The sequence below is a fragment of the Camellia sinensis genome, chromosome 13 (assembly GCF_055761805.1).
Source record: "Camellia sinensis isolate YWXY chromosome 13, ASM5576180v1, whole genome shotgun sequence".
NCBI classification, from domain to species: Eukaryota; Viridiplantae; Streptophyta; class Magnoliopsida; order Ericales; family Theaceae; genus Camellia; species Camellia sinensis.
In genome coordinates this window covers 14536868-14681046 of record NC_138973.1, presented here as the reverse complement: position 1 = coordinate 14681046, position 144179 = coordinate 14536868, and the positions used below count along the sequence as shown (strand labels likewise).

At 39.2% G+C, this 144179-nt stretch overlaps 6 protein-coding genes and 2 pseudogenes across 10 annotated transcripts in view; 5 read left to right on the top strand and 3 right to left on the bottom strand.

The window, feature by feature from the left end:
• LOC145805985 (rust resistance kinase Lr10-like) overlaps nt 1–2537 on the top strand; it is a 9590-nt pseudogene extending 7053 nt beyond the window's left edge. The window contains exons 2-3 of the transcript XR_014348366.1: nt 791–890; nt 992–2537. The product of XR_014348366.1 is annotated as a rust resistance kinase Lr10-like (transcript). The remainder of the gene's footprint in view (nt 1–790; nt 891–991) is intronic.
• A 1338-nt stretch (nt 2538–3875) lies between these two features.
• Nucleotides 3876–8419, top strand: LOC114275737 (rust resistance kinase Lr10-like). Its single transcript, XM_082901575.1, has 3 exons — nt 3876–4079; nt 5424–5519; nt 7162–8419. The coding sequence occupies exons 2-3, from the start codon at nt 5426–5428 to the stop codon at nt 8385–8387; spliced, it is 1320 nt and encodes a 439-aa protein (XP_082757701.1). The 5' UTR covers nt 3876–4079; nt 5424–5425; the 3' UTR covers nt 8388–8419.
• A 3726-nt stretch (nt 8420–12145) lies between these two features.
• LOC114264917 (rust resistance kinase Lr10) lies at nt 12146–22167 on the top strand. 3 transcript variants are annotated; one of them, XM_082901572.1, is made up of 4 exons: nt 12146–12511; nt 16514–16573; nt 16874–18260; nt 21755–22167. In XM_082901572.1, exons 2-4 carry the CDS (start codon nt 16516–16518, stop codon nt 21957–21959), a joined length of 1650 nt encoding a protein of 549 aa, XP_082757698.1. In that variant the 5' UTR covers nt 12146–12511; nt 16514–16515; the 3' UTR covers nt 21960–22167. The 3 variants fall into 3 exon arrangements, with proteins under 3 accessions (XP_082757698.1, XP_082757700.1, XP_082757699.1); XM_082901574.1 differs by having other exon boundaries at nt 12337–13455; XM_082901573.1 differs by lacking the exon at nt 12146–12511 and having other exon boundaries at nt 13991–16573.
• A 368-nt stretch (nt 22168–22535) lies between these two features.
• LOC114264916 (26S proteasome regulatory subunit 8 homolog A) lies at nt 22536–26805 on the top strand. Its single transcript, XM_082901568.1, has 9 exons — nt 22536–22847; nt 23525–23622; nt 24120–24344; nt 24579–24641; nt 24981–25144; nt 25290–25446; nt 25548–25646; nt 26203–26313; nt 26456–26805. The coding sequence occupies exons 1-9, from the start codon at nt 22643–22645 to the stop codon at nt 26594–26596; spliced, it is 1263 nt and encodes a 420-aa protein (XP_082757694.1). The 5' UTR covers nt 22536–22642; the 3' UTR covers nt 26597–26805.
• Nucleotides 26806–27839: 1034 nt separating this feature from the next.
• On the bottom strand, nt 27840–28385 carry LOC114264933 (EG45-like domain containing protein). Its single transcript, XM_028205668.2, has 2 exons — nt 28268–28385; nt 27840–28144 (listed from the first exon to the last, which is right to left on the bottom strand). Exons 1-2 carry the CDS (start codon nt 28383–28385, stop codon nt 27840–27842), a joined length of 423 nt encoding a protein of 140 aa, XP_028061469.2.
• Nucleotides 28386–40813: 12428 nt separating this feature from the next.
• On the bottom strand, nt 40814–114092 carry LOC114264914 (potassium channel AKT1-like). The gene is made up of 12 exons (XM_082901567.1): nt 113581–114092; nt 112049–112414; nt 111422–111479; nt 111016–111333; nt 110239–110484; nt 109910–110008; nt 44031–44063; nt 43552–43737; nt 43162–43356; nt 42983–43058; nt 41808–42419; nt 40814–41399 (listed from the first exon to the last, which is right to left on the bottom strand). Exons 1-12 carry the CDS (start codon nt 113820–113822, stop codon nt 41113–41115), a joined length of 2718 nt encoding a protein of 905 aa, XP_082757693.1. The 5' UTR covers nt 113823–114092; the 3' UTR covers nt 40814–41112.
• LOC145805986 (UMP-CMP kinase 3 pseudogene) lies at nt 100834–101928 on the bottom strand (annotated as a pseudogene). Its single transcript, XR_014348367.1, has one exon. The product of XR_014348367.1 is annotated as a UMP-CMP kinase 3 pseudogene (transcript).
• A 28666-nt stretch (nt 114093–142758) lies between the features above and the next one.
• Nucleotides 142759–144179, top strand: part of LOC114264912 (cytochrome b-c1 complex subunit 7-2, mitochondrial) — a 4604-nt gene continuing 3183 nt past the window's right edge. Inside the window, exons 1-2 of the mRNA XM_028205645.2 lie at nt 142759–143191; nt 143299–143456. Coding sequence (XP_028061446.2) covers nt 143095–143191; nt 143299–143456 — 255 coding nt within the window. The 5' untranslated portion in view covers nt 142759–143094. The remainder of the gene's footprint in view (nt 143192–143298; nt 143457–144179) is intronic.

Genomic DNA, 144179 nt, shown 5'->3' with positions numbered 1-144179 from the left:
GATTGTTTCTCAGCTTGTCACCTAATCGGTGCATAGATCACTCGGCATAGTATCTCTAATCTAGTGGGCCTGGTCAAGTATGGATCTAATTGGGCCGTCAGTGATGGGCTTATACTATGTTTGCCGAATGTATAATTTTCATACTCAACTCCCACAAAAATGTATGCATAATATATGTCAAAACTCATTAGACATATGGACCCAAGGAATCAAAGAGTCAGGTTGTCCTTGCTTTCCTTCAATGCTAGTTTGGTTGAATTTCCAAGTGTTATCTATTCTAATTAGACATGGTTGGAATCAAGATTTCATTTTTAGAAGCCAAGCATGAAGATATATATATATATATATATATATTAGCGGTTTGCAATTCGAAAAAAGACAATAGTATAAGAATAATGATCAAGAAGAATGTATACATAGTATAGGTTGTTCAAGTAGTAATTGTCTTCTTTATCAAACACATGACCTAGATTTTGAGTCTCATCCTATTCTTAATATAAATTTTTTTTACTTAAGCACCAACTATTACATAATGATTATTTTAGTGATTTTTTTATTATTTAAGAAAAGACGTGTAAAAAAAATAGAGGGAATTATTTTTTTTAATAGATAGTCAAAGTATAGCAAGAGTAACAAAATAGTTTGAAAAAGTTGCGAATCAATTGAAACTTCATCGAATATTTTCAAATTTATGAAAGAGTTTATAGCTTTAATTATTAAAGATAAAATTTACCACTAATTTAAAATTATTTTTAAAAACTTACACTAATTTGTAATTTTTTCCAAATAGTTGATAATGACTTTTTGCCTATACATATCCGGGGAATTTCCGCCTATACCCCCAATGACGTCTACAGATTACTCTCCTCCTTCGGGCAACGGGGCTGCAGGTAAGTTCATTCATGAAGTAGAAATTGTTAAAAAATAAACTATAATAATATAGAAAAAAAATATAATATTTATTTTATTTTATTTTATTTTCAATTTATAGGTGCAATAGTGTTTGTGGTAGTATTTCTAGTCATCGTCTTTAGCTCAGTGTTTTGCGCCAGGATAGCGAGAAAAGCAATTGTTTCAGAATTACGAGCAGCTGTGGCTCCACCACCTACCTTAAATGTGGTTCGAGTTTGGGAAATCGATGCACCAACAATGGAGAGGTTCCTCGAAGAATTGGCAAAGGAGAAACCGGTTAGATTTACGGCTGAACAGCTATGTAGTTTCTCTAGTAATTACCTACAAGGTTGGGTTCTGGAGGTTTTGGGATTGTTTACAAGGGTCAATTTCCAAATGGAGTTAAGATCGCGGTCAAGGTCATCAATAGGAGCTCGGATAAAGCAGTTGAGCAACAGTTCATGGCAGAGGTGAGTACTATTGGAAGAACATACCATATAAATTTAGTCCGACTATATGGTTTTTGCTACGATCACATAATGAGTGCATTTGTGTACGAGTACATGGAAAATGGATCACTAGATAAATACCTTTTCAGCGATACACAAATGATTGAATGGGAGAAGTTGCATGAAATCGCAATTGGGACAACAAAAGATATTATTTACTTGCACGAAGAGTGTGAGCAGAGAATCATTCACTACGACATAAAGCCTGGTAGTAATGTCCTATTAGATGCCAACTTTTCCCCCAAAGTTGCTGATTTCAGGTTGGCAAAGCTTTGCAATAGAGACAACACACACGTGTCTTCCACAGGATATAGAGGGACTCCCGGTTACTCAGCTCCAGAGTTTCTTCTCAAGAACTACCCCATTACACACAAATGTGATGTTTACAGTTTTGGTATGCTTTTGTTTGAGATAGTAGGGAGGAGGAGGAATACCAAGGTTGGGATTGATGAGAGCATGGATTGGTTTCCAAAACATGTATGGGATAAGTTTGAGAAAGGCGAGTTGGGAGCGATGACATTGTTGTGCGGAATCGAAGAGAATGACAGAGAGAAAGCAGAGAGAATGGCAATGGTGGCTTTGTGGTGTGTTTAGGACTCTCCCCAAGAAAGGCCGCCAATGAGTGTTGTAGTGAAAATGTTGGAGGGAGAAATGGAGGTGAAGCCACCACCTAAACCATTCCATTATTTGTATTCTGTGGTGGATGTGCTGAATCCACCAAACAGTTCAGACTATACAAGCAATGAAGGAAGTAATACACATTGTTACAAGGACACAACTCCTATCATGGCTAAGCATGAGATACAAATGGCCAGTTCAAGCTAAAGAATGAGAATCCTTTGTAATTTGTACCCTAAAGAGAAAAAAAAATGTTTAATACTGATTTATAATATGCAATATTAATGTATCTAATTTGTACGCTAAAGCAAAATGCTTGACTTTTTTTTATTTTATGTATCTTATAGTTTGTTTATCTTCAGAAAAATGCTATATTAGTGAGACTATGGAAGGAGATTAGTGTAATTTATCCTCAATCATTTCTATTTACCGCTTGAGTTGCACAAAAATATTAGGTAAAATAAGTTTTTTTCAAATTGTTGTTATGCTTAAACAAGGACAAGTAGGAGTTTAATCTTAAGGAGGCAAATGTATATATTTCTCTAATGAAATTTTTATTGAATCCTATTATTACTATATTAGGAGAGTTGATTCATGTGTTAATAGGGACTCTATGGGAATTTCATTGAAAAGTAAAATTTATTTGCTATTTTTTCAAAAAAATTTTAATAAACATGCAAAATGAAATATCAATTTCTATTAATACAATGCAAAAAATATCACAAAACTATATCATCACATATATTTATTCAAAAATATATAATCAATAGGATATATGACTAGATAACTTACTATAAAATTATCATATATCATGTTTTCACCAACATTTGGCACACATTAAAAGTTGTTGACAACTTTTAAAATTGGAGATGTTTAAGAATATCAATCTCATAATTTTGTAATTAAAATTTACAATACAGCTGTCTTACTTTGTGAAGTCATTGGAATAACATTTATGTAAAAGTTTGCAAATATTATCATTTTTGAAAGACGTAAATAACTATCATTGGGATATCAAACAAAACTATGAGGGTAATGTTAAGAATACCAAATTTTCTACCAAATACATGACTAAATGTCTTACAAGGGTGTGGAGTCCGCAATTTTGTAGACTCCACCCCATGTGAGACATTTAGTCATTTGTTTGGTAAAAAATTTGGAGCTTATAACATTTTCCAAACTATATAAAAAAAAAAAAAAAAGCAGTAACTATCACATTCTCCTTAGTTCAATTTTTACAAATAACTTCAATCTTACTAAAGAAGAATAATAAAATAAGGAAACAAGAAGGGGAAAAAAAAAAGGAGAAGAAGAAATTTTGAAATAAATACGAGAAAGATAATGAAGAAAACAAAAATAAAAATCAAGTTGAAGAGAGAATCAAAAAAATAATAAAAAATAAATAAATTGAAACAAAAGAAGAATAAGAAGAGGCATGAGATAACCGAAACAAATAAGAAGAATAAGAGAGAGAGAGAGAGAGTCATTTAGATATGAGAATATCTTAGGGACAAGTATTAATTTTTTTAAAAAAACACTAAGGGGTAGTGAACTTATATAATTTATAGGCATGTTCTTAACTAATACTATTCTATCGAAGGAATTTTCTCAAAACTTCTATTCCATGATAGGGATATTGGTAATCCCTGCATAAAAATATATATATAGACAAATTAAAATTTTGAATAATGAATATATATAGACAAAAAAGTCTGATTTCTCTCCCATTTTTAGTCAAAACTTTGGGGGGAGGGGGGGTCCGGCGGCGGGGGGTTCGTCCTGCCAGCCCCAAAAGTCCATCCTTGTGCACAGACTTCTGAACTTGTGGTACTCTTCGAAATTTCCTCCTCGCACCTTCTTAGTACACTCTCTCTCTCATTTATATTTATTTATCAGTTTAGCCATTAGTACTCTCTCTCTCTCTCTCTCTCTCTCTCTCTCATCTACATTTATTTATCAGTTTAACCAAGAACAAAGAGAAGTAAGAAACAAAGAAAAAGGCAAGTTTAGTCTGCATTTGGTGGTGAAAGCAGAGTTCTCAACCCAAGTGTACACTTTCAGGTTGTTGATATGTGAATTTCTTACTCAAATTAAGCTCTAAAAAAAGAACTAAACTTCGGGTTATTTTGAAAAGATGGTTATAATCAGTTTTTTTGTGAAAAGTTGCTTATAAACAACTTATAAGCAACTTTTTGTAAAAAAGAAAGTGGGTTATAATCTGGGAAGTGGATTATAACCCACTTTCCAAAATAGGCCTTCTAATTCATGATAGGGGTTTTACCGAGTAAAAAATTAGACCAATTTTAAAATTTAATTAATGAACATTCAATGAGATATTTTAGTTAACCCAAGTTTGTTTTATGCTAAATCTCCCTTCTTTATTTTTATCAATTCGAGGATATCATGAATATTTTATAAAGCACATAAAATATATGAATAGGTATAATTTCATAATATTTGTAATCTATATCTAGAAAATCATATTTATCAATATATTTCTATGTATTGCGTTCCTAACATTATTAATGGAAATAACATAAAGAATCATGTATAATTGTTTACGAAAGACTAGAAAAATGGATTTCAAATCTACTTTCTCTACTGAATTAAGAAGTGTGATAAAAGGATAATCTAATCATCAGATTGAAAAAGGAAAAATGACATAATGACATGATAGTCATCAAATCATTTTTTAATTCACTAGAAAATAGACATTCCACAATACAAGAGTTGAATTTAGGGTAGACATAATTTTTTCTTGATATTTTTCTATATATTAATTTTTAATCTCTAATATTACTTACTGTTTTAAAAATAGATGATCTGGTTTCTCCATATATACGTGACTGTTTTAATGACAAAAATGGGAGTCTATACTATATAGTGTTTCAATTACAATCTGCTAGTCCTTGTATACTAGTTTAAAGCACTAATATATTGAACTCCCTCTTTTCTGCGAAAGGAGACCAGGGGCAAGGTAAGCAGGATTTCATTCCCCACATAATTATCTATTATATATATATATATATATATATATATCTTTTTTGGACCAATTTATAATTAGTTTTCCATTTCAAATTTATTTGACAGGAAAAAAAAATTGAAACTCACAATTTAAGTTGTACAATTTTATTCACAATGATATAACAAATTATGTGTCTAATTTTTAATTTATCACAAACTATATCATCTAAGACCTAACTCCGTTATCATATATCATTAAGGGTGAATTGCGAAACTTAAATAGCAAGTGTTTAGCCTTTTTCTATATAGTAATCTTCGTCCAAATAAAATTTTCATTAACAGTCAATAAATGCATGATAAATGTCAAATTTTTGTACCCAAGAAATCAATGTTGGTTTATTTGAATTGAAATTTTCAAAGTGCTTTTGATTCCCACCCCAGAGATGTCAACGCCTGTCTCCGTCAGCAATTTTTCGGCCGACTTCTCCAACCCTCCCCCGCCCGACAGCTTCAGCAACGCTGGGACAATAGCTGTTGGTAAGTTAGTTCATCAAGTTGAAGTTGTTTTAAAAAGTAAAAAAAAAAAAATGAAAAATTATATTTAGCACCTTTACATTTTATACTCAATCTCACTTTGTCTTCTGACCTTTAAAAAATCACAATCAACGTCTCTTACTTTTGGTTAAGTTTCAATCAAACTCATTTGTTAATTTACATTAAATAAGGTGCCTAGCGTGGGTTAACGGATGGGTTGGATTGGAACTTGAATAAAAGTGTGAGATGTTTATTGTCAATTTTTTAAAGGTTATGAGGTAAAGTGAGGCTGGATGTAAAGTATGATTTTTCTTTTACTGTATTGTCTTGATAGTGGCCAAATGAATTTCACCTGCTACTTTGGTTGAATTCGAACTGGACCATGTGAGGTGTTGTCTACCACTTTAAAAGATTGGAGAACAAAGTGAGACTGGATGTAAATTGCACTGGTTCTGAGTGTAATTTACCACCCCAAAAAAAAAAAAAATTACAACAACAAAAAAAAGGATAAATTACACTGGTAATTTCTACGTTTATCATTTGTATCATCTTAGTTCCTATAATTTCAATTGGTTCAATTTTTATCATTGATTTTAAATTTTGCGTCAATTGGTCTAATCGATAATGCTGATAGGTTTTTTAACAAAATATTTTCACTGAATTAGTTAAGATTAAGTTACTGAATTGATAAGTTTACGATTTTGCTCTTAAAAACATGACATATGTTGTTCATATGTTCATTTACCATAAATAAATGCTAACAATTTGACCAATTTGAAACATATTATAAAATTCAAGATCAAAATTGATTCAATTGAAATTGTAAGGATCAAAATGATACGAAGATTAAATTACAGGGACTAGCAGTTTAATTTTTCCAAACAAAAAAAAAAAACTCATGTAACAAATTAAATCTTAAATTATTTTATTTTTTTTAAAAAAAATTCATTTTGAATTCCAGCCTTTTAAATTGATCTCAGTTGTATAAGGCATATATATATATATATATATATATTGCCTTTTAGTACAAGCAACTTTACAGACTGATGGAATGTTGAAATTGATATCAATTTAGAAGCTTGGAGGTCACTAGAAAAAATTAAAAATTTAACTTGCTATAAGTGTCAAATTTTGAGATTTTTTTTTTTTTTTTTGTAATTTCTCAAATTAATACAATAACAATATATCAACGGATTAATTATATTGTTGGTCCCTCTAATTTTAGTCTTCGCGGTTTCAATTTAAATCATATAATTTTAGTTTTGTTGTAATGCGAACCATCTGTCACTTATCATAAGAATTTTGAAAAGAAAAATATTAGGAGTAAAATTAAAGAGACCAATGTGAAATTCACAAGGAACTATAGGGATTATTGATGTAATTTACACTTTGGTCCTTTTAATTTTCCATGTGATTTGTTTCGTTCAAGATATTTAGCGGCTAATGATATAGGGATAACCAACAAAATTGAAAATTTGAGGTTCAAATGTTTAAATTGAAACCATGAAAACTGAAGTGACGCTTTGCTTACAGAACCTGTAATTTATTCTATACAAACACTAAGATTTGACTTAATTGTGAGCCTAAAATGTCACCATTTTGATGATTGTTTGTTTATTTTGGTTTTTTTTTTTTCAATTTACAGTTGTAATAGTGTCTGTAGTAGTACTTGTAGTCATCGTCATTATCTCATTGGCTTGGGCTAGGAGAATGAGAAGAAGATCAATTGGTCCAGAATTGCCAACAATTGTGGCTTCACCACTGACCTTGAATGTGGTTCCAGTTTGGGAAACCGATGCGCCAACAATGGAGAGTTTCGTCCAAGACTTGGAAAAGAAGAAACCGGTTAGATTCACAGCCCAACAACTATGTTATTTCACAACTAATTATTCTACAAGGTTGGGTTCTGGAGGCTTTGGGATTGTTTACAAGGGTCAATTTCCAAATGGAGTTAAGATCGCGGTTAAGGTCCTCAATAGGAAATCGAATACTAGAGGAGCAGAGGAACAGTTCATGGCAGAGGTGAGCACGATTGGAAGAACATACCATACAAATCTAGTCAGGCTATATGGTTTTTGCCATGACAACTTTATGAGCGCATTGGTGTACGAGTACATGGAAAATCGATCACTAGATAAACACCTTTTCAGTGATACACGAGCAATTGAGCGAGAGAAGCTGTATGAGATAGCGATTGGGACAGCAAAAGGTATCGCTTACCTACAAGAAGAGTGTCAACCAATGATCGTTCACTATGACATAAAGCCAGGTAATGTTTTGTTAGATGCCAATTTTTCTCCCAAAATTGCTGATTTCGGGCTGGCAAAGCTTTGCAATAGAGACGACACACATGACTCTCCTGAAGGATATAGAGGGACTCCTGGTTACTCAGCCCCAGAGTTTCATCTCAAGAACTATCCCATTACATGTAAATGTGATGTTTATAGTTTTGGCATGCTTTTGTTTGAGATAGTAGGGAGGAGGAGGAATACCAGAGTTGGAGCTGATGACAGCTTGGATTGGTTCCCAAAACATGTATGGAATGAGTTTGAGAAAGGCAAGTTGGGAGAGACGACATTGTTGTCATGTGGAATCGAAGAGAATAATAGAGAGAAAGCAGAGAGAATGGCAATGGTAGCTTTGTGGTGTGTTCAGGACTCACCCCACGCTAGGCCGCTGATGAGTGTTGTAGTGAAAATGTTGGAGGGAGAAATAGAGGTGAAGCCACCTCCTAAACCATTCCATTATTTGTATCCAGACCATACAAGCAGTTCAGACTATACAAGCAATGAAGAAAGTAATACATATTGGTACAAGGACACCACTTCCATCATGGCTAATTCTAAGATACAAATGGCCAGTTCAACCTAAAGAATGAGAAACCTTTGAAATTTGTACCCTAAGGTCATGTTTGTTTAGGCGGACTGGATTAGCATTCCCATGACTAATAGTCCTAGGACAACCAATCCGTTGGATTATGTATCCTATCTTAACTAATAGTCAAGTTTAAAATAATTAATCCGTACTTCAATTGTTTAACCAAACATCGAATTAATAATTTTATAGGACTATTAGTCCAATCCCAAGTTCATATCCACCCAAACAAACATGGCCTAAAGAAAATAAATGCCTTCATTTTTTTTTTCTTGGTTCGTCTTTCTTTAATAATGATTTATGAGATGCAATATTACTATATGTAATTTGTACCTTAAAAGTAAAATGCTTGACTTTTTTTTAGTTTGTTTGTCTTTTAGGAAAATGCTACATTAGTGAGACTATCAAAGGAGATCAGTCTAATTTACCCTTAATCATTTTTACTTGCCACTTAACTTGCACATCACCAATTGTTATAGACTAATGGGTCTTACATGAATTATTAATAAAACATTGTGAGTGTTTGAAAGTGAGTTTTTATGTAAGTTTTTTTAGTTGTAAGATATTATTGGAGAAAAAAAAAATTGGTGTTTGGGAAGATAGTTGAGTTTTTTGTGGTTGGATGTGATGTTTGTGAGAGAAAAAGTGTAACGATTATGGGATTGGATGTGATATTTTGTTTGGATGTATTTTTTTTGATTTTGCAAAAACTTTGTCTTTTAGTAAAAAAAATCAAAAAAAAACCCAAACCCAAAACTTGCCGAACTTGCCAAAAATATTAGATAAGATAAGTTCCTTTCAAATTCTTATTTGGCATAGAGAGGGACGGATGTAGGATCTTAATCCTGAGGGGGTGAATGTATATAGTATGTGTTTGGGAAGATATCAAATCAGTCCTACTTTTATAAATTTTCATTGGGTCCTATTAACACTATACATGATTCATGTGTTAATAGGATTTCATGGGAATTTTATTAAAAAAATAAAACTTATTTGATATTTTCCTAAATTTTTTTGGTAGTGAATGTGTGAAATGCAATATCAATTTCTTTCAATACAATGCAAAAAATATCACAAAACTATATTATCACATATATTTATTCAAAAATATATAATCAATACGATATACGACCAAATAACATGTTATAAAATTATCCTATATCATATCTTCACCAATACTTGACACCACTTAAAAATTGTTAACAACTTTTAAATGAAGATGTTTAAGGATATGAATTTCATAATTTTACAATTGAAATTTTAATTACAGCTTTCTTGCTTTTTGGAGTCATTATTTGTAAGTTCTCTAATATTGTTAATTTTGAAAGACATAAATAATTATTATTGGGATCTGAAACAAAGCTTAAAAAAAAAGTAACTCAATCAAATTCTCCTTAATTCAATTTTTACAAATAATTTCAATTCTTAAAATACTAAAGAAGAAGAATAAAATAGAGTATCCAAACAACAACAACAAAATAAAAATTTGAAGCAAAAGAAAAATAAGAAAAGACATAAGAAAACTAAAACAAATAAAAAGAATAAGGGAGAGGTAGAGAGAGTCATTTCATCTTTAGGGGCGAGTATTAAACTTTTTAAATATATCTTGGAGTGACGAATCTATATAATTTATATATTTTCTTAACTAATACTCTATCCTATTAAAGAAATTTTTTCAAAATTTTAGAGTGACGGTGCATTTTTTGTTTTTTTTTTCTTTTATGGTGGTCCATCCCGTTCATCGACTTCTGAACTTGTACTCGACAGTCAACTTTTCCCTCTTTTTAGGTGATGTTTTAATTATTTTTTTTATTTTTATGATTTTTAAAAATATATATATATTAGATTCAATAAGACTAGACAAATTAAAAAAATAAAAATTTGAAAAAAATAAATAAATTCTTCTAATTCACATGCCAAATCAATGTCCATGGCACATGGAATAATTTTTCCATCCCTTGGATGAGCCCCCACACCCATTCATCAGGTCCTTCCATTCATGGCCGGCCCTGGGGTGAGGCGACTGAGGAGGTCGCCTCGGGCTCCTAATTTTGAACAAAATTTAAAATCTCTAATTAAGGAAGTGTATTATGTCATTTTATTTTATAATTATTTTAATATTAGCTCAATTTATTTATTTTTATGTTGTTATGTGGTGTTATTTTGATTCACGTTCAATTGATGTTTAATGTGAAAACTTTTACTTTTAGTTAAAAATAACTTAATAAGTATATTGAGAGATTAAAATTTTTCTCATAAGTTGAATTTTATAAAATTTATTTTAACTAAATGAAATTATTCATAGAATGTTTGATTTTAATTCAATTGCATTTTTCTAATTAAAAAAATTGTACCTTATTACTATATATTTTTTATTAGATTGACTCTAAAATAGGTAACAAAAAATATATATTTTAAATGAAAAAAAGACATTAGCCTTAATTATTATTTTACATACTTTTTTATTCAGTTAGATAGAGTTAAATAAAAGATTAAAAAAATGTCATGGCATTCCTGTGAACATTCAAATATATAACTAATAGTTCATGTTATTGAGTTGTGTCATACTTGGATTTATGTTGAAAATAGTCAACCTTAACTTGCTAATTTTATATATTGCTTGAGTTGTGTCGAAAATTCTTATTCTTACCCCCAATTAATTTTTGTTCTTATAGCATTGGTAAGCTAAAAAATAAAAATTCGATTCAACTAATTGAAATTCAACTATTATATATATATATATATATATATATTTTTGTTATCTAAATTTTGTTAAATTGTCATGCAATAGAAATAAATTTTTATCTTTTTTGTTTTATTCAAATAAATTTTTTTTTTTAATAATGATATATAAAGGGTTTAATTTAAAAAATTCGCCTTAGGCCCCTAATATGTAAGGGCTGGCCCTGCTTCCATTCTAGAATAAGAGAGAGACATAGTCATTTCATCTTAGCACCGTGTATTAAATTTTTTAAATATATTTTGAGTGACGAATACATATAATTTAAATATTTTCTTAACTAATACTCTATTTTATTAAAGAAATTTTTTCAAAATTTTAGAGTGACAGTGCCTTTTTTTTGTTTTTTTAATGGTGGTTGATCCTGTTCATAGACTTCTCAACTTGTAGTCTTCTTTGAAATTTCCTCTCGCCTTCTTGGTACGAGACTAGACAAATCGAAAATGATGATGTTGCATATATCAATTAATATAGTGTACTAATTAATGTTATAATATCATTAATAACTCTATTTATTATATAAATAATAAATTTTTAAAATTTTTAAAATTATGTCACATCACTAATTAGTACATACACTATTATTCAATTGAAAAATAATTAAAAAAATAATATTTACAAAATAAATAGATAGATTCTTCTAAGAAAAATGCCTCCTACACCCACTGGGGTCGACCCCTCGTGAGGTGGCACTCCATAATTAGACCAAAAAAAAACTGTTTTCTTTTTTTTTTTTTTTTTGGAGCAAGGATCCTCTAGAGTAATTTTTTCCTAAAGTTTCCTAGAATGCTACATTGTGTAGTTGAGATTTACTGGCAAGTCACATCAATTTTTCTGATGTGACTTGCCAGTAAATCTCAACCATACAATATAACACTCTAGGAAACTTTAGAAAAATTTCACTCTAGAGGATCCTTAGTGTTTTTTTTGGGTTTCGGCCACTGAGGGCGGGATACCTCGTTGGGGGTGCGACCCCCACTGGGTATGCAGCAGTGTTGATTCTTCTAATTCACATGCCAAATCAATGTCCATGGCACATGGAATAATTTTTCCCTCCCTTGGATGAGCCCCTCACCCCATTCATACAGATCCTTTCATTCTTTATTTCCATTCTGGATCCTTCCATTCATTCTCTCTCTGTCTCTCATCTCCTCCCTTTCTTTTCTCTGTTCTTTTTTAGTAGCCCCCCCCCCCCCCCCCCCCCCCCGGCTTTATCTATTATTCTACCCATCCGATCTCGCCCAAACCCACTTCAATGTGAAACTCGCAGACATGGTGTATCTTTGATTGTTCATTGTAGGATTTTACACAGAGCTTGGAAATATTAGGATTTCTGTATTCTTCCATCTTTCTACTGATATTTGTGGGAGCTCCTTTGCGGGTATTTTTTTTTTCCTTAAATATTTTTTCCTACAGTCTTTATTTTTCCTCCCTCATTTTTCGACATGTTTTTTTCCATAAAAATATTTGTTATATATATATATTTTTTTTTTGAAAATATCTGTGTCAAAATTTGTTGTAAAAATTTGAAAAAAATTTAGGTTACGTTTGCTAAAACTGTAGAATTATAATTTAAAGATAGAGTTATATTTTGAGTTTGTGTTTTAAAATTATAATTTGAGTGTGAAAAATTTATTTGGTTATTAATTTTGAAAAGAGTTTGAATTGAATGATAGTACATATAATATTGAAAAATGAATATTTTGAAAAATGGGTGTAAAATTAATTTTCTAAAGTTATAACCAAACAATACATTTAAACTAAGAGGTAGAATCAAACTTCAAAAGTCTACCAAACATGTTGGGCTTGTTTGGTTTGTTTTTGGGAGAGTTGTTTTTGAAAAAATTTTGGAGTGAGGGTTTTGAAATTTTTTTGGTTTGTTTGGTTGTTTATTTTGAAAGTAGTTTTGGAGTTTGGAAATTTGAGATGATTTGATATTTTGTTGTAATTGAGTAGATGTGTGCGAGAGAAAAAATGATTGAGAAGGAGAAATGAGAGAGAAAAAGTGATTGATTGATGTATGAGAGAGAGAAAGTGATTTTAAAAAAATTTTGAGAAAAATTTCAAACCAAACAATTTTTTAAAAATTTTTTTCTAAAACTCAAACCAAACATACCCGTTATTCTTTTGTTCAATTCTTGTTTGTTGCCATTGATGGTTTGTTGGTGGGAAATCAAAGGGGCTGGCAAGTCTGGCGATTGCCAAAACTCTAGCGAAATCTGGCTTTGGATACACCATTGCTATAATTTAGTAGGGGTTATGGCATATCACTGGAGAGGGTTTTTGGTGCACACCAGCTATAAAATAACTTGTACAGCTCCAATGGTATATGCTCTTGATTGGAAAATTTTAATTTTTTAATTTTTATTGATTTAGTTAGTTTTTAGTTTATTTTTTCAAATTTTAAGTGCTATATGCTTGGGGAGATTTTTTTTTTTTTTTGGGTAGAAATAGAAGTAATGCTTGGTGAGATTGATCGTACTTGTATAGTTTGTTTGGTTGAGAGATTTAAAAAAAAAATTAAAAAAAAAAAAAGAGAAAGGATGTGAAATTAGTTAAATTATAAGTATATTTTACTTATATTTTACTTAAATTTTTTTTTTTTTAATATCTTTTTAGATGCTCCAACCCAACACAGTGTTATGATTGAGAAAAAATTGACAAATGAGGAAATAAGAATGGTCTTTGTTTTGCCAGCATGATCGTAAACAAAAGCTTACTTCTGGTTATGTTTGATTCACAAGATTAATAGTGAGATATTAATAATCCTATTAAATTAGTGTGGTATTCACTATCTCACCCCTACCTCATTACTAATAATCCTACAAATTTGTTAGATTAATTATCTATTTGATTAATAATCCTGAACTAAAATGTCAAAACAAACGTAGGATAATTGAGCTTACGGATTAATAATTTCAATACCATGTTTTAATCCTTCCAATCAAACATGCCCCTAATCTAATAAATATATGCTTAGCAAAGTTCAATAGAGAGACTTTTTATATACTTACATTTCCTTTGTAAATTAAATATAATGATGGTGTCATTTACATCCAATTTGTAACTAAATCCATTTTAACAGTTACATTCAAAGGTGATGGAGAGAAAAAGCATCTTTTTATGTGCAAGATTCTTTTCTGAATAATTCTGAAACTGTTCAAAATTTTATTTTGTAAACATTTGCAATTTAATTTATTTATTTTTTAAATTTTTTGGATCCAAGTAGTGCATGTTTTGGGCCATACATTTAATTTGTTCTTCATTGGACTTTATAGTTGAATACTAGAGGGAAAAATGCAATGGCAATTTTGTAAATAAATAAATATAAATATGAAACAAACAAAACTAGTAATAAAATAAAAATAAAATAAATTGATAAATTATACTCGTGTTTTCAATTATGTTTAACTTCAACCTCTAAATTACATTTCTTTCACTTTAATTTGTATAAAAAATAAAAAATTAATCTAATATTTTATACCTGAAAATGTTATTTAGGAGATAACAGTCGTGCTTGGTTTAGTTTTCAGAGGCTTATTTCAGATTTTTTTTTTTAAATTAAAAATTAATTTGATGTAAAAAATAAAAAAATTATAGTCACATATTATTTTTATATAATTTTATCGTTTAGGAGGTCATAAATAATTTTTAAAAATTTAAAATTATATTTTTAATATTTATTTTTATCAATTTAGTTTTCATTATTTCAAAAAAAAAATCAAAAAAATTTATGAAATACAAACAAGGCTAACATAATTTTCTAATCACTTATTTTATTTTATTTATCATTTCAATCATTTTCTTTGATCAAAACACCACATTTTTAGTGTTGTTGTTTGGTTGAATTGAATGAAAGTAAATTCTCACTTTCCAGACTTTTTATGAAAGTGATGGAATATTTAGAATGACCTAAATAAGTGTAAATTTTGATTTTTTACAAAAATGATGTGTAAAAAATAGAGAAATGATAGGACTCAAAAAAGATAAAAAGATGGCTATTGCAAATGTAACAATTCTATTTTCAGTACACTAAGAGATTCATCACAGAACTGAAAAATTCTACCAAAAAAAGAGTCACACTATGTGGGTGTTTGAGAAGTGGCTATTTTAGAGGTTTTTTGACTATGGCCTTGTTTGGGAAGTGGCTATTTTAGTAGGCTATTTGGCTTTTTGGCTATTTTAGTAGGTTATTTTAGTTTTGTGTTTGGGAAGTTGAGTTAAATTTTTAGGTTGATTGTTGTATTGAAAAATATGTTTGAAATGATGTTTAAATTGAAATTACAAATTTACCCTTCACTTTATTTTTTAAAAAAATTGAGGAATAGGGGTAATAATGTAATTTAGCAAACCTGCAGCCTACACTGTTGGTGGCAGTGTAGGTTGCACTGCTGCAGCAGCCGACCAACAGTCAATTTTTTTTTTTTTTTTTTTTTTGAAAATCAAGAAAAAGTTTGCTACAGTTAGGCTTTTGGGCTGATTTTCAGTTTTAGGCTATAATAGCCTAAATCTCAGGTTGCCAAACAGCGCCTATTTCAGTAGGCTATTTTAGTTTTTATGTTTGGGAAGATAGGATGAATTTTTATTTGAGTTGTGTATTGAAAAATGTGTTTGAAACTAAAATGACAAATTTGTCTCTAACTTACTTTTTTCAAAATAGGATTAAAAGGGCAAAATTGTCATTTATTTCGAAAATGATAGGGTTGTACCTACACTATAGGCTGATGCTATATTAGAGCTATATTTAAAAAAAATAAAAAATAAATAAAAAATCAATGGATTAGTGTGGTTTTGGCCTCTTTTGTTTTTGAGGCTATTTTAGCCTCAACTTTTGGTTCCCAAACACCCCATAAAGATTCACTTCTAAAGCTAATCCAAGGTAAGGGTGGTAAACTTTCACTCCAATTTCAAATTCAAGAAGAAAACACTCAAAATAAAGTTTTAAGAAGTTCAAAATACAGTTCAAGTTAACCAAATAAAGTCTTCTCATCAATTTAGGAATTGTTTAGGGTGTCCTAAATAAGTATATTTTTTGTCTTTTTGGACTAAAAAATTGAGAAAAAAAATATGAATGTTTGGGTTAACTTTTTGACTTTTTATGAAAAAATATGTATTAAAAAATTGTATAAATTAGTGTATAGGGAAAAATTAGGATTGGGAGTTGTGCAGCTGTAATTTTTGACTTTTGGTGAATAGTGATAACTTTTTAACTTTTTGAGTAACTTTTTGATTTTTTGACAACTTGCCAAACTTGGCCTTAGTCCAAAAATGGCTCAAAAAACATATATTGGCGAATGGGGCACAATTTTTATTGTATGGTGCACAATTTTCACCGATTTATAATTATTTGTTTAAATTTTCAAGTGTTTTTTTTATGCCGCAGAGATGTATACACTCTTGTTAAGCCCTCCACCAGCCAACAATGCTGGGATTGTAACTACTGGTAAGTTACTTCATGAACTAAAAGTTGTAAAAAGAGAAAATTACAATAATATATGTAGCAACAATATGATTTGAAATTTACTTATGTTGTGTTTGGTTGAGGGATTTGAGGAGGGATTTGGAAAGGGAAATGGAAAAGGTAGGTGAAATGTGAAAAAAATATACCTATATTTCACATAGTTTCACACACCTTTTCCCTTTCCCTTTCCAAATCCCTCCCTAAATCCCCCAACCAAACACAGCATTACTGTAAGACCCATGATATCACCATTTCCTTTTCTTAATGTTTTTCAATTTACAGGCACAATTGTGTCTATGGTAATATTTGCACTCAATGGCATTATCTTATTGGTTTGCGCTAAGAAAAAGAGAAGAGAAATGGTTTCAGAACTGCAAAGACCTGTGGCTCCACCGCTGACCTTCGTTGTGGGAAGAGAAATTGTTTCAGAACTAAGAGAAATTGTTTCAGAACTGCAAGGACCTATGGCTCCGCCGCCGACCTCTGTTGTGGAAAGAGAAATTATTTCAGAACTGAGAGAAATTGTTTCAGAACTGAAAGGATCTGTGGCTCCACCGCCAACCTCTGTTGTGGGAAGAGAAATTGTTTTAGAACTGAGAGAAATTGTTTCAGAACTGAGAGAAGTTGTTTCAGAACTGCAAGGACCTGTGGCTCCACCGCCAACCTCTATTGTGGGAAGAGAAATTGATTCAGAATTGAGAGAAATTGTTTCAGAACTACAAGGACCTGAGGCTCCACCACCGAGCTTTGTTGTGGTTCAAGTTTTGGAAATTGATGTGCCAACAATGGAGAGGTTCCTCCAAGACATGGCGCAGGAGAAACTGATTAGATTCACTGCCCAACAACTATGTAGTTTAACAACTAATTATTCTACAAGGTTGGGTTCTGGAGGTTTTGGGATTGTTTACAAGGGTCAATTTCCAAATGGAGTTAAGATCGCAGTTAAGGTCCTCAATAGGAGCTCGAATAAAGGAGCTGACGAACAGTTCATGGCAGAGGTGAGCACTATTGGAAGAACATACCATATAAATCTAGTAAGGCTATATGGTTTTTGCCACGATAACTTCATGAGCGCATTAGTGTATGAGTACATGGAAAATGGATCACTAGATAAATACATTTTCAGTGATACACAAGCAATTAAGTGGGAGAAGTTGCATGAGATCGCAATTGGGACAGCAAAAGGTATTGCTTACATGCACGAAGAGTGTCAGCATAGGATCATTCACTATGACATAAAACCCAGTAATGTTTTGTTAGATGCCAATTTTTCTCCCAAAGTTGCTGATTTTGGGCTGGCAAAGATTTGCAATAGAGAGAAGACACATGACTCTTCTGCAGGATATAGAGGGACTCCTGGTTACTCAGCCCCAGAGTTTCTTCTCAAGAACTATCCCATCACATATAAATGTGACGTTTATAGTTTTGGTATGCTTTTGTTTGAGATAATAGGGAGGAGGAGGAATGTTAGAGTTAGTCATGCTGCCAAGGCTGATGAGAGCATGGATTGGTTCCCAAAACATGTATGGGATGAGTTTGAGAAAGGCCAGTTAGAGGCAATGATATTGTCATATGGAATTGAAGAGAATGAGAGAGAGAAAGCAAAGAGAATGGCAATGGTGGCTTTGTGGTGTGTTCAGGATTCGCCCAAGACTAGACCATTGATGATGTAAGAATTTATGTATTATTGATTGATTGATTACAAGATTGTTTGTTTTGATGTATTGTATTACAAATCAGAGTGGCATTATATAGGAGAGGGTTTGGGTTAGTGAGTGGTGGTAGTGGATGGTAGTGGAGGTGGTGGGTGGTAGTGGAGATGGTAAGTGTGTTAGGTTTAGTGGGGTGGATGTAGTGGGTTAGGTTAGTGGGTTAGGTTTAGTATACATTAACAGCCCCCCTCAAACTCAAGGAGGATAGGAACTAACCAACTTGAGTTTGAAGAGAGTAACAAAACAGAAAAGTAAACTGATAAATAAAAAAAACAAAACAGGATAGGAGACACGGTATGGTCGTGTCGGACCGTTGTAGCAGACAGTTTACGGGGTCATGTCGGACCGTTGTAGCAGACAGTTTACGGGGTCATGTCGGACCGTTGTAGAAGACACTGTGTGGTCGTGTCAGACCGATGTAGAAGACAGTTTATGGGGTCATGTCGGACCGTTGGAGCAGACAGTTTACGGGGTCATGTCGGACCGTTGTAACAGACACTGTGTGGTCGTGTCAGACCGATGTAGAAGACAGTTTACGGGGTCATGTCGGACCGTTGTAGCAGGACAGTTTACGGGGTCATGTCGGACCGTTGTAGAAGACAGTTTACGGGGTCATGTCGGACCGATGTAGCAGACAGTTTACGGGGTCATGTCGGACCGTTGTTGAAGACAGTTTACGGGGTCATGTCGGACCGTTGGAGAAGACAGTTTATGGGGTCATGTCGGACCGTTGTAGAAGCTGTGGTGGTGCACCGAGGAGAAGACAGTTTATGGGGTCATGTCGGACCGTTGTAGCAGCTGTGGTGGTGCACCGAGGAGGCGACTTAGGGAGTGCGCCATGAGCGACTTATACATGATACTGGTATAACCCCCCCTCAAACTCAAATAGGTGTGAAGATAGAAACCTATTTGAGGTTGAAACAAAGGGATTGATAAAGCTGACCGGTGTAGAAGACACTGTATGAGTGTGTATATAGGCTGCCCAAAAAATATACATGGATGTAGATATCGAGCCCTCAAAAGTCGTGCCCTCAAAAGGTGTTCCCGCACCCTCAAAAGGCGTGCCATCAAAAGGCGTGCCCGAATGCATCAAAAGGCGTGCCATGAAAAGGCGTGCCAGTTTGTCGGCGAGAAGAGGCGCGCGATGCGCGTGGCTGCCTCGGCTATTTAACCAAGACGGAGCTGAGGCCGAGGCAGAGGCTCAGACAAGAAACTGAGAGAAACCTCTGAAGAAGTCTGCGTTGTGCTGAGAGAGAGAGGCTGTAACACTGTTGTGCTGAGAGAGAGAGTCTGTAACACTCTGTTGCGAGAGAAAATGGCTTCGTCGTCCCGTGGTCTACTTACTCTCTTTCCCGACCTCAACGAGTCCACAAGAGAGATAGCAGGTGCGGTGTCCCGTGAACCTCAACCAAACACCACTGGGTTTGCTCCGTTGAACTTTCCGATGCAGTCGGTGGAGCAAAAAATGGCTGTGCAGTCGGATGTGGAGGCCAATCAGTATACTCTGAAGGCATGTGTGGAAAGCATGACGGCGGTCACAAACTTGTCGAACCGGCTGCAGAGTAGGACAAATGAGGTGCAGCATTTAAACTCCCAGCTGGCTCTGCTCCAACGCATGTATAAGGATGCGCGAGCAGAGATAAGCGTGCTAAGGGCAGAAAACAAGGAGCTGAAGCGGAAGGCCACCGTGATGTTCCGATTTGGAGGGCCGCCATATGCTGCAGTGGAGGAGCAGGGAGTACTGATCATGCCCAGTGGAGTGGGAAACACGGAGGCAACACCGTCAAGGGCTGCTCAGGACGGAGGCAAGAAGAAAAGACCGGCGGCAGAGTAGAGAAGAAAAAATCCCACTGTGGGTTTGGGTGTGTTGTGGTGGTTTGTTTGTTTGTTTGTTTGTTTGTTTGTTTTTTTTTTTTTTTTTTTTTGTTTTGTGTGTAAAATAGTGATCGGGGTGAGCCCCGACATGAAGAAAATGAGTTTAGTGTGCAGTTCGTCTTCTTTTTCTTCTGCTTTTTTTTTTTTTTTTTTTTTTTTTTTTTTGTGCAAAAAAAAAAAAATAATAATAATAATAATAATAATAATAAGAAGAATAATAATAATGGAGAAAAAAAAAATGAAAAATAAAGTGAAAGAAAAAAAATAAAATAAAAGAAGATCGGATCCACGAGAGCTTGACTGTTGGGCCGAACTTTAAGAAGGCCAATAACTTCCTCTGGCCATTCAAACTGAAGGCACCATTAGGTGGCCTAAAGAAGAAGAGGAACCATTATGTTGAAGGAGGTGATGCCGGAAACCGTGAAGACTACATTAATTTTTTTTTTTTTTTTTTTTTTTTTTTTTGGAATAATAAGAATAATAATAATATATAAAATAAAGTGTCTTGAGTGGAAGAGGGATGTGGGCGGTGGGAAAGTGCAAAAGGTAATGGAAGATAGGTGGGAAAGTTGAGAAAGTGGTGGGTGGAAATCAAAAAAATAAAATAAAATATGATGAAAGTGGGACTAAAAAAAAAAACTGCAAGATGTATTTGAGTGGGATGGTTGATGCCTTCCCAACATTATCACGTGGGAAAAGGGAGTGTGGAGAATGGAGTAAAAAAAAAAGAAAAAGAAAAAATATAGGTCGGAGAGTGGGTCACATGGGAGAGAGAAAAACAACATAATTGGGCTTCGTATGCAAGAGAGTTCACTGCGTCTTCTCTCTGATGGGGTGGGATCTCATTTAGGAGTTTACTAACATTGCTTGCACCAAATATTTTGTGGACATTGGCAAATTTTGGAGGCTCCTCCGGCGGAAAAGAGGGTGCAAAGAGGCAGCCTGGCAGGCATTTTCGCCTCAAGAACTTGCAGGCATCACAAGGAGAGTTGGAGTAGCTGGAAGAAGAAGCCATCTTCACGTGGCCATTAGGGATTGAGTCTGGGCTGTGGCGCGAGAGATGAAGGTTGACGGTGGTGGCGGCGGCGGCTCTAGCGGAGAGGCGGCAAAGGCCGGCTATATGGGCCGGGTTCAGACCGGTCATTCTCCGGAGGGGTGATATTGGTGTCAACACACTAGAAGATCTTGTAGCTGGTAGTAAAGAGGTAAAGATAGTGATTCAGTGAATGACATAGGCAATTGTGGAGGTTTGAATTGGTTGAGCTCCGGCGGGCGGTCAAGGCAAGGTTGCCGCCCGCCGGAAGGCGATGAACACCAAGATCTTTAACTGGAGCTCTGATACCATGTAAGAATTTATGTATTATTGATTGATTGATTACAAGATTGTTTGTTTTGATGTATTGTATTACAAATCAGAGTGGCATTATATAGGAGAGGGTTTGGGTTAGTGAGTGGTGGTAGTGGATGGTAGTGGAGGTGGTGGGTGGTAGTGGAGATGGTAAGTGTGTTAGGTTTAGTGGGGTGGATGTAGTGGGTTAGGTTAGTGGGTTAGGTTTAGTATACATTAACAGATGAGTTTTGTGGTGAAAATGTTGGAGGGAGGTGTGGAGGTGAAGCCGCCTCCTAAACCATTCTTATATTTGTTTTCTGTAGGGATTAATATCCTCAATCCATCAAACAGTTCAAACAATATAAGCAATGAAAGAGCTGATACACATTGGTACAAGGAAACCACTCCCATCATGGCTAAGTATGAGATAGAAATGGCCAGCTCAAGCTAAAAGAAAAAAGCGATTGTAATATTAATTGTAAAACCATTGTAATATTAAAAACCATTGTATCCTTTGCATTTTGTTAGTTTGTTTGTCTTTTATAAGGATTTATGAGGGGCAATATTAATTTCTCTAATTTGTATTTCAAGAGAAAGACTTTTCTTATTTACGAATGTAATTATTATAACATTATCAAAAGATTTATATACTTTTTATATATGTAGTATTTTGTTTTTTGTATGATTAATAAAAGTGATGATTATAATATTTTTAGGGAAAATCTTATAGGTGTGTATCATATGTATCTTATAATTAAAAAGAAAAATGATATAAATTTAATTTTTTAAGTTATAACTAAAAAAAAATATATCATAAATAAACACAATATGTGACATAATTAAAAAAAAAATTAATCATAACTAAAGAAAAAAATGACATAACTAAAAGTGCATATAATATATTCTTTTTAAAGAGATGTATATTAAAATTTTTCTATTTTTAGATAATTAACTTTGATAAACAGAGACATAATAATAGTTTTTATTTTTGTTAAGTTAATAGATACCAAAAAAAAGTGTTCGATTAATTTATTGAATTTTTTCCAAACGCTACGCACAACCTATATATATAGGCAGAAACATACATCATAAAATCCCAAATTCTAGGGTTTCATCTTTGTCTCAACTCCAACAATGGCGACAGTAGCAATCGAACCCAATCGACCAGACCCAGCATTGTCCACCGACGCATGCTCTTCCAAAACGGCGTCGTCGAAGCAAGGCGAGGGTTTGAGGCAGTACTATCTCCAACACATACACGATCTTCAGCTCCAGGTTCGCCAGAAGAGTCACAATCTCAATCGCCTCGAAGCTCAACGCAACGATCTCAATTCCAAAGGTACATATTTGTATATCTATACAAATCGCCCAAAAAGAACCCTACCTTTTTATTTTTATATTTTAAAATCTTACTTGCTTTTCAATTCGAAGTTATGTTTGTTAATTTGGCTTAAATCTTACTTGGCTTTGCAATTTGAAGTGATGTGGTGTTATGTTCGTTAATTTCGCTTTTTTCTTGTTTCTAGGGTTATTTGTTTTTATTGGGCTTGAATGTACAATGAATGTGATTGAATTTTGAATTTTGGAGTTGAGTTCTGTCATCTATTACTGAAGTTGAATAGATCACTCTTGCTTCACAGAGAAGTGAATTTTGAATGTTTTGCGGTGTTTGCAAATGTTAATTTACATTTTAACACTTTTAACTATACCAATCAAATGAGTTGTGCCACCTAGGCGGTCGCCTAAGGGCCACAAAAAATTTCAATTTTTTTTTTTATTGTTGAAGATCCCAACTTTTCAAAAGCCTAGTTAAATAAGGTCTCACTTTGATATTTAGCCTAAAGCCTCCGGAAACCTTGAGCCACCACTGGCAATGGTAGTTGGCTCATGTAATTACATATTGACAAGAAATAATGCACCTAAGTTATTTTGTGATACAATAGCTAGTGATTCCCTTGGTTTTGGTGAGTTCAATATGCCAATTATTGCCATCTGAGCTTGCCATATTGTTTACAGTTAGGATGCTCAAAGAAGAACTACAGCTTCTACAAGAGCCTGGTTCGTATGTTGGTGAAGTGGTCAAAGTTATGGGGAAATCAAAGGTCCTGGTGAAGGTACATCTGCAATTACACATCAAATTTTTAGTTAAAATTTGATTTCCATTTCTCTTCATGTCATCTTTTTTTAAGAGTTAAGAATATTCTACCTACGTCCAACAATTAGATGCTTCCCATGTTCCTGAACTTAGTTTTTCTGCTCATGGAATGATGTATCAACCACCTGTGGGAATTTAGTAATAAGTTAAAATTCACTCAAAAGTAGGTAGAAATGCAGCCCTTCCGAAGTTCCGAGCATGTTCTGCTAACGATGGCCCATGTTGGGTAACATTCTTTTTGTTAAGTTACTATTTTGTCACATTTTATGTTGCACTGTGACAGACTGAGACTGTCATAATGAATCTTGTTTATTTTCTACCTGTCTAGCTTGTCTGTTCTCCCTGGGATCCATAATTCTTGTTTATTTGATTATGCTTTGCATTTTACATGTTTCTGATGCATGGAACCTGAAACTGCAAATCATTTGACCAATAATTCTTTTGTCAACTTTTCAGGTCCATCCAGAGGGGAAGTATGTTGTTGATATTGATAAGAGCATTGACATCACAAAACTCACACCATCAACTAGAGTTGCCCTTCGCAATGACAGCTATGTGCTTCACTTGGTATTGCCCAGTAAAGTAGATCCTCTGGTAAACCTTATGAAAGTTGAAAAAGTTCCAGATTCTACATATGACATGATTGGTGGTCTTGACCAACAAATTAAAGAGATAAAGGAGGTCAGTTGTCTGAGGTTCTTTTCTTGCTTTCGCGGCTGAATATATTTTATTCATATATCCATGGGTGAACTATTTATTGGTTTTGGTCTTAGTATTTGTTTTTAACTCAAATTTATATCCTCTCTAGAGATTAGAGAATTTTGTTTTTTCTTTTTTCTTGTCATTAATCAAAGTTTTTCTATTATTTGAGTGTTATCTTGGAACTAATTGGTCCTATTGTCTTTACTTTTCCAGGTCATCGAGTTGCCAATCAAACATCCGGAACTATTCGAGAGTCTTGGAATTGCCCAACCAAAGGTGAATGTACCTGGATTTGGGTGAAGATTTGAAATGAATAATTTAGCGCAGACTTTTTTTCATATTACACATATCTAAAACTCAATTTTGTTTGGAATGAATTTCTTGTACGGGTCCCTGCCTTTTTCTTTTCTTTTTTTAGATGGGAAAAAAAAAAGAAGACGAAGCTGAACTATGTCAAATTTTAGGGAATAAAAAGCTGAAACTTTTATCCACAATTCATTTCATTTACACTATACCTATAATAAATCTCCGTTTAATGGACTAGTCAAGAATCATGTCTAGGTAGTTAATTTTGAATTGCTAGCATCTAACAGTTAATTTTCTCTTAACTAATAGGGAGTTTTGCTCTATGGGCCACCCGGTACTGGGAAAACGCTTTTGGCAAGGGCAGTGGCTCATCATACTGATTGCACCTTTATAAGGGTTTCTGGCTCTGAGTTGGTTCAGAAGTATATTGGCGAGGGCTCTCGAATGGTGAGAGAACTTTTTGTTATGGCCAGGTTTGTCTGATATCTTTCATTGACAACATTGTTGTTGCAAAATATGTGCAATATCTCATATATTGGGATACTGGACTGTGTTAGCCTGGAAAATGTTATAGAGTTCCTATAAGTCTCTGATTTCTTATTGGTTGATGTTTCACAGAGAACATGCTCCATCAATCATCTTTATGGATGAAATCGACAGTATTGGATCAGCTCGAATGGAATCTGGATCTGGCAATGGTGATAGTGAAGTGCAGCGGACCATGCTGGAGCTTCTCAATCAACTGGACGGATTTGAAGCATCTAACAAAATCAAAGTACTGATTCCCTGCTTGTGTGCATTGGTGAAATTGTTCACCAGATTAAAACTTGCCCCTTCATATAAATAATTTGATAACAAGACAACTACTTTTCACAGGTTTTGATGGCTACAAATCGCATTGACATTTTGGATCAAGCCCTTCTGAGGCCTGGAAGGATTGACAGGAAGATAGAGTTCCCAAATCCCAATGAAGAGGTATGTTTCTATTCATCATAACTCCTACATATGTCCTTGGGACATATTTCAATTTTAATATCCTGGTCGTATAGTATTGTCCCCTTGCATGTTAGATTGGAAAAGGCAACATCTGCATCTGCAGAAGCTCTTAGATTTATAATCACATTTTCATCTTCATTCCTTGTACTTCACAATTATTTTCTTCCAGTTTTTTTGTTATTTAGATTCTGCTCTATAATCGAAAGTTTGTCATAGGCTCTGCTTAATAAGATTCACAGTTCAATCCAATCGAGATCCATACATTTCTGTGACAATGACTTTGAGTCATGATGTTACTGAGTGTACTTCCTATCCGTAATCTCTCTCACTGAGTGTACTTCCTATCCGTAATCTCTCTCAAACTACTTACGAGTAGAAAAGTAATTCTGTTATTCATCGTCTTGTTTGTATGTAGTGAAAATTGCACTCGACAAAAAATGAGCTTAATTTGGTGTCATTTTTCATTTTCTTTTCCAGTGTGCTGCTTATCAGAGCAGTGGTGATATGCTTATTTGTTTATCTTTGTTACTCACAGTCCCGCTTCGATATCTTGAAAATACACTCGAGAAGAATGAACTTAATGCGTGGTATTGATTTGAAGAAGATTGCAGAGAAGATGAATGGTGCATCTGGTGCAGAACTGAAGGTCTGTTTTTCTTTTGGATCCCATTCATTCTTGTAGCTTTTGTCTTATTTTTCTTCTTGTTCTCCAGAAAAGCTCATATTATTTTATTTTTCCATTAGTTATTTCTTGTAGCTTTTATCTTATTACCTTATCTGGTGCTTAGGCGGTTTGCACTGAAGCTGGTATGTTTGGACTGAGGGAGAGGAGGGTTCATGTGACACAGGAAGACTTTGAAATGGCTGTGGCTAAAGTGATGAAGAAAGACACTGAGAAAAACATGTCCTTGCGAAAGCTGTGGAAGTGATTCTTTCAGTTGGTTGCTTTGTTTTCGTTTGTTTTGTTTTGTTTTTATTGTTCTGAGATGTAAAAGCATATACCAGCTCTTTCCCATGAGAGAGTGAGTCTAAAACTACCCAGACATTTACAATCTGATTCAATGTCTTGTCAATCTAAGTGAAGTCTGATTTGGATCCTTTTCCTTAGAAGAAAATTCAACATGTTACATTTTCTTCATCTCTTTGTATTATGCAGAAATTCTCTCTCTCTCTCTCTCTCTCTCTCTCTCTCTCTCTCTCTTCCAAATTGGTGGAGACAAAATACCAATACTACATCTGGTATCTATGCATGGATCTCACAATATACTAATGTTGTGTTTGGTTGGAGGATTTGAAGAGGAATTTGAAAAGAAAAATGGAAACGATAGGTGAATTGTGAATAAAACATGCCTATAATTCACATAGTTTCACACACTTTTTTTCCTTTCCCTTTCCAAATCTCTCTTCAAATTCCTCAACCAAACACAGCATAATTGAATTTTAATTATTTTTTCTCACTCAGGTAAATATTCTTGATGATATTTCTGAATATATAACACTAACAGAGAAAAAGAATATTTGATCAAATCTAGGAAGAAAATTTAACATTTCAATTGGGAAATTTCAATGTCAATTTCCTCCAAGCCATGCAATCAACAATAGATCATCTCTCTTCCCTTGATAGAAAAATGTCTTTAGGTTAATTCTGTCCCCAGGTCAAACCCTACAAATGGAAAACAGCTTATGTCAATACAAAAAAATTACAGGAGGAAAAAATATATAATAATTAGAAACCAAATACCATTTTCTTACACTAATGTGGGATCGACCTCGTGTAAATAAATTTAGAACCTAATTCTGTAATTGATTTTTGTTTAAAAACTTCTATATATATATATATATATATTAGTCCTGCCATAAATAAAAATCTTAGGTGGGGGAAGGAGGGCGGGTTTTTACTTATTTGTTTATTTTATTTTATTTTTTGATTGAGGAGGCGGGTTCTCAAGAACATTGAATATGGAAAATTCTCCACAATTTTCCATATGGTTCGTGTATATATATATTAGTGGTGTCTATCTACAAGATAGGTGTACTGTTAAATTTGAAAAATATAAATTTTAATTTTAATTTAAAAACACATATTGATATCTTGGTTTCTCCGAGTCTCAATTTTGTGTAATACTTAAGTGATAAAGGTTAGCCTATCGGACCGAAAGTCTTAGCCTATACTTACTGTTGAAATTCAATGTTAATTGATGCAGGAGATCCCCTAGCAATGGCTCCATAAGCAGTTGTAGAGAGGACCATGGTGGTGCCACCCCTTGACGGCCTAGAAGCCGCTGTCTGAGCACGGTCCACAATCTTCACCTGAATAGTCTGGCTCGGAACACAACCGTTTGGCTTGGCGGCGCTTATGCACCTCACCAAGTACTGCCTCCCACAGGCCGCGCCGTTGTCCCATATTCCCTCTCCTGCTGCCGCAAACAGGTTGCTCGACGGGAACTGTTCGGGGGCATTGCCGTTGCAAGCTGTGGCTGCATTTATCAAAATTGAAATGAACCCCACAACAATTTGAATGAATGTGTATTGTGATTTTTTTAAGTGTTTTTAGAAAACATGATTTGTTGAAGGGCTGGAGAAGCGGCAGCTGGACTTACGGATGTATGGTGGCTTGTAGGTGGCGGCTGTGCCGATATCAGCGAGAGAGAGATGGAGGTTTGCTAATAGAAGGACGAAACAGAGAAATGGAAGGAGCTCTGCATGGGTATTAGGCATTCTGTTTGATGATCCCCGTAAAAAAAAAATTAAATTAAATTAAATTAATTGAATATTCATATTTATATAATTGATTTATTTTTTATTATAAAAAATTAAATTATTTGATCGATTTGAATTTTAACATAAATAATAAGCATAACGTGCTGTATAACAGTAAATTTAAAATTTCTCAAAATTTACTTAGAATGATAGATTAATGATATATATATATATATATTTTTTTTTTTTTTTTGAAATTGTTATTGTGGGAGACTTTTTGAGTGAAACTTCCCTATATGGATTGGAATTCACAATCTAATTTCATGAGATTAAATTGATTAAAGACTATTTTATTCTCATTTTATAAAAATAACACATTTTATATAATGAGATCTTTTACGCAATTTCAAAGATTAATCATGGCTAATACTATCAGACTAATTCACAAATAAACTCAATTTCTATTACATCTCCAATCTAATACAACTACATAAATATTATCATTACTCAAATCCACTATATTTATAATACAATAAACTTAATTTGACAATTAAACATAGCCATTGTGTCTTAACTATGGTGACTAGTGGCAGATTCAAAAATTTTATCAAGGGTCCAAATCAGATTCAACAAGTTTTGGAAGGGCTATAAATTATAAAGAAAATCAAAATCAAAATTAAAAAATAATATTGACAAACACCATATTCATTATAGATATATCGGTCATGTTTAGTTTGATTTTTAGAAACTTGTTTAAGAATTTTTTTTTTAAAAATAATGAAAGAAATAAAAAAATCAAAAAAAATATTTTTTTTACATTATTTATTCTTTTGGGAGATCAGAAATAATTTTTAAAATATTTTTTAATATTTATTTTTATCAAATTAGTCTTTATTTTTTTTTATTTTTAAAAAAATTCTAAAAAAAAAAAATCTGAAAAAGAAACCAAGCCCATCATATTGAAAACTAGTTCACATATTGCAAGTTTGAAATCTATATATGAACACAAACTTGCAGCAAAAATGTATAAAGAATGAAGCGATGGAGGCTAGTGAGAGAGAGAGAGAGAGAGAGAGAGAGAGAGAGAACCTCATGAAGCTTTTTGTGTACAGAGAATAGAGGCCCTGCAAAGACAGAAGGTGAAAAGATTCGTCTAATACAAATGTATAGCAGAGAGATCATCAATATATATATATATTTATATACAGATACTATATATGAATTATATAACTGAAGGAGAATTGAATAGGGTAATCTTAATTCAGATTACACTAACCAACTAAAGATTTATTTTTGCAAAGTTACTATTTTAATTGATTTTTTAGTTTTTTACAAAAAAAAAAAAAAAAAAAAAAAAAAAAAAAAAAAAAACATGTAGAAAAATAAAAAGAATGATGTAAACGAATATTTTGACTATTTAATTATTTTAGCCAAAAGCCAACACTCCGAACGGGGCCTAAATGTCTTAAGAAGTTTGTTTTTTTTGTTTTTGGTTTTTTTTTTTTTTTTTTTGGGAAATGTCTTAATTTAGCCTGTGTTTGGCAAGGGCTTTTTCAGGTTTTTTTGGCTATTTTAGCCACAAAAAATAAAATAGGCTATTTTAGCCATAACAAACAAAACATCACATCCAACCTATAATCATTACATTCTTCTCTCACAAAAAAGTTAAAAAAGCCAAAAAGCCAAAAAGCCCTTCCCAAACCAAGCTTTTTAGCCCAGGCTAAAATAGCCAAAAAAGTCAAAAAGCCAAAAAGCCAACCCACTTCCCAAACGGAGGCTAAGTGCCAGATCATAGATAGCCTAGCTATATACTTATTAGTTACCAAAATATGTAAACAAAAATGAGTCAGACCCCTTTTGGGGAGGACCCTCACAACCACCTTATTGATCTATACCATTTATGATGTGTGGGGTCTACTCATGTATGTGTGGGGTCCACATCATGAATGGTGTGGTGTAGATCACAAAGGGGGTTGTGGGGGTCCTCCACAAAGGGAGTCTCTATCATTGCTGATATGTAAAATACATTCAGTGTTTTGGTTTTAGTCTTCTAAAAATTGAATATTTTATTTTATTTTTAATAAATATTTTTAAAATTTTAAGTAATTTTTTTAGTTTTTTAGATGTATCTTACTTAGATATATTTAAATAGGAAATTATTTGTGAAAAAATATTTTAAAAAATTAATAAATACACAAAATACGAAAAATATACTGAATTCTCATTATTATTATTATTATTATTATTATTTATTTGTGATATTTAGTGAATTTTTTAAAGATTTTTTTCATAAATATTATACATTCTAAGTGTATTTATGTTAGATGTATCTAAAAAAAATTACTTAAAATATTAAAAAAAATTCAATAAAAACAAAAAAATACGAAAAATGAAAAAGTAAAATTTTTTAAAAAGTAGACTATGAAAACTAGAAACAAACAGAATGATTACTTTGAAAAATGAGTTCAAATATTTAAGGTTGATTTGACCATTTCTTACCGGCTTGGTTTGGGAAGTAGGTTGGCTTTTTAGCTTTTTGGCTTTTTTGGCTATTTTAGCCTGGGCTAAAAAGCTTGGTTTGGGAAAGGCTTTTTGGCTTTTTGGACTTTTTTTGTGAGAGAAGAATGTAATGATTATAGGTTGGATGTGATGTTTTGTTTGTTATGGCTAAAATAGCCTATTTTGTTTTTTGTGGCTAAAATAGCTAAAAAAGTCTGAAAACCATCTTACCAAACAGAGGCACAATAAAATATTTTCATTACATATTCAATGGTTATAAATTAAAAATATGAATTCACCATTATTTCAAATTAAGAAGTCATTACACTTATATTGAAGTGATCTTTCATGCCCATTAGATGATATAATGAATTACAATTATGTAACAGTGGTGATACATATATTAATTAATATATTAATTAGTGTACTAATACTAGTTATGATATATTATTAATTATACTTATTAATTACACTATAAATATTAAAAACTTTATAAATTATATTATATTATCAATTAATATATTAATTAATACACTAATTAATACATATAGTATTATTTATTGTGTAACGGAAAGAATCGCAACAAGGTTGAAGCCATTAAATTGAATTTATTATTATGGATTAAGTGCACCAACTACGCATGTGGTGTTATGAGATAAGGATGCATTTATGTTCCGTTTTGTTTACAGGAAAGCAAATTCACAAAAAATGCATCTTCCTCACTTGGTGATTGTAATTATGAAGAAGACCCTATGGTTATGTTTGATTCACAATACTAATAGTGAGGTATTAATAATTCTATCAAATTAGTGTGGTATTAACTATCCCACCCCTACCCTATTACTAATTATCCTACAAATTTGTTGGATTAATTATCCATTGAATTAATAGTCCTAAACCAAATGTCAAAACAAACATAGGATGGTTGGGCCCACGGATTAATAATCCTAATCCCATATTTTAATCCTTCCAATCAAACATACCCTATATGTTTGTTTGGGTGGACATGAATTTGAGATTGCATTAATAGTATAATAAAATTATGAATCTGATATTTGGTTAAACAATTGAAGTACAAAATAACAATCCATTCGGATATGTATTCCACATATAATAGACTATTCAATCCCACATAGAGAGTGAGATATAAATTGGAGGACTAAGCTAAAGTTTGAACTATTAGTCCTTTCTTGTAATCCTAACTCAATCCAAATATAAGATAAAATACACAATTCAAAGGGATTCGTAGTCCTAGAACTATTAGTTATGAAAATGTTATTCCAACCTAATCTAGTCTGCCCAAACAACCATAACCATGATGTTCTTAAGCATGATGTTAAGGGGGCTCCTGTTTTCAAGATTTGTTGCAACTTCTACTTAATTATACAACTTGGATTTGAGCTATGCTGCACACCCTCAGTCAAACCCACCCTCACTACCCCCCACACACACGTGGGAGTTAGTGCTTGAAAGGAAAAGAAAGAAAAAAAAAATTATGACCAATCAGCACCCACTAGGGGTGCTAGGGGTCTCCCAAGTGGGGTCCCAAGCTTTTCTGTTTGGATTTATATCCTCACATTGCATGGTTTAAGAGTCAGCATAAGGTCAAGTTGAACAATGAAAGTTGAGTCCAAAACTACCAGAGGACTGTTTTTTAATGGTCCCATTTGGTAGAGCTGTGGGAAAGTGATAATAGCTTATAACTTAACAGCATATAACTTATAATTGTGAACATAAGCTGATTTTTTACTTATAAATTAAGCTTCTCCTTCCCCACTCAAAGAATAAGTTGATTTTTGACTTATAAAAAGTTATAAGCTGTATTATTAAACTGAACCAAACACATCAAAATAGTTTAAGTTAAACTAAAAGATGAAATAAACTAAAAATAAACCCTACCAAACAGGACCAATGTCAAGTCAAAATCTTAGGCTCAAGTCCTACCCAACAAACTTGGTTTAAATGTGCTTGCAAATCAGTCCACTGGCTTAACCAAAATAATCAAGATTTGGAGTTTTTTTGGGGGAATTTTTCATTTCTTAAATTTTTAATTTCTTATTTTCTGACAAACTATAGGATCAAACGGTGGGCTACCTTTTACGAGCCAATGAGACAGGTTTTTGCTAGGCATCAAATCCTACCCAAGCCTGATTTGAGCTCGGGCCGGCCCACTCAGTCTATAAGCTAAGGGGAAATTATCCATAGGTCCCATGAGAAACATGTGATCTCCATTTAATTTCATAACTTTTTCACTACACCCAAAAGTCCTTTCCTCTCTCTCTCTGCTTTTTGCTTCCCTTCCTCTCTCGTTTTTTTTTTACATTTTTCTGTCACCGTGTTTGTCATGGAAGAGGACCACCGGTGATCATATCTTTCTCCATTGATCGGGGTTCATTGATAACCACCAAGCATTGAAATCAACTCCGACGAAGAAGATGATATATTTTCCGACGAAGAAGATGAATGGATCTACTTAGATCTAATATAGATCTACTCAGATCTACATCAGATCTGAGTAGATCTACACAGATTTGGTTAGACATCCGTCTTTCCCCTTCGATCTCTTTTTTTTTTTTTTCTCTCTCTGCTATACACTTCTGTTTTTCTGTTCTAATGGAGAAAATTTTCGAATTCTGAACAAGCAGTTTTCGAGTTTTAATTACAGGCGGTGAAAACTGTAAAATTTTGCAGTTTCAAATTTTTTTTTTGGTGCTGGAATGAATCATGATTTAAAACTGTAAAATTTTGCAGTTTTATAACATTCTTTAGAACTGTAAAATTTTACAGTTTCATAACACGTTTTTTAATTTTTTTTTTTCCGGCAATATTCTAGACATTCTGGTGAGTCTCCGGCGACCGTTAAACGGAAGTCCGACGGTAGTAAGATGTGAACAGTGTCTATAAATTAAAAAAAAAAAAAAAGATTTTTTGGTAACAATTAAAAATGTGTTGGACTAATTGGTGCAAGTATTTTGTTTTGGGATTAGTTGGGTTTTGAACTTGTTACATGGGACTTATCAGTAAGTTCCCCATAAGCTAAAGCAAAGCGAGCTAAGCTAAACCGTAAACCTTCGTGCCAAATATTAACCCTTAGCATGGATCCCACTTTCTATTTAAATTATAATTTAAGAGATACAAATTAAGAGGTGTCTCAAAAAAATTATAATTAGAGCCACCACCACTGAACAACTTATAACTTGTTGGACAATCTTCACTGTATTTAAAAGATTTAATTCTATTGTGTACACAACAACAATAAGAATTTAAAGAAATAAAGAAAAAGGAGAGAATTTGTTTGATTACAAAAATCAAACTCGAAATAATAAATAAATAAATAAAATCACAGATTTTATTTTGTTACAAAAACAAAAATAAAATCTGATTAAATAAACAAATAAAAACAGAATAAAATTAAACAAGTTACTTGGTTAATTTATTTGAATAACTTTTCTGATCAAGTCCAGTGTTTAACACTGTGTCCTTAAGACAGATTCGTCCTCTCCACGGTGCTTTCAGAATTTGGACGTCTATCTCCCAGGATGAAATGATCTACCACAAACAATAGCAGCACTACTAATTGTTTGCCTTACGAACACACTAAGTGTTTAGACTCTTTCTTTCGGAAATAAATGCAGCAAGATGAAGAATATAAATAGCAGAAGTGAAATACGAAATTTCTGAATGGAAAACATCAAATGAGGGTGGTCCTATTTATAGATGTGAAGGTGGCTCTTGGTTTCGAATTGAACAGGTATGTGGCTCTTGGTTTTGAATTGAACAGGTATGATACCTGTTGGTTTTGAATTCAAACAGATAGCAAAACGGGAAGGGCTCTATTTGGATGAGCAATAAATCCAAATCCGTTTAATTCTGTTTGAAAACGGGAAGGCTCTGTTTGGATGAGCAATAAATCCAAATCTGTTTAATTCTGTTTGAAAACGGGAAGGGCCCTGTTTGGATGAACAAAAAATCCAAACCAATTTAATTTGAATTCTGGATTTTATTTTAATAAAAAATAAAATTAAATTCAAATATTTTTTGCCCAAAAAGATTAGAAGCCCAACCACACACCACGCACCCGCGCCCAGGCCCAGCCCAGCCGGACGGCGGCGGCGGCGAGCGCGCGTGTGGTGATTTTTGGGTCCAATGGGTCTAGCCCATTTTGCCCATAACCTCTCCCTCTAAAACACTTGGGTACCCTTTGGGGCACACCCCAAGTATCTCACCCTAAGCCTTATAAACCCTTTCAAAACTTCCCACCAAATCAATGTGGGACAAGCCAATTTACAACCTTAAGGAATTTCCACCAAAACTCCATTTCCATGGAGCACACTTTGGCTTCAATTTCCATTCACTCGGTAATGGTTTTGAGCAACCAAATATACCACGTGAATCACAACGCGGCATAGAACGCGTTACCACTTTGACCCGAGTAAATCGACACTCGAGGCCCACCTAAAAAATAGACCGAACTTAGGAAAAAATTCTGATTTTATCCAGAATTTTATAACCATTTCCAACAATCCCCCACATGAATGGAATTTGATGACAACGGAAATGTAACAATATGCAGACTTTAACGAAAGAGTATAAGTCGAAAATATCTTGCATCAGGATAGGTAGTTTTCGGCTTTGAACCTTCCCTAGTGATAACCTATCGGACTTACTGGCTAACCAATGGACGCGATGCCTTGAATTGTTCAGCCGTTTGTGTAAGCCAAGACAATAGATTTCACACAAAATATCTTCTAACACATCGTGGTTCTCACTGTTGTGTTCATTTTGGCCTTGAACGCACCTGGTTTTCATAAGTGTTTCTAGAGAATTTAGCCTCTTCATTCTCATAGAACCGGCCCCAGTTCAACACTCATATAGGTGATTCTTATTGTGAGTATCTTCTTATACTCATCTTGATTTTATGTCTTAGGCCCCGTTTGGGGACTTACCTTTTTAGCCAAAAAGTCAAAAAGTTACCTTTTTAGCCAAAAAGCCAATAACTCATACCAAAAAGTCAAAGATTCTCTTTTCTCTCTACTTTTTGCACATCTTTTCGTAATTAGCCAAAAAGTCATCCCAAACATATAAGTTTTTTTTACCTACTTTTTTAGCCAAATAGCCAGAAAGTTACTAAATTAGCCTGTTCCCAAACGAGGCCTTAATCAAGATATAAGTAATCATTAAAAGCAAAGCTTATCCTTATACCCCTGCAGACAACATATGTTGCAGATATCACTCTCACCATAGGAATGGGTAGGAATTTTAATCCCTTGGTGATTTCTGGTGAGCCATACATAACTTAGTTGTCCCTTTGAACTTAGTTCTTGGGATCTCCAGTCATATAAGTAGGGTTACCATTATGACGACTCTTATGTAATAGGCTTTAATCCCATCCCCTTCGATGAACTATACACTAGCTCTTTTGTCAAACCTTTTGTTAACGGATCCGCAATATTCTCTTTAGATTTTATATAATCTATTGAGATTATTCCTTTTGACAACAATTGCCTTACGGTATTATGTCGACGACGTATATGTCGTGACTTACCGTTATACATGTGATTCTGTGCCCTGCCTATTGCAGATTGACTATCACAATGAATGCAAATAGCTGGCACAGGTTTTGGCCACATTGGAATGTCTTCTAAGAAGTGACGAAGCCATTCTGCTTCTTCACCTGCTTTGTCTAAAGCAATGAACTCGGATTCCATTGTGGATCGTGCGATGCAAGTTTGTTTCGTGGACTTCCAAGAAACAGCAGCGCCTCCTAGAGTAAAGACATATCCACTAGTGGATTTTGAATCTTTAGTATCTGATATCCAATTGGCATCACAATAACCTTCGAGTACTGCTGGATATCGAGTAAAGTTCAAACCATGATCACGAGTAAATCTTAGATATCTAAGAACTCGAATGATCGCTTTCCAATGGTCTTCTCCAGGGTTACTAGTGTACCTACTCAATTTACTGATAGCATAAGCTATATCAGGACGAGTACAATTCATTAGGTACATTAGGCTTCCAATGATTTGGGAGTATTTTAACTGAGACACTACATCACCTTTATTTTTCGATAAATAAAGACTGATGTCTACAGGTGTTCTAGCTAAATTCAAATCATCCTTGATAAATTTATCAAGAATTTTCTCAATATAATGAGATTGAGATAATGCATATCCGTCAGATGTTTTAGTAATTTTCATTCCTAATATAACATCTGCGACCCCCATATCTTTCATATCAAATCTTTTGTTAAGTATCTGCTTAGTTGATTTGATCATGTTTTGACTGCTTCCAATGATAAGCATGTCATCCACATAAAGACAAACTATGACATATCCTTGGTCAGTGTTTTTAACATAGACGCATTTGTCACATTCGTTTATCTTAAACCCATTAGTAAGCATTGCATGATCAAATTTTTCATGCCATTGCTTAGGTGCTTGTTTTAATCCATAAAGCGATTTTACAAATCGACAAACTTTCTTTTCTTGCCCTGATACTACAAACCCTTCGGGTTGTTCCATATAGATCTCTTCATTTAGATCACCGTTTAAGAAAGCTGTCTTAACATCCATTTGATGTATTTCTAAATTAAACAACGCTGCTATAGAAATAAGCATGCGAATGGATGTTATTCTTGTCACAGGGGAATATGTGTCAAAATAGTCCAGACCTTCCTTTTGTCTGTAACCTTTAACAACAAGTCTTGCTTTATACTTATCAATTGAACCATCTGCTTTCATTTTTCTCTTGAATATCCATTTATATCCAAGAGGTTTAGAACCTGGTAGAAGATCCACCAATTCCCAAGTATGATTTTGCATAATGGATTCAATTTCATTATTAACAGCCTCTTTCCACAAAGGTGCTTCAGGACCTGTCATTGCTGCCTTAAAGCTTTGAGGTTCATTTTCTAACAAGTATGTCAGAAAATCTGGACCAAAGGATTTTGATGTTCTTGCTCTCTTACTTCGTCTAAGTTCATCATTAGTTAAATCCTGTTGGTCAAGACTATTATTAGTCTCTTGTGTTTGATTGTCATTAGTCTCTTGACTTTGTGTACAATCATAAGTTCTTTTCTGTGAACTTAATTCATGTCCTTTCTTGTAAGGAAAGACATGTTCAAAAAACACAGCATTCCTTGACTCTATAATAGTGTTCACATTTATATCAGGTATATCTGATTTATAAGTCAGAAACCGATATGCACTACTATTCTGAGCATAACCAATAAACACACAATCTACTGTTTTTGGTCCAATCTTAGTCTTTTTAGGAACAGGTACTTCAACTTTTGCCAAACACCCCCACACTTTTAAGTATTTGTAGGAAGGTGGTCGACCTTTCCACAATTCATAAGGAATGCTTTTGGTTTTCTTGTGGGGTATTCTATTAAGAACATAATTAGCAGACAATATTGCTTCCCCCCACAAGTTCTGTGGTAAGCCTGAACTTAGTAACATGGCATTCATCATTTCTTTTAGGGTTCTATTCTTCCTTTCAGCAATTCCATTTTGCTGTGGAGAATAAGGGGCTGTAGTTTGGTGAATAATGCCATGTTGTGCACAAAATTCATTTAATGGTGCATCATATTCACCACTCCTATCACTTCTAACCATTTTAATGGTTTTACCAAGTTGATTTTCAACTTCTGTTTTGTAGAGTTTAAACATTTCTAAGGCTTCATCTTTACTTCTAAGTAAATAAACATAACAATATCGTGTGCAATCATCGATAAATGTTATGAAATACTTTTTGTCACCTCTAGTTTGAATAAATTTTAAATCACATACATCAGTGTGAGTTAATTCTAGAGGTTCGATTTTTCTTTCAACCGATTTAAATGGAGCCTTAGTTAGTTTCGCTTCTACACAAATTTCACATTTATGATTAGGATTAATTTCAAACTTTGGTATATAATCTAAACCAATTAATCTACGCAAAGCATCAAAATTCACATGTCCTAATCTACCATGCCATAAATTTGACTCAAGAATATAAACAAAAGATGTGTTATTCTTATTCATAGCAACTTTCGGTACAACTGTCATTACATTCAACTTAAAGAGACCATCACTCATGTATCCCTTACCAACATACATACCACTCTTTGTTAATACAAATTTATCAGACTCAAATACAAGCCTAAAACCATTTTTACTTAACAAAGATCCAGAAACTAAATTCTTCCGGATGTCAGGTACATACAGTACGTTGTTGAGGGTCAGTTCTTTCCCTAATGTCATCTTCAAGATTACTTTCCCTTGTCCAGCCACAGTAGAAGTAGAAGAATTTCCCATGAAAAGTTGTTCACCATTTGCAGCCTCATTGTAGGTAGTGAACATCTTCTTGTCCGCACAAATGTGACGAGTTGCTCCAGTGTCAACCCACCACTCTTTGGGATTTCCAACCAAGTTAGCCTCAGACACCACAGCAGAAAGGTTGATGTCATTCACTCCGTCAGAGATGTAATCCAATTCTGTTACATTGGCCTGTTGGTGGTCTTCTTACTTGTACTTCCATGATTCTTTTTAGGGCGGCGGCAGTCAGAAGCTCGATGTCCAGTTTTGCCACAGTTATAGCATTTTCCTTTGAACTTCTTGCTACTATCGCCTTGTTTAGGACCATCTCCAGTAAACTTCCTCTTTTTGTTATGTGGTTTATGAACTTGTTCAACCACATTTGCCTTGGACTCAATGGGATTTTTTCCATTCCTCTTTTCAGCCTTTCGGTTATCTTCTTCAATTCTTAATCTTACAATCAATTCATCCATAGTCATCTCTTTACGTTTATGTTTTAAATAATTTTTGAAATCTTTCCAAGCCGGTGGTAACTTTTCCACTAAAGCAGCGACTTGGAATGACTCGCTAAGAGACATACCTTCTGAATAAATATCATGCAAAATTATTTGAAAACTTTGAACTTGAGATATTACCGTTTGGGAGTCTACCATAACAAAGTCCAGAAATTTACCGACGACAAATTTCTTCGTGCCGGCATCTTCTGTCTTGTATTTCTTCTCCAAAGACTCCCACAATTCTTTTGCTGTTTTCAGAGGACTGTGTACATTATACAGCATATTGTCAAGGCCATTGAGGATGTAGTTTCTGCACAGGAAATCTGAATGTTTCCAAGCATCTACAGCGGCAACAACTTGCCGATCACTTTCACCCTCTTTAAGTGCTGGAGCCTCTTCATAGAGAAACCGGGCCAAATTAAGAGTTGTAAGATAGAACAGCATCTTCTGCTGCCATCTCTTAAACTCGGTACCATTAAATTTTTCCGATTTTTCTCCATGATTGATTGGTACATGAACATGGTCCTGGATAGGGACCGATGTAGGTGTAACAATAGGAGTACCACTGCCAGATGCAGTTTCAGTTGTAGTAGCCATAATCTCTGATTACAAAAATCAGAAAATATTAAAACACAAATTAATTTTCTAGTTACTAAAACCAGAAAATAATTATAACAACAAAATAATTTTATTTTCCTTGTTACTAAAACTAGAAAAATAAAATATCACAAGAATTTTCTGTAATACCAAATAATATTCTGAATTGTTAATGACACCAGTATCGTACTACTAGTTGTTGTCAAAGAAAAGAGACAGTATATTACTACTATCTGTCAAATAGCATAAATCACTATTTGTTTTTCCAACCAGAATATTAATTTGAAACCTCAGAAAATTAAATACAATAAAGATACCCAAAAAGGAATCTGTCTTAAGATTGTCCAACAGTTTTGTGGGATACGAACTTAACATTTTGACATTATTTACACACAAGCACATAAACAACCATAATTGATTTCAATCATTTGATTAATGGCAAATTATTTGAGACATTCAAAACAAAATTTTCAATTTTTCCAGAGCTGCATGTTCAGTGAGGATTACCAGGCATTGTCTAACAGTAGAATGGAAAGAAAGAACAAAGGTACCATTCAAATAAACATTATAATGATGGATTAAATTACCTTCAAAGAATTGAAATAATACACCCAAGCCCCTCCATACAAATAATAACCTATTGGATGCCAACGTCATATATATAACCTATAATTTTGCATTTTCTATATCCACCACCCTTCCCCTTCAGACATCCAATGAAAACTACAAGTACAAAAAACAAACAGAAGTAGTCATTTTTTTTCCCTCTCAAATTCAAAATTCCGAAGTGGGATCGTGTGCCACTAGGGAAAAAAAATGTACACTTAAGGCATGAATATAGGAGGTAACCTCTTAACTCCCTGAAATCTCAGCTCCCCCATCGCCGGTGAGAATGAGATGATCACCATCTCTAATGACCGCTATGTCTTCAATTAATGCTCCATCTTTCATTAAAACTTTAGTAGGAGTGATCCCAAATTTCTGAGCACCAATATCAAGTAGCTCTCGAAGAGTATCGGGCAAAAATGTGAGCCTCCCTGCAACTTCTCCTTTTCTCGGGCAACTAATTGTGACTCTTGGGCGGTTATTGCCTGAATTTTGTTCAATATTGGATGGAGATGGTAAAAGACCCCTATCACCTGCAAATAATTGGGCATAACAATTAAATTCTTATGCCTCAAAATTTAATTAACGTATACAAGGAAGCATTATTATAAAATAAATAATTCTTAAGATTAATGAGACATTTCCATAGAAACTTGAATGATCTCAAAATGTTTTTATGATAAATGCTTCATATTATTATTATTATTATTATTATTATTATTATTATTATTATTGTTTTTTATTTTTTTATTTTTATTTTTTTGCAATTAGCAACAAATACTTAAATTTCTTTCTATTCGTGTTCCTGTTTGTTTCCATGTCCATGCTTCTTTGCTTGGAAAAAAATTCATTTCCCAGTCCTCAACTAGTGAATTTGTTCTAAAAGCGAATTAGGTTTTGAATATTCTCAAAATTAATGAATTTATAACCATGATGGTTACCTCTCCTGGGTCTATTGGCAGCTGACATGATCCCAAACAGCGAATTGTTAAAAACGTTGGCCCTCCGTCTGCGATGGTCATCCCTCCGTCTGCGATGGTCATCGGACCAGTTATCTTCTGTAACATCTGTTGGTGCGACTTCAGGGGTTAAAATAGGCATTGTGGGCTCGCTCTGGTACTTCTTAAGATAGGGCACGCCCTGTGTCTCGGGAACCACAGTAGCAGGTTGGTTTCTATTCTCTTTCATGGTTTGGAACATAGATTTTATCTCTTCGTGTCCCTGATAATCTGCCAAAGCCCTCGGGGTCCAACCGTGCACATCTGGCTTGTCAATGTCAGCTCCTTGATCTACTAGGAACTTCACTATTTCGGTGTTCTCTTCAGAAATAGCGGTGTGAAGTGCGGTAGTCCCAAGGCTATTAAGCAATGCAACATCCCCGCCAAAGCGGATGATGTCCTTGAGCAAGTCTATGCTGTTTTGCTCAACAGCATAGCAAGCAAACTGACCAACATCGCCTGCAGATAGTTCTGCGCCATTGTCTACAAGTAGTTTTATCACGGATTCATGCCTCCCCAAAATTGCATCCCATAGCGGAACATTTCCTTCAGAATCTGCACAAACAAACAATACAGCAATAGTTACAAGCTATTATCATTTAATGACAAGTGCTTAGTACTAGCTGCATGAAGGAGATCGATCTCATCCAGTACAAGGTTACTGATAAAATGAAATTGCAAATGTAAAAAGTCCATAATAAGAGAGTTAAGCTAGCCAATATTATGAAAACTGAGGAATATGATATTAATAGGAGTAAAAAAGGAGAAGCAACATAAATCGTAAACCAATCAATGAATTAGAATTTGATCATGGACTGCGTTTGGGTAGTATGGATCCTGATAATTACTAGATACTAACCACCCAAATTTTAGAGTAAAGGGTATTTATGGTATTCTGCACTTGTGGCATGTTGCCCTAATTTCTTGTAATTTTTCTGATCATAGTGAAAATCGCAACAACCAGAGACATAGCCCTAGTTTGGAGGGAACCACGTAAACCTTGTGTTCTTAGTGTGTGCGCATGTGATTTATCTTTTTTGTGCGTTTGTTTGTTTCTGTGCTTCATGTTTCACAGATCCAAAATAAGTATTACGGATTCCCAATAGCGTAAAAAATACCTTTTCTGTTGGGATCTCCTCCATAATCCAGAAGTAGAAGCACACATTCTACACTTCCTTTTGATGCTGCAATATGCTGTGTCATACAAAAACACATATAAACTCAGCCACCAAATTCACAGTTATTTTGAGCACGATACACACACGTAGAATGGAGATAGAGAGGAAACTGCTCACACCAGAGCTGTTCGGCCATTGCTTTCCAATTCATTTGGATCCATACCCCGTCTCAGCAACTGATGCAACAATAGATCATCTCCTCTCATCGCTGCAAAACATAAACTGAGAGGCAAATCCATTCTTCCCTGAGCCAGCATGTGCTCTGTATCTAACAAAACTGCTTCCATCAGAGGGTCCCTCCGCTCTTTCAAGTGCTGCATCATCCACCAATAGTTCATAAAAAAATATTATGATTAGTCATCCACCTAAAGCAGCATATAAGAATTTGCAATTTTCATTAAAAGTGGAGCATCAGTTAACAATTCATTAGGAGAAGATTTTATAAGAATATAAGTTGAGCATCAGTTAACGATTCATGTAAAATCTAATTGAAATGTCAATTTGCAGACCTGAAGAAGATTGTTCATGATTATTGTTCCATCTCCAACATTTGCCTTAACTATGTTTAAAAGTGTAGTACGATTCAACCGTAGCAGCTGACTCAATCGTTTTGTACGAACAGTAAATAATTGTGGCCTGTAACAAAGGACGCCTATCTCACCACAAACATCTCCCGTCTTCAACTCTCCAACAACCTGCAAACATCCATTGCACAGGGCACTTACATGTCTGTCATGAAATGCTAATAAGAAAGAACTAGTGCTATATTTGATTCATTGGAATGAGTTGGTATAGAATGATCATCTATCGGAATGTTCATTCTTACATTTGGTTCACTACAAAAATTATGAAAAATGCATTGTTTATAGAATCATTATTCATCATTATAAGAGAATGATAATTCCATAAGGATGATAAGGGATGACCATTCCATTCCAATTCACCATCATTCTAGTGAACCAAACACTACCTAAATTTTTAAGCTTACATGTTCCATTCCATTCCTATGTATGACAAGATCCTGCACAAAGAATTCACTATTAGAACCTGCAATTTGCCACAGGAAAAGGGAAAAAAAGAGAGAGACAATAAAAGTTAACTCTTAATAAAAACAAAAATGCATAGGTGGTGCCCAATAGTTCAATTTTAGGAGAATGGTACAGAGATCCATTATACTGGAAATTAAAGTTACCTATGAAATTCCAGCCTTAATACCACAAGCAATTTTACATTCTCAGTTCTTAGCAGGTCACATATGTGAGAATATATTGTATATATGGCATGATTGTGTATATATGGCATATTAGGAATTAGGCAAGATTGTGGTGTAAATAGGAATCTTTGTACTTCCTTTTTTCAGTCATAGATTTAGGGTTATATAAACTGATGAACTCTTTGTAAACAAACACAATTGAATATGCACTTTCATTCAGAAAACTTAGAGCATCTCCAATGGTGTTTGCTAAAATAGCATTGTCATTGTTACAATTTGGCAATGAATAGTGCTATTTTGCCAAACTATAGTAATGGTACTCCAATGGTCACTTGCTATTTTGGAAATTTCAACCAACTTTTCCTCCAAGTTTGTAGGTATTTTTTGGATATAGGTTTTTTAGTTTTTTTTTTTGGTTTAGTTTTTGTCTTTTGTGACCTTTTTTTAACTGTTTCTAAAAAAAATTATATATTTATATTATTCCCGACTAGACAAATATAAAAAATGAAAAAAAAAATTGAAAAATTGACAAATATTTATATTATTCCAAGACATATCACCATCGTCATTGTACCCTAAACCAACGGTTGAGATGATTTCTCTGGAATCATCTACGCTATTCCAAGACATTCATTCATTGTCTTCACTCTCCCTCTCACTCTCCTCTTCCCTTTTCCTCATCCATCATCGAAACACCTCTCTCTCTCTCTCTCTCGTTATGTGTCTTTGTCTTCACTCTCCCTCTCTCTCTGTGTCTCTGTCTTCATCATCAAAACGTCTCCATCATCCAACCCATTCCTTTTCTTCCTCCATTATACCCCATGTCTCTCTCTCTGTGTCTCTGTGTTTGAGCTCAACAGCAGTATACTCTCCGATCTGTCTCTCTCTTTCTCTATCGTCAAACCTCTCCGATCTGTCTCTCTCTCTCCCTTTCTCTCCCTCTGTCCTCAAACCAATATACTCTCCGATCTATCTATCTATCTATCTATCTATCTATCTATCTCTCTCTCTCTCTCTCTCTCTCTCTCTCCTCAAACCAATCGGCTGAGATGGTGTCTTCTCTCTCTCTGTCCTCAAACCGATCACCGAGCTCCAACTTTCCGATCTCCAAAACTAGTCTTCTCTCTCTCTCTCTATCCTCAAAACAGTCGGCTGAAGAAGAAGCCCTCGAGGTAGATCCAAGTATTTATTATCAAAATTCATTTATGAAATTTATATAAATTTGTGAAATTGATTCTGAAATTGAAATATGTATGCTTTGTTTATGTGATTTTGAAATTGATCTGGAATTTGTGTGATTCTGAAATTCTCAAATTTATTCTAAAATCGTGAAACTTATTCTGAAATTGATTCTAAAATTTATAGATTTATTCTGAAATTGTGATTTTTATTGTGAAATTTATTATGAAATTTGTGAATTTGGCAACTCCTTTGAAATTTGTGTTTGATTATGAAATTTGGGTTTGATTATGAAATTTGGAAGGTTTTTTACTATTTGAATTCTGTTTTTTCAACTAAATTTGGAGTCAAAAATCTGTTGATATTTGCTGATGTGGCATGTTTGGCAGCTGCTATTCAACTTGCCAAATTTGAGAACAAAAATGATATCTGCTATCTTTGGCAAGTAGAATAGCGGGCTATTGGAGACCTTTTTGTCACTCTTGCTAAATTATAGCTTTGGCAGGTTGTTTGACAGCTCCATTGGAGATGCTCTTACATGGTATCAGAGCTGACTGATAGATAATAAATAACTGAGAAATATAAAGGACAGATGGAATAGAGACAATAGACATAGCAGACGGTAAGACAAGCCCAACATATATAACAAACATACTAGACTCATTAGCAGCATTAACAGTAATAGGAAAGGGAGGGGGAGTACAATTTTGAAGTAAGAAGGGATGGGGAGTCATATGGTGAGAAGCACCAGAGTCAAAAATCCAGACAAACAAAGAGATACCTGAAGAAGACCCAAGCAAACCTGAATGAAGAGAGGAAACAATGAAGGCAAACGGGGTATGCTAAAACTGACTAATCTGAGCACTTATGGAAGCCAAGTCAGGATCAGGGGTCGGAGTAGATGCGATAGAACTACCGGGAGTCTGAAAAGTACTCTAAGAATGAGCGCAAAATTGATCCTGAGACTGCTGAAAAGATGAGACAGACAGACATCCCTTCTTGGGACAGTGATACTTTCAGTGACCCCTCTGATGGCGGAAGGCACACTTATCTGAAGCCGGTGACCTATTTTCGGCCCTAGCAATCTTATCATTCAACATTATAAGGAATCAAAAAAAGAAAAGAGCTAATGGAACAAAATATAATAAATAGAAAACCTTGGGGGTTGTAATGTAATAAGCCTGAACCTAGGGTGTTAAGTATAATACCCAAGCAAAGTCTGAGAACAGCAATATTGTATCACAGAATAAATCGAGGACTAGAGACAGTCTAAAGGAGACAAACCAGAGAGTCTGAGACAAATAAACAAATCGAGAACCAGAGAGAGTCTGAGGAGAACCAGAATTTTAAGTCAAAGTCGAAGACATATGAATGCGAACACAATCACGAACCAGAGGCAAAGAGGAAGAGTCGCTATGCTGATGTTCACGAGCTAGAAACTAGATGGGTCGACCACGAAGAAGAGCCAGAGAGAGAAGACGAGTTGTGAGGAGTCGACGACTAGATGGGTCGAACCACTGGATTGGTGCGACTACCAAATAACACGAACAGAGAGGAAATCCAGATGGGTCGACTGAGACGAGGCACAATCACGAGCAAATGGGTCACGAACAAATGAGTGATGGGTTACACACCAAAGTCGAACCAGAATAAGCCTAAGAGAAGAAAGCACGAACACGAACAAGAGAGCAATGGAGACAGCTCTAGGGTTTCAGATTAGAGAATGGCTCTGATACTATGTAAGTTTTCTGAATGAAACTGTATATTCAATTGTGTTTGTTTACAAAGAGTTCATCAGTTTATATAGCCCTAAATCTATGACTGAAAAAGGAAATACAAAGATTCCTATTTACACCACAATCTTGACTAATTCCTAATATGCCATATATACACAATCATGCCATATATACAATATATTCTCACATGGCTGCTTCTCCTTCGGTTTCTTCTCCTCCTCCGTTGTTAGTTTATTCTCGTCGCAAGGCTCCTCCTTCATCGGTTGTCTCTGGCCCTACTGCTGATCCTCCTACTTCTAACGACTCTGATCCTACTGCACACCGATATCCTACTCGAGCGCGTCATCCTCCAAACAGGTTGGGTTGGTCTAATACATGTTTTTCAGCTTCCTATCATACTTTTTTGTCTGCTATTCACTCTTTTTCAAAACCTCAGTCTTACAAGGAGGCCTGTCAGGATCCTCATTGGGTTCAAACTATAGAGAATGAGTTGTCTGCTTTACAAAAAACTAGTACTTGGGAGTTGGTTCTTTTGCCTGGTGGCAAGAATCTAATTGGTTGCAAATGGGTCTACAAAGTCAAGACTCATTTTGATGGTTCTTGTGGGAGCCGAATAATAATGGGTCAATAGGGACGAATAGACAAGAGTTCAGTCTGGGGCATAACCTTTATTCGGCATTGATCCTAGTCAATTGAAGAGCCCATTGAAATAATCGGCATTCCAACCAGTAGAATAAAGGCCGAGTAGAAGTACATGTAATGGATTGAGGGTGGGCCTGGCCCTAAGGCCCAAAGAGAATAATATAAATAGAGGATCATCAGTCAGAGAAATGTATGTGTGTAGACACCCCATTTTTGACCGACCTTAAGACTTAGGCGTCACCGATTGAGCGCTTGGTGATATTTCATAATGTGCTCGTTCAGAAGTTTCAGAGTCTTGGCTGCGAGCCCCGCCTCCGGATTTCCGAACCCTCTTCTGTGCCTTGTCTCGGTTTGCGAACCAGACTCGGTTTTCTATGTTTCTTTCCCTGAGGGAAGAGAGAGGTCCCGTAGACCATCTCTCAATGTCCGTAGGCTACGTTTGGTGGCCGTAGGCCATTTTTCCCATTTCGGAGCCCGGTTTCCGGTTTTCGGAGCCGTCAGGCCGTGTGCCTCGGTTCGGGACCGCCTAACCATCTCCGTTTGCTCTAATTTTTGGCATACATCTTATTTCATCCCTTTTGAGGGACACTGGGGGCTAAGAAACCCACTTCGAGGTCGAATACGATTTTCGGTGCTTAACAGCCCATTTCCGGGACCCCGAACTACGTGTTTTGGCTCCGGAACATTCGTCTTGCAACGGTTTTCGCTCATTTTTGGCAGGTACCTCTGTTTTATCACATGGAAGGTCACTGAAGGGTGGGAGGCCAGCAATTGTTGCGACAGCCAGTTATCTCTCCTCCCGAGCCTCCCGGCGCCCGTTTTTCTAACTTCCGGGCTAATGTTGAATACCTTAGAGCTAGCGTTGCCAACTTTCAACCACATATCTGTGATCTACACATCTGAGAGGCCCCTAAAAGTTCATGGCCGGCCATTAAGGTCATTTGACCCTTTTGACCCCTTTCTTCCGGGCTAATGTTGAACCCCTTGGACCCTTTTTCTCCAACTTTCAACCACATATCTGTGATGTACACACCTGAGAGGCCACTAAAAGTTCATGGCCGGCCATTAAAGTCACTTGACCCTTTTGAACCCCTCTTTCCGAGCCACTGTTGAACCCCTTGGACCCACTTTCTTGGAATTTCAATTACATGGTTGTGATGAGGAGACCTAGGGGAACATCACCATGTGGTGGCCGGCCACCAAATTTGATTGAACCTTTTGACCCCTAGCCGGCCGGCTAGGGGGGGTGGCCGGCCAGCCACCTGCAGCCAAAGCAATGGGCCGGCCTGCTTCCTCACTGTGTGTGCTTTACAGCTGTCCAGCTGTTTCCCCCCAGAAAATATCCCAATTCGGGGATATTTTGTGGGGAAAGATTGCCTCCTTTTGGCCCCACCTTTACACCCATCTTCTTGTCCATATAACCAGCTGAGGTCCTTCTTGACAAGGGTTAGAAACTTTCATCTTCAAGCTTCCATAGCCAACTCCATCTTCTTCCTTCTCAATTCTTGAAAAAACCCTAAGTCCCTAACCATCATTCCTTCTACACCACCAAGCTCTACCACCACCATCTCATTTCCAGCAACAAGGAAGGATTCTTGAAGGCTAAAGAAGCTGCAAATCCATCTAAGAAGCAACAAAAGTGTTGATCTTCAAGGGTAAGTAATACTTTGACCCTTTTGACCCTTTTTCTTGATCAATATGTAAGCCATGCATGCTTTTTGTGTTGAGCTCCGGCCATAACTGAAAGTGGCCCTCTTTTGAGCTCATTTTCACTTTTCATTAAGGGCTCAACCCTGTTTGAGCCCTCCATGATGCACTTGCTTCATTGACCCTCTTGTATGTCAACATTTTGCATGCTATTTTTAGCCTATATGTAATCTGTTTTTGAGCATGTTGTAATCTGTGAATGTGCTTATTTTGGGCCCTTCTTCAACATTGTTGAAGGGCCCCTCACCATTTGGTGCCTCCATGTGTCACTTGTAGTTATATCCATTATTTGGCCCCATTTTTGCATAAATTGGTAGCCCTCTTTGCTTCTGTTTTTGGACCTTGGTCCGAACTTAAAGTAGCCTTATTTTGGCCTATAATTCATGTTTCATTAACACTTTTTTTCTGTTTGGTGAATATTTTGCATACTTCATGTTATAGCCACTTTTGAGCTTCATTTTGCATAGCATTTTTAGCATATTTGTATATTGATTTGAGGCTTGTCATATACTGTAAATATTCATATTTTTGGTCCCTCTTCAGTGTTGTAGAAGGAAATTTTTCAGTTTGGGTTTAGCTTATACTACTTGCTTCATTACCCCTATCTTGGCCCCTCTTCTTGTATGCTATTTTTGCCATACCTATATTTGCTGTTTGGCCATGTTTATAACTGGAAAAGTGCTTATCTTGGGGCTGTCTAGTTTCTGTCTTTGCATTGCATGTCCATGTTGTGCATATTTAGCATGGCTATAGGCCATTTCGGGTGCTTAATGTTGCATTTCGGGACATTTCCTTGCATTTCATATCATTTCGCCTCATCCTGGGGCTGTTTTCCCCTTGTTTTGTTGCTGAAATTCCATTAGCATGCTTGCATATCATTTTTGCCATGTTGCATCACATTTCATCATTGCCTCGGTTTGCGTGCCCGTGTGCACGCATTTCGAGGCACTTCATTTTCTGCCATCGGCATCTTATGTGAGTGCGGCTGAGGCTCTCTCATGTTAGTATAAGTCCATACTTCATTTTCCATGTCATTTGCATTGCGTATGCATTGCCTCGGTTTGTGTGCCCGTGTGCACGCATTTCGAGGCACTTCATTTTCTGCCATCGGCATCTTATGTGAGTGCGGCTGAGGCTCTCTCATGTTAGTATAAGTCCATACTTCATTTTCCATGTCATTTGCATTGCGTATGCATTGCCTCGGTTTGCGTGCCCGTGTGCACGCATTTCGAGGCACTTCATTTTCTGCCATCGGCATCTTATGTGAGTGCGGCTGAGGCTCTCTCATGTTAGTATAAGTCCATACTTCATTTTCCATGTCATTTGCATTGCGTATGCATTGCCTCGGTTTGCGTGCCCGTGTGCACGCATTTCGAGGCACTTCATTTTCTGCCATCGGCATCTTATGTGAGTGCGGCTGAGGCTCTCTCATGTTAGTATAAGTCCATACTTCATTTTCTATGTCATTTGCATTGCGTATGCATTGCCTCGGTTTGCGTGCCCGTGTGCACGCATTTCGAGGCACTTCATTTTCACCCGTCGGCATCCTATGTGAGTGTGGCTGAGGCTCACTCGTGTTGGTATAAGCCCATTTGTCATTTCCATATCATTTCATCATATTCTATCATTGTCTCGGTTTGCGTGCCCGCGTGCACGTATTTCGAGACACATATCATTGCCTCGGTTTGTGTGCCCGCGTACACGTATTTCGAGACACATATCATTGCCTCGGTTTGCGTGCCCGCATGCACGTATTTCGAGACACATAGCATTGCCTCGGTTTGCGTGCCCGCATGCACGTATTTCGAGACACATAGCATTGCCTCGGTTTGCGTGCCCGTGTGCACGCATTTTGAGACACTTCATTTACACAGCATTTTACCATTGCCTCGGTTTGCGTGCTCGCGTGCATGCATTTCGAGGCACCTCATTTTCATTGCATTCTGTCATTTTCTCGGGTTGCGTGCCCGGGTACACGCATTTCGAGGCATTTCACTTTCATAGCATTGTGTATGTTAGGATTGTATATTAGTTGCATTTCATGCATATCATGCATATTGCATCATGTCCGGAATAGGAGTTAGCCCGGGCACGGGAAACGAAGTACATTTCGTACTTCGAGTGACGGAATGTATCTCAATTCCCCAGTCACCGACACTCCGGATTATCCATGATGGAGTTAGGTTTTAGCTGTAGTTTCATGTGCATTCATCCTATATTGAGTTGCGCATTTCGGCTCCTCGGCCATCATGCCTCGGTATGCGTGATTGGTGGCACGAGGATCGAGACATGCATATATTTGTGCAAATACATTGCTATGCCCCTTTCCTGCTCTCTGTTGCAGCAAAACGCAGAATCAGCAACTTTTCGAGGCTTGGCACGTATTTCAAGAAACAGGTGTAAACAGAGGCTAATTGGGGCATTCCGGTGGATTTCCGCGCAAGACAACCCGGACATGCATCATCCATCAGAAGCAAGGCAGTCCCTGGCTTGCACGCCAGTTTTATTTGCTTTCTTCATTAATTAATTAGGAATTTGTACATTATTTGGACTGTATTATTCGGACTGTAATATTCTTTTATTTGGACTGTATTATTTATTCGGACCCTCCGAGTGAGGGCACAACTGTAATAAGTGTGGGTGAGTGTGATGTATGTCTTCCAATCCCACGTCTTTCTCCCTTTTATTTATCCGCTTTTGATGGTTAGATTAGGGCATGTTTAAATTAGCATACAGTATGACAGCATGTTTGCATCATTCATCTGTATTGCATGCACCGGGCTCGGCGCATCATACTAACTGCATTGTACTTTCAATTCCAAATTGAATACATGATAGTTGTAGCATTTCATACACCATCTTAGAATAGCCGAGCCTGCTATAGTTGCATCTTGCATGTGTTGCATTAGGCATTTCTGTATGCTTAGGATTCATGCATTATTCCTAATAAGTGTCTATTTTGGCTTGGAGTACTCGGTGAGTTTTTATGCTTTAGCATCCTTGCATGCGTGTGAGTGAATGCCATGATAGCATGCTTACCATGAGGCTATGTGCTTATGTGATATATCTGCCTGAATGCTTGTGGGTGAAGGTTGAGTTGTTTAGATTGGAATAAATCATCGACTGTTTGTTTTAAGCCCACTAGATAGTGGCAAAACCATCTTTTCTAAACCCACCTGCGGGTGGTAAAATCTGCATTTTAAGCCTACTTGCGAGTAGCAAATCATCTTTCAAATAAACAAGCATGAAATGTTTTGTTCCAATTCGGGCGATCCAGTCTATACTTATATGCTGTGTGCATCACATAGTAACCTAGGCTAATAACCGGAATAAGAACTCACAATGTTTTCAAAAATTGATATCATGGTTAGTAGAGGCCGGTCTATGACCGGGCGAGCGGGGGTGCTCACGAAGTGACCTTCCCCAATCGTACCCAAGTTCCCGAGCCGAGGCAACTTTGGTGATGACGGACACGTGGCCTTTTGGCACCGAGTCAGGGTTTCCTAAATTTCCCAAAATAAAATATTTAGGTGGCGACTCTGTATCTGGCAAAGCAGTCCATGTTTGGCACTTCTTTCAAAAATCTGTTTTCTCAAAACGATTTGCCGGATTTGGACTCTTTGGTTCAGACTTAGAACCGTGACAACGAAAAATCGAGTCCGAGCTGTAGCAAGGTCCCCCGCGGGCTTGTTACAGTTTCTGGCGACTCTGCTGGGGATTTAGAGAACTTGACTCGAACTCATGATATCTGTTTTTGACTACACTTGTGTGTTTCTTTGCATTGCATTTGCATTGGTGCGCCTAGGACACCGTGTTTGCCATCTGCTATTCCTGAACGGTTTGCCGGAGGCTTGTCTTGTCAAGGCATGACCATAAGGCTGACCGGTTGTGGGCTCTGCCAGTATGGGAACACAAACCCCGGTTTTACCGGGGCACCTTTTTCGACCATTCGACCTAGTGCATATTCGGATCCATAGTGACCATTCAAAACTAGGACAGGTTGCTTACCCGTTTATAGGTTGTTTGAAACCGCTGCGTGCGTAGTGAAACCCTAGTTCCTGACAAAATAGGACAGGGAAACCCTACCCCTCCATAGGGGTGTTTTGGCTCTCACTTATCTGTTATGTGCTTTAGAGTGCGTCTCTACAGGAATGCATGTATCAGTGTATGAGTTTGGGCATCAAGCCTGCGGGCTTCAGTTCAGTATTATCAGTATCAGGCCTGCGGGCATCAGATCAGTATATGAGTTTGAGTATCGAGCCTGCGGGCATCAGTTCAGAATTGTCAGCATCAGGCCTACGGGCGTCAGTTCGGTATTGTGGGTGTCAAGCCGGCGGGCATCAGCCAGTATTAGAGGATTAGTTATATCTGCGGGTATCAGGTTCAGTTTTGGGGACAGGAACTTTGGGAACAGTGATCAGTGGTCAAATGCAGTTAGTCAGCTATATTCATGTCTGTATTGGTGGGATTGGGCTGAGATGCCGCATGTTTTCTCTTTCAGGGGGGATTCAAAGACTCGATTCAAAGCAACCAATGTTCTCCTTCGCTGAGGCAAGACAGGAAAAGACTCACCGATTCTTCAGATTCATTAGTCACCAACCCGGTCCATCTGATCCGTCAGTCACCAGTCACATCACCTCTGTTCAGTTCAGTAAAACTCGTGATGGCGCAACATCCGGAAGAAATTGTGGTTTTGGCAGCCACATTGGACCAAGGAATCACATTGCAAGGTTATACCGATGGTGAAGTGCCACACCCACCCAAGTCACCTGCCTCGCATCCGATCTGGGGACCCCAGTTATTTCAAACCCGTGAGCCCACCACATTCGAGTTGATGGGAATGATTGGTGACCTTCGAAGATCCGTGGCGGAACTAGCCTGCGGAATGTCGGTTCCGCCGCCAAATGCATCGTATGCAGGAAATTTCATACCGCAGGAGCCCCCGCTATTGGGACGAATTGTAATCGAACTTAGCCAACCTGAAGCCATCCCAAGTTCCGATAATGGCATGTCGACAACAACGGGGCTCCGCTCTGATGTAGCAACTCAAACCTTCTACCAAGCCGATGCGAGTGGCAAGAATAAGATGAAAGTGGACACCGATCCCTACGAACAACTCCTGTGGGCTGTTGAGGCTTTGAAAGCCGGAGGATTGAATAAACAGCAGGTGTTCGCTGTTGCTGTAAAAACTGTAAATGACATCTTCCCCACTCAGGCCGAGAGCAGTTTAGACCAGAGGGAAAATCAAGATTGGGACCGTCGTGCCAGAACAGTTCCTTCCAATCCTAACCCTGCACCTAGAAGAGATCAGAGAGCCAAGGCAACACCTGCCGACCCTTTTTCGAGTGCGTCCAGCAAAAGTCAGCAAGCCTCGAATTATCCGCCCCGAGGTCGTAGAGTCTTCCATGCCCTCTATATGCCTTTGTCTAAGGCCCTTCAAATCCTCGTCAAAAAAGGGCATCTCAAACCTCTCGAGCCTCGACCTCTCCCGAATCCTCTTCCAGCTAAGCATGATGGTACCCAGTACTGTGCATACCATCAGCAAACCGGTCACAGCACTGACAATTGCTTCCGTCTTCGCCACGAGGTACAAGATTTGATTGACAATGAAGTTATCCTTCCTCCAAGCTCGGCAAAGTCTGTCACCATCGGGTTGGTGGATTTCGGGGGTAATGCAAGTATGTGATCAGGGGTTGGACCACCTGTGGGCGGCGCGCGGTTTACCTCGAATGTGGTGTATGGCACGCACTGTTTTGAGCATTTGTGAGTGCTGGGTTTTGTGCATGCTGACTTAGGTATTGGTTCAGTTTTGTTGTTTTGTTTTGAGTCTGTCTTTTTGTTTTGAGTCAGCCTTTTTTGTTTTGGGCCTGTCTTGTTGTATCGAGTCAGTCCTGTTGTGTAGGAGTTGGGTGATTCCGGGGGGGGGTGTTACCTCGGGCATCACCATTTTGTTTTGTGTTTGTCTTTTCGTTTTGTTTTGAGTCTGTTTCCGCCAGGGAGCCAGTTGTACCAACAGATCTGAATGAAACAGCAGTGGTTTTTCATGCTTTGTGCTTGCTTCTGCTTTGTGCCAGTTGTGCTAGAAAGTTCGAATGAAACGGCAGTACTTTTCGCCTACTCTTTTGCACCCCGAAATCATTGTAATGACCTGAGTTTTTCCAAACTTTTTTTGAACACTGCGGTGAAAACGAAGAGGAAGGAATTCCTCGGGATTTGCAAAACTTTGATCAACTGAGAGAAAGAGAGGCGTGCTAAGCCCTTAATGAATGAAATCATGCTTGTTAGCGTGAGTACTGAGAAGGACCCTGGCTTGATCCAGACTGGTTTCACACTATCTTCAGCGCGAGTGATTTGTCGCTTTCTTAAAAATTTTCAAAAACAAAATGTTTTGCGCGGTCCTGCGAAGACCTGTGTGGAATCGCTCCTGAGATTGTGCAGCCTAGGATCGCTCTCAGCCTCGAGACTCAACCCCTTCGCTTCCAAACCTTGAACTTGAATTCAGAAGGCTCAACGGTCAACTACAATGTGAGGCCTGTGCGGCCAGATTTGATGCAGCCCTCGAACAAGAGGCACCCAAAGTCAGATCAAAAGATCAGATCTCATCAAAAGAAGCTTGCAAAGCAAAACAGCAGCCATTCTCCTGGATCCAGATGACTTCAGGACCTCAAAACCATTTGGCATGGACTTACTATACTTTTACCCTTGAGAGGCTCGCTGGGCCGAAAACCCGGAAGGGCGACCCAGGCAAAAGTTAGAGCAAGAAAAGAAGAAAAAGAACAAAAAAGAAGCAAAAAATGCAAAAGAAAAGAAAAAAAGAAAAGAGCAAAAAAGAAAAATGCAAAGAAATGAAAAGAATTGAAAAGAAAAGAAGAACAAAGCTCGCAAGGTCGAAAACCCGCGACGGGCGCCTTGGCAAAAGTTAGAGCATAAAGAGGAGAGGTTAATACCCGAGTGTACCTTAACCCCGAACTACGTGAGGCTTGATTCCCATCTTTGGGATACGTAGGCAACTTCATTCTGAAGTCTAGCCGTAAAACACTTCAAATTCGATTATGTCCATGCGATGGTTTTTGTCGTCTTTGCCTTCTCTGTATCCGAGAGTTCGGTTGCAATCATCGCTCTGAGGACTGACTACAATACACTACGGTGCCATTCAGACAAGGGGCAACTTTCCGTTGCCATTCAATGCACCACGGTGTTATCCAGACAAGGGGCAACTTTCCGTTGCCATTCAATGCGCCGTGGCGCCGTCCAAACAAGGGGCAACTTTCTGTTGCCATTCAATGCGCCGCGGTGCCGTTCAAACAAGGGGCAACTTTCCGTTGCCATGTAGCGTCCCTCAAGCAAGGGGCAATCTTCTTTCGAATCCGAGGTTGTGCATCTCGAGAGTAGGTTCCGTGCTCGTTGAGTAGTGATCGTTTGCAAAAATAGTTTTTGAGAATTTTTACTGAGGTTGACTAATCTTTGGAAAAGTATCCCGTTTTCAAAACTGGACCATTTCTTGGACCCAAAAAAGGAAAACTCTCAGTGCTCATAGCCTAACTTGCATGATTTTAAATCAGAAAATTGAACAAGCATGTTAATCTAACTCTCATTTTGGTCAAAATTTTTTAGGAGAAAACTAAAACAAAAAATGGTCAAAATGATGAACTAGGGGCATAGTTGAGTCAGGCTTCCTGTCTTTCCCATTGTCAACATACTTGCCAAGAAGGGCACTCTACCCGTCAGAAAAGGGCGCAACAAAGGGCAGAAAGCTCCCACATCCTCCAAGCAGCGAGATATCAAGTCGAGTGCGAAGCACGAATTGGAATGGATCAAGATGCTCCATTCCCTCATCCGGCTCATCGACAGATGTCACTGAAGGAAATAGCCGCGAGCTGATTATGTTGGGTGCGAGCCCACAACTTGCTGTTTATCCATCAATCACCCAGGGGAGGGATGAAAAATGAGAGATTGAAGAATAGAGAGATGTGTGATGAGAGAAAAAGTGAGAAGAGGGCTTTTTCAGAAAAACAAGAGCTTGAGGGCCGAGTGATGTGAGGATCACAAATGAGAAAGGGTGGGAAACACTACCCGGTGAAACAGGCTCCTTGTGCACGTCTGAGTGTCGTGTCTTCTTGTTTTATCTCGATTCTTGTTTTGAGTCGTTTCGAGTGTTACTCAATGTGTCTAGGTTGTGTGCCTTTTATTTCCTTGTTGAGTTGTCTTGCTGTGTCCAGTCGTAGGCTCGATACCCGGTCAAAAGCTCATCTCTCAATTTCAAAAATAAAATCGTTTTGCGCTCCGAGTGTCGTGCCGTTCTCCACATCTGTGCAAAACAGAATTTGTTCTTTCATAAAACCGCAAGGTTCAACCCAGGTCATGCGAGAACAGTAGAACCAGGACCTATTTGAAGCTATATGGGTTCCAGACTACAAAGCAAAAGCAAAAGAGGAAATGTCGGGCATCTGAGTTTGTTTCAACTTCAGTAAGTTCCGAGACTACATTCCGTGTGTACCTCTTCAGGTCTTGCCAAAGCTCCGAAGTATGAGTGTGCCTCTACCCCAAGCTCAAGATCCAATCTGCTTCAAGCCAAAATGGCAATCGAAGTGCTCCCTCGGAAAACCAGCCCCTGCCAGATGCATCTTGGCTATGTTTGCAATGAGTTCCTAGGAGACCAACTGCGACGGTGGAAACTAGAGTTCGAATGGCTGATGCCTAGAACGTAAAGGTTCGGGATTTCCGAGACTAAAGTCTGGTTTAAATACCCAGAGGCGTGTCCTCGGCTTGAAATCTGTATGGAAGCCCCATAGGTTGAGATAGCGGGTATGCACCTCAATTCTGGATACTGAACCAACCTAGTCTGTCACCCCGTTAGAGAATAGGGAAAGTTGTGAACATAACCAGGAAGGAAAGGTAGTAACTGCGGTTTAGGAGTACAGTCAAGAAAGCGCAAGAAGAACCCACTCTCTTCAACTCAAAAGGTTTCTGCGGAATTTTCAACTCGTGTCTTCGACGTGTAGCTCATCGTCAGTCGGCATGCACGAGGTGTATCCTTTTTGAAATGAATCATGACCCCTCCGAGAGGTAAATCGGAGGTTGTGTTTGAAAATTGGTCTACTTAAGGCTTGTATTCCCTTGTTCGGCATTTTGTTTCAACTATGCATTGTTATGCTCATCAATTGCATTGTTATGCACATCTATCTAGCATTGTTATGCTCATTACTTGCGTTGTTATGTACACTTCACCTGCATCGTTATGCACCTTTTCACTTACAGATTGTTATCTTTCTCTCTGGCATGTGATATGCTGAGAGGTTTTCTCTTGCGTGTGATACGCTGAGAAACTTTCCCTTTCTCTCTGGCATGTGATATGCTGAGAGGTTTTCTCTTGCGTGTGATACGCTGAGAAACTTTCCCTTTCCTCCCTAGCATGTGATATGCTGAGAGGTTTTCTCTTGCGTGTGATACGCTGAGAAATTTATCCTTTCTCTCTTGCATGTGATATGCTGAGAGGTTTTCTCTTGCGTGTGATACGCTGAGAAATTTTCCCTTCTCTCCTTTGCGTGTGATACGCTGAGAAATTTTCCCTTCTCTTCTTTGCGTGTGATACGCTGAGAACTTATCTTGTTTGCCTCTCTTGCATGTGATATGCTGAGAGGTTTTCTCTTGCGTGTGATACGCTGAGAAATTTACCTTTCCTCTTTTGCGTATGATACGCTGAGAGGTTTACCTTCTTCCTCTTCTATGTGTGATACGCTGAGAAATTTACCTTTCCTCTTTTGCGTATGATACGCTGAGAGGTTTACCTTCTTCCTCTTCTATGTGTGATACGCTGAGAAATTTACCTTTCCTCTTTTGCGTATGATACGCTGAGAGGTTTACCTTCTTCCTCTCCTATGTGTGATACGCAGAGAGATGTTGTGTGTGAGACTCCGAGTTTTTCTCAGTAGTCGCTTTTAGCCTTCTCCGCGTGAGACGCGGTGAGAATTGCATAATTTTCTTACATCCTTTCTGCACGAGGTGTAGTTTGGCTCGGGTTTACTTGCTTACCTAGCATTCGCTTAAAATGTTACATCTATTTCGCATATTTGCTTCATCACAGCTCTCTTTGCATGATCATGACTCAACAATCTTGGCTTCGCGTAGCGTATAAGTCCACTCAACAATCTTGGCTTCGCGTAGCGTATAAGTCCACTCAACAATCTTGGCTTCGCGTAGCGTATAAGTCCACTCTACAATCTTGGCTTCGCGTAGCGTATAAGTCCACTCTACAATCTTGGCTTCGCGTAGCGTATAAGTCCACTCAACAATCTTGGCTTCGCGTAGCGTATAAGTCCACTCTACAATCTTGGCTTCGCGTAGCGTATAAGTCCACTCAACAATCTTGGCTTCGCGTAGCGTATAAGTCCACTCTACAATCTTGGCTTCGCGTAGCGTATAAGTCCACTCTACAATCTTGGCTTCGCGTAGCGTATAAGTCCACTCTACAATCTTGGCTTCGCGTAGCGTATAAGTCCACTCTACAATCTTGGCTTCGCGTAGCGTATAAGTCCACTCAACAATCTTGGCTTCGCGTAGCGTATAAGTCCACTCTACAATCTTGGCTTCGCGTAGCGTATAAGTCCACTCTACAATCTTGGCTTCGCGTAGCGTATAAGTCCACTCTACAATCTTGGCTTCGCGTAGCGTATAAGTCCACTCTACAATCTTGGCTTCGCGTAGCGTATAAGTCCACTCAACAATCTTGGCTTCGCGTAGCGTATAAGTCCACTCTACAATCTTGGCTTCGCGTAGCGTATAAGTCCACTCTACAATCTTGGCTTCGCGTAGCGTATAAGTCCACTCTACAATCTTGGCTTCGCGTAGCGTATAAGTCCACTCTACAATCTTGGCTTCGCGTAGCGTATAAGTCCACTCTACAATCTTGGCTTCGCGTAGCGTATAAGTCCACTCTACAATCTTGGCTTCGCGTAGCGTATAAGTCCACTCTACAATCTTGGCTTCGCGTAGCGTATAAGTCCACTCTACAATCTTGGCTTCGCGTAGCGTATAAGTCCACTCTACAATCTTGGCTTCGCGTAGCGTATAAGTCCACTCTACAATCTTGGCTTCGCGTAGCGTATAAGTCCACTCTACAATCTTGGCTTCGCGTAGCGTATAAGTCCACTCAACAATCTTGACTTCGCGTAGCGTATAAGTCCACTCATCAAAACCGGCTTCGCGTAGCGTATAAGTCCAACTTTCAAATCGGCTTCGCGTAGCGTATAAGTCCAACTTTCAAAAACCGGCTTCGCGTAGCGTATAAGTCCAATCTTCAAAATCTTCTTGCATATCATTTTGCATTTTGCCCCCCCCTTGCCTGCGGGCATGCCTGCGGGCACATCTCTGTTTATCTTGTATGTTTGTCTAAGTCTTAGGCCTTGTCAAAAATGGGTCGTCTCTGGGCTTTGACATTCACTCCCGTCACTTGTGACTTCCGAGTTCTGTCAAAGAGGGGCAACTGTAGACACCCCATTTTTGACCGACCTTAAGACTTAGGCGTCACCGATTGAGCGCTTGGTGATATTTCATAATGTGCTCGTTCAGAAGTTTCAGAGTCTTGGCTGCGAGCCCCGCCTCCGGATTTCCGAACCCTCTTCTGTGCCTTGTCTCGGTTTGCGAACCAGACTCGGTTTTCTATGTTTCTTTCCCTGAGGGAAGAGAGAGGTCCCGTAGACCATCTCTCAATGTCCGTAGGCTACGTTTGGTGGCCGTAGGCCATTTTTCCCATTTCGGAGCCCGGTTTCCGGTTTTCGGAGCCGTCAGGCCGTGTGCCTCGGTTCGGGACCGCCTAACCATCTCCGTTTGCTCTAATTTTTGGCATACATCTTATTTCATCCCTTTTGAGGGACACTGGGGGCTAAGAAACCCACTTCGAGGTCGAATACGATTTTCGGTGCTTAACAGCCCATTTCCGGGACCCCGAACTACGTGTTTTGGCTCCGGAACATTCGTCTTGCAACGGTTTTCGCTCATTTTTGGCAGGTACCTCTGTTTTATCACATGGAAGGTCACTGAAGGGTGGGAGGCCAGCAATTGTTGCGACAGCCAGTTATCTCTCCTCCCGAGCCTCCCGGCGCCCGTTTTTCTAACTTCCGGGCTAATGTTGAATACCTTAGAGCTAGCGTTGCCAACTTTCAACCACATATCTGTGATCTACACATCTGAGAGGCCCCTAAAAGTTCATGGCCGGCCATTAAGGTCATTTGACCCTTTTGACCCCTTTCTTCCGGGCTAATGTTGAACCCCTTGGACCCTTTTTCTCCAACTTTCAACCACATATCTGTGATGTACACACCTGAGAGGCCACTAAAAGTTCATGGCCGGCCATTAAAGTCACTTGACCCTTTTGAACCCCTCTTTCCGAGCCACTGTTGAACCCCTTGGACCCACTTTCTTGGAATTTCAATTACATGGTTGTGATGAGGAGACCTAGGGGAACATCACCATGTGGTGGCCGGCCACCAAATTTGATTGAACCTTTTGACCCCTAGCCGGCCGGCTAGGGGGGGTGGCCGGCCAGCCACCTGCAGCCAAAGCAATGGGCCGGCCTGCTTCCTCACTGTGTGTGCTTTACAGCTGTCCAGCTGTTTCCCCCCAGAAAATATCCCAATTCGGGGATATTTTGTGGGGAAAGATTGCCTCCTTTTGGCCCCACCTTTACACCCATCTTCTTGTCCATATAACCAGCTGAGGTCCTTCTTGACAAGGGTTAGAAACTTTCATCTTCAAGCTTCCATAGCCAACTCCATCTTCTTCCTTCTCAATTCTTGAAAAAACCCTAAGTCCCTAACCATCATTCCTTCTACACCACCAAGCTCTACCACCACCATCTCATTTCCAGCAACAAGGAAGGATTCTTGAAGGCTAAAGAAGCTGCAAATCCATCTAAGAAGCAACAAAAGTGTTGATCTTCAAGGGTAAGTAATACTTTGACCCTTTTGACCCTTTTTCTTGATCAATATGTAAGCCATGCATGCTTTTTGTGTTGAGCTCCGGCCATAACTGAAAGTGGCCCTCTTTTGAGCTCATTTTCACTTTTCATTAAGGGCTCAACCCTGTTTGAGCCCTCCATGATGCACTTGCTTCATTGACCCTCTTGTATGTCAACATTTTGCATGCTATTTTTAGCCTATATGTAATCTGTTTTTGAGCATGTTGTAATCTGTGAATGTGCTTATTTTGGGCCCTTCTTCAACATTGTTGAAGGGCCCCTCACCATTTGGTGCCTCCATGTGTCACTTGTAGTTATATCCATTATTTGGCCCCATTTTTGCATAAATTGGTAGCCCTCTTTGCTTCTGTTTTTGGACCTTGGTCCGAACTTAAAGTAGCCTTATTTTGGCCTATAATTCATGTTTCATTAACACTTTTTTTCTGTTTGGTGAATATTTTGCATACTTCATGTTATAGCCACTTTTGAGCTTCATTTTGCATAGCATTTTTAGCATATTTGTATATTGATTTGAGGCTTGTCATATACTGTAAATATTCATATTTTTGGTCCCTCTTCAGTGTTGTAGAAGGAAATTTTTCAGTTTGGGTTTAGCTTATACTACTTGCTTCATTACCCCTATCTTGGCCCCTCTTCTTGTATGCTATTTTTGCCATACCTATATTTGCTGTTTGGCCATGTTTATAACTGGAAAAGTGCTTATCTTGGGGCTGTCTAGTTTCTGTCTTTGCATTGCATGTCCATGTTGTGCATATTTAGCATGGCTATAGGCCATTTCGGGTGCTTAATGTTGCATTTCGGGACATTTCCTTGCATTTCATATCATTTCGCCTCATCCTGGGGCTGTTTTCCCCTTGTTTTGTTGCTGAAATTCCATTAGCATGCTTGCATATCATTTTTGCCATGTTGCATCACATTTCATCATTGCCTCGGTTTGCGTGCCCGTGTGCACGCATTTCGAGGCACTTCATTTTCTGCCATCGGCATCTTATGTGAGTGCGGCTGAGGCTCTCTCATGTTAGTATAAGTCCATACTTCATTTTCCATGTCATTTGCATTGCGTATGCATTGCCTCGGTTTGTGTGCCCGTGTGCACGCATTTCGAGGCACTTCATTTTCTGCCATCGGCATCTTATGTGAGTGCGGCTGAGGCTCTCTCATGTTAGTATAAGTCCATACTTCATTTTCCATGTCATTTGCATTGCGTATGCATTGCCTCGGTTTGCGTGCCCGTGTGCACGCATTTCGAGGCACTTCATTTTCTGCCATCGGCATCTTATGTGAGTGCGGCTGAGGCTCTCTCATGTTAGTATAAGTCCATACTTCATTTTCCATGTCATTTGCATTGCGTATGCATTGCCTCGGTTTGCGTGCCCGTGTGCACGCATTTCGAGGCACTTCATTTTCTGCCATCGGCATCTTATGTGAGTGCGGCTGAGGCTCTCTCATGTTAGTATAAGTCCATACTTCATTTTCTATGTCATTTGCATTGCGTATGCATTGCCTCGGTTTGCGTGCCCGTGTGCACGCATTTCGAGGCACTTCATTTTCACCCGTCGGCATCCTATGTGAGTGTGGCTGAGGCTCACTCGTGTTGGTATAAGCCCATTTGTCATTTCCATATCATTTCATCATATTCTATCATTGTCTCGGTTTGCGTGCCCGCGTGCACGTATTTCGAGACACATATCATTGCCTCGGTTTGTGTGCCCGCGTACACGTATTTCGAGACACATATCATTGCCTCGGTTTGCGTGCCCGCATGCACGTATTTCGAGACACATAGCATTGCCTCGGTTTGCGTGCCCGCATGCACGTATTTCGAGACACATAGCATTGCCTCGGTTTGCGTGCCCGTGTGCACGCATTTTGAGACACTTCATTTACACAGCATTTTACCATTGCCTCGGTTTGCGTGCTCGCGTGCATGCATTTCGAGGCACCTCATTTTCATTGCATTCTGTCATTTTCTCGGGTTGCGTGCCCGGGTACACGCATTTCGAGGCATTTCACTTTCATAGCATTGTGTATGTTAGGATTGTATATTAGTTGCATTTCATGCATATCATGCATATTGCATCATGTCCGGAATAGGAGTTAGCCCGGGCACGGGAAACGAAGTACATTTCGTACTTCGAGTGACGGAATGTATCTCAATTCCCCAGTCACCGACACTCCGGATTATCCATGATGGAGTTAGGTTTTAGCTGTAGTTTCATGTGCATTCATCCTATATTGAGTTGCGCATTTCGGCTCCTCGGCCATCATGCCTCGGTATGCGTGATTGGTGGCACGAGGATCGAGACATGCATATATTTGTGCAAATACATTGCTATGCCCCTTTCCTGCTCTCTGTTGCAGCAAAACGCAGAATCAGCAACTTTTCGAGGCTTGGCACGTATTTCAAGAAACAGGTGTAAACAGAGGCTAATTGGGGCATTCCGGTGGATTTCCGCGCAAGACAACCCGGACATGCATCATCCATCAGAAGCAAGGCAGTCCCTGGCTTGCACGCCAGTTTTATTTGCTTTCTTCATTAATTAATTAGGAATTTGTACATTATTTGGACTGTATTATTCGGACTGTAATATTCTTTTATTTGGACTGTATTATTTATTCGGACCCTCCGAGTGAGGGCACAACTGTAATAAGTGTGGGTGAGTGTGATGTATGTCTTCCAATCCCACGTCTTTCTCCCTTTTATTTATCCGCTTTTGATGGTTAGATTAGGGCATGTTTAAATTAGCATACAGTATGACAGCATGTTTGCATCATTCATCTGTATTGCATGCACCGGGCTCGGCGCATCATACTAACTGCATTGTACTTTCAATTCCAAATTGAATACATGATAGTTGTAGCATTTCATACACCATCTTAGAATAGCCGAGCCTGCTATAGTTGCATCTTGCATGTGTTGCATTAGGCATTTCTGTATGCTTAGGATTCATGCATTATTCCTAATAAGTGTCTATTTTGGCTTGGAGTACTCGGTGAGTTTTTATGCTTTAGCATCCTTGCATGCGTGTGAGTGAATGCCATGATAGCATGCTTACCATGAGGCTATGTGCTTATGTGATATATCTGCCTGAATGCTTGTGGGTGAAGGTTGAGTTGTTTAGATTGGAATAAATCATCGACTGTTTGTTTTAAGCCCACTAGATAGTGGCAAAACCATCTTTTCTAAACCCACCTGCGGGTGGTAAAATCTGCATTTTAAGCCTACTTGCGAGTAGCAAATCATCTTTCAAATAAACAAGCATGAAATGTTTTGTTCCAATTCGGGCGATCCAGTCTATACTTATATGCTGTGTGCATCACATAGTAACCTAGGCTAATAACCGGAATAAGAACTCACAATGTTTTCAAAAATTGATATCATGGTTAGTAGAGGCCGGTCTATGACCGGGCGAGCGGGGGTGCTCACGAAGTGACCTTCCCCAATCGTACCCAAGTTCCCGAGCCGAGGCAACTTTGGTGATGACGGACACGTGGCCTTTTGGCACCGAGTCAGGGTTTCCTAAATTTCCCAAAATAAAATATTTAGGTGGCGACTCTGTATCTGGCAAAGCAGTCCATGTTTGGCACTTCTTTCAAAAATCTGTTTTCTCAAAACGATTTGCCGGATTTGGACTCTTTGGTTCAGACTTAGAACCGTGACAACGAAAAATCGAGTCCGAGCTGTAGCAAGGTCCCCCGCGGGCTTGTTACAGTTTCTGGCGACTCTGCTGGGGATTTAGAGAACTTGACTCGAACTCATGATATCTGTTTTTGACTACACTTGTGTGTTTCTTTGCATTGCATTTGCATTGGTGCGCCTAGGACACCGTGTTTGCCATCTGCTATTCCTGAACGGTTTGCCGGAGGCTTGTCTTGTCAAGGCATGACCATAAGGCTGACCGGTTGTGGGCTCTGCCAGTATGGGAACACAAACCCCGGTTTTACCGGGGCACCTTTTTCGACCATTCGACCTAGTGCATATTCGGATCCATAGTGACCATTCAAAACTAGGACAGGTTGCTTACCCGTTTATAGGTTGTTTGAAACCGCTGCGTGCGTAGTGAAACCCTAGTTCCTGACAAAATAGGACAGGGAAACCCTACCCCTCCATAGGGGTGTTTTGGCTCTCACTTATCTGTTATGTGCTTTAGAGTGCGTCTCTACAGGAATGCATGTATCAGTGTATGAGTTTGGGCATCAAGCCTGCGGGCTTCAGTTCAGTATTATCAGTATCAGGCCTGCGGGCATCAGATCAGTATATGAGTTTGAGTATCGAGCCTGCGGGCATCAGTTCAGAATTGTCAGCATCAGGCCTACGGGCGTCAGTTCGGTATTGTGGGTGTCAAGCCGGCGGGCATCAGCCAGTATTAGAGGATTAGTTATATCTGCGGGTATCAGGTTCAGTTTTGGGGACAGGAACTTTGGGAACAGTGATCAGTGGTCAAATGCAGTTAGTCAGCTATATTCATGTCTGTATTGGTGGGATTGGGCTGAGATGCCGCATGTTTTCTCTTTCAGGGGGGATTCAAAGACTCGATTCAAAGCAACCAATGTTCTCCTTCGCTGAGGCAAGACAGGAAAAGACTCACCGATTCTTCAGATTCATTAGTCACCAACCCGGTCCATCTGATCCGTCAGTCACCAGTCACATCACCTCTGTTCAGTTCAGTAAAACTCGTGATGGCGCAACATCCGGAAGAAATTGTGGTTTTGGCAGCCACATTGGACCAAGGAATCACATTGCAAGGTTATACCGATGGTGAAGTGCCACACCCACCCAAGTCACCTGCCTCGCATCCGATCTGGGGACCCCAGTTATTTCAAACCCGTGAGCCCACCACATTCGAGTTGATGGGAATGATTGGTGACCTTCGAAGATCCGTGGCGGAACTAGCCTGCGGAATGTCGGTTCCGCCGCCAAATGCATCGTATGCAGGAAATTTCATACCGCAGGAGCCCCCGCTATTGGGACGAATTGTAATCGAACTTAGCCAACCTGAAGCCATCCCAAGTTCCGATAATGGCATGTCGACAACAACGGGGCTCCGCTCTGATGTAGCAACTCAAACCTTCTACCAAGCCGATGCGAGTGGCAAGAATAAGATGAAAGTGGACACCGATCCCTACGAACAACTCCTGTGGGCTGTTGAGGCTTTGAAAGCCGGAGGATTGAATAAACAGCAGGTGTTCGCTGTTGCTGTAAAAACTGTAAATGACATCTTCCCCACTCAGGCCGAGAGCAGTTTAGACCAGAGGGAAAATCAAGATTGGGACCGTCGTGCCAGAACAGTTCCTTCCAATCCTAACCCTGCACCTAGAAGAGATCAGAGAGCCAAGGCAACACCTGCCGACCCTTTTTCGAGTGCGTCCAGCAAAAGTCAGCAAGCCTCGAATTATCCGCCCCGAGGTCGTAGAGTCTTCCATGCCCTCTATATGCCTTTGTCTAAGGCCCTTCAAATCCTCGTCAAAAAAGGGCATCTCAAACCTCTCGAGCCTCGACCTCTCCCGAATCCTCTTCCAGCTAAGCATGATGGTACCCAGTACTGTGCATACCATCAGCAAACCGGTCACAGCACTGACAATTGCTTCCGTCTTCGCCACGAGGTACAAGATTTGATTGACAATGAAGTTATCCTTCCTCCAAGCTCGGCAAAGTCTGTCACCATCGGGTTGGTGGATTTCGGGGGTAATGCAAGTATGTGATCAGGGGTTGGACCACCTGTGGGCGGCGCGCGGTTTACCTCGAATGTGGTGTATGGCACGCACTGTTTTGAGCATTTGTGAGTGCTGGGTTTTGTGCATGCTGACTTAGGTATTGGTTCAGTTTTGTTGTTTTGTTTTGAGTCTGTCTTTTTGTTCTGAGTCAGCCTTTTTTGTTTTGGGCCTGTCTTGTTGTATCGAGTCAGTCCTGTTGTGTAGGAGTTGGGTGATTCCGGGGGGGGGTGTTACCTCGGGCATCACCATTTTGTTTTGTGTTTGTCTTTTCGTTTTGTTTTGAGTCTGTTTCCGCCAGGGAGCCAGTTGTACCAACAGATCTGAATGAAACAGCAGTGGTTTTTCATGCTTTGTGCTTGCTTCTGCTTTGTGCCAGTTGTGCTAGAAAGTTCGAATGAAACGGCAGTACTTTTCGCCTACTCTTTTGCACCCCGAAATCATTGTAATGACCTGAGTTTTTCCAAACTTTTTTTGAACACTGCGGTGAAAACGAAGAGGAAGGAATTCCTCGGGATTTGCAAAACTTTGATCAACTGAGAGAAAGAGAGGCGTGCTAAGCCCTTAATGAATGAAATCATGCTTGTTAGCGTGAGTACTGAGAAGGACCCTGGCTTGATCCAGACTGGTTTCACACTATCTTCAGCGCGAGTGATTTGTCGCTTTCTTAAAAATTTTCAAAAACAAAATGTTTTGCGCGGTCCTGCGAAGACCTGTGTGGAATCGCTCCTGAGATTGTGCAGCCTAGGATCGCTCTCAGCCTCGAGACTCAACCCCTTCGCTTCCAAACCTTGAACTTGAATTCAGAAGGCTCAACGGTCAACTACAATGTGAGGCCTGTGCGGCCAGATTTGATGCAGCCCTCGAACAAGAGGCACCCAAAGTCAGATCAAAAGATCAGATCTCATCAAAAGAAGCTTGCAAAGCAAAACAGCAGCCATTCTCCTGGATCCAGATGACTTCAGGACCTCAAAACCATTTGGCATGGACTTACTATACTTTTACCCTTGAGAGGCTCGCTGGGCCGAAAACCCGGAAGGGCGACCCAGGCAAAAGTTAGAGCAAGAAAAGAAGAAAAAGAACAAAAAAGAAGCAAAAAATGCAAAAGAAAAGAAAAAAAGAAAAGAGCAAAAAAGAAAAATGCAAAGAAATGAAAAGAATTGAAAAGAAAAGAAGAACAAAGCTCGCAAGGTCGAAAACCCGCGACGGGCGCCTTGGCAAAAGTTAGAGCATAAAGAGGAGAGGTTAATACCCGAGTGTACCTTAACCCCGAACTACGTGAGGCTTGATTCCCATCTTTGGGATACGTAGGCAACTTCATTCTGAAGTCCAGCCGTAAAACACTTCAAATTCGATTATGTCCATGCGATGGTTTTTGTCGTCTTTGCCTTCTCTGTATCCGAGAGTTCGGTTGCAATCATCGCTCTGAGGACTGACTACAATACACTACGGTGCCATTCAGACAAGGGGCAACTTTCCGTTGCCATTCAATGCACCACGGTGTTATCCAGACAAGGGGCAACTTTCCGTTGCCATTCAATGCGCCGTGGCGCCGTCCAAACAAGGGGCAACTTTCTGTTGCCATTCAATGCGCCGCGGTGCCGTTCAAACAAGGGGCAACTTTCCGTTGCCATGTAGCGTCCCTCAAGCAAGGGGCAATCTTCTTTCGAATCCGAGGTTGTGCATCTCGAGAGTAGGTTCCGTGCTCGTTGAGTAGTGATCGTTTGCAAAAATAGTTTTTGAGAATTTTTACTGAGGTTGACTAATCTTTGGAAAAGTATCCCGTTTTCAAAACTGGACCATTTCTTGGACCCAAAAAAGGAAAACTCTCAGTGCTCATAGCCTAACTTGCATGATTTTAAATCAGAAAATTGAACAAGCATGTTAATCTAACTCTCATTTTGGTCAAAATTTTTTAGGAGAAAACTAAAACAAAAAATGGTCAAAATGATGAACTAGGGGCATAGTTGAGTCAGGCTTCCTGTCTTTCCCATTGTCAACATACTTGCCAAGAAGGGCACTCTACCCGTCAGAAAAGGGCGCAACAAAGGGCAGAAAGCTCCCACATCCTCCAAGCAGCGAGATATCAAGTCGAGTGCGAAGCACGAATTGGAATGGATCAAGATGCTCCATTCCCTCATCCGGCTCATCGACAGATGTCACTGAAGGAAATAGCCGCGAGCTGATTATGTTGGGTGCGAGCCCACAACTTGCTGTTTATCCATCAATCACCCAGGGGAGGGATGAAAAATGAGAGATTGAAGAATAGAGAGATGTGTGATGAGAGAAAAAGTGAGAAGAGGGCTTTTTCAGAAAAACAAGAGCTTGAGGGCCGAGTGATGTGAGGATCACAAATGAGAAAGGGTGGGAAACACTACCCGGTGAAACAGGCTCCTTGTGCACGTCTGAGTGTCGTGTCTTCTTGTTTTATCTCGATTCTTGTTTTGAGTCGTTTCGAGTGTTACTCAATGTGTCTAGGTTGTGTGCCTTTTATTTCCTTGTTGAGTTGTCTTGCTGTGTCCAGTCGTAGGCTCGATACCCGGTCAAAAGCTCATCTCTCAATTTCAAAAATAAAATCGTTTTGCGCTCCGAGTGTCGTGCCGTTCTCCACATCTGTGCAAAACAGAATTTGTTCTTTCATAAAACCGCAAGGTTCAACCCAGGTCATGCGAGAACAGTAGAACCAGGACCTATTTGAAGCTATATGGGTTCCAGACTACAAAGCAAAAGCAAAAGAGGAAATGTCGGGCATCTGAGTTTGTTTCAACTTCAGTAAGTTCCGAGACTACATTCCGTGTGTACCTCTTCAGGTCTTGCCAAAGCTCCGAAGTATGAGTGTGCCTCTACCCCAAGCTCAAGATCCAATCTGCTTCAAGCCAAAATGGCAATCGAAGTGCTCCCTCGGAAAACCAGCCCCTGCCAGATGCATCTTGGCTATGTTTGCAATGAGTTCCTAGGAGACCAACTGCGACGGTGGAAACTAGAGTTCGAATGGCTGATGCCTAGAACGTAAAGGTTCGGGATTTCCGAGACTAAAGTCTGGTTTAAATACCCAGAGGCGTGTCCTCGGCTTGAAATCTGTATGGAAGCCCCATAGGTTGAGATAGCGGGTATGCACCTCAATTCTGGATACTGAACCAACCTAGTCTGTCACCCCGTTAGAGAATAGGGAAAGTTGTGAACATAACCAGGAAGGAAAGGTAGTAACTGCGGTTTAGGAGTACAGTCAAGAAAGCGCAAGAAGAACCCACTCTCTTCAACTCAAAAGGTTTCTGCGGAATTTTCAACTCGTGTCTTCGACGTGTAGCTCATCGTCAGTCGGCATGCACGAGGTGTATCCTTTTTGAAATGAATCATGACCCCTCCGAGAGGTAAATCGGAGGTTGTGTTTGAAAATTGGTCTACTTAAGGCTTGTATTCCCTTGTTCGGCATTTTGTTTCAACTATGCATTGTTATGCTCATCAATTGCATTGTTATGCACATCTATCTAGCATTGTTATGCTCATTACTTGCGTTGTTATGTACACTTCACCTGCATCGTTATGCACCTTTTCACTTACAGATTGTTATCTTTCTCTCTGGCATGTGATATGCTGAGAGGTTTTCTCTTGCGTGTGATACGCTGAGAAACTTTCCCTTTCTCTCTGGCATGTGATATGCTGAGAGGTTTTCTCTTGCGTGTGATACGCTGAGAAACTTTCCCTTTCCTCCCTAGCATGTGATATGCTGAGAGGTTTTCTCTTGCGTGTGATACGCTGAGAAATTTATCCTTTCTCTCTTGCATGTGATATGCTGAGAGGTTTTCTCTTGCGTGTGATACGCTGAGAAATTTTCCCTTCTCTCCTTTGCGTGTGATACGCTGAGAAATTTTCCCTTCTCTTCTTTGCGTGTGATACGCTGAGAACTTATCTTGTTTGCCTCTCTTGCATGTGATATGCTGAGAGGTTTTCTCTTGCGTGTGATACGCTGAGAAATTTACCTTTCCTCTTTTGCGTATGATACGCTGAGAGGTTTACCTTCTTCCTCTTCTATGTGTGATACGCTGAGAAATTTACCTTTCCTCTTTTGCGTATGATACGCTGAGAGGTTTACCTTCTTCCTCTTCTATGTGTGATACGCTGAGAAATTTACCTTTCCTCTTTTGCGTATGATACGCTGAGAGGTTTACCTTCTTCCTCTCCTATGTGTGATACGCAGAGAGATGTTGTGTGTGAGACTCCGAGTTTTTCTCAGTAGTCGCTTTTAGCCTTCTCCGCGTGAGACGCGGTGAGAATTGCATAATTTTCTTACATCCTTTCTGCACGAGGTGTAGTTTGGCTCGGGTTTACTTGCTTACCTAGCATTCGCTTAAAATGTTACATCTATTTCGCATATTTGCTTCATCACAGCTCTCTTTGCATGATCATGACTCAACAATCTTGGCTTCGCGTAGCGTATAAGTCCACTCAACAATCTTGGCTTCGCGTAGCGTATAAGTCCACTCAACAATCTTGGCTTCGCGTAGCGTATAAGTCCACTCTACAATCTTGGCTTCGCGTAGCGTATAAGTCCACTCTACAATCTTGGCTTCGCGTAGCGTATAAGTCCACTCAACAATCTTGGCTTCGCGTAGCGTATAAGTCCACTCTACAATCTTGGCTTCGCGTAGCGTATAAGTCCACTCAACAATCTTGGCTTCGCGTAGCGTATAAGTCCACTCTACAATCTTGGCTTCGCGTAGCGTATAAGTCCACTCTACAATCTTGGCTTCGCGTAGCGTATAAGTCCACTCTACAATCTTGGCTTCGCGTAGCGTATAAGTCCACTCTACAATCTTGGCTTCGCGTAGCGTATAAGTCCACTCAACAATCTTGGCTTCGCGTAGCGTATAAGTCCACTCTACAATCTTGGCTTCGCGTAGCGTATAAGTCCACTCTACAATCTTGGCTTCGCGTAGCGTATAAGTCCACTCTACAATCTTGGCTTCGCGTAGCGTATAAGTCCACTCTACAATCTTGGCTTCGCGTAGCGTATAAGTCCACTCAACAATCTTGGCTTCGCGTAGCGTATAAGTCCACTCTACAATCTTGGCTTCGCGTAGCGTATAAGTCCACTCTACAATCTTGGCTTCGCGTAGCGTATAAGTCCACTCTACAATCTTGGCTTCGCGTAGCGTATAAGTCCACTCTACAATCTTGGCTTCGCGTAGCGTATAAGTCCACTCTACAATCTTGGCTTCGCGTAGCGTATAAGTCCACTCTACAATCTTGGCTTCGCGTAGCGTATAAGTCCACTCTACAATCTTGGCTTCGCGTAGCGTATAAGTCCACTCTACAATCTTGGCTTCGCGTAGCGTATAAGTCCACTCTACAATCTTGGCTTCGCGTAGCGTATAAGTCCACTCTACAATCTTGGCTTCGCGTAGCGTATAAGTCCACTCTACAATCTTGGCTTCGCGTAGCGTATAAGTCCACTCAACAATCTTGACTTCGCGTAGCGTATAAGTCCACTCATCAAAACCGGCTTCGCGTAGCGTATAAGTCCAACTTTCAAATCGGCTTCGCGTAGCGTATAAGTCCAACTTTCAAAAACCGGCTTCGCGTAGCGTATAAGTCCAATCTTCAAAATCTTCTTGCATATCATTTTGCATTTTGCCCCCCCCTTGCCTGCGGGCATGCCTGCGGGCACATCTCTGTTTATCTTGTATGTTTGTCTAAGTCTTAGGCCTTGTCAAAAATGGGTCGTCTCTGGGCTTTGACATTCACTCCCGTCACTTGTGACTTCCGAGTTCTGTCAAAGAGGGGCAACTGTAGACACCCCATTTTTGACCGACCTTAAGACTTAGGCGTCACCGATTGAGCGCTTGGTGATATTTCATAATGTGCTCGTTCAGAAGTTTCAGAGTCTTGGCTGCGAGCCCCGCCTCCGGATTTCCGAACCCTCTTCTGTGCCTTGTCTCGGTTTGCGAACCAGACTCGGTTTTCTATGTTTCTTTCCCTGAGGGAAGAGAGAGGTCCCGTAGACCATCTCTCAATGTCCGTAGGCTACGTTTGGTGGCCGTAGGCCATTTTTCCCATTTCGGAGCCCGGTTTCCGGTTTTCGGAGCCGTCAGGCCGTGTGCCTCGGTTCGGGACCGCCTAACCATCTCCGTTTGCTCTAATTTTTGGCATACATCTTATTTCATCCCTTTTGAGGGACACTGGGGGCTAAGAAACCCACTTCGAGGTCGAATACGATTTTCGGTGCTTAACAGCCCATTTCCGGGACCCCGAACTACGTGTTTTGGCTCCGGAACATTCGTCTTGCAACGGTTTTCGCTCATTTTTGGCAGGTACCTCTGTTTTATCACATGGAAGGTCACTGAAGGGTGGGAGGCCAGCAATTGTTGCGACAGCCAGTTATCTCTCCTCCCGAGCCTCCCGGCGCCCGTTTTTCTAACTTCCGGGCTAATGTTGAATACCTTAGAGCTAGCGTTGCCAACTTTCAACCACATATCTGTGATCTACACATCTGAGAGGCCCCTAAAAGTTCATGGCCGGCCATTAAGGTCATTTGACCCTTTTGACCCCTTTCTTCCGGGCTAATGTTGAACCCCTTGGACCCTTTTTCTCCAACTTTCAACCACATATCTGTGATGTACACACCTGAGAGGCCACTAAAAGTTCATGGCCGGCCATTAAAGTCACTTGACCCTTTTGAACCCCTCTTTCCGAGCCACTGTTGAACCCCTTGGACCCACTTTCTTGGAATTTCAATTACATGGTTGTGATGAGGAGACCTAGGGGAACATCACCATGTGGTGGCCGGCCACCAAATTTGATTGAACCTTTTGACCCCTAGCCGGCCGGCTAGGGGGGGTGGCCGGCCAGCCACCTGCAGCCAAAGCAATGGGCCGGCCTGCTTCCTCACTGTGTGTGCTTTACAGCTGTCCAGCTGTTTCCCCCCAGAAAATATCCCAATTCGGGGATATTTTGTGGGGAAAGATTGCCTCCTTTTGGCCCCACCTTTACACCCATCTTCTTGTCCATATAACCAGCTGAGGTCCTTCTTGACAAGGGTTAGAAACTTTCATCTTCAAGCTTCCATAGCCAACTCCATCTTCTTCCTTCTCAATTCTTGAAAAAACCCTAAGTCCCTAACCATCATTCCTTCTACACCACCAAGCTCTACCACCACCATCTCATTTCCAGCAACAAGGAAGGATTCTTGAAGGCTAAAGAAGCTGCAAATCCATCTAAGAAGCAACAAAAGTGTTGATCTTCAAGGGTAAGTAATACTTTGACCCTTTTGACCCTTTTTCTTGATCAATATGTAAGCCATGCATGCTTTTTGTGTTGAGCTCCGGCCATAACTGAAAGTGGCCCTCTTTTGAGCTCATTTTCACTTTTCATTAAGGGCTCAACCCTGTTTGAGCCCTCCATGATGCACTTGCTTCATTGACCCTCTTGTATGTCAACATTTTGCATGCTATTTTTAGCCTATATGTAATCTGTTTTTGAGCATGTTGTAATCTGTGAATGTGCTTATTTTGGGCCCTTCTTCAACATTGTTGAAGGGCCCCTCACCATTTGGTGCCTCCATGTGTCACTTGTAGTTATATCCATTATTTGGCCCCATTTTTGCATAAATTGGTAGCCCTCTTTGCTTCTGTTTTTGGACCTTGGTCCGAACTTAAAGTAGCCTTATTTTGGCCTATAATTCATGTTTCATTAACACTTTTTTTCTGTTTGGTGAATATTTTGCATACTTCATGTTATAGCCACTTTTGAGCTTCATTTTGCATAGCATTTTTAGCATATTTGTATATTGATTTGAGGCTTGTCATATACTGTAAATATTCATATTTTTGGTCCCTCTTCAGTGTTGTAGAAGGAAATTTTTCAGTTTGGGTTTAGCTTATACTACTTGCTTCATTACCCCTATCTTGGCCCCTCTTCTTGTATGCTATTTTTGCCATACCTATATTTGCTGTTTGGCCATGTTTATAACTGGAAAAGTGCTTATCTTGGGGCTGTCTAGTTTCTGTCTTTGCATTGCATGTCCATGTTGTGCATATTTAGCATGGCTATAGGCCATTTCGGGTGCTTAATGTTGCATTTCGGGACATTTCCTTGCATTTCATATCATTTCGCCTCATCCTGGGGCTGTTTTCCCCTTGTTTTGTTGCTGAAATTCCATTAGCATGCTTGCATATCATTTTTGCCATGTTGCATCACATTTCATCATTGCCTCGGTTTGCGTGCCCGTGTGCACGCATTTCGAGGCACTTCATTTTCTGCCATCGGCATCTTATGTGAGTGCGGCTGAGGCTCTCTCATGTTAGTATAAGTCCATACTTCATTTTCCATGTCATTTGCATTGCGTATGCATTGCCTCGGTTTGTGTGCCCGTGTGCACGCATTTCGAGGCACTTCATTTTCTGCCATCGGCATCTTATGTGAGTGCGGCTGAGGCTCTCTCATGTTAGTATAAGTCCATACTTCATTTTCCATGTCATTTGCATTGCGTATGCATTGCCTCGGTTTGCGTGCCCGTGTGCACGCATTTCGAGGCACTTCATTTTCTGCCATCGGCATCTTATGTGAGTGCGGCTGAGGCTCTCTCATGTTAGTATAAGTCCATACTTCATTTTCCATGTCATTTGCATTGCGTATGCATTGCCTCGGTTTGCGTGCCCGTGTGCACGCATTTCGAGGCACTTCATTTTCTGCCATCGGCATCTTATGTGAGTGCGGCTGAGGCTCTCTCATGTTAGTATAAGTCCATACTTCATTTTCTATGTCATTTGCATTGCGTATGCATTGCCTCGGTTTGCGTGCCCGTGTGCACGCATTTCGAGGCACTTCATTTTCACCCGTCGGCATCCTATGTGAGTGTGGCTGAGGCTCACTCGTGTTGGTATAAGCCCATTTGTCATTTCCATATCATTTCATCATATTCTATCATTGTCTCGGTTTGCGTGCCCGCGTGCACGTATTTCGAGACACATATCATTGCCTCGGTTTGTGTGCCCGCGTACACGTATTTCGAGACACATATCATTGCCTCGGTTTGCGTGCCCGCATGCACGTATTTCGAGACACATAGCATTGCCTCGGTTTGCGTGCCCGCATGCACGTATTTCGAGACACATAGCATTGCCTCGGTTTGCGTGCCCGTGTGCACGCATTTTGAGACACTTCATTTACACAGCATTTTACCATTGCCTCGGTTTGCGTGCTCGCGTGCATGCATTTCGAGGCACCTCATTTTCATTGCATTCTGTCATTTTCTCGGGTTGCGTGCCCGGGTACACGCATTTCGAGGCATTTCACTTTCATAGCATTGTGTATGTTAGGATTGTATATTAGTTGCATTTCATGCATATCATGCATATTGCATCATGTCCGGAATAGGAGTTAGCCCGGGCACGGGAAACGAAGTACATTTCGTACTTCGAGTGACGGAATGTATCTCAATTCCCCAGTCACCGACACTCCGGATTATCCATGATGGAGTTAGGTTTTAGCTGTAGTTTCATGTGCATTCATCCTATATTGAGTTGCGCATTTCGGCTCCTCGGCCATCATGCCTCGGTATGCGTGATTGGTGGCACGAGGATCGAGACATGCATATATTTGTGCAAATACATTGCTATGCCCCTTTCCTGCTCTCTGTTGCAGCAAAACGCAGAATCAGCAACTTTTCGAGGCTTGGCACGTATTTCAAGAAACAGGTGTAAACAGAGGCTAATTGGGGCATTCCGGTGGATTTCCGCGCAAGACAACCCGGACATGCATCATCCATCAGAAGCAAGGCAGTCCCTGGCTTGCACGCCAGTTTTATTTGCTTTCTTCATTAATTAATTAGGAATTTGTACATTATTTGGACTGTATTATTCGGACTGTAATATTCTTTTATTTGGACTGTATTATTTATTCGGACCCTCCGAGTGAGGGCACAACTGTAATAAGTGTGGGTGAGTGTGATGTATGTCTTCCAATCCCACGTCTTTCTCCCTTTTATTTATCCGCTTTTGATGGTTAGATTAGGGCATGTTTAAATTAGCATACAGTATGACAGCATGTTTGCATCATTCATCTGTATTGCATGCACCGGGCTCGGCGCATCATACTAACTGCATTGTACTTTCAATTCCAAATTGAATACATGATAGTTGTAGCATTTCATACACCATCTTAGAATAGCCGAGCCTGCTATAGTTGCATCTTGCATGTGTTGCATTAGGCATTTCTGTATGCTTAGGATTCATGCATTATTCCTAATAAGTGTCTATTTTGGCTTGGAGTACTCGGTGAGTTTTTATGCTTTAGCATCCTTGCATGCGTGTGAGTGAATGCCATGATAGCATGCTTACCATGAGGCTATGTGCTTATGTGATATATATGCCTGAATGCTTGTGGGTGAAGGTTGAGTTGTTTAGATTGGAATAAATCATCGACTGTTTGTTTTAAGCCCACTAGATAGTGGCAAAACCATCTTTTCTAAACCCACCTGCGGGTGGTAAAATCTGCATTTTAAGCCTACTTGCGAGTAGCAAATCATCTTTCAAATAAACAAGCATGAAATGTTTTGTTCCAATTCGGGCGATCCAGTCTATACTTATATGCTGTGTGCATCACATAGTAACCTAGGCTAATAACCGGAATAAGAACTCACAATGTTTTCAAAAATTGATATCATGGTTAGTAGAGGCCGGTCTATGACCGGGCGAGCGGGGGTGCTCACGAAGTGACCTTCCCCAATCGTACCCAAGTTCCCGAGCCGAGGCAACTTTGGTGATGACGGACACGTGGCCTTTTGGCACCGAGTCAGGGTTTCCTAAATTTCCCAAAATAAAATATTTAGGTGGCGACTCTGTATCTGGCAAAGCAGTCCATGTTTGGCACTTCTTTCAAAAATCTGTTTTCTCAAAACGATTTGCCGGATTTGGACTCTTTGGTTCAGACTTAGAACCGTGACAACGAAAAATCGAGTCCGAGCTGTAGCAAGGTCCCCCGCGGGCTTGTTACAGTTTCTGGCGACTCTGCTGGGGATTTAGAGAACTTGACTCGAACTCATGATATCTGTTTTTGACTACACTTGTGTGTTTCTTTGCATTGCATTTGCATTGGTGCGCCTAGGACACCGTGTTTGCCATCTGCTATTCCTGAACGGTTTGCCGGAGGCTTGTCTTGTCAAGGCATGACCATAAGGCTGACCGGTTGTGGGCTCTGCCAGTATGGGAACACAAACCCCGGTTTTACCGGGGCACCTTTTTCGACCATTCGACCTAGTGCATATTCGGATCCATAGTGACCATTCAAAACTAGGACAGGTTGCTTACCCGTTTATAGGTTGTTTGAAACCGCTGCGTGCGTAGTGAAACCCTAGTTCCTGACAAAATAGGACAGGGAAACCCTACCCCTCCATAGGGGTGTTTTGGCTCTCACTTATCTGTTATGTGCTTTAGAGTGCGTCTCTACAGGAATGCATGTATCAGTGTATGAGTTTGGGCATCAAGCCTGCGGGCTTCAGTTCAGTATTATCAGTATCAGGCCTGCGGGCATCAGATCAGTATATGAGTTTGAGTATCGAGCCTGCGGGCATCAGTTCAGAATTGTCAGCATCAGGCCTACGGGCGTCAGTTCGGTATTGTGGGTGTCAAGCCGGCGGGCATCAGCCAGTATTAGAGGATTAGTTATATCTGCGGGTATCAGGTTCAGTTTTGGGGACAGGAACTTTGGGAACAGTGATCAGTGGTCAAATGCAGTTAGTCAGCTATATTCATGTCTGTATTGGTGGGATTGGGCTGAGATGCCGCATGTTTTCTCTTTCAGGGGGGATTCAAAGACTCGATTCAAAGCAACCAATGTTCTCCTTCGCTGAGGCAAGACAGGAAAAGACTCACCGATTCTTCAGATTCATTAGTCACCAACCCGGTCCATCTGATCCGTCAGTCACCAGTCACATCACCTCTGTTCAGTTCAGTAAAACTCGTGATGGCGCAACATCCGGAAGAAATTGTGGTTTTGGCAGCCACATTGGACCAAGGAATCACATTGCAAGGTTATACCGATGGTGAAGTGCCACACCCACCCAAGTCACCTGCCTCGCATCCGATCTGGGGACCCCAGTTATTTCAAACCCGTGAGCCCACCACATTCGAGTTGATGGGAATGATTGGTGACCTTCGAAGATCCGTGGCGGAACTAGCCTGCGGAATGTCGGTTCCGCCGCCAAATGCATCGTATGCAGGAAATTTCATACCGCAGGAGCCCCCGCTATTGGGACGAATTGTAATCGAACTTAGCCAACCTGAAGCCATCCCAAGTTCCGATAATGGCATGTCGACAACAACGGGGCTCCGCTCTGATGTAGCAACTCAAACCTTCTACCAAGCCGATGCGAGTGGCAAGAATAAGATGAAAGTGGACACCGATCCCTACGAACAACTCCTGTGGGCTGTTGAGGCTTTGAAAGCCGGAGGATTGAATAAACAGCAGGTGTTCGCTGTTGCTGTAAAAACTGTAAATGACATCTTCCCCACTCAGGCCGAGAGCAGTTTAGACCAGAGGGAAAATCAAGATTGGGACCGTCGTGCCAGAACAGTTCCTTCCAATCCTAACCCTGCACCTAGAAGAGATCAGAGAGCCAAGGCAACACCTGCCGACCCTTTTTCGAGTGCGTCCAGCAAAAGTCAGCAAGCCTCGAATTATCCGCCCCGAGGTCGTAGAGTCTTCCATGCCCTCTATATGCCTTTGTCTAAGGCCCTTCAAATCCTCGTCAAAAAAGGGCATCTCAAACCTCTCGAGCCTCGACCTCTCCCGAATCCTCTTCCAGCTAAGCATGATGGTACCCAGTACTGTGCATACCATCAGCAAACCGGTCACAGCACTGACAATTGCTTCCGTCTTCGCCACGAGGTACAAGATTTGATTGACAATGAAGTTATCCTTCCTCCAAGCTCGGCAAAGTCTGTCACCATCGGGTTGGTGGATTTCGGGGGTAATGCAAGTATGTGATCAGGGGTTGGACCACCTGTGGGCGGCGCGCGGTTTACCTCGAATGTGGTGTATGGCACGCACTGTTTTGAGCATTTGTGAGTGCTGGGTTTTGTGCATGCTGACTTAGGTATTGGTTCAGTTTTGTTGTTTTGTTTTGAGTCTGTCTTTTTGTTCTGAGTCAGCCTTTTTTGTTTTGGGCCTGTCTTGTTGTATCGAGTCAGTCCTGTTGTGTAGGAGTTGGGTGATTCCGGGGGGGGGTGTTACCTCGGGCATCACCATTTTGTTTTGTGTTTGTCTTTTCGTTTTGTTTTGAGTCTGTTTCCGCCAGGGAGCCAGTTGTACCAACAGATCTGAATGAAACAGCAGTGGTTTTTCATGCTTTGTGCTTGCTTCTGCTTTGTGCCAGTTGTGCTAGAAAGTTCGAATGAAACGGCAGTACTTTTCGCCTACTCTTTTGCACCCCGAAATCATTGTAATGACCTGAGTTTTTCCAAACTTTTTTTGAACACTGCGGTGAAAACGAAGAGGAAGGAATTCCTCGGGATTTGCAAAACTTTGATCAACTGAGAGAAAGAGAGGCGTGCTAAGCCCTTAATGAATGAAATCATGCTTGTTAGCGTGAGTACTGAGAAGGACCCTGGCTTGATCCAGACTGGTTTCACACTATCTTCAGCGCGAGTGATTTGTCGCTTTCTTAAAAATTTTCAAAAACAAAATGTTTTGCGCGGTCCTGCGAAGACCTGTGTGGAATCGCTCCTGAGATTGTGCAGCCTAGGATCGCTCTCAGCCTCGAGACTCAACCCCTTCGCTTCCAAACCTTGAACTTGAATTCAGAAGGCTCAACGGTCAACTACAATGTGAGGCCTGTGCGGCCAGATTTGATGCAGCCCTCGAACAAGAGGCACCCAAAGTCAGATCAAAAGATCAGATCTCATCAAAAGAAGCTTGCAAAGCAAAACAGCAGCCATTCTCCTGGATCCAGATGACTTCAGGACCTCAAAACCATTTGGCATGGACTTACTATACTTTTACCCTTGAGAGGCTCGCTGGGCCGAAAACCCGGAAGGGCGACCCAGGCAAAAGTTAGAGCAAGAAAAGAAGAAAAAGAACAAAAAAGAAGCAAAAAATGCAAAAGAAAAGAAAAAAAGAAAAGAGCAAAAAAGAAAAATGCAAAGAAATGAAAAGAATTGAAAAGAAAAGAAGAACAAAGCTCGCAAGGTCGAAAACCCGCGACGGGCGCCTTGGCAAAAGTTAGAGCATAAAGAGGAGAGGTTAATACCCGAGTGTACCTTAACCCCGAACTACGTGAGGCTTGATTCCCATCTTTGGGATACGTAGGCAACTTCATTCTGAAGTCCAGCCGTAAAACACTTCAAATTCGATTATGTCCATGCGATGGTTTTTGTCGTCTTTGCCTTCTCTGTATCCGAGAGTTCGGTTGCAATCATCGCTCTGAGGACTGACTACAATACACTACGGTGCCATTCAGACAAGGGGCAACTTTCCGTTGCCATTCAATGCACCACGGTGTTATCCAGACAAGGGGCAACTTTCCGTTGCCATTCAATGCGCCGTGGCGCCGTCCAAACAAGGGGCAACTTTCTGTTGCCATTCAATGCGCCGCGGTGCCGTTCAAACAAGGGGCAACTTTCCGTTGCCATGTAGCGTCCCTCAAGCAAGGGGCAATCTTCTTTCGAATCCGAGGTTGTGCATCTCGAGAGTAGGTTCCGTGCTCGTTGAGTAGTGATCGTTTGCAAAAATAGTTTTTGAGAATTTTTACTGAGGTTGACTAATCTTTGGAAAAGTATCCCGTTTTCAAAACTGGACCATTTCTTGGACCCAAAAAAGGAAAACTCTCAGTGCTCATAGCCTAACTTGCATGATTTTAAATCAGAAAATTGAACAAGCATGTTAATCTAACTCTCATTTTGGTCAAAATTTTTTAGGAGAAAACTAAAACAAAAAATGGTCAAAATGATGAACTAGGGGCATAGTTGAGTCAGGCTTCCTGTCTTTCCCATTGTCAACATACTTGCCAAGAAGGGCACTCTACCCGTCAGAAAAGGGCGCAACAAAGGGCAGAAAGCTCCCACATCCTCCAAGCAGCGAGATATCAAGTCGAGTGCGAAGCACGAATTGGAATGGATCAAGATGCTCCATTCCCTCATCCGGCTCATCGACAGATGTCACTGAAGGAAATAGCCGCGAGCTGATTATGTTGGGTGCGAGCCCACAACTTGCTGTTTATCCATCAATCACCCAGGGGAGGGATGAAAAATGAGAGATTGAAGAATAGAGAGATGTGTGATGAGAGAAAAAGTGAGAAGAGGGCTTTTTCAGAAAAACAAGAGCTTGAGGGCCGAGTGATGTGAGGATCACAAATGAGAAAGGGTGGGAAACACTACCCGGTGAAACAGGCTCCTTGTGCACGTCTGAGTGTCGTGTCTTCTTGTTTTATCTCGATTCTTGTTTTGAGTCGTTTCGAGTGTTACTCAATGTGTCTAGGTTGTGTGCCTTTTATTTCCTTGTTGAGTTGTCTTGCTGTGTCCAGTCGTAGGCTCGATACCCGGTCAAAAGCTCATCTCTCAATTTCAAAAATAAAATCGTTTTGCGCTCCGAGTGTCGTGCCGTTCTCCACATCTGTGCAAAACAGAATTTGTTCTTTCATAAAACCGCAAGGTTCAACCCAGGTCATGCGAGAACAGTAGAACCAGGACCTATTTGAAGCTATATGGGTTCCAGACTACAAAGCAAAAGCAAAAGAGGAAATGTCGGGCATCTGAGTTTGTTTCAACTTCAGTAAGTTCCGAGACTACATTCCGTGTGTACCTCTTCAGGTCTTGCAAAGCTCCGAAGTATGAGTGTGCCTCTACCCCAAGCTCAAGATCCAATCTGCTTCAAGCCAAAATGGCAATCGAAGTGCTCCCTCGGAAAACCAGCCCCTGCCAGATGCATCTTGGCTATGTTTGCAATGAGTTCCTAGGAGACCAACTGCGACGGTGGAAACTAGAGTTCGAATGGCTGATGCCTAGAACGTAAAGGTTCGGGATTTCCGAGACTAAAGTCTGGTTTAAATACCCAGAGGCGTGTCCTCGGCTTGAAATCTGTATGGAAGCCCCATAGGTTGAGATAGCGGGTATGCACCTCAATTCTGGATACTGAACCAACCTAGTCTGTCACCCCGTTAAGAGAATAGGGAAAGTTGTGAACATAACCAGGAAGGAAAGGTAGTAACTGCGGTTTAGGAGTACAGTCAAGAAAGCGCAAGAAGAACCCACTCTCTTCAACTCAAAAGGTTTCTGCGGAATTTTCAACTCGTGTCTTCGACGTGTAGCTCATCGTCAGTCGGCATGCACGAGGTGTATCCTTTTTGAAATGAATCATGACCCCTCCGAGAGGTAAATCGGAGGTTGTGTTTGAAAATTGGTCTACTTAAGGCTTGTATTCCCTTGTTCGGCATTTTGTTTCAACTATGCATTGTTATGCTCATCAATTGCATTGTTATGCACATCTATCTAGCATTGTTATGCTCATTACTTGCGTTGTTATGTACACTTCACCTGCATCGTTATGCACCTTTTCACTTACAGATTGTTATCTTTCTCTCTGGCATGTGATATGCTGAGAGGTTTTCTCTTGCGTGTGATACGCTGAGAAACTTTCCCTTTCTCTCTGGCATGTGATATGCTGAGAGGTTTTCTCTTGCGTGTGATACGCTGAGAAACTTTCCCTTTCCTCCCTAGCATGTGATATGCTGAGAGGTTTTCTCTTGCGTGTGATACGCTGAGAAATTTATCCTTTCTCTCTTGCATGTGATATGCTGAGAGGTTTTCTCTTGCGTGTGATACGCTGAGAAATTTTCCCTTCTCTCCTTTGCGTGTGATACGCTGAGAAATTTTCCCTTCTCTTCTTTGCGTGTGATACGCTGAGAACTTATCTTGTTTGCCTCTCTTGCATGTGATATGCTGAGAGGTTTTCTCTTGCGTGTGATACGCTGAGAAATTTACCTTTCCTCTTTTGCGTATGATACGCTGAGAGGTTTACCTTCTTCCTCTTCTATGTGTGATACGCTGAGAAATTTACCTTTCCTCTTTTGCGTATGATACGCTGAGAGGTTTACCTTCTTCCTCTTCTATGTGTGATACGCTGAGAAATTTACCTTTCCTCTTTTGCGTATGATACGCTGAGAGGTTTACCTTCTTCCTCTCCTATGTGTGATACGCAGAGAGATGTTGTGTGTGAGACTCCGAGTTTTTCTCAGTAGTCGCTTTTAGCCTTCTCCGCGTGAGACGCGGTGAGAATTGCATAATTTTCTTACATCCTTTCTGCACGAGGTGTAGTTTGGCTCGGGTTTACTTGCTTACCTAGCATTCGCTTAAAATGTTACATCTATTTCGCATATTTGCTTCATCACAGCTCTCTTTGCATGATCATGACTCAACAATCTTGGCTTCGCGTAGCGTATAAGTCCACTCAACAATCTTGGCTTCGCGTAGCGTATAAGTCCACTCAACAATCTTGGCTTCGCGTAGCGTATAAGTCCACTCTACAATCTTGGCTTCGCGTAGCGTATAAGTCCACTCTACAATCTTGGCTTCGCGTAGCGTATAAGTCCACTCAACAATCTTGGCTTCGCGTAGCGTATAAGTCCACTCTACAATCTTGGCTTCGCGTAGCGTATAAGTCCACTCAACAATCTTGGCTTCGCGTAGCGTATAAGTCCACTCTACAATCTTGGCTTCGCGTAGCGTATAAGTCCACTCTACAATCTTGGCTTCGCGTAGCGTATAAGTCCACTCTACAATCTTGGCTTCGCGTAGCGTATAAGTCCACTCTACAATCTTGGCTTCGCGTAGCGTATAAGTCCACTCAACAATCTTGGCTTCGCGTAGCGTATAAGTCCACTCTACAATCTTGGCTTCGCGTAGCGTATAAGTCCACTCTACAATCTTGGCTTCGCGTAGCGTATAAGTCCACTCTACAATCTTGGCTTCGCGTAGCGTATAAGTCCACTCTACAATCTTGGCTTCGCGTAGCGTATAAGTCCACTCAACAATCTTGGCTTCGCGTAGCGTATAAGTCCACTCTACAATCTTGGCTTCGCGTAGCGTATAAGTCCACTCTACAATCTTGGCTTCGCGTAGCGTATAAGTCCACTCTACAATCTTGGCTTCGCGTAGCGTATAAGTCCACTCTACAATCTTGGCTTCGCGTAGCGTATAAGTCCACTCTACAATCTTGGCTTCGCGTAGCGTATAAGTCCACTCTACAATCTTGGCTTCGCGTAGCGTATAAGTCCACTCTACAATCTTGGCTTCGCGTAGCGTATAAGTCCACTCTACAATCTTGGCTTCGCGTAGCGTATAAGTCCACTCTACAATCTTGGCTTCGCGTAGCGTATAAGTCCACTCTACAATCTTGGCTTCGCGTAGCGTATAAGTCCACTCTACAATCTTGGCTTCGCGTAGCGTATAAGTCCACTCAACAATCTTGACTTCGCGTAGCGTATAAGTCCACTCATCAAAACCGGCTTCGCGTAGCGTATAAGTCCAACTTTCAAATCGGCTTCGCGTAGCGTATAAGTCCAACTTTCAAAAACCGGCTTCGCGTAGCGTATAAGTCCAATCTTCAAAATCTTCTTGCATATCATTTTGCATTTTGCCCCCCCCTTGCCTGCGGGCATGCCTGCGGGCACATCTCTGTTTATCTTGTATGTTTGTCTAAGTCTTAGGCCTTGTCAAAAATGGGTCGTCTCTGGGCTTTGACATTCACTCCCGTCACTTGTGACTTCCGAGTTCTGTCAAAGAGGGGCAACTGTAGACACCCCATTTTTGACCGACCTTAAGACTTAGGCGTCACCGATTGAGCGCTTGGTGATATTTCATAATGTGCTCGTTCAGAAGTTTCAGAGTCTTGGCTGCGAGCCCCGCCTCCGGATTTCCGAACCCTCTTCTGTGCCTTGTCTCGGTTTGCGAACCAGACTCGGTTTTCTATGTTTCTTTCCCTGAGGGAAGAGAGAGGTCCCGTAGACCATCTCTCAATGTCCGTAGGCTACGTTTGGTGGCCGTAGGCCATTTTTCCCATTTCGGAGCCCGGTTTCCGGTTTTCGGAGCCGTCAGGCCGTGTGCCTCGGTTCGGGACCGCCTAACCATCTCCGTTTGCTCTAATTTTTGGCATACATCTTATTTCATCCCTTTTGAGGGACACTGGGGGCTAAGAAACCCACTTCGAGGTCGAATACGATTTTCGGTGCTTAACAGCCCATTTCCGGGACCCCGAACTACGTGTTTTGGCTCCGGAACATTCGTCTTGCAACGGTTTTCGCTCATTTTTGGCAGGTACCTCTGTTTTATCACATGGAAGGTCACTGAAGGGTGGGAGGCCAGCAATTGTTGCGACAGCCAGTTATCTCTCCTCCCGAGCCTCCCGGCGCCCGTTTTTCTAACTTCCGGGCTAATGTTGAATACCTTAGAGCTAGCGTTGCCAACTTTCAACCACATATCTGTGATCTACACATCTGAGAGGCCCCTAAAAGTTCATGGCCGGCCATTAAGGTCATTTGACCCTTTTGACCCCTTTCTTCCGGGCTAATGTTGAACCCCTTGGACCCTTTTTCTCCAACTTTCAACCACATATCTGTGATGTACACACCTGAGAGGCCACTAAAAGTTCATGGCCGGCCATTAAAGTCACTTGACCCTTTTGAACCCCTCTTTCCGAGCCACTGTTGAACCCCTTGGACCCACTTTCTTGGAATTTCAATTACATGGTTGTGATGAGGAGACCTAGGGGAACATCACCATGTGGTGGCCGGCCACCAAATTTGATTGAACCTTTTGACCCCTAGCCGGCCGGCTAGGGGGGGTGGCCGGCCAGCCACCTGCAGCCAAAGCAATGGGCCGGCCTGCTTCCTCACTGTGTGTGCTTTACAGCTGTCCAGCTGTTTCCCCCCAGAAAATATCCCAATTCGGGGATATTTTGTGGGGAAAGATTGCCTCCTTTTGGCCCCACCTTTACACCCATCTTCTTGTCCATATAACCAGCTGAGGTCCTTCTTGACAAGGGTTAGAAACTTTCATCTTCAAGCTTCCATAGCCAACTCCATCTTCTTCCTTCTCAATTCTTGAAAAAACCCTAAGTCCCTAACCATCATTCCTTCTACACCACCAAGCTCTACCACCACCATCTCATTTCCAGCAACAAGGAAGGATTCTTGAAGGCTAAAGAAGCTGCAAATCCATCTAAGAAGCAACAAAAGTGTTGATCTTCAAGGGTAAGTAATACTTTGACCCTTTTGACCCTTTTTCTTGATCAATATGTAAGCCATGCATGCTTTTTGTGTTGAGCTCCGGCCATAACTGAAAGTGGCCCTCTTTTGAGCTCATTTTCACTTTTCATTAAGGGCTCAACCCTGTTTGAGCCCTCCATGATGCACTTGCTTCATTGACCCTCTTGTATGTCAACATTTTGCATGCTATTTTTAGCCTATATGTAATCTGTTTTTGAGCATGTTGTAATCTGTGAATGTGCTTATTTTGGGCCCTTCTTCAACATTGTTGAAGGGCCCCTCACCATTTGGTGCCTCCATGTGTCACTTGTAGTTATATCCATTATTTGGCCCCATTTTTGCATAAATTGGTAGCCCTCTTTGCTTCTGTTTTTGGACCTTGGTCCGAACTTAAAGTAGCCTTATTTTGGCCTATAATTCATGTTTCATTAACACTTTTTTTCTGTTTGGTGAATATTTTGCATACTTCATGTTATAGCCACTTTTGAGCTTCATTTTGCATAGCATTTTTAGCATATTTGTATATTGATTTGAGGCTTGTCATATACTGTAAATATTCATATTTTTGGTCCCTCTTCAGTGTTGTAGAAGGAAATTTTTCAGTTTGGGTTTAGCTTATACTACTTGCTTCATTACCCCTATCTTGGCCCCTCTTCTTGTATGCTATTTTTGCCATACCTATATTTGCTGTTTGGCCATGTTTATAACTGGAAAAGTGCTTATCTTGGGGCTGTCTAGTTTCTGTCTTTGCATTGCATGTCCATGTTGTGCATATTTAGCATGGCTATAGGCCATTTCGGGTGCTTAATGTTGCATTTCGGGACATTTCCTTGCATTTCATATCATTTCGCCTCATCCTGGGGCTGTTTTCCCCTTGTTTTGTTGCTGAAATTCCATTAGCATGCTTGCATATCATTTTTGCCATGTTGCATCACATTTCATCATTGCCTCGGTTTGCGTGCCCGTGTGCACGCATTTCGAGGCACTTCATTTTCTGCCATCGGCATCTTATGTGAGTGCGGCTGAGGCTCTCTCATGTTAGTATAAGTCCATACTTCATTTTCCATGTCATTTGCATTGCGTATGCATTGCCTCGGTTTGTGTGCCCGTGTGCACGCATTTCGAGGCACTTCATTTTCTGCCATCGGCATCTTATGTGAGTGCGGCTGAGGCTCTCTCATGTTAGTATAAGTCCATACTTCATTTTCCATGTCATTTGCATTGCGTATGCATTGCCTCGGTTTGCGTGCCCGTGTGCACGCATTTCGAGGCACTTCATTTTCTGCCATCGGCATCTTATGTGAGTGCGGCTGAGGCTCTCTCATGTTAGTATAAGTCCATACTTCATTTTCCATGTCATTTGCATTGCGTATGCATTGCCTCGGTTTGCGTGCCCGTGTGCACGCATTTCGAGGCACTTCATTTTCTGCCATCGGCATCTTATGTGAGTGCGGCTGAGGCTCTCTCATGTTAGTATAAGTCCATACTTCATTTTCTATGTCATTTGCATTGCGTATGCATTGCCTCGGTTTGCGTGCCCGTGTGCACGCATTTCGAGGCACTTCATTTTCACCCGTCGGCATCCTATGTGAGTGTGGCTGAGGCTCACTCGTGTTGGTATAAGCCCATTTGTCATTTCCATATCATTTCATCATATTCTATCATTGTCTCGGTTTGCGTGCCCGCGTGCACGTATTTCGAGACACATATCATTGCCTCGGTTTGTGTGCCCGCGTACACGTATTTCGAGACACATATCATTGCCTCGGTTTGCGTGCCCGCATGCACGTATTTCGAGACACATAGCATTGCCTCGGTTTGCGTGCCCGCATGCACGTATTTCGAGACACATAGCATTGCCTCGGTTTGCGTGCCCGTGTGCACGCATTTTGAGACACTTCATTTACACAGCATTTTACCATTGCCTCGGTTTGCGTGCTCGCGTGCATGCATTTCGAGGCACCTCATTTTCATTGCATTCTGTCATTTTCTCGGGTTGCGTGCCCGGGTACACGCATTTCGAGGCATTTCACTTTCATAGCATTGTGTATGTTAGGATTGTATATTAGTTGCATTTCATGCATATCATGCATATTGCATCATGTCCGGAATAGGAGTTAGCCCGGGCACGGGAAACGAAGTACATTTCGTACTTCGAGTGACGGAATGTATCTCAATTCCCCAGTCACCGACACTCCGGATTATCCATGATGGAGTTAGGTTTTAGCTGTAGTTTCATGTGCATTCATCCTATATTGAGTTGCGCATTTCGGCTCCTCGGCCATCATGCCTCGGTATGCGTGATTGGTGGCACGAGGATCGAGACATGCATATATTTGTGCAAATACATTGCTATGCCCCTTTCCTGCTCTCTGTTGCAGCAAAACGCAGAATCAGCAACTTTTCGAGGCTTGGCACGTATTTCAAGAAACAGGTGTAAACAGAGGCTAATTGGGGCATTCCGGTGGATTTCCGCGCAAGACAACCCGGACATGCATCATCCATCAGAAGCAAGGCAGTCCCTGGCTTGCACGCCAGTTTTATTTGCTTTCTTCATTAATTAATTAGGAATTTGTACATTATTTGGACTGTATTATTCGGACTGTAATATTCTTTTATTTGGACTGTATTATTTATTCGGACCCTCCGAGTGAGGGCACAACTGTAATAAGTGTGGGTGAGTGTGATGTATGTCTTCCAATCCCACGTCTTTCTCCCTTTTATTTATCCGCTTTTGATGGTTAGATTAGGGCATGTTTAAATTAGCATACAGTATGACAGCATGTTTGCATCATTCATCTGTATTGCATGCACCGGGCTCGGCGCATCATACTAACTGCATTGTACTTTCAATTCCAAATTGAATACATGATAGTTGTAGCATTTCATACACCATCTTAGAATAGCCGAGCCTGCTATAGTTGCATCTTGCATGTGTTGCATTAGGCATTTCTGTATGCTTAGGATTCATGCATTATTCCTAATAAGTGTCTATTTTGGCTTGGAGTACTCGGTGAGTTTTTATGCTTTAGCATCCTTGCATGCGTGTGAGTGAATGCCATGATAGCATGCTTACCATGAGGCTATGTGCTTATGTGATATATCTGCCTGAATGCTTGTGGGTGAAGGTTGAGTTGTTTAGATTGGAATAAATCATCGACTGTTTGTTTTAAGCCCACTAGATAGTGGCAAAACCATCTTTTCTAAACCCACCTGCGGGTGGTAAAATCTGCATTTTAAGCCTACTTGCGAGTAGCAAATCATCTTTCAAATAAACAAGCATGAAATGTTTTGTTCCAATTCGGGCGATCCAGTCTATACTTATATGCTGTGTGCATCACATAGTAACCTAGGCTAATAACCGGAATAAGAACTCACAATGTTTTCAAAAATTGATATCATGGTTAGTAGAGGCCGGTCTATGACCGGGCGAGCGGGGGTGCTCACGAAGTGACCTTCCCCAATCGTACCCAAGTTCCCGAGCCGAGGCAACTTTGGTGATGACGGACACGTGGCCTTTTGGCACCGAGTCAGGGTTTCCTAAATTTCCCAAAATAAAATATTTAGGTGGCGACTCTGTATCTGGCAAAGCAGTCCATGTTTGGCACTTCTTTCAAAAATCTGTTTTCTCAAAACGATTTGCCGGATTTGGACTCTTTGGTTCAGACTTAGAACCGTGACAACGAAAAATCGAGTCCGAGCTGTAGCAAGGTCCCCCGCGGGCTTGTTACAATGTGAGAATTAGTACACTTAACTTAAGATACATGCAATCAAGAGAGTATATACTGACTTATCCGTCGGAGTGCTATTCCGGCACCCCCGACCGGAGTGTTTATTCCTTTTCAGGTTGTTAGCTGAGGATCTCGAGCGTCCCAGTGGATCAAAAGAGTATCTCCAAAACCACTTCTCCACAATTGGCGCCGTCTGTGGGAATACTCAAATACATCCATGGCGAACGTAACGGAAGACCCTCCGATAGTCACTGATGAGACCACACAGAGAGACGACCTCACTCCAACAAACATACTTGGACCGGAGACTATCACCGCAAGACGTGCCTTGAACTTCGACTCACTTGCCCAGAACTCGCCCTCGACTTCAGCACATGAGACAATACAAGCAATCATGGAACAGGCGAAGCAAAACGAACAGTGGCTGGAAAACATGATCGTTGAGAACGAGCGCCTCCGTCAGGACTTGGCCTTGTAAGTAGCAAAATCCAATCAAGCTACATGCCAAGATCCAGGACGACCTCTGAGAATGGGTGGTCGAAGACCTCGAGTTCGGAAGCAATATAGTGACAGCGACTCTGACTCATCATCCCCAGAGCCCAAAAAGAAGGGACGACTCGAAATTACTAGTTCCTCTGAAGAGAGTCCACGTGTAAGGCATAAGCGAAGACGAAATGGTTCGGACGAAGAAGACTAGCACGATCCCTTCGTGCGACGAATCGCAAAGGTAGCGCTACCCAAGAAGTTCAAAGCCCCGTCGTTCATCCTGTACGACGGGAAATCGGACCCCGCTGACCATATCCGTCATTATAAGCAAGCCATGACGCTGCATGCAGACAACGAGGCTCTTATGTGTAGAATATTTCCGAGCAGTTTAGGGCCATTGGCCGTTAGATGGTATTATAAGTTGGAGCCGGCGTCGATTAAGAGTTTCCATCAACTACAGAAATCCTTCAAGGCAAGATTTATCACCAACGAGGTCCAGCCGAAGCAAGCCGACTCTCTCTGGGCAATGCAGATCCAGCCGGGAGAAACCTTACGAGCGTATTCGGCACGCTATTAGGAATGCTTTAATCTTGTCGATGATGCTTACAACGACTCCATGGCCATTACCGCCTTTAAAATGGGTTTACATTCTGATAATACTCTCCATAGTTCCTTGACTAGAAGACCCCCCAAAACAGTCTGGTCATTGATGAAGAACGTTGAGGAATACTGCAAAGTGGAAGATGACGCCTTGCAGGTTAAAGCCGGAAACATGGCCAACAAGACAGCCCCTTTTGAAATTGCTCAGCTGTTAAATTCTGTACCACCTCAGAGCCCTGAACCACGACATCGGGCTAAATGAGACAAGAGATGGGATTCTCGCCGTTCAAGCGACCAATGTTCCCACCGAGCAAATGAACAACTGCAAGTTGATAGCAGGCGCACAAGGCGCGCAGACAAGAAATATACGGAGTTGTCAGAGCCGATCAGCGCGGTTATGTCCAAAGTCCAACACCTTCCATTCTTCAAATGGCCGTCCAAAATGGTAGGACCTCCCGACATGAGAAAACAGGATAGGCAGTGCGAGTATCACAAAGATCACGGCCATGATACTGAGAGTTGTTATGCATTGAAGGATCACCTGGAGGAATTGGTACAAGATGGTTGGCTACAATAGTACGTCCGAAAAGGCAACTCAACCAAAGCAATAGCCTTACGACAGGATTCACCTCCACTCGGCGTAATCCACATGATATACAACCTGCCAATGTCATCCGCGGTGCATACGATTCAGTCGAATTCCGACCCTCAAAATCAACTCACTCCGGCTAAACGGCCCCATGAAGCTGTGAGCATTGCTTTCGATGATTCAGATTTGGCCGGAGTGACACTTCCCCACATCGATCCCTTGGTAATCGAGTTACGCGTAAACCGATTCACCGTTAAGCGCGTACTCATTGATCCGAGGAGCACATCGAAAGTTATGTATTACAAGACATTCACCAAACTCGGCTTCTCTGAATCGGATCTTTCTCCAACTCCTTATCCATTTTTCGGCTTCAATGCTAATCTAGAATACCTGTTGGGGAAAATCACACTACCCGTTCGAGCGGGCTCCCGAACAGTAGATGTGGAATTCTTGGTCGTCAAGCTACCATCGCCGTATAATCTCATCATGGGACAAACTTGGTTGCATACTATGCAGGCCGTGCCAAGCACTTATCATCAACTGCTACGCTTCCCGACAGAACGCGGCATTGAGCAAATCCGTGGCTCCCAAAAATCGGCACAAGCATGTTATCTCCTTACTAGAAAGACGCCAAAAGAGTTGCAAGTGAATTCTATTGAGGTGTCGGATCGAGAGAGCCTCGACAATGTTGGGCGGCTCCCAAGTGAAAAGGCCACGGAAGCCCAAGATCGAGTTGAAATTGACGGAAACCCAGACAGGTTCTTCATGGTCGGCGCCTCCCTGAATCAAGCCGACAGACAGCAGCTAATTTCCTTCCTGCTCGGCAACCTTGATGTATTTGCGTGGACTCCATATGAGATGCCGGGTGTAGATCCGTCTGTTTCGTAGCACCGTTTAAATGTTGACCTTAAATGCAAGCCGATTATTCAGAAAAGCCGGCAGTCAGCCGCAGAGCACACTGCCGCCGTTGTTGAAGAGATTGACCGGTTGCTTGACGCCGGGGCAATCAGGGAAGTGACCTACCCTACATGGCTTTCGAATACTGTGGTTGTGAAGAAGAAAAATGGGACTTGGCGAATCTGCGTTGATTTCACGAATCTAAACAAAGCCTGCCCCAAGGATTATTTTCCCCTTCCCCGAATAGACAAACTTGTAGATACGACGGCACGCCATCAGCATATGAGCTTCCTCGATGCTCACAGAAGCTACCATCAAATTGCCATGCATCCGGAGGACCAAGACAAAACTGTATTCCTCACCCCAAAAGGAACCTATTGCTACAAGGTTATGCCTTTTGGGCTGAAGAATGCAGGGGCAACTTACCAAAGACTAGTCACTGCCATGTTCAAGGAGCAACTCGGCCACACTATAGAAGTGTACATTGACGATATGGTGGTCAAGTCCAAAGAAGAGCAAACTCATCTAGCCAATCTGGAAGAGACATTCGGCATTTTACGCAAATACAAAATGAAGTTGAACGCTTCCAAATGTGCATTTGGGATCGGCTCTGGCAAATTCTTGGGTTACATTGTCAACCACCGAGGACTCGAAGCCAACTCGAGGCAAATCACAACAATCTTGGAGCTCGGCTCCCCTCGTTCAGTGAAGGAGGTTCAAAAGTTGATGGGGATGGCTGCCGCACTCAACAGGTTCATCAGTCGGTCCACAGATCGCTACCGACAATTCTTTCATACTCTACGGCAGGTCAAGGCTTTTAAATGGACCTTCGAGTGCAAAGCCGCTTTCAACGGCCTCAAGACCTACCTCCGATCAATTCCACTCTTGACAACACCTTCGGCAGGTGACCCGCTCATTTTGTATCTGGCGGTTTCCGACCGGGCCGTCAGTGCCGTACTTATAAAGGAAAAGCTAAGGGAACAGCGACCAGTGTATTATGTGAGCAAAGCAATGGTTAACACCGAAACACGTTACCTTCCATTGAAAAAACTCATTCTAACCCTCGTCATGGCAGCAAGAAAGCTGATACATTACTTTCAGGGGCATACCATCGGGGTACTAACGGACCACCCCCTCCGGTCGGTTCTCCGTAGTGCAGAAGCATCAGGGCGCGTTTCAAAGTGGGCTCTTGAACTCGGCCAGTACGATATTCAGTTTCTGCCTAGAACCTCAATCAAGGGACAGGTGTTTGCCGACTTTGTGGCCGAATTCACTGGGGGTCTTGCTGACTTCAAGTATGATGAAATTCAACCTAAGCCGAACTGAAGAATTTATGTTAGGGACATTTGGCAGTTGTACTGTGATGGATTGTCCAATCAATGAGGCAGCGGGGCCGAAGTAGTGATAATGGCTCCTGACGGGGCAATAATTGAGCAGGCTGTCAAACTCGGCTTCAAAGCATCAAATAACGAGGCCGCATACGAAGCCCTGCTAACCGGCTTGCAGAATGCACATCTCCTAGGTGTTCGGCATCTGCTTATATTTTGCGATTCAAAATTGGTGATCAATCAGCTAAAGGGGGAGTACGCAGCAAAAAACGACCGTGTGGCCGCTTACATAAAAACGGCAAATTCCTCGCTGACAAAATTTGACCATCATGAATTGAACCAAATAACCCGTGACCAGAACACACATGCAGATGCCCTGGCTTGCCTAGCCTCCGCCATTAACTCAGAGATTAAACGGACCATTGAAGTTGGTTTCATCCCAGAGCCAAGCATTGGCCCTTCTGAGAAAATCCAGGTCAATGTCATAGAGTCAGGATCGAGTTGGATGGACTCCATTGCTGCATTCCTGTCTTCTAAACAGCTCCCAGCGAACAAGAAAGACGCACACAAGCTGCGAAACAAAGCCCTGTGATACTACTTGGATCCGCAAGGAAAGCTTTATAAAAAATCCCTTTCTGGTCCATACCTGGAATGCGTTCATCCGGACAAAGTCGAAGCGCTTCTGACCGAAATACATGAAGGCAGTTGTGGCGCCCATTCTGGCGGGCGCTCTTTAGCTCATCAAGCTGTGACACAGGGGTATTACTGGGCGACAATGAGAGCCGATGCCGAATGTTACGTGAAAAAGTGTGAACAGTGCCGGAAGTTCTCTCCTTTGACCCACCTGCCTACTGAAGAGTTAAGCTCTATAACCAGTCCTTGGCCATTCGCCCAATGGGGACTTGACATCGTCGGACCACTGCCTCGTGCCCCGGGTAACAAGCGATTTTTGATTGTCGCGACAGATTATTTCACAAAATGTGTAGAAGCGGAAGTACTAACGCACATTCGAGATACCGACGTGAAGCGTTTCGTATGGAGAAATATCATAACACGATTCGGCATTCCAAGAGCACTTATTTCAGACAACGGCACCCAGTTTGATTGCGGTGTCTACAGGGAACTGTGTAGCAAGTATGGTATTCGGCCCTACTATTCCTCCTAGGCTTATCCACAGAGTAATGGCCAAGCTGAAGCCTTCAACAAATCTATTTTAGACGGCATCAAGAAGAGGCTGGAAAAAGCCAAAGGAAGATGGGTCGAAGAGTTACCAAGTGTATTATGGGCTCATCGCACTACTCTGAGGCGGTCCACTGGGGAGACGCCGTTCACTTTGTGCTTCAGAACACAGGCAATCATCCCCTTGGAGATCGGCCTCCCAACCTTGAAATCAACAGTTTTTTGATTTGGGCCGAAACGATATGATGTTGGCCTTGGATTTGATTCTGATTGAACAGCGGAGAGACCGTGCCCTTGCATCCATGGCACGGTACCAGCAGCAGCTTGCTAAGTCATATAATCAGCGTGTTCAACTGCGCCGCTACACACCAGGAGAGTTGGCCCTGATGAAAGTGCTTCCAGCTGCCAAGAATCCGGCCGACGAAAAATTGGGTCCTAACTGGGACGGCCCTTATCAGATCGACTCAATCGCGGGAGTGGGGGCATATCGTCTCAAAGACATGTCTGGGAGAAGTCTGCCACGGCCTTGGAATTCCACGCATTTGCGTAAATTCTATCACTGACCCGACTTGTCAGGCATGATACTTGTTTTGAATGGTTCACCATGTACATATTTCACTTTTGCAAAGCAAAGTTTTCCCGTTATCTCATTGCACAATTCAGTTCAAAAGTCTCCGGATTCGGAGCCCCATTAGTGCATGACACTTTTGGGCCGATTAAGCCTCCGGATTCAGAGCGCCCTTCGTGTATCACGATTGGCCAAGATAAGTCTCCGGATTCGGAGCGCCCTTCATGTATCACGATTGGCCAAAATAAGTCTCCCGATTCGGAGCCCCCTTCGTGTGTCACGATTAGCCAAAATAAGTCTCCGGATTCGGAGCACCCTTTGTGTATCACAATTAGCCAAAATAAATCTCCGGATTCGGAGCACCCTTCGTGTATCACGATTGGCCAAAATAAGTCTCTGGATTCGGAGCACCCTTCATGTATCACGATTAGCCAAAATAAGTTTCCGAATTCAGAACGCCCTTCGTGCATCACGATTGGCCAAGTCTCCGGATTCGAAGCCCCATTAGTGCATGACACTTTTGGGCCGATTAATCCTCCAGATTCAAAGCGCCCTTCGCGTATCACGATTAGCCGACTCTGAATTCGGAGCCCCATTAGTACATGACACTTTTGCGCCGATTAAGCCTCCGGATTCGAAGCGCCCTTCGTGTATCACGATTGGCCAAGATAAGTCTCAAGATTCGGAGCCCCATCAGTGCATGACACTTTTGGGCCGATTAAGCCTCCGAATTCGGAGCGCCTTTCATGTATCACGATTGGCCAAAATAAGTCTCCGGATTCGGAAAGCCCTTTGTGTATCACGATTGGCCAAGTCTCTAGATTCGGAGCCCCATTAGTGCATGACACTTTTGGGCCGATTAATACTCCAAATTCGGAACGCCCTTTGCGTATCACGATTGGCTGACTCCGAATTCGGAGCCCTATACGTGCATGACACTTTTGGGCCGATTAAGTCTCCGAATCCGGAGCGCCCTTTGCCGATATCACAATTGGCCGACAGCAAGCCTCTGAATTCGGAGCCCCATCCGTACGGGTCACGCTGGGGCCGAATAAAGACCCCGGATATGGAGTGCCCTGCGTGGCTATCACGTTACACCGAAAATTGAAGCATGCGAGGATTCAAAATGAAATGGGACAAGCCGTATAAACGTAGGCTGAAACATGCCGTATAAACATAGGCTGAAACATGCAAACATTCAAAATAAAATGGGACAAGCCGTATAAACGTAGGCTGAAACATATCATATAAACGTAGGCAGAAACATGCAAACATTCAAAATGAAATGTTTCACTCAATTGAACTGGGACAAGCCATATAAACGTAGGATGAAACATGCAAACATTCAAAATGAAACGTGTCCTTAGATTAATCGCTTGGCATGAAGTGTACTAATATAAGTAGAAAGTACGCTAACACTTGAAAACGAAGCGTTTTATTAAATCAGCCAATAATTATATAATTTTGCATGCAATCTGCGTTTAAGCATTACAATGTCTACTTTTATCCGGCGTCTCCCTCATCGTCACTCTTCTCGACTTCGAAGGCAGAAAAGAGAAAGTGATCACGTTGGTATAGCGGTGACGCCGAATCAATGCCTACTGCTCGGAGAGCCTCCGCGGCCTGAAGTGCCTTGATCCAACCGCGCTTAAATCCACGATTTTCACATTGGCAAACTTCTTCGGCGAGCTTTTCCCTGGTCTTCTCTATCCCGACTTTCCGACCTTCATGGAAGCCTTTTTCATAAGCCCTTCCCTTCGCGGCCTCTATCGCAAACATGCTCACAATCGGCAATTGCATGACTGATAAGCCATTGGGTCACCCTTTCTTCCACAACTGGGTTAGCTTGTCCGGCTAGTTGTGTCTGAGCGGCTTTGACCTTCCTCAGCTCGCGCTCAGCCACTTCCGCGCGAGCTTCCAAGTTTCGAATGCGTTCATCCTTCTTCTCTATTTCTCGTCGTGCAGCATAAAGGCGCATACCGATTTCATAGGCGGTGTACAGCCCTTTCACCGCCCCATGAACGCCCTCTCGAAACACCTCGAAATCAGGTCGACCAACCATCAACTGCTGGACTTCTGGCGAAAAAATCTGTCGTGCAAATTCGACTGCCACGTTCGGGTCACGGATGATGGAATATGCCTCTGTCATCGGTTTGTTCCCAACAAAAACAGAAAAGCTCAGTGGGCGTGGTGGTCCACTGGCCTCACTTCGCAAACGAGGGGAGCTCCCCCATTGGCGCTTCTCCTTCCTCGGTGACCTGCTTCGTCGACACGGAGAGTGGCGCCTCTCGTGTTCTGCAAATGCCCTACCTCCCGTACGGGGAGGCTCGCCACCTCGATTCATTGATGAGTCCAGCTCAGCCAACGTCCTACCCTCTCCCTTACTATTAAAGAATAGTCTGGTTGACATTCACACTTTTCCGGCCACGAATGACGAGCAGAATCGAGTCGCTTTATGAAATATAAATGGAATCTCCCACCCCCTTTTTAATCACTCAGGAGTGCACCCCACTCCCGAGGTAACCTCATCAATGCGCGCACTTCTGCAGCCACCGATATTCGGCGTTGTTGATTCGTTCCGAACTGGGACAAGGGCAGGTTCGTTAATCTCAACGGCTAAAGGCTGGCCGAAAGGATCACGTGCCTGTCATCTCACGAACCAACGACATTCGGCGCTACAGTTCATAACAGGCAAGGACAGATTCATTAATCTCAACAACTAAAGGCTGGTCGAAAGGATCACGTGCCTGTCATCTCATGAACCAACAACATTCGGCACTACAGTTCATAACTGTTAGAATATAATATGTAAAGTGTATGCTTTCCCCTTTCGGTGGCCCTTTCCCCTTTCGGTGACCACTTTCCCTTTAGGCCATGATGTTGTTTTGTATAGTGTGTATACCACTTAGGCCATTTTCTCCTATATAAAGGAGACCGTGTATAACATTCAATATATCAATAACATCAATCATAATACATACAATTTCTCTCTATATCAATTTATCTTACATGGTATCAGAGCGGGTTTAGAACCTAGTATTTTCGCTTCACCGACGGGCAGCAACCTTACCTTAGCCGCCCGCCGGACCACGACCTATTCCGCTGTCATCTCTATCAATACATAAATATACATACCTAATTGTCAGATCGCTGATCGTCCCCAAGGGAAGAGCGTCGATGACGAAATCGTAGTCGGCCACCGGGTACGCCACCGGGATCTGATTTTCCTCGCCGATCATTTCACCGTCCTCGTCTTCTTCATCGTCCTCCGATTCGAACGCGTAATTCGCAGCCGACTCACTGTTCTGGAACCGAGTCAGATCGAAGGACTCGCAGCCTCGGTCCATCAACAGCCTGAACTCGTCGTCCAGCCGGAACATCGATTGCTGGAGCAAATCGTCGGCGCGATGGAGACAGGCGGCGACGGGTTTATCTCCGGCCATGGGGGTCCATTCTCGGATGGCCGACACCAACTCGTCAAGAGCCTTGAGATTCTGTTCCAGAGATCTTGGTTCTTCATCACTCAACTTCTCCATCTCTTCTTCTGAGCAATCAAAAAAAAAAAAAAAAAGAGTACAAACTCTGGCACAATTCCGGTAACAGACTCAAATGCGGCACGGTTTCCTCATTACGAGGAAAGCCATCAATCAGAAATTTGTCATTAGCATTTTCCTGCATTGCTCGTTGAAGAAGCTTAATTGTTACCTCCGAAGGTACAATTTTTCCTTCCTTAATCATGTTCTGAATCATGGTCCCATTTTCAGAACCAGATTTTATTTCTGCTCGGAGAAGATCACCAGCACTCAGATTTGTGTACCCAAAGTGTTCTACAATATTTGCACACTGAGTGCCCTTTCCGCTGCCCGGGCCACCCAATACAAAAACAACTGTAAGCATCTTTTTGCTAAGTGAGCTTCCATTTACTTCCTTTGCAGTGTCAACGACAGTCCCCATGAGTGCCAACTAAATTGTAAAATATTTTCTTGCAAAGAGGAAGCTTGTTCGAATGTGAATCAGAGAGGGAGAGAATGGGAGGGAAATCAGAACACCTCTCGACTCTGCACCCACTTTCATCATATTCATTATTCCCCTTGTTCCCCACTCTCTCAGTATATATATATATAAAACCCATCATACACTGTGTGTGTGCGTGGGCCAACCTTCTCCACTCATTTATTATTATTTTGTCCAAACCCATACCCATTTGGTGGTTTGATCTCAGTGGAAACCAATATCATCATATTTTATTTTATTTCATTTCCACCCACCCATGCCTTCTTTTCTTAATCCAATACATCTTGCTGTTTTTTTAATAGTCCCAATATCATCATCTTTTATTTTATTTCATTTCCACCCACATTATTCTTATTTCTTTCTTTTATTTTTATTTTTCTTTCACTTTATTTTTAATCTTTTTTTTTTTCATTCTTATTTTTGTCCGTACAAAAAAAAAAAAAAACAAAAAAACAAAAAACACCACACCTCGTTTTATTCATGACAGGGAATCAACCCCGATCACATTTCTACAACAACACACACAAAAAAAAAAAACAAAAACAAAAACAAAAACAAAAAACAAAAAAACCCCACAGCAACAAACGATTTGTTTTCTTTTCTGCAGACGGCCACACATCGACCTCACTTCTTCGCCTCTTCCGCCGGTCTTTTCTTTTTGCCTCTGTCCTGGGCGGCCCTTGACGGTGTTGCCTCCGTGTTTCCCACTCCACTGGGCACGATCACTCCCCCATACTCCTCCACTGCAGCATATGGCGGACCTCCAAATCGAAACATCACGGTGGCCTTCCGCTTCAGCTCCTTATTTTCTGCCTTTAGCACACTTATCTCTGCTCGCGCATCCTTATACATGCGTTGGAGCAGAGCCAGTTGGGCGTTTAACTGCTGCACTTCATTTGTCCTACTCTGCAACCGGTGCGACAAGTTTGTGACCGCAGTCATGGTCTCCACACATGACTTCAATGTATACTGATTGGCCTCAATATCAGTTTGCACCGCCATTTTTTGCTCCACAGACCGCATCGGAAAGTTCAACGGAGCAAAACTGGAGGTGTTTGGTTGAGGTTCACTGGCCACCGCACCAGTTATCTCTCTTGTTGACTCGTTGAGGTCGGGAAAGAGAGTGAGCAGACCACGGGACGACGAAGCCATTTTCTGGGCAACAGAGTGTTACAGAGTCTCTCTCTCAGAAACGGAAGAGTTTTTCAGAGGATTTTCGCAATTTCTTGGTCTCAGCCTCTGCCTCGGCCTCAGGCTCCATCTTGGTTAAATAGCCGAGGCAGACACGCGCATCGCGCGCCACTTGACGCCAGACGACAAAACGGGCGCACAAGCCAAGGTAGTCACGCGCCTCGCCATCATGTCCGGCACGTCTTTTTATGGATTGGGCACGCCTTTTGAAAGATTGGGCACACCTTTTGAGGGCTCGATATATCTATCTACATGTATATCTTTTGGGCCGCCTATCTACGCACTCATACAGTGTCTTCTACAACGGTCAGCTTTATCACTCCCTTTGTTTCAACCTCAAATAGGTTTCTATCTTCACACCTATTTAAGTTTGAGGGGGGGTTATACATATATCATGTATCATAGTGAGCATGGTTACACACCATGGGAACCACTCAAGCCACCCCATGGCGCACTCCCTAAGTCGCCTCCTTGGGTCACTACCACAAGCTTCTACATCGGTCCGACATAACCCCATAAACTGTCCCGACATTGATTCCGGTCAGCTTCTACACCGGTCCGGCATGACCCCGTAAACTGTCTCGACATTGATTCCGGTTAGCTCCTACAACGGTCTGACACGACCATACAGTGTCTTCACCAACGGTCTGACACAACCATACAGTGTCTCCTATCCTATTTTATTTTATTTTATTTTATTTTTCTACTCTCTCCAAACTCAAGTTGGTTAGTTCCTATCCTCCTTGAGTTTGAGGGGGGCTGTTAGAATATAATATGTAAAGTGTATGCTTTCCCCTTTCAGTGGCCCTTTCCCCTTTCGGTGACCACTTTCCCTTTAGGCCATGATGTTGTTTTGTATAGTGTGTATACCACTTAGGCCATTTTCTCCTATATAAAGGAGACCGTGTATAACATTCAATATATCAATAACATCAATCATAATACATACAATTTCTCTCTATATCAATTTATCTTACAATAACTGAGGCAAAGGAAGATTCGTTAAAGGATCATGTGCATAATGCATTGTGCCGAAAGGATCATGTGCCTCGTGCCGAAAGGTTCATAACTGGCAAATCGAATCGGCTAAATCCCATGGCCTTGTGCCGAAAGGATCATGTGCCTCCATTCATATGCAAGATAATGCTCATGAGTCTAATCGCAAAGATACGCCGTTATCTTTTTAGCAATATTTAATTTATTCATCTCTTTAATAGAATGTTTATCTACCGCGCAACAGACAGCAGCAGTCTTACCCAAAATAGCAAAAAGCAGTAATCTTCATTGATAACAACAATTGAGTACAGGCAATAATGCAAAGCAAGGGAAATTTTCATTCATAAAGTGAATACAGATAGTCATCATTTTATACATGAAGATTACCCCAAGTAAATAGATGTCTACTAAGAAAACAAAACATGTTTACAAGAACATACATTGAAAATTCCTAACAAAACTAAAGTGTCGCCCAAATCAATCCTCGGGATCAGACTCAAGCGGCTCAACGTCCACTTGCTCGTATGGAATCGGCATGGCCAATGTCACACCAGCGGCAGCAAAGGCTTTGAGCCAGCCGTGCTTGAATCCCCGATTCTCGAATTTGGGGACTTCTTCTACATAGTTTTTAAGGGCAGCGCTCTTCCTAGCCTCGAACGCTTTGGAAGCCTCGGAGTCGGCTATTTCCTTTGCCTTTTTCGACTCTTCCAATTCGACCTCCAGCTTGGCAATCGCCTCCTTGGCTAACTTGAGCGACTATTCGCTCGCGTTTGCCCTCCCCTCTGCGGCAGATCTAAGCTGGTCAGCACTCCGCGCCCTTTCCGCCTTAGCTTCAGCCCTTGCACTTTCCATTGTTGCTCTCGCCGCCTCGAACTCGGCCCTACTCCTCTCACCCTCGACTTTCGATTTCAAACGGCCAATTCTTTCAATGGCGTCATGCTGGCAGCGGCCTATTTCGGTTATCCTTCGACTGTCTGTAAAATAAGGAGTTAGGATCAAGTCACATACCAGAAAGACCGTCTGCAAACCAAAACAATATACACAGAAAGCGGACGTTAGGATCAAGTCACATATCAGAAAGGCCGACTGGGCAGCTAATGCTATTGCCACCAAATCCGGCTCCGCCCAAAAGGTTGCCTTGTCAGCCGATAATGAGACCGAGGCAGCCAAGCTCAACGCCACGGCTGGATCTTTTAAGGCCGACGCTTCAGAGGAGATCGGCATGTTTTTTATCTTTAGTTGAACAACAAAAAGAGCAACCACATCCGACTCCTCTAAGCGTGACCGTTTATCAATGGGGTTCTCCTCAGAGCCGGCCTCGCTCTCGACAGTACGTTTCTCCCCCCGATCTTCTGGAATCGGCCGTTCGGTTTCCTTCACCGTCTCGACCACATCAATTTGAGTCGTTTCTTCTACAATAATAGGTTCAAAAGATTCAGTTAGGGCAGGTTCAGAACGAATGGCCTCGGCTCTCTGTCGGGCGGCCATACGTTCGGCGTTTTTCTTTCGTGCCATTTGCGTGAGCGTTTCCCCAGCCATACCCTCAGGATAAGCACCGGGAAGGTCTCCCAAGTTTGTAAAAATATCTTCGAATGAGACGTCCCCTAAACCTGATGTGGATGGAGGGTCGGACGAGTTGAGTCCCGCTTCCTCAAAGGCCGAGTTAAGAGCTTCGTCTACCCCGACTGCCAATTGGTTCGAGTCCTCGGTGATTGGTTCGGCCGCTTGTTCTTCTACGTGTTCCGAATCAGATGTTTCTAAACCAATTTGTCTTAAGTTTTTGAAACTGGGGAAGATAAGGGCTATAAGATGATTGCCGCCTCTCGGGATTGGAATGTTGTCTGCCGCCAAAAATGTCGTGTAAGTCGGCTCGTACCGCAGGAGAATGTGGGCCGCCCTCCCTTGTTTTTGAAGGTTTGGACGGCCGACAAACTGTAGTGCGATTTTAATTTCTGCAAGTACAGCGTCGTCGTCTAAAACCAACACTCTCTTCAAGTCGCTGCCTACATAAACAAAGCGATTAGATGTATGGAGAGCCGAATACAAATATGGTAATAAAAGAAACAAAACTGAGCTAATCGGCCACCTGGTTCGCCTTTTCCCCTTGGCACGGGGTCTAGGCGATCTTCACCCTCGCCGAATTCCCAGTTGCCCCGGACAACGACCATCACGTCATCAACACGCTTGCCAGAGCTGACAAGCATAGTCACTAAGTGATGATCAACATCCTTGGCTCTAAGAAAGTAACGTCCTAGCCGGCCAGTAAATTTGGCTAGGACATAACAATGCCGAATGGCAGGTATACCTAGATTAGTCCTAAGACGCCGGTTTAGCTCTATAATCCCCATTATGATGCAAAAAAAATTCACGTTGGGCTGGGAAGGGATTAGACCCCAGTGTCGAAGAACGGCCCTCAAAAATGGGTGAAGGGGAAAGCGGACTCTACCCTCAGTAATTGACAGGAGAGGAAAGACGATTGTGCTCTCATCAGCCTTCTCCATATCAGTGGTGCTGTCTGCCAAAAGTGACAGATGGACGTCATCGGGGCGTCGAAAGCCGGAGATTCGATCCACTGAAAGGAGCTCCTTCAAATGTTTTGCCATCCTGGCCAGCCTAAGGATTATGGAGAACTAAAAGCAAACAAGGAAACGGGATTGGAAGTGAAAGAGAAGAAAACTTACGGGAGGCGAAGGGGAAAACGAGAAACAAGGAGTTGCAGAAGCCGCGAAGTGAAGGAGTTGCACTAGAAGGCGAACCAGATATTTTTGAGTATTCAAAACATACATTCGAAGAGACAATTTTAAATCACATTAAATGGAGGTAGCATACGAAGGGGCGGGAAATCGCTATAATGACCAAAAAACGTGTGCGCGTTCTGACACGCATTAGGAATCAGATTAACCGCCAAATTTTTGACATTCCAAGTTCGAAACCAAACACGCCGACTAACTGATGCTAGTGGAGTGTTTGGGGGGCAATTGTGGGAGCCGAATAATAATGGGTCAATAGAGATGAATAGACAAGAGTTCAGTCCGAGGCATAACCTTTATTCGGCATTGATCCTAATCAATTGAAGAGCCGAATGAAATAATCGGCATTCCAACCAGTAGAATAAAGGCCGAGTAAAAGTACATGTAATGGATCGAGGGTGGGCCTGGCCCTAAGGCCCAAAGAGAATAATATAAATAGAGGATCATCAGTCAGAGAAAGGTATGTGAGAATTAGTACACTTAACTTAAGATACAAGCAATCAAGAGAGTATATACTGACTTATCCGTCGGAGTACTAATTCCGGCACCCCCGACCGGAGTGTTTATTCCTTTTCAGGTTGTTAGCTAAGGATCTCGAGCATCCCAGTGGATCAAAAGAGTATTTTCAAAACCACTTCCCCACAGTTCTCTTAAGCGCTACAAAGCTCGTCTGGTTGCCAAAGGCTTCTCACAGGAGTATGGTATTGATTATGAGGAGACTTTGCTCCTGTTGCCAAGATGACTACTGTTCGTACTTTGATCTCTGTTACTGCTGTTCGTTCTTAGCCTCTTTATTGGATGTATGCTAAGAATGCTTTTCTTAATGGCCATCTCACTGAGGAGGTTTACATGCATCCTCCACCTGGCCTTCACCATTCCTCTGGACAGGTTTATCGCCTTCGGCGTGCTCTGTATGGTCTAAACAGTCTCCTCGTGCTTGGTATGATCGCTTTTAGACTACTGTTATCGAGCTTGGGTTTCATCCTTCTGCTTCCAACTTTGCTTTGTTTCTGAGACATACCTCGGTTAGTTTTGTTGCTCTCCTAATCTATATGGATGATATGATCATCACTGGCTCTGACTGTTCTGTTATCTCTGAGATCAAGCAACATTTCTTTCGCACTTTCGAAATGAAGGATCTGAGTCCATTGCATTATTTTCTTGGTATTGAGATTGCCTCTTTTTCAAAGGGCTATTTTCTGTCTTAGACCAAGTATGCTAATGAGGTTATTCACCGTACCAGTCTTACTGATACTAAGATTTCTGATACACCTATTGAGCTTAATGTGAAGCTCAACTCTACTGATGGTGTCCCTCTGGATGATCCCATGATCTATCGTGAGCTTGTGGGTTGTTTAGTTTATTTAACTGTCACTCGCCTTGATCTTGTTTATACTATTCATGTTGTTAGTTAGTTCGTTTCTGCTCCTCGCTCTACCTATTGGGCTGCTTTGGTTCGCATTCTTCGCTATCTCCGGAGCACCATCTTTCAGGGCTTACTGTTGTACTCTACTTCCTCTTTAGACTTGGTGGCCTATGCTGATTCTGATTGGGCTAGTAATGTTAATGATCGCAAGTCCACCTCTGGTTTCTGTATGTTTCTTGGCGATTCCTTGATCTCTTAAAAAGCAAGAAACAAACTGTTGTTGCTCGCTCTACTGCCGAAGCTTAGTACAGTGCTATGGCTCATGCTACTGCTGAACTTGTTTGGCTTCGTTGTCTTCTCTCTGATTTGGGTATACCTCAGTCTTCTCCGACCTCTCTCTATTATGACAACCGCAGTGCTATTCAGATTGCCCACAATACTGTCTTCCATGAACGGACAAAACACATTGAGATTGATTGTCACTTTGTCCGACAGCATCTGCAGTCTAGCTCTATCTCGCTTCCTTTCGTCTCCTCGACTTTGCAACTTGCGGACTTCTTCACCAAAACTCACACTACTGCTCGATTTTAGTTTCTTCTTAGCAAACTCTCAGTGTTTTCTACTAAAACACCTTGAGTTTGAGCGGAGGTGTGAGAATATATTGTATATATGGCATGATTGTGTATATATGGCATATTAGGAATTAGGCAAGATTGTGGTGTAAATAAGAAACTTTGTATTTCCTTTTTCAGTCATAAATTTAGGGCTATATAAACTGATGAACTCTTTATAAACAAACACAATTGAATATACAGTTTCATTCAGAAAACTTACAACATATGCTACCTAGGAGAATTCAGTGGTAGTTTAGGATTGAAAGACCGAGTACTCTGTTTAAGCTTAGTGAATTTTCACCTTCCCTTTTTTCCTTTCTATTTTCAAATGTCTTTGGCAAGGTGCATTTTGAGCTGAAAGGAAAGGAAAGGAAATGAAATGATTTGATATTAAAAGTTGCATTTTCCATGATTGGCATGAATGGAAAGGGCAATAGAGTCAAGTTTTTGTTCAAAACATTAAAACATCTAACAGTGATAGGACTTAATGGGAAAGAAGAACAATGAAGTACATAAGATTTTATTTGTCGTCTTATTCCAATTCTACCCTTCCATCATAACAAACATATCATTAACAAGGATATAGTAATGTAATTGATTCCATTCCATTAGTAAACTTATCCAACCTCCCTTGCACTAAAGCAAACAACACTAATGTAGATGGTGTGTGGACACAAAAATAATCAATGGTAACATATACATTTTTAGTATAAAAGAGATGGCAACATCATTTTTTATCAATATGACTACCGTATGACTGATGGTAAGGAGATAAAGTGTCATGAAAATTTAAACATTAAGAAAGCATAGTGTAATTATGCCGAACTTGTGGAGCTTTCCGTATTTTTTCTAAATTTTAAGGGAGGTTAGTGTAATTTACCCCTTTTTTGGGGATCAGATTTCTTTCCATTATTTTTTTTTCATTATCTTTCTTTCCCCTCCCATTGCAGTTTCTGGTATGTCAAACACACCCTTCGGTTTATCCCCAACCCTGATGAAAGATATAAAAATGCTGCAGAATACCATTCCAGCAGTCATTCAAAATGGTATTTTCTGAAAGTGACTCCCAAAGACATACACTTGCTTCATTTTTTTTTTTTTTTTGGGGGGGGGGGGGGGGGGTGGAGTTTGGTTCTTACCACTGTTCCAGTAACCAGAATATACAGATCCGTAGGTGCTTCATTCTGCAAAATCACATCTTCTTTGGGAGGAAAATACTCGGCTTTCATCTCTGAGACCTAAAAATTTCAAAATATCAGGATCTGAAGGAAACATGAAAGCTTACTAAATATATTATTAAAATGTGCTCAGATGGATCTTACATACAAATGTGCTTCCTCTTTCATCACACCCACACAAGTTAATTGAAAAGAAGCACAATTTGAAATCTTCACTCTCAAACTTTTCAACTCTTTGAAATTTTCCCTCCATACACCACAAAAGACAATGAGGTAATGCTAGTAATTACCAGTTGAAAAAGTAAGTCGTTTGATACCCCACGGAACAAGTACACCTTGTCAACAACTGAATAGAAGAGAAAGTGAGAAATGCTTGATCGAATGGCTTTAGGAAGTGCTTCAAGAGTCTCTTGTTGCTGCAGCCCTTCTGAATCAGTTCTGTACCTCAAACACAAGTGAGCAAGCATCTGATCTTGCAGGCGAAGAGGTAGTTGGTTCCTTTGTGCAAAACTTGATGCAGCTTGAATAGTATCCCTCTGTACAATACTCCCGTTACATCATATTGAAATGAAAAAGTAGAAGCCATAGAGATATTATCAATAACACAACAAAGAAACTAGTAAAATCACAAGAACATTTATTCCGTGAGACTGCCCTTTATCATGGTAATAATATGCTTTTTTGATGTATGAAACTTAGAATTCTAACAGACAGGAAACCATATACATGGTCGTTTCAGAGATTTAGTGCATGCAATCTGAATAAAAATTGTTATGCATTTATATTTTTTACAAGAAAGTTTCTTGGTACATTCAATAAATTTTTGTTTGGGCAACTTCATCATAAAATTTATCAATAAGATGTGTACTTCAAGAACTTAGAAAGAGCCATTGCAGCTCGGATACAGCACAAGTAACAATTAGGACTCCTACAAATACAATCTAAAAAAGAAGTCCTTGGCTCCAACGGTGAAGTGATCTAAGGATTTCAAGACCTATAAAGCTCATCTGACAAAATGTGTTTAAAAAAACCTTTGTAAACTTAATTAATAAAGAAGAATTACTCACAAATTGCCTAGTTCGACTTGTAATATGGACAACCAAGTTGGTCATGTTTCCAATGAGATACGATGTCAACCCAAGGTTGAAGAGCATGTAAAAGATGTCAAAAATCATCTCCTGCGTATTCACTGGATGCAAATCACCATAGCCAGTAGTTGTTAGAGTGGTGATGGACCAATACATTGATGTCACATACCGAATCCACAAACTCTTCTCATGAAAGTTCCCCATTGCAAGTCCAATCCATGTATTTTTTGGATCTTTGTAACGATCAGCAAGGCGATAGTAGAAGCAGCCAGCACAGTGAACGGCTAAGAGAGTTACCTACAAGGCATCATTAGAAGACTAGTAAGATTGATAATCTTCAAAAGTCCTCTATTTTGTGGAACCAAATAATCTTACAGATACTTACGCATATAAGTTTTGAACATCGAACCCAAAAATAGCTGAAGTTCCTATCTTTCTCCAATCTGAGATATTATAAGTAAAAAAATACAAGAACATAAACAAAATAATGAGATTAATACAAATAACATATCTCAGAAATGACAAATATTTTTATATATATATACATTGATAATAATAATAATGAGGCTATACTGGAATCAAGAACTTTTTTTCCATTTGCATAATAACATTGACATTACCTTCAAAATATGTTGAAAATAAGGTTTATGACAATATGTTGTTTATCTTTGTTCCAGAAAACAACTTCCCATGGAAATAAATAAAAAATTGAAGCAGTTCTTATTATTCATATTATTTATCTATGGCCTGCACTACTTTCTATGACTAATATAAATGAAATGACAGAGCTTATATAAATTTTGAAGTAATTGTCTACATTGCAACAATTATAATGAAAACTTATTAAGAAATGATTACTAGTGAGTACAATTTAAGTCACCAGTCCATTGAACTCAAAGTTCGTGAAATATTGTATCAATATTTGAATAAACTTGCGTCTTAGGATAAACAAACTTGATAATTCTAAATGGAAACACTTTAATAAGAAAAAAAATTTGCTTGGTTATTTCACCTTGCAAACATGGCACCCACGCGGCGAAGGCGCCAAAGACGAAGCATATTGAAGTAGCCATATGCCTGAAGAGGATTAGGTAGAATACTCCTAGCAACCTCAGCAGGGATTGTGGAAATCACATCAAACACCAACCAGGTTTTTGCATATCTCCAAGCAATCAGCTTTGGCTCATCAACGAGAAGGTAAGTAGTTTTATCAAGGTATGCCACGAAGAAGGTCAAAACAATATCAATGGCAAAAAATCCATTCACAATGTTATCACTGACAGAGAGAGGTCCCCTTGGTGTATCTAGGAATCCAAATTCAAAAGGGGACACCCATGCTGTGTAGAAGACCAGAACTATCAGTAATGTCTCCCACAGCCTGCATCATAGAACACAAAATGAATACAACAGAAATTATCCCAGTTTCTCTGCATGTGATTGTGAAAATATACATTCATGCCATCAAGCAACAAGATAATTTAAATCAAAGTTTTAAAAGTCAATCCCGAGGCAAGGCAACGGCAAAACAAATTGAAACTTTGATATTTAAGCGACATCCCCAAAGGCTTGTTGTGCATCACAGTTTAAGACCTGTACCTTAGGTGTGTCTTATACTCCTTTCGTGCATAAACATAAGAGGAGTATGCATTAATCTAGTACAATCTTAAAATATTTTATTTATTTACTAAATATAAAAATTCAAATGATCACTCCTTGAGGCTTACACCTTGCCTCACAAGGATAAAATGTGTCGTGTCACCCATTCGCAATTAAAAACTTTGATTTAAATGCAAATAAATGTGTTTCTCAATAAAAATAAAATAAAATAAATAAGAATAAAAAAATTCATAAACCAAATAGAATGTGACAACCAAATCATTCGCAATTTAAAGTATGAAACCTAAAATGAGTTTTAGATTCTTAGGGCTGGAATCCTAAAACCCATTTACAAATACAGAGTCATATAATATGCTCAATAAAAGAAATGAAACTTCAACAAAAAAAGAAAAAGAAAAAGAAAAAAAAGACATAGCTAGGAAGCAAAACTAAAAGGGAATAAAATTTTAATCATTCATAAATCTCAGTGAGATCATTGTAACAATTTAACTGAAAACTGCACAAAATAATTTAATCTAATTTGCTAACCAGAAATCAAAACAACACGTTCATTAAAACAAATAAATAAATAATTGGAAGCATCACAAGAACCATTAAAAAAACATATCAATCAAAACACACTAGGAATTTGAAAATCAACCCAAAGCGTCAACCAAATATTTCAAAAAAGGAAACACTATTGCAGACTTGAAAACACAGACCACATATATAAATAAATACCTTCATCGCACTTTTTTTGCTTTCCAATAATACCCATAAATATATTATTAAAAATTCAAAACCCAACTTCATAATTGATGAAATCACCCATCTCTCTGTTTTTGTATTGACCCATTAGCACTCTCAAGTAGAAGAAATGAACCCATATTTTGAAAAATGGAAAAAGGAAGAGGAAAAAATTGCATTGAGAGAGAGAGAGAGAGAGACCTGAAACGGGTATCGAAGGGGGAGACAACGAAGCGACGAAGCTTGGTTTTGCGATTGGAATGAGCACCGAGAGAAGGAAGGATACCACTGGAGAGGCTGTAAGAGCTTCGACCGTCCCTTGAGAGATGTTCGTGTTCCAACTCGCTGTGCATTTGCAACCCTCCTCCTCCTCCTCCTCCTCCTCCTTTCCAGCTTCCATACATTTGTTCGTTCAGCACCACCTTTTTCTTCCCATCCGACATCTCTCTCTCTCTGCGCAATGTAAATGGTCTCTCCCCCCTCTCTTCCTCTCCCTCTCCCTCTCCCTCTCCCTCTATATCGTCACGTCACCTGACTACGCCCTCTCTCTCTCCTCTGTTTTGGTTTCGTTTCTCTGTGTCACACACACATAAAAGTGTGTACTCTCTCTCTCCAACCACCATTGATATGATCTTGAATCCGTCATTAGTGTCGCCTCTCTCTCTCTCTCCCTCCCTCCTCCCTGTACATCTGTTTTACATATTAGATTGGATGAAATTACGATCGGTCGCACTTAGAATTATATTATTATTATGGAAAAATTATTTATAACTCTTATTAGAGAGATTTATGCTATATATGATTTTATTAAAAGTTTATGTTCTCATAAGTTATGTGTAACATTTATTAACATATTTATTTTCAATATTAGTTGTTAATATCATAAATAATGGTAAAACTATATATAGGAAATTGAATGTTACCATAGATTAAGTTTGCAAAACGTAAGGTAGCACCTACATAAACGTAACGTAACGTGACATCTATATAAACGTAACGCAAGTTTTTGATTTTTTAAATTGAATTACATAAACGTAACGTAACGTGACATCTACATAAACGTAACGTGACACCTACATAAACGTAACGTGTCACATTACGTTTCGCAAACCTATTAGGTTTTTGATTTTTTAAATTGAATGTAAAAATATTACTTGTTCGTGTATTTTGAAATTCACATTCATATAGATATGATTTATGGTAACATTCAATTTCTTATATATAGTTTTGGCATTATAGTGTATAAAAGTATATTAATACCATTTAATTACGACTCATAGAATCTTATGGAATACATTCCTATCTAAATATGACTTGAAACTCTATAAGAAATTACACAAGACTTAACATAGTATAAGTGTCTAAAATAGGACTTATAAATAAGTCTCCCTATTATTATTGACTCCACTTATTATATAAAATATAAATACTTAAAATTTTTAAAATTATATCACATCATTTGTTAATATATTAATTAGTACATTAATTAATATATATAGTATTATTCGATTATGAGTGAAAAAATTATTAACGTAGTGGTATGAGATTGAAAATATAAAATAAAATGTGTTTATTTGTACATTAGTGTGGTAGTATTAATTAGGAAAAATGTTAGGGATACTAACAATATTACTAACACACTCACAAGTTGATATAAGTTCTATACCAAGTGATGGTTAATCTTATCAAAACTTGTGAGTGTGTTGGTAAGATTGTTAGTAAATGTGTAAGCATCCCTAACATTGTTGATTAATTAGTTAGGACTAAATTTATAAACAAAAATATTTGGGAGCTCTAAACCAAGAGCTCCAAACGAGTTCTAATAGCCGGGGTCAATCTATTGATGTGACGTTTTGGCCTTTTTTTTTTTCTTTTTTTTTTTTTTCTCATTGCCACATAACTAGAACCCAATTTAGAGCTCTATGCGTTTGATTGGGGGATTAGGGGAACTATTTACTATTCGGATTATAATCCATTGAAAACCTTATATCTGGCTTTTTTTGTTTTTTAGTCTGCCGAACTTTTTATCCCCCATATCTGGGACTAAACAATCCTAGGGGAGATGGGATTATTTCCATGGGATACCAATCCCATGAGAATAATGTGTGAAATGTCCATTTTACCCTCATGTTACTACTTAGTAAACAATTGGAAAAGAATAAAATAATATTTTGAACATTCATAAATTATTTTTTTTAGTGTTGTTAATTTAAAATTATATATTAAATATAAACCATAAATTTAATTTAATTAAAAATAATAAATTGAAAATTATGGCCACATAAATTAAATTTTTCTAGTGTTGTTAAAAAACTAAATTTATATATTAAATAAAATTATTTTTTTAGTGTTGTTAATTTATATATTAAATATAAATATAAATTATAAATTTAATTTAATTAAAAATAATAAATTATGGCCTTATCAATTAAAAAAACTTTATTATTGTTAAGTTATAAATTATAGATTACAAATTAAAAATTATATATTAAATAAAAAATATAAATTATAAATTACAAGGGTAAAATAGTCTTTTGAACATTTATCATTATTCAATCCGTCCAACCATATATTGGATTCACTAAAAATAGTTATTTCCAAACATCTAATCCTATGAAAAACAAACACGGGATACATATCCAATTCAACCAAATAGTCCGAGGGATTCACAGTCCCAAGATTCAAGTCTAAAAGATTCTAATCCCTCTTATCCAGTCCGTCCAATCAAACACATCATTAGAACTCTCTATTACCACCCATTTATAAAATTATCTAAAAACCCTTGTCCTATATAATACAATTTTGTTAGTTTTGTAAAGGGTTTGTTTGGGATGTGGATTGCCTTTTTTATTTTTTTGTTATTTTAGTCTGGGGCTAAAAAGTCCCGTTTGGGTTAGTTTTTTTGTTTTTTTGACTTTTATGAGAGAAAAAATGAAATGATTTTGATTTAAATGTGACATTTTGCCTTATTGAACTAAAAAGTTTGTTTTGTCTTTTTGTGACTATTATAGCAAAAAAGGCTCATTTTGGCTTTTGCCAAACAAAGGCAAAATAGAGGACAAAATGATAATTTGGCTATCAATTTGTATGAATGGATTAGCTATTCCAACCCATTCATATAGGGGTGCTCAGCGGATGGTTCAATTCGCCTAAATGAACCGAACCGAACCGATCTGCCGCATTTTGGACAGATGCGTGATGACGAGCGGACGATTACAGATTGATTTTTTCCAATCCGCCTAGTTTTGGACGGATTGCGGATATGAGATTCCTTTCACCGTAATCGAACCGCCAAATCCCGAGTGTCCCTATTAATTTGTAAGACTTTCTATTTTCAATTTGTTTAGATATTTTGTTTGTATTTTCAATTGAAAAAAAGTTTAAATATTCTGTTATGTTTTCAATTTGTATTCAATTTGGAAATTCTTTTATCAAATGGCAAGTGTTGATATTTGATATTTTTGTGTAAAAAATATAAGGTTTAATTTTGTTATTTTTTTAAAATCAAATTAAATAGTTTTTTAATATAAAAAAAAGTAATGAAATAGTTTTGATAATGCATGATTTTCTTATATGTATTTATTATTGGTATTTTGACAATTTATTTGATAATCTTTTGGTTATACTGAGTTGGATTGTTATTCAAAAAAAAATATTGACAAGTTATTATATTATATTCAAAATTTGTAAAAGTTTAAATCGTTAAACCGATTTGTATCTATCCACCAATCCGCTCAATCCGCATCCACCAATCCGATGGACGAATGCGGATTATTTTTTTCAATTCGCCAATCCAAATGAATGGCGAATTAGAGGTTCCCCAGCCGCAACCGAGCTACGAGCACCCCTACTTCCATAGGAATGCTAATCCTACCATGAAAGGAGATTAATACTCTCATAAGATTGCTAATTCCATGATATTTTGGGTTGTTTTGGGAAATTGGTTAAAAGTTGACTTTTTGACTTTTTTTTGTTTTTTTTTTTTAAATGTGTAAAAAAGTATAGAGGTAATGTGACTCAAAATAGTTTAAAATCAAATTTTTAACTTTTAATCAAGTTACCAACTTAGGCCTTTCTTGCATACAAATATGGGTTTGGTGGGTTCTACATTATAGTGATCCTAGTTTTTGACCCGACTTTTATGATATTCTGGATTCGAGTTTAGTGTTTTCACATTATTGTTTACCTCTTTCTTCCCTTGTATCTATTTGAAATTGGCTTTTGGGTTGTTGCGGTTGTGTTTGGGCAGGTTGGTCGCTTGTTTTTTAAACTTGGTGTTGCCCAGAATTTTGCTCCTCTGCTCGAGCGACACTTTTCATGCTCGAGCAGGCTTTGCGAACTTTCAGTACTTTGTAGGTCTGCAAAACTACTGGAAGAGTGTTTTCTACACTCAAGCGGCGTTTCCTACGCTCGAGCGAGTGGGTGCTCAAGCGGCATTTCTTGCGTTCAAGCTTTGGTCTGTTGTCTGCAAAACTACTAGATGTGTGTTTTCTACACTCAAGCGTCACTTCTTGCGCTCGAACGGTGAGCGTCTTGTTCATTGTGTCTTGACGCTCAAGCGGCCTTTCTTGCGCTCGAGCGGAACAACATTTTTGTGTCTGACGCTCGAACGTCAACTTTTCCACTTGAACAAACTATACGTATATCATATCGCAAAAATGACTTTGTACATCACTTTTTCAGATCTTTTCTCCCTAAAACCTAAAGTTGAGACCTTCTCTCTCTCTATATTTTCACTTAATTATAGTGGTTTCTTCACTCATTCGCCTTTGTTTAAAAAATAGAGCATCTCAATATCTACACTTTGATTTGAATAGAGTTGGATTTCGACACCTTTGAGGTTTCTCTTTTACTTCTCTCTTTGAGGTAGGGATTTCTACACTTTCATATGATTTTTAGCTTAGTTATTTGTCATTGTGTAACAATGGTGGGATTTAGGAATAGTTTAAGCAAACCTAGGGTTTGGGTGTGAAATAAAAAGAGGGGTTTCTAAGTGAATGTGAAATAAATGGTTATGGGATTAAATATGAGGTTATATTGTTGCCAAATACTTTATTTGGGTTGATATTTGGGAAAAATGAGAGTTTTTTCCTAAATGAGTCAAATTGTTATTTTGTATAAATAATTGAAATTGATGATGGAAATGTGAATTGGATGGTTGTAAATGTAAATGGTGGAGTTGGACATGTGTTGTCTCCCACCGATGGAAATATGAATAATATATCTGTTGAGAAAAATTTATATCTATTTAGAAATATCTGTATTAGGCTATCACTGTGTAACATGCCCAGGGGGTATCGGCGCGCGTTAAACAGTTTGGACCGTTGGTTTCTTTGATCTAGTCTCACAAGTGCAACGTGAAATATAGACGAGAGTCCAAATTTGGCCATTTTTAGAAAATTCTTTTTTATTGCAAAAAAAATATTTTGCCAGAAATGGATTGCGTCATCAAATCTCAGAGTCGCCATCTAATATTTTGGGAAATTAGGAAGCCCATGACTCGTGCTAAGGCCAATGTTCGTCATAACCAAAGTTGTCTTGGTTTGGAACCTTAGGTGTAAGAGGGGAATGTCATAAATTGAGCATCCTCGCTCACCTGATCAAAAGATCGGCCTTTACTAAACCATAATATGAATTTTATTTACTTTATATGTTCATATTTCGATTATTTAATAAATCCTAAAAATTACTATGTGAAGCATATAAATATAGACTATGTCATTTATTTTGGAATAATTTGATTTTATGTATTTTTGAAAGAGTTTTAAAGATGTACAACCCAAATAAATTGAGTTTATAAACATGAAAATCAACATCATTCCAAATTAAGCGACATAACCTTTATCCACTAGCATTCATACAGTTATATCACATAAGCAAATAGTCTCACGGTAGAATGCTAAACATAGTAAGAAAAACACACACAAATGGGATGCTAAAGCATAAAAACTTACATGTTTGACGTCCCGCGAACAAGCTACAAAACAAAGTTAGTAAAACATACATGATCTTATATACAAAATCTTAATGCAATTCACTTATGAGATGCACCTAAAGATTCGGCTTGTAAGATATGACATGTGAATCATCTCAAGAACATGAGGTAGCGCACAAAATCACATAGGAATTGATTAAATTCACAAATGTAAAATTAGCTGAATCAAGATGCATGAAACATTGATACAAAACATGGATATAATGAAGACAAAATATGATGCATATTCACAGATAAAGAAAGCAAGTAAAAGAACGGGATAGAAAGAAGCAGGACGGAGAATTATTACAACACTTTAAATAAATTATTACAAACCAAATAAGAGAGAGAAGGGAATATTACAACAAAATAAAAACCTCACAACTCTCTCAAACTAAAAAAGAAAACAAAAGCTTTATATGCCTTGGAGACCACCAGAAACTATTATGTTCGAGCAGGGAGATTGTTCTATTTTGCTCAAAAAACTCAATTTTGCGGAGCACTATTCATCCCGGGGGCACTATTCATTGTTGAAAGTACTATTCACCGTGACTGTTACTATTCACCCTCTTTGGTCATTATTCATCTTATTAGGCATCTTTTGTCCGTGATTACTATTCATCGCCGAAGTTACTATTCATCGCCGGAGATACTATTCATCGTCGGAGGTACTATTTATCGTCGGGGTTACTATTCACCTCCGGAAATTACTATTCACCACCGATCACTATTCATCCCGTGGGGTTACATCTTTACCAAATCAAATGGTTCGACCGATCATTTAAAATGGTAAAATTACAACAATTTATATAAGTAGTAAATTACAACATTTTATTTAAAGTAATAAATTACAACAGTTTATATACAACAGTAAATTATAACAGATATGTGGGTGTTGTAGCCTTCCCGTTAAAGTAATACAACAATTATATAAAAAATAGTAAATTACAACGGATATGTGGGTGGTGTAGCCTTCCCTTTGTAATGGTAAAACAATTATATAAAAAGTAATTTACAACAGATATGTGGGTGGTGCAACTTTCCCATTAAAGCGATAAAAAAAAATAGTTATGAAAAGCAATAAATGAAGTATTTAAATAAGTTATATCATATTTTTAAATTAAATGAAAGTTTGCAAAAATTCACCTTTCGGAGAAATAATGAATTTTCTTATTCACAAACTTTCTTTTGCTCACCTTCAAGGTTGTGGAATGTGTTCTCAATTCTCAGTCCAAAATTTAGAATTTCAGCTTTAGTGGTTGGTTTTTTGAATGGTATATTGATGAAATGGAAATAAAAGTTTGGTTCAGAAAAATAAAATATTTAAGAAAATATTTTTCTTTCTCCCTCTCTCGAAAACTAATCTTCCTTCTTTTCTTTTCTCTCCGATTCTTTTTTTTTTCTTAATCCTCTATTTCTGATTCTTTCCCTCAATCCTCCTCCTACACCAATTCTTTCTCTCTCTTTGATTCTCCTCCCAAAAAGAAGGCCCTCTTTTTTCTTCATCCATCTGCCTCATTTATAGGCAATAAAAACACACAAACAAACAAAACATTAAACGGTGGAGGAGAATTTTTTTTCAAAAGGTGCATAGTAACTTTATAATATAATAATATATAAAATGTATAATTAACATAAATATATGTACAAATACTAAAAAAAATGTAAAAACACACAAAAACATTTAAATTATAAAATAACAAAATAAATGAACTGATAAAATAAAATTTAGCAGACCAAATATGTAACATAATTTGACCAAAACAGGTCTAAAGTGAAAGAAAATAAAAGAGCAAACGGTGGAATGTTGGGGAATTTCAAAGGAGGAATAGTAACTTTATATAATATAATAATATTTAATATTTATATACAAAAGTATGGTGCGTGGGTGCAACCATGACACTAAATGAATAAAATATTATATATAATAATATAACACACTATATATATAATATAATATGACATAAAAAAATAAAAGAAAATAGAGAATGGATCTAAAATAATTTGACAAAAATAGGCGTAAGGTTGAGATTAAAGTTTACATTCTATCTTTTCACTGAGAATTTTGTGAGATAGCATATTCTTATTTTCATCATCGGGTAATCAAAAGAAAGCACCCAAGTCTTAGGGCTGGTCAATATGGGTGTCTACACGGTGAATGATAGTTATGATTGTTGTAGAAATTGCATGAGGATTAGGTGAATTGAAACTAATCTACTGTTGGTTGTCATTGAATATGATCATGTTGTGGGAGGAGAAATAAGATGTATTCCATTGTTTGGAAGGAGAAAGGGGATGGACTCCATTATAATTAAGTTGGCCGGAATGTCCTGGGTGAAAGTTCCAAAATTTATACATGGGTGCTGATCTCACGGACGAAATTTTCGTAAAATGGCATATTGAAGTGTTTCTGTGTTAATGGTGTGATTGTAAAACTGCTGAGTTGTAATCTCATTTGGGTTATTGAAAAATAATGAAATTGACTCATGTATTGAAATGAATTGAAGAAAAATGAAATGAAATATAGACTTGGTATTCTATGACTATACAAAAATATGAATGTTTTATCCCTTGCATTGTATATGCACATTGCACTTATGTTTTCGTTAAGTCTCATATATTGTGTTAGATTATTCCTACTGGGCTGTGGCTCACCTTATTTGGAAAAAATATTTTCAGGTAATGATGGTATGCCTCCACCAAGGCAATAGCATTGGAAGGACTTTTGGGAAGCAAGAGCTTTCTTGTTTTGTTTCACTTTTTGTATAGCCTAAGGGTTAAATTGTATGAGCTAGTCTCATTTTTGTTGTAATCAAGCCAAGACTTGGAAATGTGTAAAGCTTATAGGCATTTATTTATGCTAAACTCCTTTGTACTATTAACACTATGAAATAAAAGAACTTTACACTTTAATTCATGCAGTTATTTATATACATTTTGGTTGAATTTATGGTCATATTTTGGAGGTATTACATACATAATGGTAATCCAATCCCCCCTACTAAACTCCCAATCAAACATGATCTAAACTATATCTGCCTCAATTGGAAATAAGTTGTTTTAGTAATTTTTTAACTTTTTATAAATAAAAAAAAAATATGTAAAAAAATAGAGAAAGTGATGTGACAAGTTATAGTGATTTTTTTTTTTTTTTTTTTTGACTAAAATGTTTAATTGCCAAATGAGACCTTAAACTAACTTTAAATTCCCATCTTAAAAATAAAATAATAAAAAAAAAGTAAGAAAAAAGAAAAGAAAAGGAAAGGGAGAATTATGCCTTTTAGTGGGAGGAAAAATATTTTTTACACAAACATAGATGTTGCAAGTCACACTTACATTCTCACAACATTTCATTTGTATTAGTCATAACTAAAATAATGATATAACTAAATTAGAAAATTAATCATAATTAAATAATAATATAGTATAACTAAAGTGCATATGGTACACTTTTTTAAAAATAAATTTATATTAGGATTTCTCATAAAATTTATATAACGAATTTCACAAGAATAACAAATAATTAATTGTCTCTATATAGTATTGACAAATAGATAACTTCATTAATTAGAATGCTATTTTTTTCCTTAAAAGCCTTCACTTTGAGGTGAGTTGTCATATGAACAATTGGTAAATTTTCAGGTAAATTGGGGAGGCTCATTTGGAAAAAAAAAAAAAAAAAAAAAAAAACATCTCTCACAAAAAGAGAAATTCACATGTCAGTATGCATTTCAAAAATTTAACGAAAATTATATTCATAAATAAAATTTACAAGAATAATGTGATAATGTTATTATTATAAATAAATGCATTTAGGTTTTAAAAAAAATTATATACACATAAGGCCCTATAAAATTTATACAAAAAGCTTCAATGTTGATCAAATAATAATTTCGGTATGATTTTTTTAAATTCAAATAAATTTAAATTTGAGAGATCTGTTCAAGTTTGTGGGCCCATTATTAGTTTTATTTTAGTAATTTAAATTTTTCATTTTATAGGGCCCTTTGAATATATGAATCATTAAAAATAAAAAATAGAATAGGTCGATCCGAAAATCATGACTTTTTCATTGTATCGTGTTTGTTTTCCAAAAATAAATAGTATATTTTTAAAAACACACTTGTCGTCTAATTTTTAGATATAAACAAAATAAAATAAAAATGCTATAATTATATTGGATCAATCAAATTTTTTCTATGGATGATATACACAGAAAATTATATAAAGGGTAAATTTCACTTTACCCTCTATAGTTTGGGCCAGGTGCGGATTATCTCACTGGCATTCGGAAATCATCACATAACTCACTTGTGGTTGGTAGACTAAAACGCACATTAACTTCTGTTAACAAAAGTTGTAAATTGACAATTATACCCTTCTTCTCTCCCTCTCTCTCTCTCTCTTCCGTTTCTTGTTCTTCATCCATATCCATTCAACAATTTTCCACTTCCATTCAACAAAACACTTGATTTAATTTCATGCTACCAACTCTAACACACACATATATATATATATATATATTCCAAAAATCTATTAAGACGCTTAAGATCAAACTATATTAAAAAAATATAAAAAAAATATAGTTTTTGTGAAGTATATATATATGTATATATTCGCTGTTATATATTTACGAGGTTTGATCTTACTTTTTCTTGCAAGTATATATATGAAGTTTCATCTTTAGTGTATATATATGTATATATTCACTGTTAAAAAGTAAAAATGAAGTGTATATATATTCCCAAAATATATTTTTAAAAAAAATTCTTTTAGCAGTTTTCTCTCCCTCTCTCACTCACTTACTCACTCACTCAGCTTACAACGATGATGTACAACCCAACCCAAAATTAATATATATACCCTAGTTGAATAATATATATATATATATATATAAACCCAGTTGATTATATTACAGTGAATAACATATATACATATATAAATATATATTTTGAAGATTAAATTGCATATCCAGGTTCGTCGCCATGGTGTATGGGTTAGGGTCCAAATCGCCTGGGATAATGAAAGGTAGAGGAATGGTAGGGTTGTAATTTTAGAGAGAGAATGAGGAAAACCCATGGCATGCCTTTGCAAATTTAAAGATGTTCAAGGGGTATTTTAGTCTTAAAATGTAGCTTACTCTCTGTATGGGCGTTTGAACTACACAATCTGTTAACTTAGATGAAAAAGTGAACGGTGCGTTTTAGTCCACTAACCACAAGAGGGTTATGTGGTAATTTTTGAATGTCAGGGGAGTAATCTGCACCCGGCCCAAACCATAAGGGGGTAAAGTGAAGTTTGCCCTTATATAAAATAAATAATTCAAATAATTGAAATAAGACTAGTGACAGGCACATATACTTAGTTGAGGGAAACTTAATCCAAAAAAATTTACCACCATTCTTTGTTGAATTATTTGATATTTGGGGCTCTAGATTTAGGGTTATAGAGGGTCAGAAATTAAATCCCAAATTAAGTATGGGCCTAAGTGTTGAGGTCGCCTTTTTGAGGCGACTAGGAATGAAAAAGGAGCATGAGCTAAAGCCTAAGGGAAATGGGCCAACAGTGGACCGAAGCAGGTTCGACCCCTCTACGGTCCAAACGGACTCCACAAAAGAAAATGCCTAAGTCAAGTTATTAAGGCAACACTTGCAGCGGTCAAGTTGCAGAGGCAACACTTGTAGTGACCAAGTTGTAGAGACACTTTGCCTTAGCATCGCCATTCACAATATTGTCGATTCTGCCGCCCCCTGAAGTTGCTGAGGGAGAGAGAAAGCTGAAGTAACTAAGTTACGGAGGCAGCACTTGTGATGACCAAGTTGCAGAGGCACTTTATCTCAGCGCCGCCATTTCAAGTATTGTCGATACCGTCGCCATTCCAAGTATTGTCGGTACCGCAGCCGTCTGGAGTTGTTGAGGGGACAAGAAAACTGAAGCAATTAAATTGTCGAGGCAATACTTGCAGCACCCAAGTTATGAAGGTATTTTTTCAGTGTCGCCATTTCTAATATTATCGGTTCTGCCATTTGAACTTGCTGCGGGAAATGACTGTTCCTGCAATTACAACCGCCGCAACTAACATGCAGAGGAAACATCCCGCCAAGGTGATAGCAGCCTTTGGGAGAAGTTTCCCCTATGCAAGTAAAGGCTAACGCTTGGCGTTGATAGCAGACCCTAAGGTATTACTAGCCTAGGGCTGATAGCAGGCTCCAAAGTCCATTAACTTGGCATTGATAGCAAGCCCCAAGACTTACCGGTTGGAGCTAATAGTAGGCCCAGAGATACTAGTTTACCGCGGCAATCCCACGAAGATGGGAGCAAGGCAGCCCGAGTGTAAGGGACTCATTTTCCATTACTCAGGTCATGGACTTGCCTTAGTCGCACAAGCAAGACTAAGGAAGCCCCCTTAGGCTTGGTACTAAGGCACAATATGGTTGATAGCAGGCTTGGCTATGACCTTCGCCTTGGGAAGTTGGGGAGTTTGTGGTTAGGTGGCTAAGGGTGGAGATTTCACTGAGATGAGCACGAACATAGCCGATAGCAGGCTAATGGAGTCCTGAGAATGCATGTACTGGATAAATAGAATTGAGAAGGCAAGTGTAGCAGCATGGTTTACCGCTGCAAATGCACTTGCTGAGGTTCGAGCTGAGAAGGCAAGTGCAGCGACAAACACTCCCGCTACAACTGCACTTACTGAGGCTCAAAAGGGAGTTGCAGCGCCAAACACTCCCATCGCAACTACACTTACTGAGGCTCAAAAAGGTAGTTACGGAGGCAAACAGATAGTACACAGTACATGCAGAGGGACACGTGGCACTGTACACACCCCATTTTTGACCGTCCTCAAGACTTGGACGTCATCGTTTGAACACTCAATGATCATCTATGCTCGTGTTCGTTTTGAGTTCCCGGAGGTCTCGGCGCACGCGCCTTGCCTCAAGATCTCTAAACTCGATTGTTTTGTGCTTGGTTGTGGACCAAGCACTTGTGTTTTTGCTTCTGAGGGAAGAGGGTGGCTTGTTGGCCATTCCCTCAATCCATCAGCCAAGGCATGAAGCCATCGGTCCTGTTTTCTTGCCATCGGCCAAAAGTGTTGGCCGATCGGCACTCCTTTTAGTCGATCGGCCCTTGTGTTGGTCGATCGGCCTTGTTTTCTGGCCGAACCCTGTTTATCTGCTTTATGCAGATATTTTATGCCAGTTGTCACAGCTGGCATACACAATTTACCCCCTCCACACACGTGTATGGAGGGATTTGCCCATTTGCTTAGCTTCCTCAAGAAGCTTTGCTTTTGGTTCTCTATAAGAGAGAACCATCTCCTCCCTCCTCAAGGGTTCTGAAATTTAGGATTAGAGAAGTTGTATCTATCTATCTCTATATTTCCTTCTCTTTACATCTTTGTGTGCGTATTTGTGCCTTAAAGGGTGTTTTGTTCTCACTATTGCACACAAACACCTAGCAATACACCATCCTTGATTGCTGAGATCCTAAGTAGTTGGTGTTAGGGTTCTTGAGGTGATTTTGATCAGAGAAAATTGCTGGAGTGGTGTTCTTGAAGAGGTTCTTCAAGGGTAAGCATTCTTACTTTTAATACCCTATTTTTGCTTAAGTTTTTAGACCTTCTTACTTATTGTTTTAAGCTTAACTCTAAACTACAATAAGTTCTGATTTTTTATGCTCTAGATCTTTGGTTAAGGTCTCTTTTGGGTTTGGGGTTGTTTCCTCCATCTTAGGCCTTGTTTGGCCTTGTTTTAGGCCATTCCTTTTGGCCCTTGTTCTTAGCTTTGCATGACCTTTCTACCACTAAAATCCAAAGGATTTTCAGTGGTAAGAAGGTGGTTTTGGAGTCCTAAATAGGAGAGGGTCATCCCCTTTCCTTGTTGTCTTGTATGCTTGCATAAATGACTTATGTAGGTAGCATGTTTGTTAAGCTTGTCTTAGCTTCATTTCAGCAAGTATTTGGTGTTACTTTGCCATGCTTTACCTCTTTCTAAGATTGGTTTAGTGGCATTTTGCATGTACCATACACTTGTATTGTAAATCACACACACTAGCTTTATATGCTTCATGCTTGAGCATGTCTTTCTAGCCTATGTTGTGTCCATTTCGGCATGTTCTTGGGCTTGTTTTACGATGTCATACCTCTATTAGGGTTTGGTTTAATAGCTCCTTGCATGCTCCATGCACTTGTAGTGCATTTTCATGAAATAGCCTAATGTGTCTCATGCTTTAACATGTCATTTTAACATACTTTTGGCTTAGCACTGAGAAGACTTTGTTCATGTTTTACCATGTTTAAGGTCTGATTTATGTTGTTTTGATCATATATGCCATGCTTTGTATAGCCATAAGACATCATAGCTTGTTAGTTTTGAGTGTCCAAGTCACTAGCATGCTTTAGTTGGACCATTTCAATGATTTGGCATCACTTGTTATGTTATTTCAGTCTATATAGTATGCTCATATACTTGCACTTATCACTCCTTTAATGCTTTAAAGAGTTGATGTTTTATACCTCATGAATGGGTCACTGTGTGTGCCATCATGTTTAGGTCTTTGGGATGCCATCTAAGTGGGTTTTTGGGCTCATTTTAACATGCTATAACTCTATTTTTATTGGTTCAAGTCATGCCATGTTTTGTTTTGATAAGAGTAGTGTAACACCTCTTTTGTAGCCTTGCATGCCTCATGCTTTTGGCACTGTATTCTAGCTTGTATTGACTAGTTTCGAGCATGTTTTTGGTCTTGTTTGGACCTGCCTTGGGACTGTTTTAGGTCCCCTTGGCCCTTTGGGGCTTGTCTTGCATAGCCATGGTTTGAGTCCCTTGGTTAGCCTTAAGCTCTAGGCTTGCTTGCATGCTATGCTTGCTTTGTTTGGTTGATTTGGCATAATTCCTCACATATCTTTAGAGCCTATTGCATTGCCACATTCTCATGTTTGTCACACCTTGCTCATGTTTGAGAGTTGTGTCTTGTTACCTAGCTTATAGGCCATCACATGTGCATGTTTGTATGTGTTTTTATCCATCATTTCTTAGCACTTTGGCCACTAATTTGGGCATGTTTGAGAGTAGCCCATTTTGGTTTAAGTCCATCTTACCATGTTGTTGCATGCTTGTTTCATTTTGCATGTTGTTGTATGCTATGCATGTTTGCATATTTAGGTTGTATGCCTATTGCATATTGTATGCTTGCATGCTCATATTGCATTAGATTTGTATCATGCTTGAGTTGCTTGCATGCTTGCTTGCTTGCATGCTTAGGTTGCATTGCATCATGCGTGCATTCTCTTGCCTCTTGATCAAGTATGATAGAGGTTGGGGCCCCTCATGTGTTTTTGTACATTTCATTTGATATTGAATTGCACACTTGGCTCATTTAGCCATCATGCATTGGAATGCGTGATTGGTGGTCCGAGGGTCGAAAACTACACACCTTTGAGTCTTAAACATGATAAGGGGTGTAGTCGTGTAGACATTGTTTTGTAAATGTATTGTCATGCTCTGTTTGTCCTCTGCTGCAGCAACATGAGCTTTTCACAAGAAGAGATGGTCGATCGACCACACTCAGTGCCGATCGGCAACAAACATTTGGCTGAGAGCTTTATATTTGGTCGATGACCAATTTCCCATGGCCGATGGCCCTATCTTCTGGCCGATGACCTCCCACAGTGTCCACAAGGTGGTTCAGAAGTGTCACAGAAGTTGACACAATTTTCAAAGAAACAAAGCAGTGAAAATAGAGGCAACATGAAGCATGGCAACGGATTTCTGAGCAAAGCCGACCGAGCATGCATTCGTCCCTCTTCCCGATGCTGTTTTACTGTTTTCATAACTTAATTAATTTGTTTAATTAGTTAAGTGTTGTGTAATAATTAATTAGATTGTTAGTTAGTTAATTAGTTAATTTGTATTATTCTTTCGGATCCTCCGTTGAGAGGGCACAATTGTGTAATAAGTGTGCGTGCGTGTGATGTATGTCTTCCAATATCCATTTCTTTCTCCCATTTACTTAACCGCTTACGGTGGTTAGTTTTAGGGCATATTTCAATTAGCATCCTTATGCTATGCATGTTTGCATTATTCATCTGTATTGCATGCACCAGGCTCGGCGTATCATACTAACTGCATTGTATTTCAATTTCAAGTTGAATACATGTATCGAATTGTCGTATCTCATATGTCATATTAGAATAGCCGAGCCTATTTCTAGTTGCATTTTGCATGTGTTGCATTAGCCATCTTAACATGAACTAGGGTCTCGTATTGATTTCTAACTAGTTCTCTATTTTGGCTCGGAGTAACTGTGAGTGTTTATCCTTTAGCATGCTGCATGTGTGTTAATGTTGCCATGTCAGCATGCTTGCCATAAGGCTAATTGCTTATGTGATATAACTGCCTGAAAGCCTGTGGGTGAAGTTTGGATTGTTTGAATTGGAACGATTCATTGAAATCTGTGTTTTAGCCTACTTGCAAGTAGTAAACTTCAAACCATTTCCAAACGAACGGATATGCGATGCTTTGTTCCAAATTAGGCGATCTAGTCTATACTTGTGTGTTGTGCGCATCACATAGTAAATTCTGACTAATAACCGGAATAAGAACGCATGTGTTTTCAAAAACAAGATATCATGCTTAGTATAGGCCGATCTTTGATCAGGCGAGCGGGGGTGCTCATAGATGACCTTCCCCAATCGTACCCAAGTTCCCGAGCCGAGGCAACTTTGGTAATGACGAACACGTGGCCTTAGGCACGAGTCATGGTTTCCTAAATTCCTCCAAAATAAAATATTTAGGTGTCGACTCTGTATTTGGCAAAGTAGTCCATGTTTGACACTTCTTTCTTAAAAATCAGTTTTCCAAAACGATTTGCTGGATTTGGACTCTTTGGTAATTTATCAATCTCACATCGCACATTGTGAGATCAGATTAAGAACCGTGACATTTGAGTCCGAACTGTAGCATTGAAGCCCAAGGGCGCGTCTACAGGCCCCTTCAGCTTGGTGGCTCAAGGCAGAATATTCCGTGTGATCCTTAGGGGACACCTGTCTTCTCTCTATTTGGCCATTTGGTGTCCTCTTGGTACCAAGGAAAAGCCGATAAATAAGGCCCATTTCCCAAGGTTCAAAGAGAGGAATTTTGGAAATTTGGAGGAGATGCTGTCTATTTGTGCACTGCCATTTATTTATGCTTGAGCTGTCTGCTTTACCCTCACCTAGTTACTCACTCTCCAGTCATTCCACCATTGTTGAACCATTAACATAGTTTTGTCTCTCTAATCATCTTCCTAACCTTGAACCCCCCCTACAAAGGTATGAGCTACAAGTATATTGCAAGAGTGAGAAAAAATGTTGCAAATTTTTCTTTATTTGTAACACAATGTTTAGTAGTTTTTGAAAACAAAAATTATTGTGAGCTCCATTATTAGTGAAAGTCTCGACTCTTTTCAAGTCTCACCTTTTATTTCTCACGCATTAGCCAAATTTGAGTTTCATATTAATGGATTAACACTCCATTAAGAAATATTTGGACGTGATGAGTTATATATCAAAAGGTCTATGGTATCTGAAAATTTTAAAAATTCCCGATATATTGATTTGTGATTATGTATAAATTTTAATCAATAAATAACAATCTCAATCAAACAATCAACACAAATCAACACAACGATTTTAACGTGAAAAATTCACAATTGGAGCACCTCCAATTGTGATTAAAAAAAAAAACATGGGCCAAAGCAATAAAACAATCTACTAAGAAGACAAAAAAAGGAATTACACAAATGTACTCTCAATTACCTAATGAATCCACGCCCAAATCAAACCGACCCCAATATGCCTCTTCCACCACCGTCTTCACCTCGGAATTGTTTTGTCCAACATTGAAACCATAACGCCAATATCAAATTCACAACGATGAGCCATTCCGGAATCCACTTAAGTTTCAGGCTTAAGTTCCACAGAATCCACTAAAGAATAACTCTCCCTTTTGTGAATAAAACAAACTAAACAAACCCTTTGATATAATCTACTCAATTAATGATTAAATTCTCACAGATATCAAAGGAAACATGCAAAGAAGCCTCAGATAAAAATCCTAATACCAAAGAAGAAGATCTGGAAGACGTACCCTAGAAACTGAATAAATCACAGATTTATAGAAAATAGAATTGCGATCTTCGTTCGAGCGCAGGAATGGCCGCTCGAGCGGGCTGACTAAAATGCGTGTTTTAGAACACGAATCTACGCTCGAGCGCAGGAAAGGTTGCTTGAGCGGAAAAATACAACTTCTACTACTTTTGCAGACGAGTGAAACTTCTGACATAGTCAGCAAGTGGCAAACATGATAAGATTAAGATCACAAACTCCTCTGTATAGTCATAATTCGGATTAGATTTGCATCTAAATACTCATAGCCTCACTAAAATAAAAGGAAGAATAAAATTATAACTGAAATGAATTTTGTTAAATGAGATTGCCAATAACAAAAACCTAACAGTATCAAAAATAAAAATAAAAATAAAAAATTGATTCAGAATCATACATTAATGGTGTAGATTGATTGTGAATTCACGATAAAAACAAATCCTAACATTAGATGTTGTATTTGAGAAAATTCTAATCATTTTTTTTTTGGATTTGTAAACCCTCTCTTTATATAATTTCTGAGCAATAGATTGTAGATTTTTCTATTCATAATTGAATCTTTCAACCTTACAAATGTCTCATTTGGGACAAAATGAAGTCATTTTCGAAAAGAAAAGGGCAAAAAAAAAAAAATCTCAATTTTCCAAAGCTGACATGTTCTCTTAAAAAAAAGACAAATCTTACTTAAACTTGATTTTAAGTTGACTTTAATGTAACTTACAAGTAATTTTTTTAGTTAAAAAGTTATTAAAAAAATTAAAAAATTAACAATTCATACTAAAAAGTCAAAAATTCTATTTTCTTTCTATTTTTTGTATATCTTTTTGTAAAAAGTCAAAAAATCATTCCAAACATACTAATTTTTTTAACTCATATTTTAACAAAATAACTAAAAAATTACTTAAATTAACTTGTTTCTAAACAAAGCCTTAAGTAATTTTTTGATCCATTTTCATTGTCAAAACTAATAGATATGAGACAAACACACTGCAACACCGACAACCATAAACCACCTTGCTTTAAGTGAAGTGATATCTGAAAATTTAATTACACCTCTTATTGGTAGTATATCATTTTTTTGATCCATTTTCATTGTCAAAACTAATAGATATGAGACAAACACACTGCAACACCGACAACCATAAACCACCTTGCTTTAAGTGAAGTGATATCTGAAAATTTAATTACACCTCTTATTGGTAGTATATCATTTCAAAAACGCAGTGGTTTTGGTCCAATATAAGATCGGATTAGATTGTACTGTTAAGTTTATGGGGGTTCATCACGAGTCTCGTTTTGATAATTCGAATCGTTCAATGTGCAGAACTCATCGAGTACTATATGCTTGTAAAAAATCACGTTAATCGGATATCGATAGCTATGTGAACAAAACAGTTTTTTATCAACTGTTAATTGTTTCACCGTCTATTTTTTTTTATACAAAACTGATTTGATCACATAACTATTGATATCTGATCAATGTAATTTTTTACAAGTATGTAGTACTCGACGATTTCTACACATTGAACGGTTTGGATTATCAAAACGGACTCAAAAAATATACCTTATGGACCGAACTAGACGGGTCCAGTCTTGATCCCAACTTAAGACAAACTGGACCCTTCCAAAAATTAATGTGGACAATTAAGTACAGTTGATTGTGGGCCACATGTTTTTTCAGTTAATTTTTGTTTTTGGTCTAAACACAGGATAATATCGTGGTTATTTTTTTGTACAATTAAGATTTAATTTTATAAAGGGTAAATTACATTTACCGCCCCTGAGGTTTCTGACAAATACAGGGACCTCCCTTGTGGTTTGAATAATTACAATAACCTCCCTTACTTTACCTGACAATAAATACAAACCACCCTTCTGTTAACTAGTCGTTAGACAGGTGATGAAAATTTCTTACATCAGCATATTATAGTGACTGAATACCAAAATTACCCTTTGTTCCTTGTAACCAAACAACCCACAACATCACAAACAATGGTTGGCTGTCAACGTCTAGTCCATGTATAGTCTTCCAGTTCCAAGAGTGCAAACAACCCACAACATACCAAAATTTAGTTTTCCAGTTCTGGGAGTGCAAACAAGCTGTCCATGTATAGTCCTTCTCCGGTTTAACAAAAATAAATAAGCGGGAACTACAGACACATACCTACATACTAAGATCAAGAAGGTGCAGATTCGTAACAACAGCTCTAACAATACTTTCTCGAGCTGAAGAAAATTCTTGCCTGTCCCAAAGTGTGAGAATTGCTATTATCGATTGTGAAGCCCACTCAGGCTTCCCTCCAGGAACATCAGCTAAGTACAACATGTTTATTGCCACCTCAAAAATCAATGCCGATTCTAACGACGAAGCCAAAAACGGTGCCAAATGCGAAACCACATCGGAAACTCCCACAAATCTCTCTGCATTTCCGGAGTCCAACGTATTGCTGTTAGCATTTTTAGAAGACTTTGAAAGCTTCCGAATAACCTCAACAGAACTCGAAGCCACCGCCTTCACTGCATACACAAGTGGATACACAGTTGCTCTGAAACTCTCTACGGGTAAAACCAACGACCTCGCCATTAATGCGTTCCGCTTCCTCCAAACAAAATCAACTATGGAGGAAACCCAATTCGATCGAATGGCAACTGAATTCTCACTATCAACAAGCTTATCACCAGCCAATCGGCTCATTCTCTTCGACTCGAATTCCTGAAACAACCTCCCCACAGACTCGAACGCGACCTTCCACACCGCATCAGATCGATCCAGCATGTTATGCCCGATCCCAAACAACCCACCGCATCACATCAATGGTTGAAAAGGCAAAAGCAGAAAAAAGTATGGTTTAAACAAAAATCAATGAAATCTGGTTTCAAAGAAGAAAAAAGGAATAGAAAGCAAGTCAGCAAGATTTATGAACTTTTGCATCTATCAATCACTACCAGAATGCTTGGTGTGCAAAAATTATGTTTCCTGTTTCTTCAACACTATCCCAATCTTAGGCCCACCATTGCCATCCTTGCTATCAAAAAGAGATAATGCTCCATTTTTATCAATTGATGCCATCTTCCCCATTTCATTCTCCCGCCGTTCGTCCCCCTTCTCTCTTCCTCTCCTTTCTCTTTTTTTTCTTCTTCCGATCGTGACCAAGATTGCAACCAACCGTCACAAACCCAGATCGGTCAACGTTGCTGCCATCATCGGTCAACCCAGATCGATCAGCGACGAACGGCGGAAAGGGAGTGGAGGAAGAAGAAGAGGAGGAGAAGGAAAGACGGTAGTGGCAGACGGTGGAGAGAAGGGGCACTGGTGAAGAAGAGCTTCTCTCTCTCTCTCTCTCTCTCTCGTTTCTTCAGTGGGTTTAGATTGGTAAATGGAGGAAAGGAAATGATCAATACAAATTATTGGGTTAAAAAAATATTAAAGGGTATTTTTATCTTTTTGTGCTCAAATAAAAGGGTAATATGGTCATTTTGTATAAGCAAATAACGTCGTTTGAGCAAAATTGACGGATTGGGGGAATCTTGGTATTGTCAGTTAAAGTAGGGGAGGTTATTGTAATTATTAAAACTACAGGGGAGGTCTCTATATTTGTCAGAAACCTCAGGGAAGGTAAATGTAATTTACCCTTTTATAAAAGTTGGTACAATATTATTTATTGATAATCACTCTATGATCCCTATAGGATCGCTTTAGGAAAAATTATTCTAGCAAATCCAAATTCACAACAAAAGTCATGTGTCTCTCAATGAATTTCACTTGGAACTTGTCAACAAAACAAAAAAAAATCAATAGTCCTAGACCACATTTTTTTTTTATAAAAAATATTGACAGTTTATTTGCAAAATTTTGTTTCTATTTGTTTTAAACACAAATGTGATTGATTAAATTAATTTTTAAAAATATATTGACAATTTATTTTAAAAATTAAGGAGACTTATTTATAAGTCATTTTCAGACACTTATGATAGGATAAGTCCTGTGTAATTTCTTATAGAGTCTCAAGTCTTATTTAGATAGGAATGTATTCCATAATAACCCACATAAACGTAACGTGACGTGACACTTACATAAACATAACGTAACGTGGCACCTACATAAACGTAACGTAACGTGCTACGTTACGTTTCGCAAACTTAATAAGTTTTTATTTTTTTAAATTGAATGTGAAAATGTTGTTGGTCTATGTTGGTGTCACGTTACGTTTCATATAAATATGATTTATGGTAACATTCAATTTCCTATATAGGAAATTGTATATAGAAAATTGAATGTTACCATAGATTATAGGTGTCACGTTACGTTTATGTAGATGTCACGTTACGTTACGTTACGTTACGTTTATGTAGATATGATCTATGTAACATTCAATTTCCTATATAGGAAGTTGAATGTTGCCATAAATCATAGGTGTCACGTAATGTTTATGTACGTGTCACGTTACGTTACGTTTATATAGATATGATCTATGGTAACATGCAATTTAGGAAAGTGCATGTTACCATAGATCATAGGTGTCACGTTATATTTATGTAAGTGTCACATTACGTTTATGTAGGTGTCACGTTACGTTACGTTTATATAGATATGATCTATGGTAACATTCAATTTCCTATATATGGTTTTACTATTATTTATGATATTAATAACTAATATTGAGGGTAAATGTGTCAACAAACTTTTCACAAGACTTATGGGAACATAAATTTTTTAATAGGATCATATGTAGTATAAATCTCGCAAATAGGATTTATAAATAATTTTTCCTTAAAATTATTAATATCAAATTAACTTAAAATTTTATATAAATAATTTACTTGAAAGATTCTACAAGTTAGGATTCGTTTAGAAAATAGATTGATTTTTTGACTATTTTAGCCTGAATTAAAAAGTCTCATTTGAAAAAGACTTTTTAACTTTTTTAATTTTTTATAAGAGAAAAAATATAATGATTATGAATTAAATATAATATTTTATCTTATTAAATTAAAAAAATTATTTTATTTTTTTATAATTATTTTAACTGAAAAAATCCAACCTTAACTTCCCAAACAGAGATTTAAATGGTTTGTCACAGTGAACCCCATAGAATGGTTACAATCAGTGAACCCCATATAACGGTACAATCAAAGTTGTGCTCCAACCACAACAAGCATTCCAAAGCTCATTTGACTGACATTCACTTTTTGGATTAAATTAGTTTAAAAAATAAAAAATTAATAGTTACAAAGTCAAAAATTAATTAAAAAAATTACAGGTCAAACAATAGTTAAAAATTAGGACAAATTACATATATCTTCCTCAAAGTTTAACTAAATTATAGATATCCCTCTGAGATTTTAGAAATTACAGATATTCCTGAGATTTATATTTTCATAACAAATTATCCCATGAGGTTTATATTTTCATAACAAATTGTCCCATGAGGTTTATATTTTCATAACAATTTCCTCCTTAATTTGTTATGCAAATATAACCTCTAGGGAATATCTGTAATTTCTTAAATCACAAGAGGTATCTGTAATTTTGTTAAACGTCGAGGGGTATATATAATTTGCCCTAAAAATCGATGAACCCCACTGAAGGGCACATACATATTAGTGTACCTAGATTCCTGAGCCCTCATCTGGCATCCTAAGTTGGGAGCTTATCAAGTTAAAATAGTTATAAAAAATAAAATAAATTAAAAAATTAATAAAATAAAATTTTATATTTAAATCATAATTATTTTTTTTATTTTCTAAAAATAAAAAAAATAAAACATTTATTCTAAATAAAAAGTTTTAACCTTAAACTAAAATAATTAAAAAATTAAAAAGACAACTGAAATCGCAACCCTAAGCCTCCGTTTGGGAAGTGTGTTGACCTTTTGACTTTTTAACTTTTTTGGCTATTTGAGCCTAAGAATAGCAACGGGGCGGGGCGGGGCCGGGGATCACCCTCCCCGTCCCCGATCCCCGATGGCCAAAACTTTCCCGTCCCCGACCCCGATCCCCGACGAGTAATCAATCATAGTCCCCATCCCCCGTCCCCAACGGGGATCGGGTTTCCCCGACCCCGAAATTCCCCGATCCTCATCAACAGATCAAAAAACAACAGATTGACAGATCAAAAAACAACAGATCGACAGATCAAAAAAAAAAAAAAGATGAAGCACATCATCAACGACAGAGATCAAAACAAAAAAATTACAGATGAACAGATCAAAAAAAAAATACAGATCATCATCAACAACAGATCAAAAAATCAATAACAGATCAAAAAAATAGAAAAAAGTATAAGAGGTATAAAAGTAATTTCATCTGATGGCTGAAGATCGACGAGTCTGTTGATCGACGAATGTTTATAAGTCTGTTGATCGACGAGTCTGTTGATGGAGATCGACGAGTCTGTTTACAGATCTGAGTTGATGAGGGCGGCGGAGGAGGATATCGGCGGATGAGGGCGGCAGTGGACGAGTCTGTTTACAGATCTGAGCTGAGTCTGTTTACAGATTGACGAGTCTGTTTACAGATCTTCTCTCTCTTTCTCACGACACGAAGCTCTCTCTCATCGCCAAAAATGGCGATCAGATCAGAACACTGAGTGAGGAACTCTGAGAGTGAGAGAAGAACGAGAGTTGAGAGAGTGAGAGAGAAGAACGAGAGTGAGAGTGAGAGTGAGAGTGAGAGTGAGAGTGAGACCGAGTGAGAGAGTTGAGAGAGAGAGAGTGAGACCAGTGACACGGGTTAAGGGTTTGGTTTATTATATATATATATAAGGGGTATAAAAGTAATTTCATTTCGGGAAAATTCGGGGATGGGGCCGGGGACGGGGCCGGGCCGGGGCTTGAACACTGATCACCGTCCCTGGCCCGAAACAGATCAGGGATTGATTTTCAAATACCGTCTTCTCCCCGTCGGGGGTATTTTTCGGGAAAAAACCGCTAAAAACGGGATCGGGGTCGGGGATCCCCGTCGGGTCGGTTTCAAATTGCCATCCCTGTTTGAGCCTGGGCTCAAAAGCTTGGTTTGGGAAGAGTTTTTTGGCTTTTTGACTTTTTTGACTTTTTTTATGAGAAAAGAGTGTAATGATTATGGGTTGATGTAATGTTTTGTCTGTTGTGGCTCAAATAATTTATTCTGTCTTTTGTGATTCAAAGAATAAAAAAAAACTCAAATAAACTCTTCCCAAACGACACCTAAATATGAGAGACATCATGAATCCATAGAAATAGAAAAGTTGTAGGAGAAGTCTGTCGTTACTCTCGTTTTGCATGTGAGGTGTGTTTTTTCGTGTATTTTGTCATGGACCAAACCACCGACATTCCTCATTTATGCGTACTATGAATGAATCGACCCAGTATTGATCCCAATCCCAACAGGAAAATTACGGCAATAATGCATATCATTAAAGGTGTGTTTGTTTGGACGGATTGGATAATGGAATTGTAATTTATCGGATTATTAATTTTGGGATATATTATTCCGGGACTATTTAGTTTGATTAAATTTTTATCCTATGTTTGTTTAGTCATGGGATTAGATGTCTGAATTATACTATTTTTAGTTGTTCAATGTTTGTTTGGGCTATTATGAAAAATGATAAATGCTCAAATGACTATTTTATCATTTTTAATTATTTATTAAGTAATAGCAACGCCAATAAATTAACGACAATTTTATTTAATATATAATTTTAAAGTAGCGACAATAAAAAATAATTTTATTTAATATATAAATTAAATTTTCAACAACACTAAAAAAATTTAATTTATAAGGTCATAATTTATAATTTATTATTTTTAAATAAATTTAATTTATAATTTATATTTTTTATTTAATATATAATTTTAAATTAACAATACTAAAAAAATAATTTAATTTAATATGTAAATTTAATTTTTTAACAACACTAAAAAAATTTAATTTATAGGGCCATAATTTATTATTTTTAATTAAATTTAATTTATAATTAAATTTTTTTATTTAATATATAATTTTAAATTAACACAAAAAAAAAGAAGTTATAAATGTTCAAAAGACTATTTTATCATTTTCTAATTGTTTGCTAAGTAATAGTATGGAGGGTAAAATGGACATTTCATAAAATAATCCCATGGGATACCAATCCCATGGTTTCTATCCCACCCTCCCCCATGAGATAAGATAGTCCCATATTTGTGGGACTAATAGTCCGGAAAACTATTAATCCAGAACAAAAAAAATAAAATAAACAATAAATTATTAGTTCGATTAGACTAATAGTCAAATCCCACCTCCTGCTCCTTTAAAACAACCACACCTTAAAAGTGATACTTTCAAACATTATTAGTGAGTTGACGCTTACTTAAAAAATAAAAAAACACAAGGCATAGTAATACTGTGCAAGTGGATGGGGTCCATTATACATGAGTGGTCTCAATTATTTTTCGAAAAATTATAGGGTGCTATTGGCACAATTACATATTGTTATATTGATTTTTAAAGATAAATAGATAAGTGTGTTACTCTAAGGTCTCATTTAGGAATAAATTATTTTAATAATTTTTTAATTTTTTATAAATATATATATATATAAAAAAGAAAGTGATATGATAATTTACAATGACTTTTTGATTAAAATATATAATTGATAAATGAAACTATAATTAACAAATAATTTTATGTATGTATTGAACATGAGGGTGATCCCACGTTTTTCAACCTCTAAATTTTGTTGGAAAATAATAAAAACACATAAAAGTAAATGATTTTTATAAAAAATTATAGAACATTAGTGTTGTCAATATTATGTAGTGTTTTGAAAAGTTAGTTAAAAGGTGATTTTTTAAACTCTTTTAAATTTATTTTGTCATTTTATAAATAAGTTATATGAAAGATAATGTGACTTAAAAGACTTATTTATAAGTTATTTTTCAGACACTTATATTAGGTTATGTTGCCAAAGATCATAGGTGTTACGTTACGTTTATGTAGGTGTCACGTTACGTTACGTTTATGTAGATATGATCCATGGTAATATTCAATTTCCTATATAGGAAATTGAATATTGCCATAGATTATAGGTGTTACGTTACATTTATGTAGGTGTCACGTTACGTTACGTTTATGTAGATATGATCTATGATAACATTCAATTTCCTATATAGGAAATTGAATATTGTCATAGATTATAGGTGTCACGTTACGTTTATGTAGGTGTCATGTTACGTTTATGTAGGTGTCACGTTACGTACAGATGTCACGTTACGTTTATATAGGTGTCACGTTACGTTACGTTACGTTTATATAGATATGATCTATGCTAACATTCAATTTCCTATATATGGTTTTATTATTATTTATGATATTAACAACTAATATTGAGGGTAAATGTGTCAACAAACTTTCCACAGAACTTATGGAAACATAAGTTTTTTAGTAGTACCGTATGTAGTATCAGTCTCCCTAATAGGACTTATAAATAATTTTCCCTAAAGGGTCTGGCTTTGGTCCAGTCCACAATCGGACTGGATCGTGCTGTTGGGCCCATGGGGGCCCACCACGGGTCCCGTTTTGAAAATCTGAATCGTTTAATGTGTAGAACTCCTCGAGTACTATATGCCTGTAAAAAATCACGTTAATCGGATATTGATAGCTATGTGATCAAATCAGTTTTTTGTCAACCAGTAATTTATTCACCGTCTATTTTTTTTATACAAAACTGATTTGATCACATAACTATCGATATCCGTTCAACGTAATTTTTTACGGACATATAGGACTCGAAGAGTTCTACACATTTAACGGTTCAGATTTTCAAAATGGGACCCGTGATGCGCCCCTATGGATCCAACAGTACGATCCAATCCGATAATAGACTGGACCAAAACCAGACCCTTCCCTAAATTAAAAGTTAAAAATTAACTTTTACCCAATTTTCGAAAATAGATTTATTGTTGATGTAAGCCCACTCTCCAAGATAACAAATTTGTAAGCCCTGTCTTTCGTGTACTTTTTTAAAAATTGTAGAACAGTAATGCTACAGAGCCCGAATATAGGGGCTCGAATTTGGCACGAAATTAGGGGGAAGAAGGAGGAGGAGGAGGAGGAGGAGAAGGAGGAGAAGAAGAACTCAACTGGAGGGGCCAACAAAATCGGGCGGAGGTGGATGCGGAGGCGGCGGCGGGCGGAGGCAGAGGTGGAGGCGGGGCAGCGATGCCGACGAGCGACGAGGGACGAGCTGTGAGATCGGCCGACGAGCTGGGACGCCGACGGGCTGCGATGTCGATGACGACCTGCGTTTTCGCTCTCACCTCTGTGTTCTCTCTCTCGCCTTTGTTTAACTCAACGAAGAAGAAGAAAGAAAAGGAAGAAAAAAAAAAAATCAAAACCCCAAACGACGTCGTTTTGGATTTTGAGCCAAATTCGAGCCTCTAATTTCGGGCCCTCAAACATTATTCATTGTAGAAACTGATTTATTGGACCAAACAGTCCATTCAACGAGATAATGACACGTATGCATAAATAGAAGAAAAATACTTGGGACTAGAGCTGCGCAAAATATTGTGTAATTCGTTAAAATTGCATCGATTTATATTAATTCGTATCGCTCTAACTGTTAATCGTGGTTTAAATTTTGAAATTTATAATCCCTTAATCGAACCATTCCGTTCTGCTATAGTTACTATATATATATTAACTTCTAATGAAATATCAATATAAAAAGGAGTGTGAGAGAAATTTAAGATATGAAATTTATTACAAATTAGTTGTTATATATATAGAACATATAATCTAAAATTATTTTGTATTATATATCTAAAAAATATTATACAAATTAGTATTATATATTATACAAATTTATGATAATTAGTTAGAATTTTTTTTAATCCGTCAATCCGTCAAAAACCGTCCAAATCGTAATTTGTCAATCTGCTAATCCGTTAACTCATCATTCGATTTATAATTTTACTTTCAAACAGTCCGTACCACACTGCGCACACCCTTACTTGAAACTCCCAAAATTAAGGACCTTCATTATTCCAAAATAATATAGACCAATCATATATTTTTATTTTTTGATTTTTTTTTTTTCTTTCCTTATGGATCAATCATAGGTAAGTGGGGTCGTAGGGTTGTGAGAGTTTGTGACACGCAAGCACTTCCAAAACTATGTTCGTACGACGTTGTTTTTCCCTTAACAGATACAAAATACTAACATGGTTTCCATAAAATCTTTATAGAAAAAAAGGAGAAAGAAAGTTCAAAATGTATATCTGTATATTACATATATACTAGGATCCTCATCAAAAAAAGTTCAAAAGGCCACAACCCAGCCCACTGCTTTTTTATCAGGCCCAAGTCCAAGCATAGATTGACCCGGTCGATCGCTAAAATACATGGATTGGGCTTGAGATGTTCACTTCACACAATGGTCATATCATATGACATATCCTTATTAGAACGACTAGCTTCAATTCTTTCGTTGACAAGCCTTGGAAGCCCGGCCCAACAATATAAACGACGCCGTTCAACTGCCTACGGCAATGTCGATTTTGAGGTGAGGAGGACTTGACGATTCTTCCAGAGAAATACAGAGAGAGAGAGAGAGAGTTGGAGCTGAGAAGCTATGGCGTCGTCGTTGATGAAGTGGCTCGTAGACCCAAAGAAGAACTGGTTCGCTGCTCAACACATGAAATCCATCTCCAAACGCCTCCGCAGATACGGTTTGCCTCTCTCTCTCTCTCTATTCAATTTCAAAACCCTAATTTTAGCTGTCAGATGGATTCAATTTGTGTTTTTTTTGATTCGTATTGTCTTGATGTATGTGAAGGCCTTCGTTATGATGATCTCTTCGATCCCTATTACGATCTGGACGTGAAGGAAGCTTTGAATCGTCTTCCTCGTGAGATCGTGGACGCCAGGAATCAACGCCTCAAGCGAGCCATGGACCTCTCCATGAAGCACGACTACCTCCCTGAGAACTTGCAGGTTTCTCTCTCTAGATATCTTTCATTACGCTGAGAAAGACAGGATTTTTGTTACAGTCCATTTGGATAGGATCGATCCCTCTCTGTCAATCACCTCTTTGGATAGATTAAGAGCAGAGCTACAAGGTTATGCATTCGATAGAAAATGAATTGGTTATTAGTACATCAATCCAGTGAGAAAAAGAGTAATATACAGACCTGGAAACTGAAATTCGAGAGAGAGAGAAAAAGATTGGCTGATAAGCTTTCAAATGAAATTTTTGTTTTTTCTTATAAGGAAATGCAGCTTAAAGCATGAAAATGCCCGAATTATAGGAACCCTGGCTCCAGACTTCCACAAGTTGATGATAATCTTCATTTTAATCTCCTTTTGTAATTCCATATCAATACTTATATATACTGATTTAGAATTTCTAGTCATTCCTATTGTTATGGCACCTTACCTAAATAGCAAATTAAGAGAGCAGCCACTTTGCTGACATAATGCAAAGATTACGTTTGTCTTACCAGTCCTAGTACCTTTGATTGATGGAGATCAAAATTGTGGATGTTCTAATTCCTGATTTTGTACGAGACATCATAACATCTAATGTGAAAGGGAGACTTTTGAAAATTTAAAGCACCTGTTTTGGAGACTACAGTTTACACCCTTGGGTAAGGCCCCAGGGGTTATCTGGGTATGGCATGTGAGTTTGACATGTATAATTGGACATGCCCCTAGCAT

Bases quoted from the DNA above. Each gene is read 5' to 3' on its own strand.
- LOC114264916 (XM_082901568.1), top strand. From the start codon at position 22,643: ATGGCGACAGTAGCAATCGAACCCAATCGACCAGACCCAGCATTGTCC. The intron at 25,447-25,547 runs GTACTGATTCCC...TACTTTTCACAG, and splicing joins AAGCATCTAACAAAATCAAA to GTTTTGATGGCTACAAATCG. The intron at 25,647-26,202 runs GTATGTTTCTAT...TGTTACTCACAG, and splicing joins TCCCAAATCCCAATGAAGAG to TCCCGCTTCGATATCTTGAA.
- LOC114264917 (XM_082901572.1), top strand. From the start codon at position 16,516: ATGTATACACTCTTGTTAAGCCCTCCACCAGCCAACAATGCTGGGATT. The intron at 16,574-16,873 runs GTAAGTTACTTC...TTCAATTTACAG, and splicing joins TGCTGGGATTGTAACTACTG to GCACAATTGTGTCTATGGTA. The intron at 18,261-21,754 runs GTAAGAATTTAT...TTAACAGATGAG, and splicing joins AAGACTAGACCATTGATGAT to TTTTGTGGTGAAAATGTTGG.
- LOC114264933 (XM_028205668.2), bottom strand. From the start codon at position 28,385: ATGCCTAATACCCATGCAGAGCTCCTTCCATTTCTCTGTTTCGTCCTT. The intron at 28,145-28,267 runs GTAAGTCCAGCT...TGATAAATGCAG, and splicing joins CTACAAGCCACCATACATCC to CCACAGCTTGCAACGGCAAT.
- LOC114264914 (XM_082901567.1), bottom strand. From the start codon at position 113,822: ATGTCGGATGGGAAGAAAAAGGTGGTGCTGAACGAACAAATGTATGGA. The intron at 110,009-110,238 runs GTAATTACTAGC...TGAAATTTTTAG, and splicing joins ACGACTTACTTTTTCAACTG to GTCTCAGAGATGAAAGCCGA. The intron at 42,420-42,982 runs GTATTTTTTACG...TTGTTTGTGCAG, and splicing joins AGGAGATCCCAACAGAAAAG to ATTCTGAAGGAAATGTTCCG.
- LOC114275737 (XM_082901575.1), top strand. From the start codon at position 5,426: ATGTCAACGCCTGTCTCCGTCAGCAATTTTTCGGCCGACTTCTCCAAC. The intron at 5,520-7,161 runs GTAAGTTAGTTC...TTCAATTTACAG, and splicing joins CGCTGGGACAATAGCTGTTG to TTGTAATAGTGTCTGTAGTA.